This window comes from Pleurodeles waltl, chromosome 8 (assembly GCF_031143425.1).
Source record: "Pleurodeles waltl isolate 20211129_DDA chromosome 8, aPleWal1.hap1.20221129, whole genome shotgun sequence".
Taxonomy (NCBI): domain Eukaryota; kingdom Metazoa; phylum Chordata; class Amphibia; order Caudata; family Salamandridae; genus Pleurodeles; species Pleurodeles waltl.
The window spans coordinates 558,246,927-558,391,105 of record NC_090447.1 but is presented as its reverse complement, the minus strand read 5'-3'; positions in this window follow the sequence as shown (position 1 = coordinate 558,391,105).

Genomic DNA, 144,179 nt, shown 5'->3' with positions numbered 1-144,179 from the left:
GAGGTCCCCTGGTAACTTATCAAGACCTGGGGCCATACTCAGCGTGAGTGAGTTAACAGCAGATAAGGTTTCAGAGATGGTAAATTCCAGGGTGGCAGTAGCCTCCTTCCTGGATGGGCTGCCATGTTCATTCTGTGACTCCTTGGGAATTGAATAGAGGGAGCTGAAGTGTGCCCCCCATTCATCCAGCAATATTTTCACTCAATTCTTTACCAATTTGAAGAGGTGGGTCTGGGCATTTCTCCTAGCTGCCTCAAGTGAGCTATCCCAGCCTTCATTCTCCCACTGTCGCCTTGTCCGGGCTAGTTCTTGCCTATAATCTGCTATGGTAAGCCTGATCTTGTTTCAGATTCCAGATAGAGGTTGTGATCACTCTCTTCTTGGACCCTTACCTCCATATCTTCCATATATTTCTACAGCTGGACATCAGGAAGTATGTAATTTATATGGCTCTCACAGCTCCCTCATTTGAATGTAGGGGCCAAATGGACATCTGAGCTCTAGCGCCCATTACAGACCCGGAACCCATGTGTTAAAGTAATATCCACTAACTGCAGGGCTACTCTTGTTAAGTTGTGCTTACAGGATGTGGATAGTTCAGGTATACCCCACAGCCTGTCCTCATCCACGCATAGTTCTTGGGTCACTGAATAGGGCTCGAAGGTAGAATTAAAATTCCCTGCCACTATGAAATAATAGACTCCCTTGAGCTCTACAAGGAGATTACCTAATGTAGACAGAGTTTTTGATTCTGTACTCCCACCCACACTGCTATTGTATAAATTAATCAGTAACACAGTGACTCCTTTGTTTCTCAACAAGGCAAGACCCTGCAGATCATCTCACCCCAGATCTAATTCAGTCACAGTACATTTAAGGAACCCACTGATCCGGATTAGTAATCCTCCCCAAGACCTCCCAGCTGTTGAACTTCGAGCAGGCACCCATTAACTTTTAAAACTGGACCTGTACTTGGGTTCCTGAGCCCATGTGTCCTGAAAGGTGCAGATCTGATGTTTATCTATGAGATCCTCCCACTCTGGGTTTGTGAGCTTCAATCCAAAACCTGCTACATTCAGCAAAGTAATTTCATCATATGAATTTGGTTGCCAGGCAACCTGGTTGGAAGAGTAACCTTTGAATCTTCACACGGTGATCCCAGTGGCAAAGGATGAATTAGGGCATAAGATGAGATCCCTGTGCCTCACCAGGAGAAGTGTCAGTACCATTTTGGATCTCCAAAGACATCCTCCCGTGCGTAGAGGGGGGAAATAAAGGGGCCTGGGCCCCTACACACCTTGACTGTTCATCCCTAGACATCAGTTCACCTCTGACAGGGAGCGACAACACCTGTGTTTGACGATTCCATTGATGAGTAGGATCATTTTCATTGTCTTGGCATGCAGTAATCTGCCACTGCCCTTGCTGATCCCAGGGGGGCAGAAGAAAACCTGTCTGAAAGTAAAATGCTACCAACGGTTGAAAAAACATGCTCCTGTTTCTTAAACCCACCTTGTGGCAATTGATGAAAAGCTGCTTGACCCTCAGGGGAGAATCAAAATTAATAAGGATGCACACTCCCTTACATTGCTTAGACAGTGTGCCCACCAATTCCACCCTCCTCACCATAAGTATATTTGATGATAAATAATAGGGATAGTCTGCATTAACATAAAGCCAATGGAGCATCTTATTTTTCAGTTCCATAAAGGATTCAGTTGCGCTTGAATGCATGCTAGGCACATTAACCAGCAAGGCCATCAAGGGGCTTGCTTCTGGTGGGAGGTTAGGTGTGCTAAACCCTAGTCTCCTCCTACAATTCCACCTAATGCCCTTATGCTTAACACCATTATGTTGGTTCATGCCCCCTAAATTCACCTCTTTATGGCTAGGATCAGATTCACTCAGGGTGTTCTCCTGAAGATCTGAAATGCCCAAGTTGACATTGGGTAGGGAAACGTACATAAGGCTCTGTTGTGTTGCTAACTGTCACTGAGGCCAGATCTGGACATGGCAAGGAGGACGCACGGTGGGATAGTTGAGCTGGGTCAGTAGACAACAGAGAAGGTGCTTGATAGAGTACAGACTTTGGCACTGGTTCATGTTCCAATGATTTGGCAAGGTTTCCCAATGCCTCTTCGATGGCAGAAAGCAGATCTAGGACAGGTCTCAGTCTTTTCTCAAGTTCCTCTGAGAACCTTTCTATGAGTGGGGAAAATGTATGTTGAAGGCTGACATTGTCAACCTTGTTTATAATTTGATGATGGGCATCTGTTATTATATGAGGATGCTTTATCTTTGCGCTTTTTTCCACCCTTTTCCTCTTTCCCCTCATGTTCATAGTGGCAGGCTGCTGGACTGTTAGATCAGCCTCTTTACCTGTGAGTGCTTCAGGGACAGAAGGAGGGGGCCCTATGAGAAATTATCTTGGGTAATAGATTGGAACAAAGTGGGAACCTCACCACACAAATCCATAGTTTGAGGGTAATTGGAGCCTGAGGGAGCCCGAGTAGGAGCTAAAATTAAAAAGCGCCTCTCAACAGACTCTTGTTTTCTTGTACAGTGTGCCGACTACCTTCTGTAAAAACACATCCAATGTGTTGTGGGCCATTCATTTATCAGCTGATCATACAAGTTTACACTTCCCCATTTTGACCAACAAATTGACCAACAACTTCATGTTCAAAACCTAGTAATTTCCTCTATCTTGACCGGCCACAGGGGAAATGGATTTAACAAAGCTTAAGTGATGTCCTGAAGTCATTTACTACAGCAACCCAGCTAAGTGCAGTTAAAGGCGGGGTTGGCTCAGCCCAGCCTCTTCCAGGCGATAACGGGTGAAGACAGGCCTGCTCTTGGCCTGGTCTTCATCCAGGCACGTGCCCAGGGGCGTCAGGCGCCACTCGTATTCTTTTTGTAGCACCTCGCAGTGCTTAGGGCCAGTCAAGGCCTCCGCCGCTGGAGATGCTAGCGGTTGGAGTCCCTCGCCACCACCACGATGAAACAATGTCCCATACTGTGGGTCAGGCGCTTTCTTTTTGTAGTGCTTCCAAGCACTTGTGATCAGACAAGGCCACCACCGCAGGAGATGCTGGGGGTTGTACTTCATCTCCACCCCACATTGAAATAATGTCCCACACCATAGGTCAGGCATGTTACTTTTTTTTAGCACCTCCGGGCACTCATAGTCAGTCAAGGCCTCCATCGCAGAAGATGCTGGGGGGTTTTAGACCCTCCCTATCCCAAAATTGAAAGAATGTCCCATGCAGCGGGGCATGCATGTTCTTTTTATAGCGTCTCTGGGAGCTCAGGGTCAGTCAAGGCCTCTGCTGTGGGAGATGCTGGGGTTGGAGTCCCTCTCCACCCCCACGTTGACACAATGTCCTGCGCCAGGGATCAGGCCTATTCTTTTTGTAGCGCCTCTGGGTACTAAGGGTCACTCAAGGCCTACGTCACAAGAGATGCTGAGAATTGGAGTCCCTCTCCACCCCCACATTGAAACAATGTCCAGCACCACAGTTCAGGCTTTTTTTTTTTTAGCACCTCCGGGTGCTCAGAGAAAGTCAAGGCCTCGGGTGTGAGAGATGCTGGGGGTTGGAGTCCCTTTCCATCCCCACACTGAAACAATGTTGTGCACCATGGGTCAGGTGTGTCCTTTTTGTAGTGCCTCCAGGCGCTCAGGGTCAGTCAAGGCCTCCACCGCAGGAGATGCTAGGGGGTTGGAGTCCCTCTCCTCCCCCATGTTGAAACAATGTCCTGCGCTGCGGGTCAGGAGTGTTATTTTTGTTGCACCTCCGGGCGCTCAGGGTCAGTCAAGGCCTCTGTCGTGGGAGATGCTGGGAGTTGGGATCCCTCTTCACCCCCACGTTGAAACAATGCACTGCACCACTGGTCAGGCTTCTTCTTTTCATAGCACCTCTGGGCGCTCACAGTCAGTCAAGGCCTCTGCCGTGGGAGATGCTGGGGGTTGGAGTACCTCTCCACCCCCACACTGAAACAATGTTGTGCACCGTGGGTCAGGTGCGTTCTTTTTGTAGCACCTTCAGGTGCTCAGGGTCAGTCAAGGCCTCCACCACTGGAGATGCTGGGGGTTGGATTCCCTATCCACCCCCACGTTGAAACATTGTCCTGCACCCCGGGTCAGGCGTGCTCTTTTTGTAGCGCCTCTGGGCGCTCAGGGTCAGTGACGGCCTCTGATTCAGGAGATGCTGGGGGTTGGAGTCCTTCTCCATGCCCACATTGAAACAATGTCCCACCCCTCAGGTCAGGCGTGCTCTTTTTGTAGCGCCTCTGGGCGCTCAGGGTCAATCAAGGCCTCTGTCGCAGGAGATGCTGGGGTTGAAGTTCCTCTCCACCCCCATGGTGGAACAATGCCCTGCACCATGGGTCAGGGTTATTCTTTTTACAGAACCTCCGGGTGCTCGATGTCAGTCAAAGCTCTTACTGCTGGAGATGCTGGGGGATTGAAGTATCTCTCCACCCCTACTTTGAAACAATGTCCTTTCACATATCAACAAATACAACAACTAATCAAACAGCAGGCTATTCATGTGAACAGGACAGCTTTGGTCTATTAAGCAAACTAAACAAAAAGCATCCTAAACATAAGCACAAATATACTACAGTTTGTAACTCGACTATCAATTCAGCTCACTTTCCCAGTCCTGTAAGACAAAATAGTTCTGGGTGAGTGCAGTACATTACCCAGCGAGATCATTCCCTGTCCTATACATGTCTAATGACAAATCCCTTTCAGAAGGAAACATCCTATGGAGATTAAACTAAACAGTTTAGTCCATTATTATATTTTACAAAACTCAAATGAGTAGGAGAACTAAAGCATTCACATCTATTCATTCCATTCTCTCAAAAATGCATTTGTGTTATGAAGATATTTAACATTTATGACACATGATTGGAACAAAACAAAGGAAGAAAAAAAAATGCTTCTGTCAGAGAACTAAGCCTAATACATTTGACTAAGGAAGCCTTCTGTAAAAATCTATATTTACATTTAAATGCTTTGCATTCACTCAATGTTTTTATTTAGTTAAAACACCTTCACAGTATTATTAGTGTTCGTAAACCATCTAGTCGCTTGTGTTGTTGACTGTTGCTTCGTCTTGAAGTGATATCATAATTCTAAGCATCTTCATTTTACACAAGGGCCCTAGAACATCCTGTGACTGAAATGTAGACATTGCTATGAGCCACTTTTAAGGCTGTCTTGACAACGCACAACTATATCCAAGACCTGTTACCAGTTCTATAAAACATACATGGCTGACCCCAGAATAGTATTGGTCTTTCACCTCATGCCATTTGCAGTTTAGGGGTATATTTACTACGTTTTTGCAGTGTTTCCATCACAAAAATATTTTTCCCCAATTTACTTTCCAGTGCCTGAAATTCACTTGAAAGTAATACAGAGGAGTGCATAGCACTGCTTTGCATTACTTAGCACCAAGGGTAGTGGGGGTTCCATAGGTTTGACACAAAACCCTATCTACTGAAAACAGCATTTACGGTTTTGTATAAAAAAGTAACTCCCATTTCAAATAGGAGCTATCAAAGAGAAATTCTTGTATTTCTCTTTTCTTTTCCGACTTTGCATATGTGCTGCACTGTACAGTACACATACAAAGTGGGAACATTTTTTAATTTAGTCTAAGAATAGTATTTTGAACTGGAAGGGTATTATTCCTGAACAAAAACTATGCTAAACTTACTGATTCACCCTTCCACTATTGTGCAAAGGTGTATGCGTGGCACTCAGCTTCCTGTGAGCCAGTGCTAGGCAGAGGGGAGGAGAGCGCGATATCTCTGTAGCTATGGCATATACTGCTCTCTCCAACTTACAAAGCACAGCACATTTTTTTTGGCTGATGGACTCTATATGAATCTGGTAATTAGACCACTCACCTCTTTATATGCATAGTTTTTGCATTTGTCGCCCTAAGTGGAAAGGGTATGCCCAGACTTGGGCTCTGTGTGTGCTATGCCACCTGGTTTAAGATAGCCTGGCTGGAACAGGTCAAGATTGATTTACATATGGCTGGGCCCAGGTTTCAGTGGGACATGGGGTCTATTGGGCCTCACTGTACTGGGATTATTGCCCCTCCATCCACTTTCTATCACCCTCTTAAGGTGTCTTGAGCATGGCTAGAGGAACTAGCGATTTCAGAAGCTGTCTCGAGGGCGACATTATGTCACCTTGTCCATTTTCTCTCCTTGACTTGTCATAGCTGTCTGGAACATCTTCATATCTTCTGCTGCAGCAGAAAGGAGTTGTTCCATTACTTTTTCCAACCGCTAGTGCTTTTCTGCCATTTTGGACATCCAAGCCTCCATTTCCTCCAATCCCACTTTTGACACCACCTGTGAGAGGGATGGGCAGTAATATGGTTTTGAAGGTTTAGTTGTTCTGAAAATGTTGCCTTTTTTACTTTTTCTCGTTATCAGTTGGGTTAATTAAGCTGTGAGCAACACACAAAACAACGAAAACAGTTTGATAGAGTTCAGGAGTTTGGGGGGTTCATTTTCATCCACTCGTTAGGCCTAGTGATAATCTTCTTTTCCTTTGTTTCCAGGGTACTGAGGATGGAGGTCACCCCCAGCATCCTCAAAAGATATGAACAATGCCGTGATTGGTGTGTTTTCCCCTAATACTATTGATTCCCCATTACTAGATTACTTGTATAACACCAACATTGTGTTTTCTCTCATCTTCCTTTTCTTGACAGGTATCAGTGTTCTGCCTATTCCCTGGACCACAAGGAGCATCCAGGACCCACACCAGAACTATCAGGTGTTTAAAAACGAATATGCGCCAAGGGGCATACGGTTCTGGATCTCTCTCATCTTCCCCTTTAGCAGAGTTGAAGAGAAACGGTTTGCCAGGTCAAAAGTCCCTCAGATGTGGGGGATAGGGATCTCTCAATTGAAACAAATTTTTGCATAAGCTGTAATTTAGAGCTCTATAAATATTAGTGCAATCTCAAAACTCCAGAGTGTGCCCTTAGAGCTCCACAAACAAGAGTGAGGCCTCACAGCTCCACAAACAATAGTGAATTCTCCCCCTTTTCTGCCCTCCAGTTATGTTTTTCTGTCCCGTTTACTCCTGTGCACTGGCCACAGCTCTCCTGAGCTGCGGCAGGCTGCTGTGACCCATTTGGTGGTAGTCACCACTCCTCCTCGTACCGCATCTCAGGCATCGCCTCTATCCCACTGGTTTCCCCTGGTCTCTCCTCCCTTTTCTCAGTGCTGGGCTATGCATCTTTCTTCTCTCCAATCTGCGTCTTAATCTCTCTCTCAGAACCCGGACATCCTTCCTCCTCTGTCAGCACTCTGATCAGCCTCGATTTTCTGCAACATGGCCCGCTCCTCCGCAGGAAGTAGTCCATTGTCAGTGTTGGCCCGGGTGTTCTCCCTGCCTGTCACCCTTCCTCTAATTGTTTTTTTTTTCCTTTTCCAGGTCCCGGAGCCTGTTGTGCAGTGAGTAACGAAAGTATGGATTGTAGTCTTGTCTTACATGTACGAGACGAGCTAGAAGGGCGACACATCACCAGAATGTAGTCTGCACAGCCATCAATGTAATATTAGCGCCGTCAGCCCGTCGGGAACCATGTTCCTAGTGGGGATGGCAGTCCCCTGGTGGGTCCACCTAGCAGGTTTGTAATGTGGTGTTTGGAGTGCCACAGCTGCAACAGTCTGATCGTCACTGTGAGGCTGGTGGTCCGTCAGCCACGTAACAAGTGTCCTTTGTAAAATATTTTGCAACTTTCTTTCCCTCATGTAGAAATGTATTCCTGCCATAGAATGTCGCCATGTGTTCCTCTGCTTCTTTAGGGTGTGGAATTACCAAACATGTATGGGTTTTCCATGAATTGAAATTGCCGAGTTGATAAACTAAGTGCTATGCCTTTCATAAATTTGAAAAGCAACTGAAAGCAAAATTCAATTTCTGGCTGCCTTTTGGTCACTCATATCTCTGTTAGGTGGTATCAAATGTACCACAACTATATATGTTAAAAATATACACTTCCTAGGGTTTCTATTGCTGGGTGCCAGAACTACCTCACCGTGATTGTCTGACTAGGTGATTGAGTTAAACATGATCTTTGTCAGAATTGTAGCAATTATGGTAATCATGTGTGGTCTTCCTCATTCAGGAACTTATCTATGCCAAAATATAATCCCCACCTTTAGGCCTCTGTGTCTTCTAAGAAAAGGGCAACAGCCATGTATGACTTTTCCGTGGGTTCAGGGTGCGCACAGACGATAAACTGAGTGAAGTGCATTTTGGAAATTTGAAATGTAATTGGAAATGTAAGTCTGGTTTAGACTGCCTCTGTTTGGCTGGAAGTATCCCAGAGGGGCTTTATGGAGCATACCACAGCATTTTTAACATCTACATTATTAGATACTGTAGTAGGTATTGTTCAAAATAAGTGTTTTAATCTCATTTTGAAGTAATAATACATTTCCAGTCACAAGTTTGTCTTTATCATTATTAGGTATTATCTATCAATTAGGTTTCTGACACAACATGATTGTAAAGAAAGGTCATTTAAGATGGATAGTGGAAAGGGGACAGATTTACTATTCTAACTCCAGTCAGGCCTTGCCTCACGGAGGTTGCTGGACACTGGATGGGGGCAAATTTACTGTTCTACTCGAGTCAGAGCTTGTCCAGAAGCTAGTACTAGACACTTAGGGGCATATTTATACTCTGTTTGCACCGAATTAGTGTCGTTTTTTTTAACTCTAATTCTGTGCAAAACTAACTCCATATTTATCCTTTGGTGCTAGATCCCTCTAGCACCAAATTTATGGAGTTAAAGTCATTTTTTGAAAGTGGAGTCCTACTTTGCCTTAATGAGATGCAAGGTAGGCGTTCCCGTGCAAAAAATGACTCTATGGCCTTAACGCCATATTTAGGGGCATATTTATACTCTGCGGCATATTTATACTGTGTTTGCACCGAATTAGTGTCATTTTTTTTTACTCTAATTCAGTGCAAAACTAACTCCATATTTATACTTTGGTGCTAGACCCATCTAGCACCAAGGCCCTGATTTATACTTTTTTTGCACCGCATTAACATCATTTTATGACACAAAAGTGGCGCAAACTTACAAAATATTGGCCCTTATTTATACTTTTTGCTGCAAAACTGCACTAACTCAGTTTTGCACCAAAAAGGTTAGCACCGGCTTGCACCATTTCTGTGCACCAGCCGGGCACCATATTTATGGAATGGTGCAAGCCGGTGCAAAGGGTAGGCTAGAGTTTAAAAAAATGACTTTAGTCGGGTGGGGCTGGCAGTATACGAGAAGAGGGTTGAGCACCAAAAAATGGCTTTAGGCAGGTTAGAGTAAAAAAAAATGACTCTAACCAGATTAGCGTCATTATATGGTGCTAAACCTACCATGCCACATGACTCCTGCCTTAGAAAAGGTAGGAGTCATGCCCACCACCCCAGTGGCCAGCACAGAGGACAGGGGTCCCCTGAGCATGGCCATTCCACCCGGTGCCATGTATGGGGGCCCATTTCAGGGCCCCCTATGGCACTTTCAAAAATAAAATGCACTTACCTGTACTTACCTGGGATGGGGTCCCCCAACCTCGCAGTCCCTCTAGTGTGGGTGGGGGTGCCCCTAGGACCTAGGGAGGGCACCTCCGGGCTTATTCCATGGTGTTCCACCATGGAAATAGGGCCACAGGTCCCCTAACACCTGCCCTGACCCAGGTCTTAAAAAATGGGGCAAAGCAAGCTTTGCCTCATTTTCTGACCCCTCCTCCCTCCCTTGCACCATTTTTACATGGGAGTAGAAATATTGTGTTAAGGCCATAGAGTCATTTTTTTGCACGGGAACGCCTACCTTGCATCTCATTAAGGCAAGGTAGGTTTCCACTTCCAAAAAATGACTTTAACTCCATAAATCTGGTGCTAGACGGGTCTAGCACCAAAGTATAAATATGGAGTTAGTTTTGCACTGAATTAGAGTAAAAAAAAAATGACGCTAATTCAGTGTAAACAGAGTATAGAAATGCCCCTTAGCGTCAAAAAATGATGCTAATCTGGTCAGAATCATTTATTTTGACTCAAAACTGCCTAATGTCATTTTTTTTTTAAGCTAGCTTACCCTTTGCACCGGCTTGCACCATTCCATAAATATGGTGCCCAGCTGGTGCTAAAAAATGGTGCAAGCCGGTGCAAAACCTTTTAGGGCAAAACTGCCTTAGTGCAGTTTTGCACCAAAAAGTATAAATAAGGCCCTTAATGGGGGTAAGAAATACTAATTCTAAATCCAGAGCTTACCTCAGGGAAGCTGCCAGACACCAGACTGAGACAGATTAACTATTCAACCTTCAGTCAGGCCTTGTCTCGGGAAAGGCACTGGATACTGGAAGTTGGGAAGTCTTACTATTCTTTCTGCAGTCATGGCTTGCTTAAGGGAAGGTGAAGGACACTAGAAAGTTAAATGTAAACAAATGTTAGTTTTTACAAATAACATTTTATAACCTTTTTACACCACATGCATAAGAAATGGACAGTAAACATTTCCAAATGTCTCTATCTTACTCCACCTTCAATCAGTCTGCCGCTTCCAGAAAACCTTTGGGCATTCCTGGAACCCAAAATCAAAACCTGTATTTTCCAACTTAGAAACATAGAAAGCAAAGATAACTTTACTCCTAACATAGGCAAAACAGATGTATACAACAATAAAAAATCATATTTTGTATGTTTAAAAGTACTGGACATTGGACGAGGGGCCACATTTACTATTCTAAATCCAGTCAGTGTTTGCCTCAGAGTAGGTGCAGAACACTCAAAGGGGAGAGGGGCAGATTTACAATTGGAACTCTAACAACATTTGTTTGTCATTCACATTTGTAATTATATTTTCTTTCCTCTTCTCTGTTTGCAGAACTTTTTGAAAAGCAGCTACCAATGCATGCATCTTAAGCGCTCTCTAAGAGGGGAAATCGAAATTGAAATATGGTGAGTATATGAGACTAATTGAGCGAAAGAGTCACTGAAGGTGTGTGCAATATTTTAACCCGTTGTAGAGGCAAAGCTATTCTCTTGGGGAAATTGTTTTGAGAACAACGGAGCATAACCAATCTGCCTTTTCAACAGAGATTAGAGGTTAAGGAAAGCATTCAGGACAAACAAGCAATTGTCGTGACCTCCAACAAACCCTCTGGTTCAGCTCTGAGAGAGGAGAGACCACCAGGACCACGCCCCGCCTTCTGCGACACCATCGCCGACACCATCAGCTCGCACACCCTCACCTCCACAGACTACATCCTCCTCAGTGATTTCAACTTTCACTTGGAAAACCTACAAGATCACAAATTTACCTCCCTCATAGACAACCTCACCAACCTTGGACTCAAACAACTGGTCACCGCACCCACCCACTCAGCCGGACACACGCTTGACGCACTTTTCACCTCAAGCCAACACATAGCCTACACCCACACCACCAAACTCCTCTGGACTGACCACCACTGCGTCCACTTCTCCTTCACCAAACCCCCCACACACCAACATCAACATACCACACCTACCGTATGTGGGACAAGATCCTCACAGAACGCCTGAACTCCCAACTGACTCACAACCCCCCCACACCAACGACCCCAACACAGGAGCACACAACCTCTCTAAATGGATCACCACCTGCGCAGACACACTAGCCCCCCTCAGAAAACACATCCCACCCACAACATCAAGCATGCCCCATGGTTCACCCCGAACTCCAAGACTCCAAGTGCAAATGCCCCCAAGCTGAGAAAATATGGCAACTAGAACCCTCTACAACCAACTTCTCCACCCTCAAAACCACCATTTGCACCCATCACCAACTCATAAGCACCGCCAAAAGAGATCACTACAAGACACACCTTGACAACAACTCTCAAAACAGCAAAGAATTCTTCACCATCATTAATGAACTTGCCAAATCCAAAGCCAGCCCCCTCACACACACAGCCCCTATGTGACACCCTCTCCAACCACTTCCACCACAAAATCATGGACATCCACAACAGCTTCATACCACACACACCCCTCACTCACCCAACTCAATCCCCACTCATGACCCCCCCACCACACTCAACACCTGGGCCCCCACCACACACGAAGAAACCGAAAAAAACATGAACACCATCCACTCCGGATCCCCATCCGACCCCTGTCCACATCACATCTACAACAAAGCCAGCCCAACCATCGCCCCCATACTCCGCGACATAATCAATTCCTCTTTCTACTCCGCCACCTACCCAGACCCCTGGAAGCACGTGGAAATCACTGCTCTCCTAAAAAAAAACAAAGCCGACCTGGAGATCCTCTCCAGCTATCGCCCCATCTCCCTCCTCCCTTTCCCCGCCCAGGTTGCCGAGAAACTAGTCAACGCCGCCTATCCCACTTCCTCGAAGAAGACAACACTCTTAACCCCTCACAATCCGGGTTCCGCAAGAACCACAGCATGGAAACCGCCCTCATCGCATGCACTGACGACATCAGGACCAAAGTCGACAAAGGCAAGACCGCCGCACTCATCCTCCTGGACCTCTCCGCAGCCTTTGACACCGTCTGCCACCACACACTCTGCACACGCCTCTACAACATAGGAATTTGCCACAAAGCCTTATTCTGGCTCACCTCCTTCCTCACCGACCGGACCCAGAGAGTCCACCTTCCACCTTTCCACTCCACCGCTACCAAGATCATCTGCGGAGTCCCCCAAGGGTCCTCCCTCAGCCCCACACTCTTCAACATTTACATGATCCCCCCAGACAAAATCCTCCGATCGCACGGAATCACTGTCCTCTCCTACGCAGATGACACCCAACTCATCCTCTCCCTCACCCGCAACCCCACCACCGCCAAAACCAACCTACACGCTGCTCTCCTCGACACCGCCAACTGGATGGCAACTAACTACCTCATGCTTAACTCCAACAAAACCGAGATCATCATCTTCGGCCTCAACAAAACCACATGGGACGACTCCTGGTGGCCCACCGCCCTAGGCCCGCACCCACCCCCGCAAATCACGCTAGCTATCTCGGCATCATCCTGGACCCCTCCCTCTCCATGACACAGCAAATCACTGCTCTAACCTCCTCCTGCTTCCACACACTCTGCACTCTAAAAAAATCCTTCAAATGGATTCCCCCAGAGACCAGGAAGACAGTCACCCATGCACTCATCAGCAGCAGACTAGACTACGGTAACGCCCTCTATGCCGGCACCACACTCAAACGCAAACGCAAACTCCAGAGAATCCAGAACACAGCCGCACGCCTCGTCCTTGGCCTCCCTCGCCACAAATTAATCTCACCACACCTCAAATCCCTTCACTGGCTCCCCATAGACAAGAGAATCACATTCAAGATCCTCATCCACGCACACAAATCCCTCCACAACACTGGCCCAAGCTACCTCAACGAAAGGGTGAACTTCCACACTCCCACACGCAACCTCCGATCAGCCGACCTCGCCCTAGCCCCAGTCCCCTGCATCCAATGCACCACCACAGGAGGCAGGTCCCTCTCCTACCTCGTCCCCAAAACCTGGAACTCTCTCCCTACCAACCTTCGCAAGACCAAAGAACTCCTGCTCTTCAGAAAGAACCTCAAGACATGGTTGTTCGAACAGTGACCCTCCCTGCCCCCCCTTGACCCTCCCCAAGTGCCTTGAGACCCTCACAGATGAGTAGCACGCTCTATAATTTTTTTGATCGATTGATTGATTGATTGAGGAAGATCAGACTATCCCCATGCATGTTGCTGACTCTATGCTTTCTGTTCCAATTTTAAGAAAAATTATTCAAAGCGAAAACCAGACAGGTCATCCCAATTTAGAACCTGATACACTCCTTCAGACATTAATACCTGCCTGAACTAACACAATGTTTCAGCAACAAACAGTTTCTACTTTTTTAAGATAACTACCCTGTGAAATACATTTTAGTCTTTTCAACAATGTGTACCATTGTTACCTTCTAAAACAGTGTCATTTGGCTACTGGATGGTACATTTAAGTCCACCCACATCCTTTCTCCAAATATGCACTATACATGCTACTGTCAATAAAACTCCACTAAGTTATGCTTTACTGCCTGACATGCAGTCATCGACCTACACTGATTTTAGTCAATATTCAGTCCAAAACAATGAAAAGTCCTAGGAAAATCATTGTTGACTTTGAAATTCAAATGATTAATACAATAATCAAATTGTACCCAGGTACTCCAGTCCAAGGTTGTTATTTCACTTTTAACAGGCATTTTGGCTTATTTTGTTTTACTTGGAAAATGATTATATAGCAAGCAGTAAAATGCTATTTGAATTTTTTAAAAAATAGCTTTGTCTTTGGTATCTCCTGACAGTGTGGATGATTTCTACACATGCAAAAACAACAAGTGATGGATGGAATGCTGAACATTGTCAAACATTCACCCCCAGTACAGTGATCTGGGCCTAAATCCATAGTTTATTTGCTGCCATGCCATTCCAGTCTTGACCCTGTTCCCCATGGGAACTGTCCAGCCCGAACTGCTGGGCCAGGTCTTCCCTGGACTGGAAACAAGCATCCTGGGACCGGTTTTGTGGTTTCAGCCCTCATCAGCCAGGCTAGCTTGAATCCAGTGGCACAGTGAGCAAGGGACCCACGTCTGGGCATACCCTTCCCTCTTGGGGCAACTTTAGCAACACAAAAGGATGATGGACGGAGTGCTGAACAATGCAAACACTCACCCCCGGTCACAGATCTAGGTTTAATTCATTGTTCTTTTGCTCACCATGCCACCCTGGTTTGGACCCAGCCATAGGCAAATCAGTCTTGACCCTGTGCCTCATGGGAACAGTCCAGCCCGAACTGCCAAGCCAGGTCGTCACTGGACTGGAAACAAGCATCCTGGGACCGGTTTCAGGGTTTCACCCTCCATCAGCCAGGCTAGCTTGAATCCAGTGGCACAGTGACACAGTGAGCAAGGAACCCACGTCTGGGCATACGCTTCCCTCTTGGGGCAACTTTAGCAACACAAAAGGATGATGGACGGAGTGCTGAAAAATGCAAACACTCACCACCAGTCACAGATCTGGGTTTAATCCATCGTTCTTTTGCTCACCATGCCACCCCGGTTCTACACGTTTGGAAGGAGGTGCAGAAACAAACAGTGCCACAGAGGATTGGCATAACCTCTTCAACTGTATATAATAGATAAAAGTCATCCCGACCTATGTCATTTCTTTGAAAGTTTGAAGAAGAAGCACATTTTTCAAGAAATTAGACAGGTGCAAAGTTTAACAGGTAGTCTGCAATCTCAAATTCCCAAAAGGAGTGAGGAAATGTCTGAAAGACTATTGGCAAAGGTGCAAGAACTTTTTTGGGTCTGGGCATCAGGCTACCTTCAAAACATTGCCTCCATAAGGAAATATTGACAAACTGACATACTCCATTGGTTTACTTCCCTGTTTTACATCATTTACAACTATTTAAATGGTATTTTATCTTTTAAGTAAATTAAAAGTATTTCAGTTCCTTGGAGATGTTTTCTTTTTCAAACTCTTGGTGATGTTACAATTGTCTCCTATCACTAAGAGTCACTCACTATCCTCATTCTCCAGTATTTGAAAGTGAGAGAAATTCAAAACAGAATCCCCAAAATCCAAATTGTGTTTGTAGTTATTTGTTTGAAAAAACACAATTTAAAATCCAGCTTCTATTTTTCAATATCCTTTTTTTTCATTTCCTCATCTTCTGTAGAACCCAAAAAGTATTGTTTAACAAATCACACGCCTTATTTTTTTAGTAGTTTCTAAAACTTCTTCTTTCTTCCTCTATCTGGAAATCTTCTTTTTTTCTCTTGTGTGATAAAACTGTTTTATAAACCTGATGGCAACAATAGTTCCTCATTTTTTAAATTTAACAAACACGTATTAATAATGTTTTACATTTCTTTTTTGAACTATTTTCAATATGTTTTGTTTACTTTTAAATTATCACAAGCTTCATGGGTATTTCATTTTGTTAGAACACTAAGGCCCATATTTATACTTCTTTAGCACTGCATTTGCGCCATTTTTTTACTCAAAAGTGGTGCAAACAGTTGTATTTCGTAAGTTTGGGCCGTTTTTGCGTCAAAAAGCGGTGCAAATATGGCGCTAAAGAAGTATAAATATGGGCCTAAATGTTAACCTATTGATTCCAATGAGCTTAAGTATACCTTCTAGTCTCATCATAATAAATTACCTACCCTAAATGTATAGTTCAATAAATTAAAATGTAATTACCTAACTGCAGCTCTTCTTTGCTTCCAATCTTGTCTGCAACACTCCACCAACTAAAGAAACAGATGCACAACTGCATGTGACATGGACATCTGCAAAAGATAAACAAGGACATTTTTTACCATTCAGATCTGGGGGAAAGCATGGGAACATTTGCATATTATATTTTTATTTTTTTTATTTTGTAAATCTATGTTTACTGTTTGAATTTTTGAAATACTCTTATGAATGAAGATATTTTAGTTATGCTTTTGTATTTTTTAAAATAATTTATAAATAATTATTTAATTTGATGAAAACATAAAAGTGTCTTTGTAGTCTTTAGTTCTTGAAATTTAAATGTACTCCATTTTTATTTATCTATTTGTAAGTATATATTGATGTTTGGTTGCATGTCTGTACTTTTCTTTTATAGCTATTTTATTTTAAATGTAACAAATATATCTTTTTTTTAATATTTGTATTCAATAAGCGGCAATCAAGTTAATCCAAATATCAATGCACCTTCCCTCCTTTAGCCTCTATAACCCTTGCATCCCATCCCAGTAGATGCATTTTGTAAACTCAATATATATAGCTATAGTAATTTATACATTTTTTAATGAGATGCATTTATTAATTGGTATTAAAACTAACACCTGAGTATTAATCTTCTACCCAACCTTTGGCGCTATACTACTAACATGCTGCCCTAATCAATTTTGTTTAAGTGACAACACATTTAATAATAATTAATACCATTTAATTTGATCAAATGCATTTAAAAGTCTGTATTCAAATAATACCCGAATATTAACACACTAACCCACCGTAGCCCTATATTCCTTGCCTCCCATCCCAGTAGATTGTTTTTAAAGTCAATACATATTTAATATTAATGTATTCTTTTTTAATTCAGTTGATGTAATACTAAGGTATTAAATTAATACTTGCACACATATCTACATATACAAATATATATATATATATACATATATATATATATATATATATATATATATATATATATATATACATACATATATACACACACACACACACATGCACACACACATACTTGTATTTAATATTTACCCAAACTTACTATTATGTGTGGTAAAGGGATACATGGTAAAGGCAAGCATTGTAAAGATATTTGAGGTAAAGGTGCCTTCTTGATAAGAACCTCATGGAAAAGGTAAGTTGTTGTGAAAACATTTGGCCCCATTACGACTTTGGCGATCTTTTAGCCAGACCCATGTGGTGGCAGCCCAGAAAAGACAGCCATGTTGGCGCTAATCAGACTGATGTAATAAGCGTCACACTCGGAAGTCTGCCAAAAAACAGCCAAAAATTCGAAACCGCCAGGACACAGGAGGGGTAAAAAGAGGTGGCTTCACCACTAGCACCACCAGGCCGACAAAGTTTCACCCACCAAATTACAAGCTACAAATCACCAAATTGGTTCTTCCATGGCGGAAAAACATTGGCGGTGCGAACCGCCGCAGTTAGAACCCACTACTGTCAGAACACACTACAGTGGACAGTTTGAATACTCCACACGTGAAACACATACACACACCAGACACACCTACACACACCACTATGTAACAAACCCCACACAATCCGCAATCCTTTGCAACTAAAATGACATTCACAGATACCGAGAGCAGTCAAATACACTAATATAGCACCTTTACACTATAGGCACATATACACATCTCATTCAGCACACACCACACAACTGCACAACCAACACAAAACACACATAATGAGCACACACAAACACCATAAGCGGCCATTACTCATAACGCACCACCCACACCCCATCATTCACCCTACACTGAACCCTTACATACACAACACACCCCCTCCACTCAACACAACTACAACCATGTCCCCACAAAAACAATCAGGGTTCACAGATGATGATTTGAGGGTCATGGTGGATGAAATCATCAGGGTAGAGCCCTAACTGTTTGGAGCCTAGGTTCAGCAAAAGTTGATTGCCATGAAAATGGAGTTTGTGGCACAGAATAGTGGACAGGGTCAACTTAGTAGGCAACAATCCATGCACAAGGAAGGATATTAGGAACAGGTGGAATGACCTACGGAGAAAGGTGCATTCCATGGCATGAAGACACCAGATTGCTGTGCACAAGACTGGCAGTGGACCCCCACCTCCTCCCCCACAGATCACATCTTGAGAGGAGAAGGTCTTGGACATTCTGCATCCTGAGGGCCTGACTGGAATACCTGTTGGACTGGACTCTGGTAAGTACCCACAACTACCATGGCACACAATTGTCATGTCCTGCATGCTTCCTCACCACCCAAGTACTCCCCAATCCACTGTATATCCCACTACAACTCCCACCTATTCAGCTAATGCCCCTCTCCTTCATGCCACACCTCCATCCAGCCCAAATGCCCAAACAGCCATTGCCAAAGGTATGGATAGGATTGGATAATACTATTACTACGACTCCCACATTGCACTAGCCAATCTCCGTTAACACCTGCAATGTACACATCAAGTCACATCTCTTGCATGTATGACTATTGTTGTACCTATACTAACTAGATGGTATGACTGAGGACCACTACATGGCAATGACAGCAATGCAATGACAAACTAGGCTAAACACTAGGCTACACACAAAGCTCGGTGACTAATCCAAATGGCCACAAACCCTTATCCACTACCCAGAAATGGACTCACCATGGTATGGAATATAAGATGGCAGATACCATGTACAACATGCACAGACAGGACACCTAAACTTGCTCACTCACATAGCCTACTCCCACTGGGATGCCATGCTGCAATGTCCAGCCATTTCGAGTAACATCTAGCAAGCTTCAATAGTCACTAGGTAACAGTGCAGAACAGTCATGTGAACTATCAGACAGTATGAGAACTCATCCACAGAGCAAAATATACCAAACCTGAATGACACCAACCAAAAGGAGTATGGTACACATGTCACAGAACACTAACTACCACCAATGGTATGCTGTGCAGCATCTGTCATTGTCACTGCTGAGAATCATGTTAAGCCACTGTATGCATCTGATTAAGAAATACCCAAGCACATGTTCAATAATTAACTCTGTGTCTCACTCTATCCACATGTACCCCTGCCAGTGCCACCATGGAGAGGATATCAGAGACTGCCAGCCCTCCTCAGGATGAAGGCCCCAGTGAGGACAACACGCCTAGATGTCTGGACACTGATGACCTACCTGGCCCATCTGGGACACCTGGTCAGTCTATGACTCCCTTCCTCACCTTGCCCACATCAATCCTCCCACCCTGTGGCATCAACCTCACAGCCAAGCCTTTGTCCCCAAACCTGTGTCCCAAGGACTGTTCAAACTATTGTTTGCCCCACAGTACAGGGATCTGAGTCACCCCTCACATCGCAGACAATGAAGGTCTTGCAGACACTGGCAATGGGCACACATTGCCAGGGGCACAGGTAGCTGTGGGCAAAGAGTGTGAGAGAGCAACTCTGGGTCAGAGGAGGGACTCCAATGAGCAAAAAACCATCTCCCAAGTCCTGGGAGCTTACCAAAGTCCCAGGACAGGATGGGCCTTATCATCACGATGTTGAGGAAAACCAAAGGCTACAGAGGGAATACCACCAGGAGGTCATGCAGCAGTGGCAGGCGCACAATACCACCATGGACTCCATTGCAGGGGTGCCGAGGGATATCAGCACCACCCTGCATGCTTCCCCCACTGATCAGTAGGCCTCTTCCGCTAGCAATCTAACATGTGAGCCATCTACATCAGCAGCAGCTAGGGTAATGGAGGCACTGCCACGGGAACCACAGACCTCAGACACCCCTTCCTCTCTAACTGAAGAACCCCCCTGCAAATGTGGACATCCACCCAGATATCCAGCTGGAGCAGGTGCTAAGACCAAACCCACTGCCAGGAAGTGAACCTCTCCTGATTTGTCTCCTTTAAATGCCACTGAGACACCCTGCTGACTGTTCAGCATTATAACTCCAATTTCCAACGGCACATGGACACTTGAGCTGTGCAACTAACTGTTGTACCACGCACTCTGATGATTCCAACTACCATCACCTCGTTCATCACCTGTTGGACAATGTATGCACCTTTGTTTTGCCTCACAATTTCATAATATGCAGAATAAGAACCATAGAACACAGCTACTGTACATGTGTCTTTATTAAAACATCAACAAATGTCATGATTGCTATTTGTGGTCTGGTAATGCCCCCCCTTAATCCAACAGGTAGTGCAATAGACAGCAGAGGGAGGCATCCTCAGCAGGAGGCACAGTACAACAGATATGTCCCAGGACAGATGTCGTATAGTTAGAAATTCAGGGCAACACATGGGTGTAGTCAGTGTTCTAACTTGCAAAAATACCATTACAGAGAGTACCATCAGGATGTATGGCATGATGCCACACAAACAACATATGCAGGTCATAGATGTTGTGTCAACCCCAGGGTACCTCCAACGCAGGGGCACCCAGATATTACCTATACATCACCAGTCACAGATTATACATATAAATATAATTGCCTGCCAAATGTCAAGTTCAATACATTTTTCAGCTATCATTTACCAATGGATAATGACTATGAATACTTCAAGCCATAGGTAGCAGAGGCACTGAGTTGGTGGGTGGAATGACATGAGAACAGAAGTATGCAGCAAACATAGTTCAATACTGGTCTGGCCATTTGTGATGTGAATGTAGGAGACTGCAGTGAGAACATTTGCTAGAGCTGATATATTTTTACTGTGCACCTTACATTCTATCAGTCATCTCCCACAACTCATACATTGGGATAAGACTACATTACACCCCCACTGAGTTTTCAAGTCAGGAGGATTATTCTCACCAAGGATTGTGGCCATAAAAGACTTGCAAACCACACTCAATACCTGTATGTCGCTGGAAATACTGGTTGGTGAGCTCATTCCTAGATTCAGGTGCACCTTCCTCCTCTGCCTCCTCATCACTTGCCATTTCTGCATTACCAGTCACTGGTCCAGCTGCCTCAACCTCATCAACTAGCAATGGTATCTGACGTCTCAGGGCTTGATTGTGGAACATGCAGCAGGCAACTATGATCTGGCATACCTTTTGGGGCAAGTAGAGGAGGGTATCTCCAGATAGGTCCAGGCACCTGAATCTGGCCTTCAGGAGGCCAAATGTTCTTTCAGTTACATGCCTTGTCCTCCTCTGGGCCTCACTGAAACTGAGTTTACTTTCCATGGCAGGGTACCTCACGACTGTCAACAGCCAAGGAATATTAGGATAGCCAGAGTCACATGTGTGCCCAGATGTAGGACCAGTAAACTAACAGGTACAGCGACAGGGAAGATTGTGATGACAGGTGCCATAACAGTGAAACATTATCCTATGTACATACCAAGGAGCCAGGCCCTCTCTCTGTGTAGTCGTTCCATCATGCTGTTCCTCAAAATGAAGGAATCATGCACAGATCCAGGAAACTTGGTAGTGACTTGTGATATGTACACCACCTGAACATTTATGGAGTGGTAGTTCTTCCTGTTCCTATACACCTGTTCAGTGGTACTAGGAGTAGCCAGGGCTATATGGGTGCCATCAATGGCCCCTACCACATGAGGAATGTGTCCCATATCAAAAAGTCTGCCTTCACATAGGCCGTCTGCACATTGGAGGAACCTGATGTAGCCTTCCGGGATCTTTAACAAAGCACACAGTACATCCTTCAACACCAAACAGAACATGGGCTGAGATATCCCTGCTGTCAAAGCTACTGTATTCTAAAAAGGTAATGTGGCAAGAAAGTGTAACACTGCCAGGACTTGCATTGTGGGAGGGATGAAATAGGGATTTTTTATGGCTGGCAACAGACCAGGCTCCAATTGTGCATAGATCCAGGATGAACTGTTGATTCAGATGATAGGTCTGGATGACATGCCTGTCCTCCATGGTTGCAAGGTCAACTAGTGGATGGTGCACTAGTGGTTGTCTCATTCTCCTCATGGCAGGATATCTAGTTTGAGATGAGAGAATGTACATTCAGTAAAGCATTTGACAGATGTAAGCAGAACATGTTAAAATAGCACGCACCTAACACTGTAAGACATGCTTAGCACTACTGACATATACTATTACGGCCATGCTGAAGTGCTTTGGACACCATCTATGCAGCACATTGCCGTACATGTAAGTTGGAGAGGACAAATGTCACATATGTAATGTACCATATGTGGCTGACTGAGCTGTCCTGCACTGACCTAAAGAACGGGAATATACCAATATAGTGCCATCATCTATGTGCCTCCGAGCATCTGTACATGGCAATCATCAGATATACTATCACATTACGTCACTGTATCATGACTGTCAAAAACTTTTGCACTACCATGATGGCACAACATAGGCTTTCTCCGCCATTAGGTTGAATAGGTGTATGGTGCACTTATTTAGGCACATCAATGTTTTATGCACAAAATGGTAGTTGTCTGTCCTGCTGAAGTGGCCAGTTGGAAGTGACCTAAGTTCGCTGAAGGATGTCGTCACAATGGTAGGCGGTCACAACCGCTGTGCTGCTTGTCATTGGTTAACATTGCTGCCTGTGGCGGGCTGGGGCCAATGGCGATGACCGCTGGCGGTGACAGTTCAGTATGTGGCGGCTGTGACTGCCATTTTCTGCAACCTTGCTCACTTGACTCCTGACACTGTTGCTAGCAAGACCTCCATGACCTGAGCTGCTGTGTACTGTCTCTGGGAGTCATCATGCCACATCCTGCAGGTGGTAGGGCCCTAGCCTTCACACCAGAAGAGCTGCAGAAGCTTGTGGAGGAGGTCCTACCCCTGTATGAACAGCTATATGGGCACCAAAGGAGCAGGTGAGTCCAATTCCATAGTCATGTGTGATAGGTGTTCCATATGACAGTGACTCATGCAAGTGTACAGATTAGGGAGTATATCCATGCAGAGGGCAGAAAGCTAAAGCGTGTGATCAGAGAGGATGGGTATGCGTGGGCAATTGGTGACTCAGATGTGTTTTGGCCACTACTGCTGGTATGGTGCCAGTCTACATGACTTTCTCCTTCTGTCTGTGTCATCCATGCAGGTGAACACCCATCAGAAGAAAGAGATCTGGCATGCCATCATGAAGCAAGTGCTGACCATGGGGGTCCACAGCCGGCAGAGCACTCATTGTTGCAAGCGATGGAAGGACCTGAGACGCTGGGCCCGGAAGACCACAGAGTCCCAGCTAGGGATGTCTTCCCAATGAGGGAGGGGTACCTGTCAGAGCCTGACCCCGATAATGGCCCACATTTTGGTGGTGGCCTACCCTGAGGTGGATGGGCATTTGAGGGCAGCACAGCAGCCACAAGGGGGTGAGTACTGATGGTATCCTGGGACTTGGTTCTGGTTGTATGGTGTTAGTTGCCTAACTGTAGGTTATGTGACAATGTAGTCACTGCAACATGTATGTAGACTAGTGGACATGGGTAGTATCCACCCGGCCTGGGTATTAGTTGTTGATTTGTTTTCATGCTTTGCTGTCAGTGGATGTACATCTTCTATCTTAACACATCTTCATGTCTGCATGGCCAAATCACAATGCATGTGTGACTCCATCCTGACGTTTACATAGATGTGAGCATGTATTTTTGCCTACCCATTGCATATGACCTGGTTCATCCAACAGCATTGGAGCACTAGTGGCTCCAAGGTGTCAGTCCACTCACATCTGTATTGCACACTTGTATTAGCAACTGGGTGACTCTTGTTTTTGCACAGGGACTATAGACATCAAATACTGGTACTGGTATTGACTCCATGTATGGGCTGTTTGGGACTGGACTTATGGCTTGGTAGTTGAATCCCCATATGATATTAACCTTCTATCTACGGGGTACTTGAAGGTTGCAACAGTAGGATAAATTGAATTGGGTGTTAGCAGCCATCATGCATTTCAAAGTGCTAGCTTTGTGGAGATGTGACCTTGAACCCAATGGGATAGCAATAGAGGTGGTAAGTGCCTAGCCAGACATCACCATTGACAATATGCAATGTAAATGCCATGTATGTCAATGCACTACCAATTACAGTGCAGCATAAGAGCCTAGTTAAAGTGGGTGAATAGGACAGGATTCAGTATTATGTGACTTATGAGATGTAGATGTGAAATATGTGTTATTTCTCCTTTCATGAAGCAGCCCTATGTGGTGTGAGATCTGTTGTTAGTGCTATGGCAGTCATGTTGGTCCATGTGCGCAAAATGCTTACATGTCTTTTCCGCCTGACATGTGTGTTGTCAGGACTTAGGCACAGGTATTCACATGTCAGGAATGTTGTGAGTGAAGGTGGTGTCATCATGTTGTGAAGTCTAACTAGGGATACTGCATGTCTGATAGATTTGTATGTGGACCATAATGTCATATGTGTGTTCCTGAAGTTCCTCAGTTATGACTCTGCACTCAGTGATGGAGTATGGATGTGTAATGTGTTCAATCTGGAACATTGTAGATGCAATTTGTTGTATAAATAGGAGTAGTATAAATGGGTTAGGTGTCTGCTGATCTTCATCTGTGATTGGGTCTGATCCATCACATGCATGTGCCCCATACTTGGAATCTACACATCAGCTGTCACCTGTATGGGTGTCCAACTTGTAGTGGGTATATCAGTTATCAGTTCACTATTGGAATCTCTGAACAGAATGTCATATCATGTCAGCCATGTTATGTGACAGGCTTGTGCTGTGTAATGTAAGTGGAGTAGTCTTCCCTACCATGGAACTTGACAAAAGTCATGGACTGATCAGATGTAGTAACTGTGCAGGCTTGATGTGCTTTGTTCAGTCACCTGCACTTCCAATAGGTGTTATGAGTATGGAGCAGTATGATGATGAGATGATTCAGTTAGTCATTTGTACTTCAGCCAGGACATGATGCACATGCAAACATAGATTTGGTTGTGATGATGTGGATGACTCCAGGCATGCTGACTTACTTGGATTTAGATGGGGGTGTGAAGGTTGGCATAGATGGGTGGGTAGAAGTGACATGTTGTAACATGATGTAGGACATGTGCTTTGGCACTAGAGATAGCCTGGCCAGGATGTGTATTCCTACAGATGTGCATGTTTAAATGTGTGTATGTGAGGTATATGTTGACACTCTCTCTCCTTCTCACTCCCTCTCCCTCCCTCTCTCTCTCTATTTGTGTGCATCAGCATCGGCAAAAGAAGGAGATGGGCAAGACAAGTGGAGATGCTGCAGGTCACGGGACCCAGAGTGCTCCTACCAGTGACAGCGAGGGACCCAGTGGCATGGAGGGTGAGGGGAGTGCCATGGGGGAGCCATGCTGCCCTCAGTGAGGAGGCTATTAACCTCCTGAGGTCGATCTCTGTGGGATAGTCGACCATTGTGAATGCCATCCAGGGACTGGCAGCTCAGGTCCAGCAGGGTAATGCGTTCCTTGAGGGCAATCACGGTGCCCTGGCTGGCCTACAAAGATCTTTTCAGGCTCTGTCCTCTACACTGATGGCAGCCAGTCATCCTTTGTCTACCATCCACCTACTTTTTCTCAGTCCCAAACCCCTTTTCCCAAACACAGCCAAAGCACACAGACAGACAAGCATGCACCCACCTCAACATCCAAGGCAACAACTGACAAACACAAGCACCACAAGACCCACCTACAGCATGCACACAGACAACATCCACCTGCACATACACCAACATCCACTACCTGCACAGACTCCTCCACCACCCCACCTTTATAGACACTATGCCAGACACATCTAAAGACACCACACCAACATTCACTGATACAGCCACAACTCCTATTCTATCCATGATCAGCACAATAGCGGGCCCTGAGACATCCACCCAGTCACCGCACCCGCAGCCACCACAACCAGCGACACCCCACATGCAACACATCGTCCAGACCTGCAGACACCATCCCAACAGGCAGTCACACATCCAGCATGGCATCTCTAAGCACATACCCCCAAGATACATAAACACCCACACTCAACCACTGCCAAGACCCTTCAAACCTGTCATGCCATAACCACGAAAGGTGACAGGAAAGTAATCAGGATGCAGGTGAAGAAGTATCCTTAGTGGAGACAGCATCATCCTAGCTTGAGTAAGATTTGCCAAGTCGTGTTGCACTTTTTACAAGGTAGAGGTGGAGAACAGGAATCCAAGATGTCCGACTTTTAGGCAGACAGTTAAGTTGTAGTTCTAGTGTTGCATTCAGTCTAGTTGCTAGGATTCGTGCACGATGTTTGAGAGCTTTGCACTTCAACTGCAATTTGACAGGAGTCAGGTGTTCAGAGAGAGAACGCATCTGTGAGGAAACATTTTTGTGAGGAAAAGTCGTCTTCACAAGTACATTGACAACGAAAAAACAAGTGTTGTGGTGAACGATAACCCAAGAAGCAGAAAGCAAATTCTGAAACAAACTTTTTATTGAAGGTTCACGAAGATTCTGTGGTAAGAAAATATACAACTATTCAAAGAATATTAAGAGAATATTAAGAGGATATATATATATTTTATCTGAGTTGTATATATATATATATATATATATATATATACAACTCAGATAAAATAGCATGCCAGATATTAACAACAGAACATGAGAAAAGCAATAGCAGACAATAATTACGTTATTTACATTACAAAGAAGATAATTAAATACAGTTAACTAAAAGGTCATTCCTCTGCGCCTGAATTTAAGATAATAAATAACGATATATATATATAGCAACATTCTTGAGCAAAGGAAACAAAAAAAATGCAGAGGAAAACGACGAAGAAATTTCTCAGTTGAGAAGCAGACAATTCTTCTAATGAAACTGAGAGAGTTTTTTTTCAAGAAACTTATTTTCATTTCCACAACAAACATTTAAACAAACAGAGAGAGGCAAAATTCCCAGAGAGCTCAGGGTGAGTGATTATAACATTGCTTTCTAGAGAAGATTAGCTGTTAGTTAATTAGAAAGAATAGTAGTGTATAAAAGTGTGTCCCTATTAATTGTAACTATATTCTTTCAGGTGCCGTTCACTAGTTAAGCCAAATGTGAGGTGGCAGTCTGAGTCTTGATGAAACATCGTCTCTGGGGCAGTCTCTCTAAATCCCATTCCCTTTTCCCCTTCCAGGATTCTCAATACAGAGATTAGTTCTGTTGCGAGTAGTGGGATAGATGACCAATCTTCTGCTCCTGAGGAAATCAACTCCAGGTATCTGACAACCACCCAACAGACAACCAGCATCCACAAGCATTCCTCACACACACATGCACCCAAGACATCTACCAAGACACCTCCTACAACCACTCCCTCTCCCTCCACTGCCAAACCCTTTTGTCATGACCACCTTGTGTATCTAAAAAGGTAATCCTCTGAGAGTTTTCCCTCTTCCCTACTCCTCTCCCACCCTGTGATACCCCCAAATGGACTGTGTCCCTCCCAAAGTCCACCCCTTCCACCTCCAAGTCCTCCACTATCCCCCTGCTAGTACCTATAGTCCTCCCCCTGCCAATAAATCAACCCCTCCCAAGTGTTCCCAGCTCTCCCCTAAAGTTCGCCCTAAGCCCCCTCCCAAGCCCAAGCCCAAAGGCCCCACCTTCCAAACCGAAGCCCATAACCCATCTATACCCCCCAAATTCTACTGCGCCTGCCTGCCCCCTTGAAGCCCCTATCCTGTGGAGGTCATTTAGCAGTCAGGAGCCATGTGGGGGCACACAGAAGTACCATCTGTGCATTTTACACTTAGTGAATTAGACTGGCCTATGGCCTTTTATCCTGCACATAGTTGTTTTTTTATTATGACATATTTATATATATAATAATAATATATCTGGGCCAACCAGTTGTTGGTTAGATGGTAACATATTTGTCCTGCCTTTTTTTCCACATGGCTGTTTTGGTCTTGCCTGCTTTGGTTTGTGTGTGAGTGGTATAGTAATTTGTGTGTGTGTGTGTGTGTTGGTTCCACTAGTTGTTGTGTCTGGGCAGCATGTGTAGGTGTGGCCCTGGCATTTGTACTGCTGTGATAGCTGTGAATTGTGTGTATGTGTTTGGAACATGCATATATGTTGATGTGTTGTGTACTGTTTGTGTTGACATGTGTAATGGTGGTGTCGTGTGCCCTTGTGTGGTTGCTGTGTGCCCGTGCGTTCGTGTGTTGATGGGTATGTCTGAACCATTGTGTAGTGTGTTTTTGCTGCATGACATGCTTTGTTGTCTGGCTGTGTCGTTGTGTGTATTAGTTGTTGTTACATGTTGTTGTGCGCATGTAGTGTCAGGTGGAGTTGTGTATTGTCTTTGTTTAAAAGGGCCTTTATGTAGTTGTGGTGTAGTTGTGTTAGTCGGTGGTGGTGTTTATTGTTATGTTTGACTGTGCCAGTGCTATGTTTCTGCGAGTTGATGTGTGTATTGTGCATGTGTTTTGGCCGTGGTGTGTGTAGTTTGTGTGTGTGCGGGTGTGTATGTGGCTGTGTGTGAATGTGTGTTTAGGTGTGAGGTTACATGTGTGTGTCACTGTCGCCACCCGTCTCGGATGTGTATATTGTGCGTGAGTGGGTACTTTGGGTTTTCCCTGCAGTGTCAGGTAGGTACATGTACTCACGGATGTTGTCCATATCACCATTGCTGGTTCCGGAGTCATTGTATGAGCAGGAGCACTGGGAGGACGTGCAGTTCAGGTTCCATGGCAGCTCCAGTCAGGTACATGTTCCAGAAGGTGAGTGCCACCTTTTATAGTGTTGGTTTCTGCCAAGGTTTCCGTGGTGGTGCGACTGCGGCGTAAACCTTGGCAGTTTGCAGCCTCGTAATATGTCTGGTGGGAACATGGTGTCCGTCAGCCTGAACATGCCTACCGCCATCTGTGGTGGCCTGACCGCAGTGCCAGTGATGGCGGTGGATTGGCTGTATTCTGTTGGGAAGACCGTCATGGTCATACTTTGGTGGTCTTCTCTGTAGGCCTGTTGGTGGTATGATTGCCACCGCAAACATGGCGGTCCAGGGACCACCAAACTTGTAAGGACCCCCTTTGGGCCTCATTACGAGTTTGACAGTCTGTGGACCGCCATGGCGGGATTGGCAGTCTGATCACCATCGAGTTGGCGATAGGACTGCCATGTTACGAGTTATACTGGCCTGTGGCGCAAAGACTAAAGCGATCTCACCGGCACTGTCATGCAGCACAGACAGCCACGGTCACGAGGTTGCAGAAACAGGCCAGCAGAGCCTGTGTTTCCGCAGAGCAGCTTATGATGTTGCACACTCAAATGTGACTGTTGTGGTCCAGCCACCACGTATCAGCAGGCAGAAACGGGGACTGGAAAAGGAGGCAATCACCTGCAGGCACCTTCACATGTCCGGTGCAGCCATGGACCCCATCACACACACACATATTCGGGCTGCTGCTGATCATCGATGAAACACAAAATCCACGCTGTTGGTGGCACAATCGACCATAAGCACATACACCTACCTGTGTCATTAACCTTAACAACAGATCGTCGCACCTTCACCCACATCATATGGGGGTCACGCTATGGGCACCATGTACACTTGCCATTGTGTCAGAATCAGACACGAAGAAGGACACAATCACAGCCACAATACGCCCCCTTTGGGCAGGTCACTCACACTACAATGCAACACTGCACAGAAACACACCTCTGCTCACCTCAGGCACAGGGACAGTGAAGTGTAAACAACATTGTCTCACACAACACCAACAACACACCAACATCAAATCTACAAAAACAACTCACACACTCACATTCCTCACATGCCATGGACTATCATCACATTCAACACATATATGTAAACAACCCCTTCATGGCACACACATCCCCCACATTGCAACACCATGGAAGGACAATGGGATCCACAATAGACAGAGAGACAAATGTACAAAGATCATTATGGAAGCAATACCTGCACAATAAGGATAGGGCCATTTGAAGCACTCACGGAAGGAGGCTTCTCTGGGACACATATCACTTTGCACATATCCCTTGACAACATTTGCACATGAGCTGGCCCTCTGTGTATCTCAGGGACAAACAATACTAGACACATGTGACATGCCTATCTGCACAATGTGGAAGTGGAAGTCAACAAAGCACATACAACTCCAGTTGCATGGGGCATACCGCTACATGAAGTAGCTCCAAGGTACACACAGCAAAATGAACACATGCACAGTCAAATGTAAACAAAGGAAGCACAACTGAACGCACTCCATGTCTGCACAAACAAAACTCAAGCTGCCACACAGATAAATCCATAATCCGTATCAAGTGGATACATCTAACAACATACATGCTCACAAATAACAACACAAGATGAAATACCATACCAAACAGTACACAGTTCAATGACACCACCATTGTATTTACACCCACATGTCCATACAGTCAACATATACCCTTGTCTTGGGAGACACTAGCATAGGAAAGTACCATCTTTCCTGGCATGTTATCCCAATTTTTACCTGTATGTCATTATGTTTTTGCCTGTCTCACTGCGATCCTGCTGGTCAAGACCCCAGTGCTCATAGTTTGTGGCCTAATGTGTGTGTTGTGAATAGTGCTTAACTCTGTCACTGAGGCTCTGATAATCAGAACCTCAGTGCTTCTGCTCTCTCTGCTTTTAAATTTGCCACTATAGGCTAGTGACTTCATTTACCAATTTCAATTGGCACACTGGACCCCCTTATAAGTCACTAGTATATGGTACCTAGGTAACCAGGTCATTGGGGTTCCAAGAGATCCTTATGGGCTGGTGCATTTCGTTTGCCACCCATAAGGAGTTCAGACAAACCCTTTAACTGGACTACCACTGCAGCCTGCTTGAAATAGTAGACCAATTATTTCACAGCCATTTTCACTGCAGTTAAGTAACTTATAAGTCACCTATATGTATAACCTTCATTTAATGAAGGCTAGGTGCAAAGTTACTAAGTGTGAGGGCACCCTTGCACTAGCAAAGGTGCCCCCACATAGTCCAGGGCCACTTCCGCAGACTTTGCGAGTGCTGGAGCCGCATTACACCCGTGCACTACATATAGGTCAATACCTATATGAAGCTTCACAATGGTAACCTGGAACATGGCCATGTAAGGTGTCTAAGTTCATGGAATTGTCCCCCATTCCAAATCTGCCATTGGTTAGCAAATTCCATGCATCCTGGGGGCTCCACAATGGACCCACAGTACTGCCAAACCCGCTCTCTGAGGCTTGCTCTGCAGCTACAGCTGCTCCCACCTCACAGACAGGGTTCTGCCCTCCTGGGGTCTGAGCAGCTCAGTCCCAGGAAGGCAGAACAAAGCGTTTCCTTTGAGAGGAGGGTGTCACACCCTCTCCCTTTGGAAATAGGTGTTACGGGCTAGGGAGGGGTAGCCTTCCCCAGTCTCTAGAAATGCATTGAAGGGCACCTCAGATAGTGCCCTCCTTGCATAGGCCAGTCTACACCAGTTCAGAGATCCCCAGTCCCTGCTCTGGTGCGAAACTGGACAAAGGAAAGGGGACTGACCACTCCCCTGTCCATCACCACCCCAGGGGTTGTGCCCAGAGTTCCTCCAGTGTGTCCCTGTTGTTAACCATCTTGTTTTACAAGGTGTGGGGACACTCTGGAGGCCTCTGAGTGGCCAGTGCCAGCAGGTGACATCAGAGACCCCTCCTGATAGGTCCATACCTATATTGTAACCAATCCACCTCTCAGGGCTACTTATGGTCTCTCCTGTGGGTTTCACTTCAGATTCTACTTGCATGTTTCCAGCAGGAGTTCTCTGCAACTACTACTTCATCCTCTGACCTCGGATCAACCGCAGACGGCTCAAGGAACCGCTGTAACAGCAACAAAGTATCCAGAAGGGCTACTTTCCCTCTGCAACTTCAGCTCCAGCCAGCACCTGCAACAGTTTCCATGGTGTGCATGCTCTGGGGACTCCCTGCCTTCACCCTGCACCAGAAGGACCGAAGAAATCTCACGTGGAGTGACAGAGTCACTTCCCTGCTCTTGCAGTCACCTTCTAAGTCAACAACCGGTTCTCTTGGACTCCTCTCCTGGCAATGAGCCTGATCCTTTCAATACAGGTGGTAAACCCCTTCGACACAGACTGTCCTAAGGTCTTGCTGTTCTAATTTGTAGGAGGTAAGAGCTTGCTTTCTTAGAGTACCACAGTAACCCTGTGAACCATGTTTTCTTCACCTCCTGAGGCCTCTGTGTACTATTTGCAAAATTCCTTCATGCACAGCCTGGCCCAGGTCCCCAACACTCCATCCTGCTATGCTCAACTTGCTGATTAGGCCTCCAGGGGTGTGGGACCTTCCCTTGTAGTTTTGCCCCAACTACATTTTGTACCTCCTTTGTCCCCGTGTCCTGGGACTCACTGGGGGTGCTGTCTGGTCGACTGAGGGCTCTCTGAAGTGCTGAGAGCTCCCTCTCCCTCCTTATGCAGAGTTGAGGCCCCCAGGTCCAGACAGTGCCACTTTGATGCAAAACGCGACTTTGCCGGACCCAAGGCTTGTTGCACGAATCCAGGACCAAAGCTCACCTGCCCCCAACATCTCTTTGTGGGACATTTATTGCATCATGCAGGAACCTGCTGACATCTTCCTTGAGTGCATTTCTGCAGTCTTCACACAACCGGGGACATTCTTTTGTACCCTCTTCTAGGTTGGCAGGGGCTCCTGTGCTTCCTGGAACTTCTTCCGACTTCTGTATTTGGTCCCCTTCCTTTGCAGGTCTTCAGGTCCAGGAATCCACCATTTGTTGTTTGCAGTCTTGCTTGGTTCTTGCAATAACTCTAATCACGACTTGTAGTGTGTCCTAAGGAAACTTACAGTACTTTACTCCTACTTTCCTGAGCTCTGGGGTGGGGTATTTAACTCACTGTTGTGGTTTTCTTAATCTCTCCCAGCGATTCTCTACACACTACCCTTGTCTAGGGGGGAATTTGTGATTCACATTCCACTTTCTTAGTATATGGTTTGTGTTGCCCCTCGACCTATTTTCCCCTTTTGAATTCTATAGCATTTCCTACTGTTTGCACTATCCTATGCCTAATTACTTACCTTATTTTAGTGTCTAGTGTATATATTGTGTATAATACTTACCTCCAGAAGGAGTTTTGCCTCTAAAATATTTTTGGCCTTGTGTCACCCAAATAAACTACCTTTATTTTTGGGAACACTGAGTATTGTCTTTACTTGTGTATGAGTACTGTGTAACTATACGTAGTATTGCAGGAGTTTTGCATGTCTCCTAGTTCAGCCTAAGCTGCTCTGCTATAGCTATCTCTATGAGCCTAAGCTGCTAGAACACTACTACATTTCACTGATAAGGGATAACTGGACCTGGTTTAAGGTGTAAGTACCCAAGCTACCCACTGCAAACCAGGCCAGCCTCCTAGAACCATCACTGCCCACACAGTCAGATTTTGCAAACAACAGCAAATGGATCAGCAAGCAGGCTGAAACACATACAGCTGTAGGCAGACAACACAGGTCACTCAGGAACAACATAAATGTAGAAAAGGAATTGTAGGACAAATGTATACCCAAAAAACAACAGTTTGGGATTATTTGATGTACATTTTTCAAAGTCCAAGGCCATTGGCCAGTCCATATGTCCCTGCACAGGCACTACATGGTGCTTCATTTGACTCCTACCTGCCAGGGAACCTCCACAGGAAGTGACATCAAGTGGGCAGGCAGGCAGGCACCTCAGGGATCATCTTGGGAGGGGTGGGATTCTTCTCCTTTGGGTGAGGGATATGGGTGCTTGCAGGGGGCAGGTGTAATAGGGGAGGACTTGGAGGTGGAAGTGAGGGGTTGGGACAGGGGTGGAGAGAACAGGGAAAGGTCAAGGTCTTATATAAAAACTTTTTAGGGACACAGGGATGGTTAGCAGAAGGGGATGGGGATTTGGAGGTCTATAGAATGGTTGTCTGCTGTGTCGGTGTGGATGTCATGAGTGCATGCATGTGGGATGTATGCTTGTGTTTGGGTGGTGTCTGTTATGTGGGTGAGTGTGCATTTGTGTATCTTGGGGGCTGGGTGGTGGAGGTGCTAGGGGATGGAGTGGTAGATGTGTGTGTGCTTGTTGGGGTGGTGGTGCCTGTGGGTATGTTTGATGTTTGTGTGTTATGGTGGGGTTGGTGAGGGTGTCCGGGGCAGTGGTGACTGACTTTGTGTCTATGGGTGTCTGTGTGTTTTGTGGTGCTTGTGTCTGTGTGTGCTGCTCTTGGTATTGAGGTGGGTGCATGCAGAGCGATCTGTGTGCTTTTAGTAGATAGGGGAATGGGAGATTTGGACTGAGAAGTGGGTGGTGGAGGGGGAAGGAAGGTGGGAGGCGACTGGCTGCCATCAGTGAGGAGGCCAGAGCCTGATAAGATCTTTGTACGTCAGACATTGCACCATGAATGCATTCCAGGAATGCATTTATCTACTGGAGCTGGGTTGCCAACCCCTCAATGGCATTCACAATGGCTGTCTGACCCACATAGATACTTCTAAGGAGGTCAGTATCCTCTTCACTGAGGGCAGCAGGGGTAAGAGGGGTTGGGGCAGAGGTGCCTGCCGCAAATGAGACGCCCACTCTCTTGGGCGTGCTGGCATGGCGGGCATAGCCAACTGGGTGTGGAACAAAGGGGAGGGAGGAGATAGACCAGGGGGTGGTGGACAAAGATGGTACAGGGGTATGCCCCGATGAGTCTGTCACCACTAGGGAGTGTCCACCGGAGGAAGAGTCCGATGATGAAGAGGAAGTTCCAGTCTACCCTGTGGCACTTCACTTTGCCCTACTGGCCACTGGGTCCCTCTGTGTCTGTGATGTCTTGACCCGAGATCCTATGGCCAGATGAGTCCCCACTCAGATGTGCCCTGTCTTCTTCACTTTCCACCTTTGATGCTGCAAATACAAAGAGGAATAGGTTCTTCATATGTCCATTATCCCACTTGAATAACAGCTCTGGTCAGCAAACATTACCATGGTGTCAAGTAGGCCCCTGCAACAAACTCCATGTAAGTAGCCCACACATGTGCCATACAATATGCATGCATGTCATCCTAACTATCAGCAGTTGCCCACAAGCAAATCAAGATCTCACACAACTAAAATTGCATGGGTGAAGTTGTGCAATCACAGAAACCATTCACAAAGTAGGAGACCTCATCACCCTCAAAGTTTTGACCCATGGAGCAAACCTCAGTTACCTGTTGACATACAATAGTAGGCCAATGCCATCTGCATTCCCACAGACCGCACACAAGGTCATGCACACATCTATTTGTCACATACATAATGGCCTAACAATAAGAAAGAATGATCCAAAATTCTGCCACGTTGCTGACAAAAGTACACCAGCCTGGAGAGGTGACATAAAAATACTTATGTCGCACTGGAAGCAGTTCCCTATGCACACTTCACCATGTGATATTTGTCGCAATAGAGTCATGGAGGTAGTACTAATGCTGCTCTCATTGGTGTGACAAAGTAGCCTCTTTCTAGCATGGTTACCCCCACTTTTGGCCTAATATGTGGGTGTGTGTCAATGTGTTTTTACTGTCTCACTGAGATCCTGATAGCCAGGACCCCAGTGCTCATAGTTAAAAACATATTTGTCAGTGTGTTTGTTTGCCTGTCTCACTGGGATAGTGCTAGCCAGGACCCCAGTGTTCATAGTTTGTCGCCTTTGTGTGTGTTGTCAACAGTGCTTAACTGTGTCACTGAAGTTCTGCTAACCAGATCTCCAGTGCTTATGCTCTCTCCACTTCCAAATCAGTCACTATAGTTTAGTGACTCCATATTCCAATTCCAATTGGCACACTTGACCCCCCTTATAAGTCCCTAGTATATGGTACCTAGGTACCCAGGGCATTGGGGTTCCAGGAGATCCCTAGGGCTGGAGCATTTCATTTGCTACCCATAAGGTGCTCAGACAAACCTTTCTTCAGGACTGCCACTGCATCCTAAGTGAAATAGCGCACACACTATTTCACAGCCATTTTCACGGCACATACGTACCTTATAAGTCACCTATATGTCTAGCCTTCACTTACTGAAGGTGAGGTGCAAAGTTACTAAGTGTGAGGGCACCCTTGCCCTAGCAAAGGTGCCACTACGCTGTCCAGGGCCAATTCTCCAGATTTCATGAGTGCGGGGATACCATTACATGGGTACACTAAATATATGCCAATACCTATATGCAGCTTCACAATGGTAACTCAGAATATGGTCATGTGAGGTGTCTAAGATCATGAAATTGTCCCCCCATTCCGAATCTGGTACTGGGGGCCAATCCCATGGATCCTGGGGGCTCCACCATGGACCCCAGTACTGCCAAACCAGCTCTCTGAGGTTAGCACTGCAGCTCCAGCTGCTGCCACCTCACAGTCAGGTTTCTGCCCTCCTGGGGTCTGAGCAGCTCAGTTCCAGGAAGGTAGAACAATGCATTTCCTTTGGGAGGAGGATGTTACACCCTCTCTCTTTGGAAATAGGTGTTAGAGGCTTGGGAGGGGTAGCCTCCCAGAGCCTCTGGAAATGCTTTGAAAGGCAGAGATGGTGCCCTCCTTGCATAAGCCAGTCTCCACCGGTTCAGGGACCCCTAGTCCCTGCTCTGGGATTAAACTGGACAAAGGAAATGTGAGTGACCACTCCCCTGTCCATCACCACCCAGGGGTGGTGCCCAGAGCTCCTCCAGTGTGTCCCTGGTGTTAACCATCTTGTTTTCCAAGGTGTGGAGACACTCGGGAGATCTCTGAGTGGCCTGTGCCAGCAGGTGACATCAGAGACCCCTCCTGATAGGTGCATACCTGGGTAGGTAGCCAATCCCCCTCTCAGGGCTATTTAGGGTCTCTCCTATGGGTGTCTCTTCAGATTCAGCTTGCAAGACTCTTTCAGGAATCCTCTGCATCCTCTGCTTCAGCTTCTGATCATAGGATCCACTACAGACTGCTCCAGGAACCACTGTAACTGCAACAAAGTATCCAAGAAGACTACTGTGACCTGCAACTTCAGCTCCAGTCAACATTTGCAATAGTTTTCAGGGTGTGTACGCTCTGAGGACTTCCTGTCTTCACCCTGCACCAGAAAAAGCAAAGAAATCTTTTGTGGAGTAATAGAATCACTTCCCTTCTCCTGCAGGCACCTTCTGCGACCACAACGGGTTCTCTGGGACTCCTCCCATAAGCACGAGCGTGCTCACTGGAACAAAGGTGGAGGACCAACATGACCCAGACTGTCCTAAGGTCCAGCTGTCCAAGTTTGGAGGAGGTAAGAGCTTCACTTCCTGGTTTGCTACTGTACCCCTGTGCACGTGTCATGTCCAGCTCCTTGGGCTTCTGAGCACTTCGTCCAAGAATCCTTCATGCACAGTGTAGACCAGGTCCCCAGCACTCCATCCTGCAACGCACAATTCACTGAGTTTTTCTCCAGCGGCGTGGGATGTTCTTTTGTTGTGCTGTGCCAACCACACTTAGCATCTTCTTTGTCTCCGTGTCCTGGGACTCCCATGGGTGCTGCCTGGTCTTCTGTGGGCTCTCTCCAGTGTTTGGAGACCCCTCTGTCTCCTCAGTCTGAGTTGAGGCACACAGGTCCATCATGGGTCCAGGAAGCACCATTTTGATGCAAACTGTGACCTGGCTTGAACCAAGGCTTGTTGGATGAACCCAGCGACGCAAACAGTCTACATCCAACATCTCAACGTGGGACATCTCCTGCACCACGCAGGAACCTGCAGCCATCTTCTTTGATGCTCCACTGCAGACTTCTTCTAATCGGAGAATATTTGCTTGCGCCATCTTCTAGGTTGGCAAGGGCTCCTGTCCTTCTTGGAAACTTCTGCGACTCCTGGACTTGGTCTCCTCTCTTTACAGGTCTTCAGATCCAGGAATCCACCATTTTTGCTTGCAGTCTTGCTTGGTTCTTGCAATAACTCTTCTCACGACTTGTAGTGTGTCCTGAGGAAACTTGCAGTACTTTACGCCTACTTGCCTGGGCTTGGGGTGGGGTATTTTACTTTTACCTTTGGTGTTCTCTCACACTTCCAGCGCCCCTCTGCACACTACACTTGTCTAGGGGAGAATTAGTGATTAGCATTCCACTATTTCTTAGAATATATTGTTTGTGTTGCCCCTAGGCCTATTGCATTCTATTGTATTTCCTACTGTTTGCACTATTCTATGACTATTTACTTACCTGATTTTGGTCTCTAGTGTATATATTGTGTATAATACTTACCTCTAGAAGGAGTATTGCCTCTAAGATATTTTTGGCCTTGTGTCAATCGATATAAAGTACCTGTATTTTTCATAACACTGAGCATTGTCTTTCATTGTGTATAAGTGCTGTGCAACTATTGTGGTATTGCAGGAGCTTTGCATGTCTCCTAGTTCAACCTAAGCTGCTCTGCTGCAGTTACCTGTAGACAGCCTAAGCTGCTAGAACACTACCTACATTTCACCAATAAGGGATAACTGGACCTGGTATAAGGTGTAAGGACCTTAGGTACCCACTACAAACCAGGCCAGCCTCCTTCAATTGGCCACACATGTGGCATGGAAATGGACACTGTAGACATTATGTGCAATATGTCAGAGAGTGATGCCCCCTAAATCCAGAACACAATGAATCAGAAAGCCCCAAGGTAATCACCACTAATAGGTGGCACTCATTACAATGACATACTCTTAGTGCATTAGTAGACACCATTAGTCCCTTTGATTTGGGTAGGCCCTGAACTTTGAAAGTACTTGTTGAAGGCCCTTAACATGTTGTCCAATAGGAAGCTACATCATTGTCTCCATTTTGGTCATGCAGACTCAGCTGTCTGTCTGTGGATAAATGCTTGTACCCAAACACATGTAATTTCAACACATCGATGAGTCATTCCATGATGCATGCCAACACTCTGGTTACAAACCTTACTTATTACACATGTGCAGTGAACTTTCCTAAATGCTGCCACATCAATGGCATAGAAATGCACATTGTGGCTCAAAACTCTGGGCTTACTTGTCATGCCATTCATTGCTACTGCAGTTGTACATGCCAAATGATATGCTATGATGCATGTGGGAATGTGTCAACCAGTAAACAATGGTGACACACTCCTGTATTTGGTACCACATGAAATGTACCCCCACTGTAAATGGCTTATTCCACACACAGGTTGCCATGCACATATATGTGAGGGACTAGAGACATCATCCCATCAACACAGGTAGACCATACATGATACGGCAGCTTACAAATATTTTGCTAAAGAGAAGGGGACACATGCTGACATGTAGGCACAAGGAATGTTGGCATCAGTGATGGCACATAAATCATGTCAATGGACATTCCTCACTTACCAAGGGAAAGTACTGATTTGTAGCTGCACCAAAAGTGCAATGTAGGCTGTGTCACATGTATGAATGCCATCTTCACATTACAAACTGCAGTGAGGCACCAGCACCCGTCATACACTGAAGACAACTAGTCTTTGGGTGGTAGTGCCATTATACTCATTTACCCACACACATGGCTAAGGACAGTGGTCCATCACTTACTTACCTTTGGCCTGTAACATTGAGGAGTAGTAGTCTGTTGCATTGAATTTACACACAATAGATCAACAAACACTACTTGATTGATCACTGTACACAGCCATATGTCGTCCCTGGAGAGCGAGTGGTTTGTGGCTTGCACACAGTTGTGTCCTAGGTCCCTCGGCCAATAGGCAAGGCACGTGAGTATACAACATATGACATGTCAACAAAAACAATCACTCATCTACTATGTGACACATGGCTTATCCCCAAATGTCAGGGGGAGCTGTCAGAACCTAACATATTCACTTGGCAATGTGACAGGCATGAATATGCCCTGTACTCACCCCCTTGTAGCTGCTGTGCTGTCCTCAAACTCCCATCAAGGTCTGGGTAGGCCACCAACAGAATGTGGACCATTTGGGGGAGGGCTGGCCTGACAGGCACCCTGCCCACGTTGGGAGGACAGCCCCAGCTGGACCTCTGTGATTTTCCAGACTCAGCATCTCTGGTCCTCCCACCTTTTTCTACAGTGGGCGCTCCTCTCGCTGTGGACCTCCAGGGTCTGCACCTTCCATGTGATAGTTCTCCATAGTGCCTTCTGTTGAGTGTCATTGATCTGCATGGATGCAAAAGACAATTCAAGAGGTTATAATCACAAATGTAATCACAAATGGTTGAGTCACATGCATGTCTGTAACATCAAGTTAGGACTTTTCTATTTCTCAACACTCCCCAAGTGTGAAACACACAACCCAATAAGTACAGGGACATGGCTATATATATCCATCTGCAGACTAACCCACTATCCTGCTCAGGCCCTACAAGGCCTACAATGACTAAGCAAGCTTACTGACATCAGGTAGCCCATGCTCTAGCAACCTTGTAGTGTGATGTGAACCACAATGAAACACTACACACCTATGTGGCTTCCGAAGGGCAAACTTCATAGGCATGAATGGACCAACACATTAACACTCCACTCTATCTGAAGGACAACATTACACATGAGTAACAACGAAGGGACCGGTATGGTGGATACAGAAAGTGTCTTCACTGTCCATGTGTGAACATGTGGGCTAACCAATGCAGACTCATGCCACTTCTGGGGGTGGGATTCTGTGTTGTGCAACTGTACCACAGAACACTCCTTTGGACATATGTGGCCATCCTACAAACAAAGGCATGCATTGTACAGTTTCTCCTATGTGACCAAGCTACTGAGTCATATCATGGCCTCCTAGGAATCACACACTGTCTGCACTTTGGTCCTGTCAGTTATGCAATGTGATTGTAGGGGAAAAACATGACCTGTGTGAAGGTGACAACAGAGTTGTGGGAGTAAGGGACCTGTCATGTGTGTAAGACACACCTTGAAAATTATTCTAAGTTCACTTTTTGACTAGATTAATGAGTTACGTCTGTACCCATTCCTAATCTAGTCAAAGGACTGAGATATTCCAGGCAGGTTTTTGCCACCAAAGCCTCATATTAGCCACATGACAGGATCTGCTGCTGTACAGGGAGTGCACACAGTGCCACAGTTGCATTGCCACAGTGACTCTCTCACAACCTAGACTAAGCCCCATACTGAGAGATACATGTGAGAGGTCCTAGAATATGCAGGCCGAGCTGACAGAACCTATGACACTCCAGTCCTATCACTTCCATTCATGACAGAACGTCCTGTAGCCAACAGCAATTTGGTATGCGGTGTGTGTTACAACCTGAAGGGCAGAGTGGCTCATGATATGCCTTCCGCACAACAGTTAAGCAAGGCCAGATATGGGTTTATAGATCTGTTCCACAATACACATTGCTCACATGATTCTCAAATGACTCATACAATATGCATACACAACTCATGCTGTCATGCACATACATGTTGTCTGACATTTACAACATTCATGAGGAAAGAGATGTCTGTGGATGTCAGTAATGCTTCCTTACCTAGTTAAGTGCATCCAAAACAAGGATGATCTAGGACCCCAAAAACCTCACACAGCACAATGTGACTGAACGTAACATATGGCACTAGCCACCAATACCTGCACAATGTCCATCCCATTGATGCCACACAGACTGGAGTAACAAGCACACAAGTTATCTAACTGCCACACATGGAACATTCTAGCCTGTGAGGAGGGAAAAGATGGTGAAGTACAGAGAATATTGTGCACAATAGGTACTTACCTGCTCCTCTGGTGAGCCATAGACCTGTCCATATAGTAGTAGGACTTAATTAATTAGCCTCTCCAACTCCTCTGGGGAGAAGGCAAGGGCCCTATCACCTGCTGGATGTGACATGATTGCTCCCAGAGGCGGCACACAGCAGCTCAGGTCATAGAGGTCTTGCTGGCAGCAGTGTCAGGAGTCAAGTGAGTAAATCTGCAAAACCTAGCAGTCTAGTTCACCATGTACGCTGTTGTCACCGCTGGCAGAAACAGCCATTGGCCCGCAACTGCCATTGGCAACAACATTAGCCTATGACTATGTCCGCCGCCATTGCAACCGCCTACTTCCATGATTACTTCCACCGGCAATTGCGGGCAGTTCCAAGGCCCTCATTATGACAATGGCAGTCCAAAGACTGCCAGGGCCATGGTGGCAGTCTCACTGCCAATGTGCTGGCTGTGAAGACTGCCACATTATAAGTGTGGCGGGTTGGCCTCTGGCAACCTGCCACATCCCCGACTGTACCACCAGAGCGGTTGGACAGCCGGGCCAGAGATTAGCATCTCCAACCCAGCGGTCCACTGAAGACCACCAGCGATATCATGCGTCGGCTTTCCACCAGGGTTTCTGCTGCGGTACCACTGCCACAAACACCCTGGCATAAAGGCTACGGTGACAGGAAATCTCTTTCCTGTCACTGGCAGATGACTCCCCCACACCCGCTGCAATCCCGATACCCCCATGCCCCCTTCCATACCAGAACCCAACTACCCCACCCCAGTACAGCACCCTCCCCCAACCCTAGTACAGCAACCCCCACCTCCCCTCCAGTACAGCGCCCCCCTCCCTGCATACAAGCATACACACCTAAACACACCCCTCACTACTCTCACTACTCCTCAATAGTTGACGAATGTTATCCCCACAGTAGAGTAAATTTTGACAAACTGTGGTCAGGTAACTCCCTATACTACACACACCATACGTATACTATATCAAAAGGAAATATAGTGTGCACAGAGTTCAGGGGTTATCCAGAGGCTTAACCCCTTCTGTGCCCAGGACGTAATGGTTACGTCCTGAGGCACAGTGCTGCTGTGCCCAGGACGTAACCATTACGTCCTGTGCACAGAGCACAGAGGGAGCGCTAGCGCTCCCTCTGTGGGGTTCCCCCCTACCCCTCCAAGTCAGGGATGGAAGGGGAAGCCCTTCCCCTTCCACCCCGACCCCCCCAACCCCCCCAACCCCCCCTGTGACATCAGCGCACAAGCGCGCGCTGATTAGTCACAGGGTCTCCCCCATCGCGCTGGAAGCTCTGCTTCCAGCGCGATTGAAAGAGAAATGCAAAGCATTTCTCTTTCAATCCCATGGGGGAGGCCCGGAGGGGCTTCAAAGGGAAGGAAATGTATTTCCTTCCCTTTGAAGTCTCTCCCAAGGTTTCAAAAGCCGGATTGCTTGCAATCCGGCTTTTGAAACCCCACTAGACACCAGGGATTTTTATTTTTTTAATTAAATTGTCAAAAGGGAGCGACCACTTGGGCAAAGGTGGCTCCCAGGGGGGGTATTTTTTGGGGAAGCCCTTTTCTGCCCCCAGGGGGGGCAGAAACCTCTAGGCACCAGGGATCTTTTTTTTTTTTTCTTTTTGTTATGTTTTCATTTTTTTTTAGGTGGGGAGCGACCCCTTAGGCAAGGGTTGCTCCCCTAAGGGGCAAATTATATTTAGGCCATTTCTGCCCCCCTTGGGGGCAGATTGGCCTATTTTGATGAGGCCAATCTGCCCCCAAGGGGGGCAGAAACCATTAGACACCAGGGATTTTTTTTTTGCGCGAATTTCACGCAAGGGGAGCGACCCCTTAGGCAAGGGTCGCTCCCTGGGGGGGGGAATAATTTTAGGCCATTTCTGCTATTTTGCTTAGGCTGATCTTCCCCCAAGGGGGGGCAGAAACCATTAGGCACCAGGTTTTTTTTGTTTTTTTGTTTTACAGATGGGGAGCGACCCCTTTGACAAGGGTCGCTCCCCTGGGGAGCAAATTGTATTTAGACCATTTCTGCCCCCCTTGGGGGCTGATTGGCCGATTGTAGGTCAATCTGCCCCCAAGGTGGGCAGAAACCACTAGGCACCAGGGATCTTTTGTTTGCACCGTCACGCAAGGGGAGCGACCTTGTAGGCAAGGGTCTCTCCCGGGGGGGGGGGGAATTTATTTTATGCCATTTCTGCCCCCCTGGGGGCAGATCGGCCTATTGGTATTAGGCCGATCTGCCCCCGGGGGGGGGGGCAGAAACCTCTAGGCGCCAGGGCAAATAGATTTGTTTGTGGTTTTTTTTGTTTGTTTGTTTTTTTAGAGATGGGGAGCGACCCATCAGGCAAGAGTCGCTCCCCTGGGGGGCAAATTGTATTTAGACCATTTGGGGGCAGATTGGCCAATTGTAGGTCAATCTGCCCCCAAGGTGGGCAGAAACCACTAGGCACCAGGGATCTTTTTTTTGCACCGTCACGCAAGGGGAGCGACCTTGTAGGCAAGGGTCGCCCCCGGGGAGGGGTGGTGGGGGGGCAAATTTATTTTAGGCCATTTCTGCCCCCCTTGGGGGCAGATCGGTCTATTGGTATTAGGCCAATCCAGGGGGGGGCAGATACCTCTAGGCGCCAGGGCAAATAGTTTTTTTGTGTTTTTTTTTTTGTTTGTTTGTTTTTTTAGAGATGGGGAGCGACCCATCAGGCAAGGGTCGCTCCCTTGGGGGGCAAATTGTATTTAGACCATTTCTGCCCCCCTTGGGGCCAGATTGGCCGATTGTAGGTCATTCTGCCCCCAAGGGGGGCAGAAACCACTAGGCACCAGGGATCTTTTTTTTGCGCCGTCACGCAAGGGGAGCGACCTTGTAGGCAAGGGTCACTCCCGGGGGGGGTTGGGGACAAATTTATTTTAGGCCATTTCTGCCCCCCCAGGGGCCGGCTGAGCTAGAGGCCAAAATCCACAGGTAGGCACTGTTTTCTATGAAAAAATTTGATGTGTCCACGTTGTGTTTTGGGCCATTTCCTGTCGGGGCGCTAGGCCTACCCACACAAGTGAGGTATGATTTTTATCGGGGGACATGGGGGAACGCTAGGTGGAAGGAAATTTGTGGCTCCTCTCAGATTCCAGAACATTTCCTCTCACCGAAATGTGAGGAAAACGTGTTTTGTTAGCCAAATTGTGAGGTTTGCAAAGGATTCTAGGTAACAGAACCTGGTCCGAGCCACACAAGTCACCCCATCTTGGATTCACCTAGGTCTCTAGTTTTCAGAAATGCACAGGTTTGGTAGGTTTCCCTAGGTGCCGGCTGAGCTACAGGCCAAAATCTACAGGTAGGCACTTTGCAAAAAACACCTCTGTTTTCTTTCAAAAATGTGGATGTGTCCACGTTGCACTTTGGGGCGTTTCCTGTCGCGGGCGCTAGGCCTACCCACACAAGTGAGGTATCATTTTTATCGGGAGACATGGGGGAACGCTGGGTGGAAGGACATTTGTGGCTCCTCTCAGATTCCAGAACTTTCTGCCACAGAAATGTGAGGAACAGGTGTTTTTTTAGCCAAACTTTGAGGTTTGCAAAGGATTCTGGGTAACAGAATCTGGTCCGAGCCACACAAGTCACCCCATCTTGGATTCCCCTAGGTCTCTAGTTTTCAGAAATGCACAGGTTAGGTAGGTTTCCCTAGGTGCCGGCTGAGCTACAGGCCAAAATCTACAGGTAGGCACTTTGCAAAAAACACCTCTGTTTTCTTTCACAAAATTGGATGTGTCTACGTTGCGCTTTGGGGCGTTTCCTGTTGCGGGCGCTAGGCCTACCCACACAAGTGAGGTATCATTTTTATAAGGAGACTTGGGGGAACGCTGGGTGGAAGGAAATTTGTGGCTCCTCTCAGATTCCAGAACTTTCTGCCACAGAAATGTGAGGAACATGTGTTTTTTTAGCCAAATGTTGAGGTTTCCAAAGGATTCTGGGTAACAGAACCTGGTCCGAGCCACACAATTCACCCCATCTTGGATTCCCCTAGGTCTCTAGTTTTCAGAAATGCACAGGTTTGGTAGGTTTCCCTAGGTGGCGGCTGAGCTACAGGCCAAAATCTACAGGTAGGCACTTTGCAAAAAACACCTCTGTTTTCTTTCAAAACATTTGATGTGTCAACGTTGCGCTTTGGGGCGTTTCCTGTCGCGGGTGCTAGGCCCACCCACACAAGTGAGGTATCATTTTTATCGAGATACTTGGGGGAACACTGGGTGGAAGGAAATTTGTGGCTCCTCTCAGATTCCAGACCTTTCTGCCACAGAAATGTGAGGAACATGTGTTTTTTTATCCAAATTATGAGGTTTGCAAAGGATTCTGAGTAACACAACCTGGTCCGAGCCACACAAGTCACCCCTTCTTGGATTCCCCTAGGTCTCTAGTTTTCAGAAATGCACAGGTTTGGTAGGTTTCCCTAGGTGCCGGCTGAGCTACAGTCCAAAATCTAAAGGTAGGCACTTTGCAAAAAACACCTCTGTTTTCTTTCAAAAATTTGGATGTGTACACGTTGCGCTTTGGGGCGTTTCCTGTCGCGGGCGCTAGGCCTACCCACGCAAGTGAGGTATCATTTTTATCGGGAGACGTGGGGGAACGCTGGGTGGAAGGAAATTTGTGGCTCCTCTCAGATTCCAGAACTTTCTGCCACAGAAATGTGAGGAACATGTGTTTTTTTAGCAACATTTTGAGGTTTGCAAAGGATTCTGGGTAACAGAACCTGGTCCGAGCCACACAAGTCACCCCATCTTGGATTCCCCTAGGTCTCTAGTTTTCAGAAATGCACAGGTTTGGTAGGTTTCCCTAGGTGCCGGCTGAGCTACAGGCCAAAATCTACAGGTAGGCACTTTGCAAAAAACACCTCTGTTTTCTTTCAAAAATGTGGGTGTGTCCACGTTGCGCTTTGGGGCGTTTCCTGTTGCGGGCGCTAGGCCTACCCACACAAGTGAGGTATAATTTTTATCGGGAGACGTGTGGAACGCCGGGTGGAAGGAAATTTGTGGCTCCTCTCAGATTCCAGAACTTTCTGCCACAGAAATGTGAGGAACATGTGTTTTTTTAGCCAAATTTTGAGGTTTGCAAAGGATTCTGGGTAACAGAACCTGGTCCGAGCCACACAAGTCACCCCATCTTGGATTCCCCTAGGTCTCTAGTTTTCAGAAATGCACAGGTTTGGTAGGTTTCCCTAGGTGCCGGCTGAGCTACAGCCGAAAATCTACAGGTAGGCACTTTGCAAAAATCACCTCTGTTTTCTTTCACAAAATTGGATGTGTCCACGTTGTGCTTTGGGGCGTTTCCTGTTGCGGGCGCTAGGCCTACCCACACAAGTGAGGCATAATTTTTATCGGGAGACTTGGGGGAACGCTGGGTGGAAGGAAATTTGTGGCTCCTCTCAGATTCCAGAACTTTCTGTCACAGAAATGTGAGGAAAATGTGTTTTTTTTTTGCAGATTTTGAGGTTTGCAAAGGATTCTGGGTAACAGAACCTGGTCCGAGCCACACAAGTCACCCCATCTTGGATTCCCCTAGGTCTCTAGTTTTCAGAAATGCACAGGTTTGGTAGGTTTCCCTAGGTGCCGGCTGAGCTACAGCCGAAAATTTACAGGTAGGCACTTTGCAAAAATCACCTCTATTTTCTTTCACAAAATTGGATGTGTCCACGTTGCGCTTTGAGGCGTTTCCTGTTGCGGGCGCTAGGCCTACCCACACAAGTGAGGCATCATTTTTATCGGGAGACTTGGGGGAACGCTGGGTGGAAGGAAATTTGTGGCTCCTCTCAGATTCCAGAACTTTCTGTCACAGAAATGTGAGGAAAATGTGTTTTGTTTAGCCAGATTTTGAGGTTTGCAAAGGATTCTGGGTAACAGAACCTGGTCCGAGCCACACAAGTCACCCCATCTTGGATTCCCCCAGGTCTCTAGTTTTAAATAATGCACAGGTTTGGTAGGTTTCCCTAGGTGCTGGCTGAGCTAGGGGACAAAATCTACAGGTAGGCACTTTGCAAAAAACACCTCTGTTTTCTGTAAAAAAAAGGGGATGTGTCCACGTTGTGTTTTGGGCCATTTTCTTTCGTGGGCGCTAGGCCTACCGACACAAGTGAGGTACCATTTTTATCGGGAGACTTAGGGGAACGCTGGGTGGAAGGAAATTCGTGGCTCCTCTCAGATTCCAGAACTTTCTGTGACCGAAATGTGAGGAAAAAGTGTTTTTATGGCCAAATTTTGAGGTTTGCAAAGGATTCTGGGTAACAGAACCTGGTCAGAGCCCCACAAGTCACCCCATCTTGGATTCCCCTAGGTGTCTAGTTTTCAGAAATGTGCTGGTTTGGTAGGTTTCCCTAGGTGCCGGCTGAGCTAGAGGCCAAAATCTACAGGTAGGCACTTTGCAAAAACACCTCTGTTTTCTGTAAAACAAATGTGATGTGGCCATGTTGTGTTTTGGGCCATTTCCTTTCGTGGGCGCTAGGCCTACTCACACAATTGAGGTACCATTTTTATCGGGAGACTTGGGGGAACACTGGGTGGAAGGAAATTTGTGGCTCCTCTCAGATTCCAGAACTTTCTGTCACCGAAATGTGAGGAAAATGTGTTTTTTTTATCCAAATTTTGAGGTTTGCAAAGGATTCTGGGTAACAGAACCTGTTCAGAGCCCCACAAGTCACCACATCTTGGATTCCCCTAGATCTCTAGATTTAAAAAATGCACACGTTTGGTAGGTTTCCCTAGTTGCCGGCTGAGCTAGGGGCCAAAATCTACAGGTAGGCACTTTGCAAAAAACACCTCTGTTTTCTGTAAAAAAATTGGGATGTGTCCACGTTGTGTTTTGGGCCTATCCCTTTCCTGGGCGCTAGGCCTACCCACACAAGTGAGGTACCATTTTTATCGGGAGACTTGCGAGAATGCTGGGTGGAAGGAAATTTGTGGCTCCTCTCAGATTCCAGAACTTTCTGTCACCGAAATGTGAGGAAAATATGTTTTTTTAGCCAAATTTTGAGGTTTGCAAAGGATTCTGGGTAACAGAACCTGGTCAGAGCCCCACAAGTCACCCCATCTTGGATTCCCCTGGGTCTCTAGTTTTAAAAAATGCACAGGTTTCGTAGGTTTCCCTAGGTGCCGGCTGAGCTAGAGGCCAAAATCTACAGGTAGGCACTTTGCAAAAAACACCTCTGTTTTCTGTAAAAAAAAATGGGATGTGTCCATGTTGTGTTTTGGGCCATTTCCTTTCGTGGGCACTAGGCCTACCCACACAAGTGAGGTACCATTTTTATCAGGAGACTTGGGGGAACGCTTGCTGGAAGGAAATTCGTGGCTCCTCTCAGATTCCAGAACTTTCTGTGACCGAAATGTGAGGAAAAAGTGTTTTTATGGCCAAATTTTGAGGTTTGCAAAGGATTCTGGGTAACAGAACCTGGTCCGAGCCACACAAGTCACCCCATCTTGGATTCCCCTAGGTCTCTAGTTTTCAGAAATGCACAGGTTTGGTAGGTTTCCCTAGGTGCCGGCTGAGCTACAGCCGAAAATCTACAGGTAGGCACTTTGCAAAAATCACCTCTGTTTTCTTTCACAAAATTGGATGTGTCCACGTTGCGCTTTGGGGCGTTTCCTGTTGCGGGCGCTAGGCCTACCCACACAAGTGAGGCATCATTTTTATCGGGAGACTTGGGGGAACGCTGGGTGGAAGGAAATTTGTGGCTCCTCTCAGATTTCAGAACTTTCTGCCACAGAAATGTGAGGAAAATGTGTTTTTTTTTGCCAGATTTTGAGGTTTGCAAAGGATTCTGGGTAACAGAACCTGGTCCGAGCCACACAAGTCACCCCATCTTGGATTCCCCTAGGTCTCTAGTTTTCAGAAATGCACAGGTTTGGTAGGTTTCCCTAGGTGCCGGCTGAGCTAGAGCCGAAAATCTACAGGTAGGCACTTTGCAAAAATCACCTCTATTTTCTTTCACAAAATTGGATGTGTCCACGTTGCGCTTTGGGGCGTTTCCTGTTGCGGGCGCTAGGCCTACCCACACAAGTGAGGCATCATTTTTATCGGGAGACTTGGGGGAACGCTGGGTGGAAGGAAATTTGTGGCTCCTCTCAGATTCCAGAACTTTCTGTCACAGAAATGTGAGGAAAATGTGTTTTGTTTAGCCAGATTTTGAGGTTTGCAAAGGATTCTGGGTAACAGAACCTGGTCCGAGCCACACAAGTCACCCCATCCTGGATTCCCCCAGGTCTCTAGTTTTAAATAATGCACAGGTTTGGTAGGTTTCCCTAGGTGCTGGCTGAGCTAGGGGACAAAATCTACAGGTAGGCACTTTGCAAAAAACACCTCTGTTTTCTGTAAAAAAAATGGGATGTGTCCACGTTGTGTTTTGGGCCATTTTCTTTCGTGGGCGCTAGGCCTACCGACACAAGTGAGGTACCATTTTTATCGGGAGACTTAGGGGAACGCTGGGTGGAAGGAAATTCGTGGCTCCTCTCAGATTCCAGAACTTTCTGTGACCGAAATGTGAGGAAAAAGTGTTTTTATGGCCAAATTTTGAGGTTTGCAAAGGATTCTGGGTAACAGAACCTGGTCAGAGACCCACAAGTCACCCCATCTTGGATTCCCCTAGGTGTCTAGTTTTCAGAAATGTGCTGGTTTGGTAGGTTTCCCTAGGTGCCGGCTGAGCTAGAGGCCAAAATCTACAGGTAGGCACTTTGCAAAAACACCTCTGTTTTCTGTAAAACAAATGTGATGTGGCCATGTTGTGTTTTGGGCCATTTCCTTTCGTGGGCGCTAGGCCTACCCACACAATTGAGGTACCATTTTTATCGGGAGACTTGGGGGAACACTGGGTGGAAGGAAATTTGTGGCTCCTCTCAGATTCCAGAACTTTCTGTCACCGAAATGTGAGGAAAATGTGTTTTTTTTAGCCAAATTTTGAGGTTTGCAAAGGATTCTGGGTAACAGAACCTGTTCAGAGCCCCACAAGTCACCCCATCTTGGATTCCCCTAGATCTCTAGATTTAAAAAATGCACACGTTTGGTAGGTTTCCCTAGTTGCCGGCTGAGCTAGGGGCCAAAATCTACAGGTAGGCACTTTGCAAAAAACACCTCTGTTTTCTGTAAAAAAATTGGGATGTGTCCACGTTGTGTTTTGGGCCTATCCCTTTCCTGGGCGCTAGGCCTACCCACACAAGTGAGGTACCATTTTTATCGGGAGACTTGGGAGAACGCTGGGTGGAAGGAAATTTGTGGCTCCTCTCAGATTCCAGAACTTTCTGTCACCGAAATGTGAGGAAAATATGTTTTTTTAGCCAAATTTTGAGGTTTGCAAAGGATTCTGGGTAACAGAACCTGGTCAGAGCCCCACAAGTCACCCCATCTTGGATTCCCCTGGGTCTCTAGTTTTCAAAAATGCACAGGTTTCGTAGGTTTCCCTAGGTGCCGGCTGAGCTAGAGGCCAAAATCTACAGGTAGGCACTTTGCAAAAAACACCTCTGTTTTCTGTAAAAAAAAATGGGATGTGTCCATGTTGTGTTTTGGGCCATTTCCTTTCGTGGGCACTAGGCCTACCCACACAAGTGAGGAACCATTTTTATCAGGAGACTTGGGGGAACGCTTGCTGGAAGGAAATTCGTGGCTCCTCTCAGATTCCAGAACTTTCTGTGACCGAAATGTGAGGAAAAAGTGTTTTTATGGCCAAATTTTGAGGTTTGCAAAGGATTCTGGGTAACAGAACCTGGTCCGAGCCACACAAGTCACCCCATCTTGGATTCCCCTAGGTCTCTAGTTTTCAGAAATGCACAGGTTTGGTAGGTTTCCCTAGGTGCCGGCTGAGCTACAGCCGAAAATCTACAGGTAGGCACTTTGCAAAAATCACCTCTGTTTTCTTTCACAAAATTGGATGTGTCCACGTTGCGCTTTGGGGCGTTTCCTGTTGCGGGCGCTAGGCCTACCCACACAAGTGAGGCATCATTTTTATCGGGAGACTTGGGGGAACGCTGGGTGGAAGGAAATTTGTGGCTCCTCTCAGATTTCAGAACTTTCTGCCACAGAAATGTGAGGAAAATGTGTTTTTTTTTGCCAGATTTTGAGGTTTGCAAAGGATTCTGGGTAACAGAACCTGGTCCGAGCCACACAAGTCACCCCATCTTGGATTCCCCTAGGTCTCTAGTTTTCAGAAATGCACAGGTTTGGTAGGTTTCCCTAGGTGCCGGCTGAGCTAGAGCCGAAAATCTACAGGTAGGCACTTTGCAAAAATCACCTCTATTTTCTTTCACAAAATTGGATGTGTCCACGTTGCGCTTTGGGGCGTTTCCTGTTGCGGGCGCTAGGCCTACCCACACAAGTGAGGCATCATTTTTATCGGGAGACTTGGGGGAACGCTGGGTGGAAGGAAATTTGTGGCTCCTCTCAGATTCCAGAACTTTCTGTCACAGAAATGTGAGGAAAATGTGTTTTGTTTAGCCAGATTTTGAGGTTTGCAAAGGATTCTGGGTAACAGAACCTGGTCCGAGCCACACAAGTCACCCCATCCTGGATTCCCCCAGGTCTCTAGTTTTAAATAATGCACAGGTTTGGTAGGTTTCCCTAGGTGCTGGCTGAGCTAGGGGACAAAATCTACAGGTAGGCACTTTGCAAAAAACACCTCTGTTTTCTGTAAAAAAAATGGGATGTGTCCACGTTGTGTTTTGGGCCATTTTCTTTCATGGGCGCTAGGCCTACCGACACAAGTGAGGTACCATTTTTATAGGGAGACTTAGGGGAACGCTGGGTGGAAGGAAATTCGTGGCTCCTCTCAGATTCCAGAACTTTCTGTGACCGAAATGTGAGGAAAAAGTGTTTTTATGGCCAAATTTTGAGGTTTGCAAAGGATTCTGGGTAACAGAACCTGGTCAGAGCCCCACAAGTCACCCCATCTTGGATTCCCCTAGGTGTCTAGTTTTCAGAAATGTGCTGGTTTGGTAGGTTTCCCTAGGTGCCGGCTGAGCTAGAGGCCAAAATCTACAGGTAGGCACTTTGCAAAAACACCTCTGTTTTCTGTAAAACAAATGTGATGTGGCCATGTTGTGTTTTGGGCCATTTCCTTTCGTGGGCGCTAGGCCTACCCACACAATTGAGGTACCATTTTTATCGGGAGACTTGGGGGAACACTGGGTAGAAGGAAATTTGTGGCTCCTCTCAGATTCCAGAACTTTCTGTCACCGAAATGTGAGGAAAATGTGTTTTTTTTAGCCAAATTTTGAGGTTTGCAAAGGATTCTGGGTAACAGAACCTGTTCAGAGCCCCACAAGTCACCCCATCTTGGATTCCCCTAGATCTCTAGATTTCAAAAATGCACACGTTTGGTAGGTTTCCCTAGTTGCCGGCTGAGCTAGGGGCCAAAATCTACAGGTAGGCACGTTGCAAAAAACACCTCTGTTTTCTGTAAAAAAATTGGGATGTGTCCACGTTGTGTTTTGGGCCTATCCCTTTCCTGGGCGCTAGGCCTACCCACACAAGTGAGGTACCATTTTTATCGGGAGACTTGGAAGAACGCTGGGTGGAAGGAAATTTGTGGCTCCTCTCAGATTCCAGACCTTTCTGTCACCGAAATGTGAGGAAAATATGTTTTTTTAGCCAAATTTTGAGGTTTGCAAAGGATTCTGGGTAACAGAACCTGGTCAGAGCCCCACAAGTCACCCCATCTTGGATTCCCCTGGGTCTCTAGTTTTCAAAAATGCACAGGTTTGGTAGGTTTCCCTAGGTGCCGGCTGAGCTAGAGGCCAAAATCTACAGGTAGGCACTTTGCAAAAAACACCTCTGTTTTCTGTAAATAAAATGGGATGTGTCCACGTTGTGTTTTGGGCCATTTCCTTTCGTGGGCACTAAGCCTACCCACACAAGTGAGGTACCATTTTTATCGGGAGACTTGGGGGAACGCTGGGTGGAAGGAAATTTGTGGCTCCTCTTAGATTCCAGAACTTCTGTCTCCGAAATGTGAGGAAACTGTGTTTTTTTTAGCCAAATTTTGAGGTTTGCAAAGGATTCTGGGTAACAGAACCTGGTCAGAGCCCCACAAATCACCCCATCTTGGATTCCCCTAGGTCTCTAGTTATAAAAAATGCACACTTTGGTAGGTTTCCCTAGTTGCCGGCTGAGCTAGGGGCCAAAATCTACAGGTAGGCACTTTGCAAAAAACACCTCTGTTTTCTGTAAAAAAATTGGGATGTGTCCACGTTGTGTTTTGGGCCTATCCCTTTCCTGGGCGCTAGGCCTACCCACACAAGTGAGGTACCATTTTTATCGGGAGACTTGGGAGAACGCTGGGTGGAAGGAAATTTGTGGCTCCTCTCAGATTCCAGAACTTTCTGTCACCGAAATGTGAGGAAAATATGTTTTTTTAGCCAAATTTTGAGGTTTGCAAAGGATTCTGGGTAACAGAACCTGGTCAGAGCCCCACAAGTCACCCCATCTTGGATTCCCCTGGGTCTCTAGTTTTCAAAAATGCACAGGTTTGGTAGGTTTCCCTAGGTGCCGGCTGAGCTAGAGGCCAAAATCTACAGGTAGGCACTTTGCAAAAAACACCTCTGTTTTCTGTTAATGAAATGGGATGTGTCCACGTTGTGTTTTGGGCCATTTCCTTTCGTGGGCACTAAGCCTACCCACACAAGTGAGGTACCATTTTTATCGGGAGACTTGGGGGAACGCTGGGTGGAAGGAAATTCGTGGCTCCTCTCAGATTCCAGAACTTTCTGTGACCGAAATGTGAGGAAAAAGTGTTTTTATGGCCAAATTTTGAGGTTTGCAAAGGATTCTGGGTAACAGAACCTGGTCAGAGCCCCACAAGTCACCCCATCCTGGATTCCCCTAGGTTTCTAGTTTTCAGAAATATGCTGGTTTGGTAGGTTTCCCTAGGTGCCGGCTGAGCTAGAGGCCAAAATCTACAGGTAGGCACTTTGCAAAAAACACCTCTGTTTTCAGTCAAAAAATGGGATGTGTACACGTTGTGTTTTGGGGCATTTCTTGTCGCGGGCGCTAGGCCTACCCACACAAGTAAGGTATAATTTTTATCGGGAGACTTGGGGGAACATAGAATAGCAAAACAAGTGTTATTGCCCCTTGTCTTTCTCTACATTTTTTCCTTCCAAATATAAGAGAGTGTGTAAAAAAGACGTCTATTTAAGAAATGCCCTGTAATTCACATGCTAGTATGGGCACCCCGGAATTCAGAGATGTGCAAATAACCACTGCTCCTCAACACCTTATCTTGTGCCCATTTTGGAAATACAAAAGTTTTCTTGATAGCTATTTTTTACTCTTTATATTTCAGCAAATGAATTGCTGTATACTCGGTATAGAATGAAAACCCAAGGCAGAGTGCAGGTTATTTATTGGCTCTGGGTACCTAGAGTTCTTGATGAACCTACAAGCCCTATATATCCCCGCAACCAGAAGAGTCCAGCAGACGTAACGGTATATTGCTTTAAAAAATCTGACATTGCAGAAAAAAGTTACAGAGTAAAACGTAGACAAAAATTGCAGATTTTTTCACCTCAATTTCAATATTTGTTTTTTCAGTTGTTATTTTCTGTAGGAAACCCTTGTAGGATCTACACAAATTACCACTGGCTGAATTCAGAATTTTGTCTACTTTTCAGAAATGTTTCGGTGTGTGGGATCCAGCATTGGTTTCATACCCATTTCTGTCACTGACTGGAAAGAGGCTGAAAGCGCAAAAAATCATAAAAATGGGGTATGTCCCAGTAAAATGGCAAAATTGTGTTGAAAAATTGGGTTTTCTGATTCAAGTCTGCCTGTTCCTGAAAGCTGGGAAGCTGGTGATTTTAGCACCACAAACCCTTTGTTGATACCATTTTCAGGGAAAAAAACACAAGCCTTCTTCTGCAGCCCCTTTTTCCCATTTTTTTGAAAAAAAAACAAAATGTTCACTGTATTTTGCCTAATTTCTTGGCCTCCTTCTGGGGGACCCACAACGTCTGGGTACCTCTAGAATCCGTAGGATGTTGGCAAATTTGGCATGGGTAGCTTATGTGAACAAAAAGTTATGAGGGCCTAAGTGCGAACTGCCGCAAATAGCCAAAAAAAGGCTTGGCACAGGAGGGGGAAAAGGCCTGGCAGCGAAGGGGTTAACACAAAAATAAATATGCGTAAAAATATTACAACATCAAAAACTTCCATACAAATAACATTGACAGCAACATTACTGTAAATAATAATCTTTAAATCTAGTAGGAATAGATACATTATGAAAAACTCTAGTAGTGATTCCAGAAGTGGAGCCTTCTAGATCATTATTCCTTACTCCTGTAGATGAAGAATCAGATGTACACACACCATCTGAACTGGAATTGTCCTGAAAGTGTAATCTGTTACTTCTGAACAAGAAACATTAGGACATTGATTGCAATCATCAAGCCATGAACTGTCACAAGTGTCATCAAACTGTGTCTTTCCACCTTCTTTTTATTTTATCCATTTGTTCAGATGATAACTTAATTACATTCCTCTTACTCCACCATCCTTTGCCATCTATCAGAACAGCACATTTGGAAACCTTCTTGACTATTACTGGCAAAGTAAACTTGTATTCACCTATTTTAACCTTGTTTGGTTTTTTAATAATGACCCAATCACCTTCGCTAAAATCAATTTGTCTAATGTGATGCTTACTTTCAAAATAGTTTTCTGTTGCACATTGTTTCTTAGTCACATCTCCCCTTAACTTAAATTATCATGACAATTGTCAGCCGTAGGTTGTTGCAGCCAATTAGGTTTCTATAGTGTTCTAGGCGACCTATCACTTAATAATTTAAAAGGTAAAACCCATGTCACACTATGTAGTGTAATTAAATAACTCCATGTCTTTTTTCTCAAATAATTCATTACATCCATCCTGATAGAAATAGCTGTTTGTATTCCCTCTTTGAGAAACTTGTTGACATGTTCCACCAAATCATTGGCAAATAGGGAGAACAAAGCAACCTGTTTGTGCATAATAATGTGAGCATTAATACAAGTTTTCATTTTCTGAGATGAAAAATGATTTCTGTGAAGCCACAAAATCATAATTATACAGCTTGGAAAAGTAATCAACAAGAACAATAAGATACCTTTTGGAAGCTGGCAACAAGTCAAATGGACCTGCAAAATCCATGAAAACTTTAGACCATGGCCCTTCCAGCAAAGGAACCATATGTAAAGCAGTTTTTGTCGTTCTCCAATGTTTGTCTCAAGCTAAATATATCACACAATCATTTATCCAGTCATATACATTCTTGTCCATACCAGGCCACCGATAAAATTGTTTTATATTTTGCACAGTTGCTGACACTCCCAGATGCAGTTCATGAGCAATGTCAAATAAAACTTTACACAAAGATACTGAAGGAATCAAAAAATCATGTCTTAATAACAATCCATCAACAATTGACAATTCACTAGCCACTTGAGCATAGGTTTTCAATCTGGACTCCAAAAACTTCTCCTTTGGCCATCCATTCTTGCCAAATCTGAAAACCGCTTTTAAAGTCAAATAATTTTCAATTGCTTCTAACCACTTTTCTTTTGATACTCCAGAATATTTGATATTGCAATATTCCTCTTTCAATGCTACTGCATATTCATCATCATCATCTAAGACATGAGAATATTCAAACAAAGGTGAACACAAAAGGTACTCAGCTCTAGAATTCTTACCCCCTGCTAAATACTTCACAGCAAAATTATACTCCTGTAATTTGGAGAGAATATTTACTAGTCCTGCGGAGGCCATGCCAACATCATTACCATCAACTAAATAAATTAAAGGTTTATGATCCATGCATACTTCAAACCTAGTGCCCCACAAATATGTTCTACATTTCTCAATGGCCCATGGACAAGCTAGTGCTTCTCATTCTATAGTGCTGTAATTGGATTCAGCTTTTATTAAAGCACAAGAAGCAAAAGCTATAGTTCTTTCCTGATTTTCCACATATTTGGAAAGAACCGCCCCTAAACCAAATTGGCTGCTATCCACACTCACAACACAAGGACTGCCTGCCAAAAATGCTGAAAATATAGGTGCTGAAGTAATAAGTCCCTTAACTTTTTTTAACGCTTCATTCCACATCTTATTCCACACAACCTTCTGCCCCTTTTTAAGTAATGACCTTAATGGTTGGACAATCATAGCGTAACCTTGAATGAAATGTGAATAATATTTGCAAAGTCCCAAAAATGATCTAAGATTATCCTTATCTTGAGGATGTTTTGAATCCACAATAGCACTAACAAGAGATGTCTTAGGTTGGATTCCTTGCTTATAAATGCAATGTCCTAAGTAATCTACTTGATGCACAAGTATCTTACATTTTTCTTTTCTCAGTGTAACACTAAGGGCCATATGTACGAACACTTTTTCCCATAGACACAGAATGGGTAAAAACCTTTGCTACATCTGGCCCTAACTTCTTTAAAATTGCATAGGACTTTCTCTAAAATGCAGATGTGTTCCCAAATGTTTTTTTACAAAGATGAGCACATCATCTTGGAAAGTTTGAACTCCGGGAATACCCATTAAAATAGTGTTCATGAATCTTTGAAATAAGCTTGCTGCAGAAGCTAAGCCAAATGGCATATGCAAAAACGTATAAGCGCCAAGTGATGTCACAAAAGTAGTAAGGTCTCTACTTTCCACTGCAGGTGGGATTTGGTGATAGGCAGATCTGAGATCCAACAAAGAATAAACTTTTGACCCTCTTGAATTCGCTAAAAGATCTTGCACCTTTGGTAACGGATGACAATCCACAATGATAGTTTTGTTTTAAGTGCGTAAATCAACACATAGACGAATCTCACCAAATTTGTTTTCAACAATTACTACAAGACTAGCCCACTCAGAGGATTCAGTAGGTTGTATGATACCTTTGGAGCACAATTTTTTAACAGTACCTTTAAGTCCTCTTTAGCAGCTAAAGGTACAGATCTAACTTTGTGTGCAAACGGTACAGCAGATTTTTTCAATTTGATGCGATGTTCAAATCCTGAAATCTTTCCAACCATTTCAGTGAATATGACAGCATACTTTACAAGTACCTCACTGATAGGACATGTCTGGTAAGCTTCAATACAAGATATATGATTGTTTGGGAGGACAATTGGATCATCTGCACCAGGAATCAGCATGATATCCAAATTCACTAAATCTTGCCACCCAATGATATTGTGACCGTAGCTAGCATCATACATTTTTGTTATCACTTGTCTGCTCAAACATATAAGAGCATTATTAAAAAGCCCTAACATACCAATGTACTGCTCTTCCAACACCTTGGGGTTTATGTCTGTCTAAAGCAAGGAAATATTTCCAAATTTGTCATGAAACATAGTATCTAAAATAAAATTAATTTGAGAACCTGAGCCTGCCATCATATTTATGGGTATGTCTGCAATGTCCAAGGTACTTTTACATAAACTTTAGGATTACTTTCTGTACTGATTATTAAAACAACTTTGAACAACTCCTCAGCTTGTTGCTCAAACTCAAATTCGCCAGAATTGACTTTTAAACTGACTCTACTATTTCTAAAGACAGATTGAAAGTGACCCATTTTGTTACATTTGTTACAGATTTTGTTAATTGCAAGACAATTGTAATTATTCACCAAGTGAGATTTTGAACAATATCTACAACATGCATTTGAATTCTTCCTCTGGGTATTTTTCGCAATTTTTTGTTTCATAATGACTGCAGAAATAAAGTAAGAGTTAGTGCACATATCCGCATTAGAAACAACTTGGCCCTGACTTATACTTTTTGGAGCAAAACTGCACTAATGCAGTTATGCACCAAAAAGTTTAGCACCAGCTTGCACCATTTCTGTGCACCAGCTGGGCACCATATTTATGGAATGGTGCAAGCCAGTGCAAAGGGTAGGCTAGTGTAAAACAAAAATGACGTTATTCGGGTGGGGCTGGCGGCATGGAAGAAGGGGTTTTTGCACCAAGAAAGATGTTAGGCAGGAGAGAACAATGCAGGGGCATCAGATCGAAATAAAACAGGCACCTGAGGGGGAACAGAAGGGGGGCACCTCAGCCGGATGAGTGCACGATGCCAGATCCACAAGGAGGCTCCATGCCCATTGATGTATCTGGGGAGTGCAAAGCCACAGTCTCACAAGTCTTTACCGTGGGTGGTTTGCCCACTGCTGCATCCTAGGGAGTGCAAAGCCACAGTCTCACAAGTCTTTACAGTGGGTGGTTTGCCCACTGCTGCATCCTGGGGAGTGCAACGCCACAGTGTCACAAGTCTTTACAGTGGGTGGTTTGACCACTGCTGCATCCTGGGGAGTGCAAAGCCACAGTCTCACAAGTGAATAACAGTCTCCACTGGTTCTGGAGGGGGCTTTGTGCCCAGAGTGCTTCATCCTGCCAAGGACTGAGGTACTGGATGTGAATCTCCACTGGTTCTGGAGGGGGCTTTGTGCCCAGAGTGCTTCATCCTGCCAAGGACAGTGGTAGTGGATGCCTTTCTCCACTGGTTCTGGAGGGGGCTTTGTGCCCAGAGTGCTTCATCCTGCCAAGGACTAAGGTAGTGGATGCCTTTCTCCACTGGTTCTGGAGGGGGCTTTGTGCCCAGAGTGCTTCATCCTGCCAAGGACTGAGGTAGTGGATGCCTTTCTCCACTGGTTCTGGATGGGGATTTTTGCCCAGAGTGCTTCATCCTGCCAAGGACAGAGGTAGTGGATGTGAATCTCCACTGGTTCTGGAGGGGGCTTTGTGCCCAGAGTGCTTCATCCTGCCAAGGACTAAGGCAGTGAATGCCTTTCTCCACTGGTTCTGGAGGGGGCTTTGTGCCCAGAGTGCTTCATCCTGCCAAAGACAGAGGTAGTGGATGTGAATCTCCACTGGTTCTGGAGGGGGATTTGTGCCCAGAGTGCTTCATCCTGCCAAGGACTGAGGTAGTGAATATCAATCTCAACTGGTTCTGGAGGGAGCTTTGTGCCCAGAGTGCTTCATCCTGCCAAGGACAGAGGTAGTGGATGTGAATCTCCACTCACGGTGGGCCTACATGGAAGCTGTCCAGGCCCCTGAAACTGACCACCAGCTTCGTACAACTGACTACTGGGAATGGCAGCCATGCCTGCTGTGGTGCCACTGGCACATGATGTGGCGTGGCCGCTGGCGGTGCTTGCGGCGCTCATAGGGCTGCGGTGCTGGTGGGTGGCTCAGTGAGCGTGCTGATGGCGGCGGTATCCTGGGACGCAGTGCTGGTGGTGGCGGTGTCCTTGGCAGAGGTGCTGGTGGCGGCAGTGGCCTTGGCAGCGGTGCTGGTGGCGGCGGTGTTCTTGGTAGTGGTGCTGGTGTCCTGGGAAGCAGTGCTGGTGGTGGCGCTGGTGGTGGTTGTGTCCTGGGAAGCAGTGCTGGTGGCGGTGGTGTCCTGGGAAGCAGTGCTGGTGTCAGTGGTGTCCTGGGACACAATGCTGGTGGCTGCGGTGTCCTTCGCAGCGGTGCTGGTGGCGGCGGTGCCCTTGGCAGCGGTGCTGGTGGTGTCCTTCGCAGCGGTGCTGGTGGCTGTCTTGTCCACTGTGGAGGTGGGTGGTGACTTCCCTTTCTTTCGGTGCCCCTTCCCCACCTTGGATGGTGGCGCAGCTGTCTTGCCACTCTCAGCTGTAGTCCTGGGAGAGCCCTTGGTGGCAGGTGTTACGCCCTTCTCCCTCTGGGCTGTGGCCAACTTCTTATGTTTCTGAGGTGGGGGACTGTCCGTGGTCTGGCTCCTTGGCACACTGGCTGCCCTGTTGCTTGGCGCACTCCAGAAGCCGGTTACTGCTGGCCCCACTGTTCCCGGTGATGTGATGGCTGAGGTGCTGGGTTGGGACTTCAAAAGGCGTGCCCAAGGGGACGGAAGGGGTGGGGGAGGTGAGGGGAAGTGGTCAAGGTTTGACAGGAAAAGATTTTTAGACACACTGGGACGGGTAGATGGAGGGGGTTTGGGAGTGGAGGAAGAGGTAGTGGTTGTAGGAGGTGTACGTTTGCTGACTTTGGGTGAAGGTGCATGGGTTGGAGGCTGTCGTGAGGTGGATGGGTGTTGGGTTGGTGTGTGACTGCGTTTGTGTACCTTGGGAGGTGGGCTCACAGACACATTGGGAGAGGACACAGGGGATGTGTGAATGGTAGTGGGGTGGTGAGTGCACGTGAGCGGTGTGTGGTGATGGGCGTGCTGGTGATGGAGGTAGTGGCTGAAGATGTAGTGCATGCAGGTGTTAGTGGAGATGTAACAGGGAGGGAGGAGGGAGACGAGGAGGAGGGGGACACAGTGGAGGAAGTGGATGTTGGTATGTGTGCATATGTATGATGCTTGTGTGAGTGCCTGTGGGATGTGTGGTGCTTATGTTTGCCTGAGCTTCCCTTGTGTGTTGACGTGTGTGCATGCTGGTCTGATGGTGTGCTTGTGATAGGCTGAGGTACAGGGGATTGGGTCTGGGTGGAGGAAGTTAGAGGGAGAGGCTGGACAGAGGGACAATGGGTGCCATCAGTGCTGAGGCCAGAGTCTGAAAAGCTTGCTGTTGGACTGCCTGACCAGAATGAATGCCCTCCAGGTATGCATTGGTCTGTTGTAACTGCCTCTCTACACCCTGGATGGCATTCAGAATGGTAGACTGCCCAACAGTGAGGGACCTGAGGAGGTCAATGGCCTCCTCACTGAGGGCAGCAGGGTTGACAGGGGCAGGGGCTGAGGTGCCTGGGGCGAAGGAGATGCCCACCCTCCTGGGTGAGGGGCCACGGGGTACACCCTGAGGGGCTGCTGGGAGGGCGGTGCTGGTAGGGGGTGGCAGCTGTACCTGTAGATGCTGGGGGCACAGAGGGGACTGCCACTGCAAGGGAGTTCTAATCAGAGGAGGAGTCTGTGTCGCTGGTCTCAGCTCCAGTCCCCCCCGCGGAGCTCCCCTTGCCCTCTGTCCCACTGGTGCCTTCAGACTCCGTTGTCTCACCCTCCAGGGCCATGTGGGATGCAGCTCCCTCCTGCTCTGGTGCCACTGCTCCTCCGCCTGATGATGCTATAGCACACAAGAACAGGTAGACCACAAAAAGGGGGGGCAGACACAAGAAAGACATGTTCAGTGCATGCAATACCGCTACCATTGGCGGACACTACAGACACAGCAGCCCTCTGCACTACGCCATGCACTTAGAGTTCCCTAATTAATCACAGGGACATGGGTTACAAGGCCGATGCCTGATTGCTGCACACATGGAAGTCACAGGAGCCTGACTAGGTGTAGTTGGCTCTTAATACTGGTGGGGTGGGGTGCCACATAGCCTGCCTTACGAAGGGACCTTTCCTAAAAAAGTTGCCCTGGCCTAGGGGTACCCACAGCCCACCTCCCCCACCCAGACACCTCCAATGCGCACTGATTCAGCTGAATGAGAGTGTTCTCAACCCCTTGTGGCTGCTGTGATGCTCTCAAGCACCCATCCAACTCTGGGTACGCCACCGCCAGGATCCGGAACATCAGGGGCGTCATGGTGTGATGGGCACCCCTCCCACGTTGGGAGGCCATACCCTGCTGGGCCGCCGCCATCTTCTTGCTCCCGCGTCGAATGTCCTCCCATCTTTTACCACAGCGGGTGCTCCGTCTGTGGTGGACCCCCAGTGTCTGGACTTCCTTGGCGATGGCACACCAAATATCCTTCTTATGGTAGGTGCTGACCTACAGGAATAGTACTGGGGAAAAGGAGAAGAGATAACCGTCCGGACCGTCACAGTCATTGGCCCGCGTTCCTACCCTTGCCATGACGCACACACACTCACCATTGTTTCATGCACGCCTCATTCTCCCCCCGTATCTTCCATCCACACCACTCCACACAGGCATTGTCCATACAGCATGCTCACAGTGTACTTACCTGTTTGTCTGGAGGACCGTAGAGTAGCGTGTACTGGGGGAGGACCCCATCCACCAGTTTCTCCAACTCCTCCGTGGTGAAGGCAGGGGCCCTTTCCCCAGACACATGAGCCATTGTCGCTTCCAGACTGAGTTCACAGCAGCACTTGCAGTGTAGGTGCACTCCTGTCGAAGATCAGGTATCAAGTGAGTGAACAGATCGATAATGGCGGTCACGTCCGCAGTGGTGCGTACCGTCACTGCCGGCGTATATCGTCATTGGCTCCTGGGACTCCCTATGGCCCACTGTTAACCAATGTAGGATTGCTCAACGGTCTTCGACCGTCTAACGCAACAGTGTACAACCCCAGCGCAGTTACCTCATATCCCCTTGTCCCACCTTACAGGTCAGGCAGCCGCCATTTCAGGGGGCCACATGGCATTATTTGAAATGCATCACCCATATCTAGGCCTTGCATACACACTAAGACATGCACATAGCGGATTAAAAAATGTGTGCAATAAAGTTGTGTTTTCGTACCTCAGTGTTGGCTGTCCCTCTGCTCGCTGTTCTCCTCCATAGAGCATGTCCGCTGGGGCAGGTGAGGAGATGGCGGTATCCTCCGGTGTACAGACCGCTGATGGTCCTGTCGACAATGGAAGAGCGACATGTAATTGTTACCTACAGACTGGACCGTGCCACAATCCATGAACTGTGTGCCCAGTTGGAGCCGGACCTGATGTCAGCTATCCGCCATCCCACAGGTATCCCCCCTCTAGTGCAGGTCCTGTCAGTACTCCATTTCCTGGCAAGTGGGTCTTTTCCAACAATGTTCTCTAACGTGTTGTCCAGAGTGTTGTCTGCCCTGCTGAAACACTGTGCAGCCACATCATGTTCCCTCAGGTGATGGATTTGCCTACAGTGAAAGGTGACTTCTATGCTTTGGAACATATCCCCAACATCATTGGTGCCATTGATGGGACACATGTGGCATTGGTGTCCCCCGCAGGAGTGAACAGGTGTACAGAAACCGGAAGAGTTACCATTCGATGAATGTGCAGATGGTGTGTTTGGCCGACCAGTACATCTCCCATGTGAACGCCAAGTTTCCTGGCTCAGTGCATGATGCTTACATTCTGAGGAATAGCAGCATCCCTTATGTGATGAAGCAACTCCAGAGGCACTGTGTGTGGTTATTAGGTGAGGACCTGGACCCTATACAGTGTGACTAGGTGTCTGGGTATGGGGTCGTCCCTAAGGGTTAGTGTGTGTCTAACAGTTGTCCCTCGACATTTGCATGTGACTCTGGCTACCCCAACCTGTCATGGCTAATGACCCCAGTGAGGAATCCCAGGACAAGGGCAGAGGAACGCTACAATGAGGCACATGGGTGAACTAGGAGTGTTGTAGAGAGGACCTTCGGCCTCCTGAAGGCCAGGTTCAGGTGCCTACATATGACGGGTGGTTCCCTATTCTACTCACTAAAGAAGGTGTGACAGATCATTGTGGCCTGCTGTATGCTGCACAACTTGGCTTTGCAACGACAGGTGCCTTTTCTGCAGGAGGATAGTCCTGAAGGAGGTCTTGTGGCAGCTGTGGAGCCTGTGGACAGTGAAGAAAAGGAAGCAGAAGAAGAGGATATCGACAATAAAAACACAGTGATTCATCAATACTTCCAGTGAGACACAGGTAAGAAGACATCACTGCCTGCTGCATCTGATACACTTGTTCTACCTCTCATCTGTCTGTTACTTTCACCCAGTGTATGGACCCTGATTTGTCACTTTCCCTTTCGATTTCACAGCTGTGAGTCCCACTGTGTGACCTCTGCTATGTTTCCTCATGGACTAGAGCTGTGTGGCATAGGTATGTTGACAATACAATGGACATTGCTGTTTTCCTCATTTATTGCAAATACACATTTGTGAAAACACAGACTGACTCCAGATAGTTTTGTGATTTAAGGGTGTTTATTTAAGTGCTAAATAGTGGAGGGGTTTGTAAAATGGTCAGGGGTGATGGTGGAGGAATGTCCATGGCAGAGTCCAATCTATTTGTTTCACAGGTGCATTGTCCAAAGGGGCATAGGAAGTGGAGCTGGGGCAGTTGATGGATGGAAAGGGTGACAAAGTGGGACAGTAGGATGACAATGAGGGTGGTCTCATTTCTTGGCAGGGGTCTTGGCATTGTTCTCTGTCTTTGTCCTGGATCTCAGGGGCCGCTTGCGGGGTGGTTCTCCATCTGCAGGGGGTGGGGTGCTGGTGTTGAGGTCCTGTGGCGGTGCCTCCTGTCCACTAGCGCCGGCGGAGGTGGTGGGCAGTTCATCGTCCAGGCTAGTTTCAGGGGCCCCTTGTTTTGCCACAGTGTCCCTCCTGGTGTGCATGAGTTCCTTCCGCACCCCTACAATGGTGCCTAGGGTGGTATTGATGGATTTGAGTTCCACCCTGAACCCCAAATACTGTTCCTCCTGCAGCCGCGGTGTCTCTTGAAACTTGGCCAGTACCGTTGCCATTTTCTCCTGGGAATGGTGGTAGGCTCCCATGATGTTGGAGATGGCCTCTTGGAGAGTGGGTTCCCTAGGCCTGTCCTCCCCTTGTCGCCCAGCAGCCCTCCCAGTTCCCCTGTGTTCCTGGGCCTCTGTCCCCTGACCCGTGTGCCCACTGCCACTGCCCCCAGGTCCCTGCTGTTCTTGGGGTGGTGGGTTAGCCTGGGTTTCCTGTAGTGGTGGACACACTGCTGCTTGACGTGTCCTGGGGACAGAGGTATGGGACCGCTGGGTGGGTTCTGTGCTGGTGTTTCCAGAGGGGGGAGGCTCTGTTGTGGCTTGTGCCAGTGTGAGGGGAACCGACTGTTCCGAGGTCCCAGATGGGCCGGGCTGGTCATCTAGATCCAGTTGGACAGAGCTGTTGTCATCACTGTGGGCCTCTTCTGTGGGTGGAGTGGACATGTCTGGAACCTCCTGTCCGGTGACGTTGGGTAGGGGTCCTGCAGGGGTGTAAAGGCATAGTTTTATGTGTGTGCCATGGTGTGCAATGGGTGGGTGACCCCGTACCCCAGTGCTTGCATTCCTGTGTAGGACCTTGTGTTCTAATTGTTTAGGGGTCTGTGTGGGTATGTGTAGTGGCCATGCATTGGTGATGGGTGTCCATGCTTTGTTGTTGCATGCAGGGCCTGGTGGTGGGATGTGTGGTTTGTGATAGTGGGACATCTGTGAGGAGTTGGAGTGATGGGGGTGAGGGCGAGGGTGGGGGTATGTGATAGCATGCAGATAGGGTAGGGGATGAAGTAGTGACAGATTTGATTTACCAGAGTCTATTCCTCCAGCTACTCCTGTGAGCCCCTCAGGATGCAGTATAGCCAAGATCTGCTCCTCCCATGTTGTTAGTTGTGGGGGAGGAGGTGGGGATCCGCAGCAAGTCTTCTGAACCGCGATGTGGTGTCTTGAAACCACGAAACGCACCTTCCCCCGTAGGTCGTTCCACCTCTTCCTGATGTCATACCGTGTTCTTGGGTGCTGTCCCACTGCGTTGACCCTGTCCACGATTCTGCACCATAGCTCCATCTTCCTATCTATGGTGGTGTGCAGCACCTGTGATCCGAATAGCTGTGGCTCTACCCGGATGATTTCCTTCACCATGACCCTGAGCTCCTCCTCAGAAAACCTGGGGTGTCTTTGCGGTGCCATGGGGTGGTGTGGGTGATGTGTGAGGTGGTGTGTGTTGTGATACGTGGGGTGATGTTTAGGGATGTGTGGTGTTTTGTACGTGGATGTGTATGTGATGGTGTTGTGTGCCTCTGAATGGTGGTGTTGCCTTTGCTGTGCTGTCTCTCTGGCCTTCGTCAATATTTTAGGTCGTAAGGGTTTGTGGGTGATGTGGGTGGGTGTTTTATAGTGGTGTGGGTGTGTGGAAGTGGTGTGTGTATGTGTATCAGGTGTGTGTATTTCGATTTATTCAATGTCGTAGTGTTTTGTATATGTGTATGTATTTTGAGCGTGGCGGTGTGTACCGCCAATGGAATACCGCGGTTGAAAGACCGCCGCGTGGATTCGTGGGTCGTGATAGTGTGGGCGTATTCCTGTTGGCGTGACGGTGGATGTTTTGTTACCGCCAGTTTATCACTGACCTTTGGTGTTGCGGATTTGTGTGGGTGTCTTGATTTTGGCGGATTCCGAGCTGTGGGTCGTAATAGCTGTGGTGGAATTCCACGGCCGTGGCGGTGCGTTGGCAGTCATCTGCACAGCGGTAAGCGGGATTTACTGCCAATTTTGTAATGAGGGCCTTTGTTTGGATTTGGTAAATACAGTGGTTTACAGACAAGTAACTTTTTAGTTTCAAAAGTTGAAACCAGTCCTGGGGGGGAATTCCTAGTGCAGTTTTGAGATAAGTACTCCACTTACAGTTCCATTCTTTAGGGGTTAAAAGGTCCACTGGTGGGTGTTTAGAATGACCCCAAACTTACACCACCAGCAATACTGTGCTGACTGAGTGCAGAGGTCAAAGTTGAAGGTAGATTGAGAATAGGATCCTATGGAGACTGGGGGCACTGAGAAACAGATCTTCTGGCAGGTAAGTTCCCGTGACTTTGGAGGGCAGACATAGGGGGTTTAGCTGAACACTGGGGAGGGCACAGGTCAGGACCAAACACACACTCTCAGCGGCACAGGACGGCCAGGTACAGCTTTGAGCTCCCAATGCTTTTCAATAGGGGGGCCTTCAGGGTCACAAAGATGCTGCAGACTGGGTCCATTTGGTCAGTTCTGGGAAACCACAGGCTGGACAAGGAGGAGGGCCACCTGCTAAACATTGCTGGACTGGTGATCGGATTCTCCAAAGCTAGGGGGCTGCGGGTACAGGGGTAACTTTAGGCATTAGGAATCTTGATCCGGTTCTCTCACGGTCAGGGGGGTCCTCTGAATTTAGGCTGAAGGCATTGTCCTGTTGGCCAGTATGGGTCAACCCAGGGTGGGCACAAGTTCAGAACTGCCTGGGAACCTGCTCAGTATTGGACTCAGGCGTGGGCATCAGGTGCAGAGTGGGCAGGACTTGCGGATCCCGGGCAGTTCTGGAGTCCTTCTTGGTGTTTCTTGTGGACAGGGCCGCTGTCCTTGGGAGTTCTTGCTCCTCTGGTGGGCAGGCAGTCCTCTGTGGGTTTGGAGAGGTTGCTGTTCCTGCAGGATGCATCACCTTTTTGAAGCAGGACTTCAGAAGCTACAGACAGGCTGGTAGGGCTGGGGCCAAGTCAGTTGGTGTCTGGAGTCTTCTCTACTGGGGTTGGCTTAGCAGTACTTATTCTTGCTTCTTTCTTCTTCTTGTTGGGGATGCCAGGAATCTGGTGAGCTAGGTTCAGGGGTGGCCCTAACTACTAGTTTTAGGGGCATTACAGGGGTCAGAAGGCAGTAGCCGATGACTACTGTCCTTGAGGGTAGCTACACCCTTCCTGTGCCCACTCCCTTTAGGAAGGGGCACATTCCTAACCTATTGGTCCCTGTATCCACACCAAGATGCAGGATTCTGCAGGGAAGGGGTCACTTCAGCTCTGGACACCTTAGGGGTGGTCCTAGCTAGAGTGGTCACTCCTCCCTGTTTTTCCTAATTTTCCAGCCAGACTTGCTGCCAAAACTGGGGCTTTGTCCGGGAGGGAGCGAGCATATTCACTAGCTGGAGTGCCCTGGGGCACTGTGCGAGGAGGCCTGAGCCTTTGAGGTTCATCGACCAAGTGTTACAGTTCTGCAGTGAGGAGGTGTAAAGCACCTTCAGCCAGAGCAGGCTTTTTTTCAGACTCTAGAGGGCACAAAGGCCCTGACCCCAGAGGGTGAGAAACGTATCTTTTAGTGGCAGGATGTCCCAGACTGGCCAGCGTTACATTAAATGGTTGGATAAAATACAGGGGGTATCTCTAAGATGCCCTCTGGGAGCATTGTACAATAAATCCAACACTGGCATCAGTGTGGGTTTATTGTGCTGATAAGTTTGATATCAAACTTTCCAGTCTTCAGTGAAGCCAACTGTGGAGTCCGTAGTGACAAACTCCCACCCCATGTATTTAATATGGCCACACTGCACTTACAATGTCTAAGAATGGACTGAGACCCTGTAGGGGCATGTTGGCCATGCAGCTATGCCTTCACCTGTGGTGTAGTGCACCTTGCCTTAGGGATGTAAGGCCTGCTAGAGGGGTGACTTACCTTTGCCACAGGCAGAGTTTTGTGGGCATGGTACCCTGAAAGGGGTACCATGTCAACTTTACCTTTTTCTCCCTACCAGTACATGCAATCTGCAATGGCAGTGTGCATGTGCTTGGTGAGGGGTCCCTAAGGGTGGCACAGTAAATGCTGCAGCCCTTAGGCCCCTCCCTAGTCACAGAGCCTTGGTACCTTTTACAAGGGACTTAGTGGTGTGCCAGGGGTGTTCCAATCGTGGAGAAAATGGTACAGTTTTAGGGAAAGAACTCTGGTGCTGGAGCCTAGTTAGCAGGATCGCAGCACACTCTCAGTCAAGTCAGCATCACTATCAGGCAAAAAGTGGGAAGGGGGAAAGTAACCATGCCAAAAAGGGCACTTTCCAATGCCATGCAAATAATATCCCACCAGGTGAGCACACTTCCTGTGTGTGTTACCAAGCATGAGTATTTGGAGAAGAGGACACTGGACACATGTTTGGAATGACAGTAAGACAGCCTCCTGGGAGGTGTAGTCGTGTAATCTCTGTATTACACACACTATACAAATGGTATTCTCCCAGGTGGGTACACTTCAATTGAGAGTTAACAAACAGGGGTCATTGGACGAGAGACCGCTGTGCTGGTGTTTGGAGTTACAGATACAGGGCCTGCTGTGAGTTGCAGTCATATAACCCCCTGTACTAGAAACACTATACAAATGGTATCCTCCCATGTGAATCCACTTCAATTAAGAGTTCACAAACAATAGTATTTACGCAAGAGAACACTGGGCTTATGGTTAGTTTTACAGACACCGAGCTTTCCTGCCGTCCTAGTCAGGTCACTCGCTCTAATTCCAACTTCTGACAAATGGTATCCTCCCAGCTGAGTAAACTTAAATTGTGAGTTGCCAGACAGTGGTCTTTGGACAAGTGAACACTGTTCTGGTGTTTGGAGTTGCTGAAACAGTGTCTCATGTGAGTTGCAGTCAGGTCACTATCTCTACTACACACACTTGACCAATGTTCTCCCCCCAGGTGGGTACATACACACTATACAAATGTCATCTCCCCAAGTGAGTACACTCCAATTTTGAGTTGCCAAATAGAGGTCTTTGGACTGCTGGACACTGAGCTAGTGAGTGAAGTGACAGTAAAGCTGGCAGAAGGTGAGCTATGGGCATGCATGTTATAGCAATTTGATGACATTTTTGTGTTTTGACTAATCAAACTCCACTCCCCCATGTTTTACTTTCAAGCCCTCGGGATGCATGATAGCCAAGACCTTCTTCTCTCAGGGAAAGAGATGGAAAGGGTGATACCTACAGCATTGACTCTGTCAACGATCCTGTCTCACATTTCTATTTTCCTACTGAGAGGAGGATGCTGGACTTGTGCTCCAAACAATTGTGGCTCCACTCTTATGATTTTATCTATGACTCGTAATTAATCTTCAGAAAAACAGTGTTTTTGGAACGTGACATAGAGGAAAAAACTAATAAAATGTGTGACAGTGACTTTCTAAAGAGTGGAAGTGCAAAAGAGTGTGAATGGACAAAAGTGTGTGCAGGGTGTTCTATGCAATGGTGAAAAAAGGGGTGCCTAATCTATGCAGTGTTTTGGACATAAGGTGTTCTGGCTTCAGTTTTTGGCATTGATAGTGCAAATGATTGCGGTATGTGGAGGGGTGTGTTTTATAGTGTCCTTTGCAGGTGTGTCCATGGTAGCAATATGAGTCAGCTGTATTATCATCAAATTCATTCAATGTGCAGGTATGTATTAATTTGATGACAGCAGGCTGCCGTGGTTACGACTGTCATTGGCTGACCGCCGTGGAGGTCCGCCATGGCGACTGTATGCTTGTGATACAGTCAGTGGTTGGTCCCGGTGCTGTTGGTGCTGGAGGACAGATCGCCTATTTCTAGCCCTCCATGCCACTGCTTGTCTGGTTTTTTGGTTGGCAGTCAGCAGTCCTGCCTGTATGACTCATAATTGGGAGGTCTGATGGACCGCCAACATGGCAGTCTTTTTAGGACCGCCGACATGGCAGTCTGGCGTTCCGACCACCAAACTCATAATGAGGCCCTTTGTTGTAAAGAATGTTTCCCTTACAGTCCATAGCTGCTGGGATGGTGCAGTTCTGGCCTGAATGACTTATCTTTTGTTACATAATAGTCTTTAAGCTGCTGATAAGCTGCACACTGTAAATAGATTTTTAGTAGTTGTCTCAAGAGTTTATCTTTTCCTTCTTTTTTGTGTCTAACTCTTCGATGTCTTTGTAACCCTGATGATTTAATATTAAATTGCTTCAAATTATTGTATTGGTACTCTTTCTTTTTTTCCTTACCTCTCCCAACCCTATCTCCCTCACATCACCCGTAACATATGCACGTCACTATGACTTACCATTCAGGACTGGGCAGAACTGCTAAAGTCATATTAATTGATGTTCACTTTTTGTGGACAACACATGTAAAGTTGAAATCCACAACCCTTATTTTCAATGTGCACAGTCTGAGTGTTTTTTTGTCTTTTTTTGCATTACATTTATATATGTCTCTGTTCATGTATTTAGCATTTTATGGCTGTGGTAATACACTAATAACCCATCTTTTCATTAAAAAACAATCTGATTAGTGTATGGGGAAAAACAAATGTGAATCTTTTTTTATTGCTTCAGGAAGAGGCAAGATGTGGATATATTTTGTTTTGATATTACATGGCCTTACATTGCCCCAGGCACGGGGTGTTTTTCCACATATATGAGAACACCGCACAAGTTATTTTAAACTTGGCACCCACTTCTCTCAAGTATCTGGTTAGCCTGCAGTGCTATTCCCTCATCGCCATAATCAGAATGCATGTCAAGAATTTCCTACTCCAAACTGTTTTTTCAAATCTTTCATCTTCTGTTAAGCACTAGGATGTACTACATAGGAACTGTATTGCAGTACAAATTCATATATTTATTTGCATTTTTATTTGGGCTGAAGGGAAATTGGTAGGTATTTCAAGGCCTGAATGTAAGGGAAGGAAGAAGAAAATAGCAAGATGTTGAACCTGACAGCCTTAGGGTGGTCTTCCCCCAACCTTTTAACTGCCTCGTCCATTTTTCTGAAATAGTTTTGGCTGGCTTTAGGACTCTGCGCACTTTACCACTGCTGATCAGTGCTAAAGTGGTTGTGCTCTCTCCCCTAAACATGGTAACATTGGCTGCTACACAATTGTTATATTTAATTTACCTATACGTCCCTAGTAAAGTGAACTATATGTGTCCAGGGCCTGTAATTTAAATGCTACTAGTGGGCCTGCTGCACAGATTGTGCCACCCACATAAGTAGCCCCATAACCATGTCTCTGGCCTGCCTTTGCAAGGACTGTGTGTGTAGTTTCACTGCCACTTCGACTTTGTATTTTAAACTACTTCCCAAGCCTTAAATCCCCCTTTTACCTTTTATTACACGTCACCCCTAAGGTAGGCCCTAGGTAGCCCACAGGGCAGGGTGCTATGTAAGTAAAAGGTAGGACATGTACTTGTAAGTTTTACATATCCTGGTAGTAAAACTCCCAAAGTCGTTTTTCACCACTGTGAAGCCTGTTCCTCTGTAGGCCAGCATTAGAAATTCCCTTATATACTTTAAAGTGCTAATTTCTGATCTGAAAGGAGCAGCACTGTCACGTTTGGTATGGTTGGAATGGTAGTCAGAAATCCTGCTTTCCGGTGAAGTTGGATTTAACATTACAATTTTAGAAATGCCACTTTTAGAAAGTAGGCATTTATCTGCACTTACTGTTCTCTGTGCCTTACTGCCTGTCTCCAGTTCACGTCTGGTCTGTGCTGGTTGCCAGATCCTCTTGTGCATTCCCCCAGACAACCATGACCACTGGGCATTCAGCTGCATCTTCATTCATCTGCATACCGATGGGTCTTCCTGGGTAGGAAGGGTGGAGGGGTTCTCACTTACATATCAAAGGGTAGTGGCCTGAACCCACCCAAAGGACTGATAACCCCCCACAAATCTCCTGGCGGACTGGACTGGGTTGAAAGGGGAAGTGGTACACTTCAAAAACCACTCTTTGAAGCCTCCTCCAATTCAGAGGCACATTTGGGTGTATATATAGTGGGTCTGTGACCCCCTAAAAAGTCAGACAGTTCTGGAACTATAACTGGACTCTGTCAGAAGGGCTGCAGTGCTGCCCAAAGGACTCAACTGGACTGCTTTTGTGGAAGGACTGCTCTCCTGCTTGTTGCCCTGCTGCCTGCTGCTCCCTAATTCTGCTGGAAGGACTTTGCCTTTCCACCACAAATGATCTCAAAGGGCTTGTCAGCTTGCCTCCTGTTAAGAAGTCTTAGGGCAATCAAAGACTTCACCTAAAAAAGAAAATCCATGTCTCAATGTGCCAAAAACATTGATGCAACGCCTGCTCATGGCTGGAGAATTGACACAGCGCCTGAAGAATCAATGCAGCGCCTATCTCACGGCTGAAGAATTGAAATGGTGCCTGTTTCACTGCGGCCCCAACAACACCTTGCATCTGGATTTTCTAGTCATCGTCCTTGGGAACCAATTCTTAATTGACTCCACACTGCTGTGAGTAACCAAGGCTGCATGTCTGGAAATCAACACATTGCTTTTCCTGTGAGGAAAGAATAGACCCATCACCTCCCCTGCCAGTAAAGAACCAACTAATTGTCTCACCGGTGTGGGAAAACTCTACGCTTCACCTCTGCTGCACAGTAAGATATTGAAACAGCACTTTGTTTTCTGGTCCCACTCCTCCTCTGTGGCTTGCAACATCTTTGTTTTTTTATGCAGTCCAGGTACTTTGTGCTAAACAAATGCATCCATTGATTTCTATAGATTAAGACCTACTTAAATCTCTAAAAGTAGATATCTTGACCTGTGTATATTGCGCCTTTGTCGCTCTGGTCTTGTTTTAGTCAGATAAATGTTAGCTATTTTTCTAAACTGGTGTGGAGTACTTTTTGTGGTGTTTTCACTGTATTAGTGAGCAAACAGCGTATATTAATGGGAATAAATGTATTTATTTGTTTATTGCAAAAAAGTTGGAATATAATAGTTTTCGCTATATGAATCAACAGCTCAATCAGGGATGTAAAGTTAGCCCTTTTAATTTCCGAATTCTAGACCTCTTTCTTGAAGACAGGACAATTGTCAGGAATAATGAGTGGGGGCAGTAATAAAATCATGCTTTCAATATAAGCTTCAGTCCTGAGGTGGGTAAACTATGTTTCCTTTTTATTCATTGCAAGCTATCTTGGAAAAAGTCAGGTTTTAATAATTGAAACAGCTTGCTAACAGGCTACAGAGGTCCGGTTGGGTGTTGTAGCACGTGTGGCATAAGGGTATGAGTTGTGATGCTGAAGTAAAGAAGTGTTAAAAGAGGTTCTACATAAATGATAACTGTATAACAGACATCCCTGGCTGTTGCGAAAGAGGACAAGCAGATATCCAAGTTGACCTGTTGGTTCTTATGCCTTAATAAATCAGTAAACCATCCCAAAGTGGAAACTTCCATTAATGAAAACTTGACAAGCCGACTCTGCAAAGCATCACGGTCAATGACGTTGAGAGTGAATATTGTTTATGTGTGTGGAGTGACGATGTGGAAAGCAGGACATATATTCTCGCACTATAATCTTAATACGGGGAATGTTACATTCTGGCAAAGGGCTATGTGGTGAGGAATCTTGCGGGGTATTTCTTTTTTTACAATATGCACTGAGGAAGAAGTAAACTGTTGCAAACTTTTCAATGCCTTTAGTGTAAATGTGTAAATGCTGGTGTCTATGTATTGCATAGTTTAAAGTGGTGTGATCTGTGTCTATGTTGTCAAGCATAGATAACCCGTTATTGACAGTATTGAACATGAACCATCAATAAATGTATATCATGAAAAGTGAAACAAAAAAGTATATAATCAGCATATATAACATACACATGTCATTAAATTCTTCCAGGACCACCGTAATAAAACATTGAAATGTGACCCAGGAACTCACAAAGTCTCTGTATCCTATCAAATAGTATTCATAAAGTAAGCCTAATTTAAAATATAATTTTCCATTCAGCACCCTCTTAAGCTCTCAACAGATATACTCACCATTTAGATCCATCCTGGCTTTTTTTATTTTGAATCAGAAAGCATATAACAAAGTAAATGCTTTGTCATACTAACTATTTTCTTCATAATAGAAGCATGTCATGAACTCATCATGTCAAAACAAGAGTGAAAAAGCAGGTAACTTTGAGTGTTAAACAAATATGGTAACCACATTTCTTAAAATGTATGTCGTGGGAAGTATATTTTCTCATTTTGGAGGTGGAAGAAAAATGTCATGTTTTTGGAAAGTTTAGTAACCTTCTAAAAATTACTTTTGGTGTTCTCCAAGTAATAAAAGTGTTCTCAATTATGTTTTAAACATATTTTATTGGGGTTTCATAGCAATGGCACTGAACAGCCCATGGTATAGCAGTACATAGTATGACATCTGTCAATCATCCACCACCAACTACCCACCCACAACTTCCGTCCCACCTGCCAGAGTCAGGCCCCAAAGTATGTAAGCCAAGGCTATCTTTTCAGTGCATTTCCCATCCACCAAACTGAGGTGAGTATCCAGACATATTACACATCACAGGGCCAGAGCACAGAATTCACACTTCCGTAGTGATAGTCTCTGCCATTCAAGCATTTCTAATCAGGGTCCTGAGCCTTCAAACTGCTGGGGGATTCCACTTGTGATGGAGGCTCTGGGTCCCTCATACTTTCCATCAATACCTCCTAGGCCCTGGCCACTGCTAGCGAGCCACGTCCCCTTCTTGCCTCCTGAATCAACCCCCCACCCTCATACTCTGCATATCGTTCAAATTCCCTGTGCCAGGCTGCTACCCTATGTCCCCTGGTGGCCGTCCAGTTCCTAGTAATTTCTCTCTTTGCTGTAATAAAGGCCAAATCTAGGAACCTACTGGTGACCTTGGTTTTGGCGGTGTGTGGAAACCAAATCAACAGGCCGAGCCTCAGGTGCAGGGGACCACACACATTGTGACAGAGGTGACTGTGTTTGTGACCTCTTCCCGGTAGACTGCCAGAGATGAGCAGGCCCAGAACATATGAAAGAATTCTGCCCCTACTGCCTCACATCGTGGGCATGCTGGCCCAATCATGTGAAAGAACCTATTGACTGTCCCTGGTGTAAAGTATGCCCTATGTAAGACATAGAAGTTGATCAGTTTGAACTGGGCATTCTGAGACACCATGGTGGACTGTTCAATGATTTTTGCCCAATCGCACTCAGGTACCCGAACCCCTTGATCCACCTTCCATTGTTCTCTCATGGCGTCCAAAGGTGTCAACACATCTGCTCTGATTGCCCTATATAAGCAGGAGACTGCTTAGAAAGTGCTGGATCTTGTGTTACCATGACCATGTGTTAGCATCCGCTGTAATTAGGTGATTCTGATATGCCCACCCCCTAGTGCTTCCTAATTGCAGCTGGTACCAACCTTTAGAGTAGAAAGTGCCCCTGGGGCAAATTATACTTCAGGCTCAGTGTTAGAAATGGTGTATTTGGTTGGCAGTCAGGTTACCCCATGTCCAAGCAAAGACCCTCACTCTAGTCAGGGCAAGTCACACACAATCCAAATTATCCTGTGCCCACCCTCTGGTAGCTTGGTACTGAGCAGTCACGCTTAACTTAGAAGGCAATGTGTAAAGTATTTGTGCAATAAATCATACAACAACACCATACAGCACCACAAAAATACACCACACAGTGTTTAGAAAAATATATAATATTTATCTAGATAAATGCAGGTCAAAACGATCAAAGATGCAATAAGTTAATGGAGAGATATCACTGAAAAGTGATATAAAGGCCCTCATTACAACCCTGGCGGTAAATGCCACCTACTGATGGCCACCAACATACCGTGACGGTAATCCGAAACGGGTATTATGACCCACAAATAGAATACCGCCACAATACAGACACCTACACAATTCCGTCAGACCAAAGGTCAGTGATAAACTGGCGATAGCAAAACCCACACCGTTACGCCAACAGGAATACGCCCCTAGTATCACGACACACGAATCAACGTGGAGGTCTTTCAACTGCAGTAATCCATTGGCAGTACACACCGCCTCGCTCAAAATACACACACACTTACAAAACTACACCACATTGGACAGTTCAAAATACACACACCTGACACACATACCCAAACCACACCCACACACCACTATAAAACACACACCCACAATACCCACAACACCTTATAACGAAAGAAATAGAGCTAACTGAGATAGACAAGCCAGGAGCACCAACTCAATCAGAGGCACAGAAAACCATCACCCACACACCATTCACGCACATCACAGCATAAACAACAACACATCATCCCACACATCACCCCACACATCACTCACACCACATCCATGGCACCCCAAAGACACCCCAGGTTTTGTGAGGAGGAGCTAAGGGTCATGGTGGAGAAAATCATCCGGGTAGAGCCACAGCTTTTTGGATCACAGGTGCAGCAGACGTTCATTGCAAAGAAGATGGAGCTGTGGCGGAGAACCGTGGACAGGGTCAACAACGTGGGACAGCCCCAAGAACCAGGATTGACATCAGGAAGAGGTGGAAAGACCTACGGGGGAAGGTGCATTCTGTGGTACCAAGACACCAGATTGCTGTACAGAGGACTGGTGGTGGACCACCACCTCCTCCCCCACAACAAACAACATGGGAGGAGCAATTCTCGGTGATCATGCATCTTGAGCGCCTCGCAGGAATAGCAGGAGGACTGGATTCTGGTAAGTCAAATCTTAACTACTTCATCCCCTCCACCCTACCTGCAAGCCATCACAAAGTCCTACCCCTAACCTCACCCCCAACACTCCACCACCTCACATATACCCCACTATCAAAACCCACCCATCCCAATACCAAGCCTTGCATGCACCACCAATGCATGGACACCTATCACAGACCTGCATGGACACCCATCACCCCAGCATGCTCAATAGAGAGACTCACCCAGCCCACAAAATTATCACTCACACAAGGCCAATCCGACAGGGAAATCATAACCATGCAGGGAAACGCACCCATGCACAAGATGGCACACGCAGATACATTAACAATGCATTTATATCCCAACAGGACCCCTACCCAACGTTACCGGAGAGGAGGTGCTAGCTACATCCAGCCCCCCCCCCAGAAGAGGCCCACAGTGATGACAGCAGCCCTGCACGCCTGGATCAGGATGACCAACCTGGCCCATCAGGGACCTCCGGACAGTCGGTTCTCCTGCCACAGCCCCAACCCACCACAGAGCCTCCCCCTCAGGAAACACCAGTACAGCACCCACCCAGCGGGCCCATGCCACTGTTCCCTGGACACGTCAATCAGCAGTGTGTCCACCACTACAGGGACCCCAGGCAACCCCACAAACCCAGGATGATCAAGGACCTGGGGTCAGTGGAAGTGGGCACAGAGTTCAGGGGACAGAGGCACAGGACAACAGGGAAGCTGGGAGGACTGCTGTGTGATAGGGGGAGGACAGGCCCAGGGAACCCACTCTCCACAAGGCACTCTCCAACATCCTGGGAGCACACCACCACTCCCAGGAGACCGAGGCCAGGTACTGGGCAAGTTGCAGGAGACCCCAGTGGCTGCAGGAGGGACAGTACCTGGGGATCAGGGAGGACCTACCACAAATATACACCATCCTGGTCACCATTGCAGGGGTGCTGGCTGACATTGGCAAGACAATGAGGGAGGCAGTGGCACAGCAAAGGGCGCCTGACACTAGCCAAACCGAGGAACAGCCTTCCAGCTCTGCCAGTGCTAGGGACAGGAGGCCCAGCCACAGGACCAACAGGCCACCAGCACCCCACCCCCTGCAGAAGGAGAACCACCCCGCAAATGGTCCCTGCGATCCAGGCAGAAGACAGAGAGCATTTCCTGACCCCCGCCAGGAAATAGCACTCTCCTGATTGTCACCCTTCTGTCCCACTCTGTTACCCTGTCCACCTTGAACTGCCATTGCTCCCCTTCCGATGCTCCATTGGACAATGCACCTGTGATACCAAGAGACTGGACTCTAACTGGACATTCCTCCACCATCACCCCAGCCCCTTGCACATACCCCTATACTTATTGGCCAGGATATTTGGCATTCACATGGGAGATTTACTGGTCCGCCAAACATAGCATCTGCACATTCATCAAGTGATAGCTTTTTCTATTCCTGTAAACCTGTTCATTTCTCCAGGGGGGGACAAATGCCACATGTGTACCATCAATGGCACCAATGACATTCGGGATATGTCCCAGGGCATAAAAGTCAGCTTTCACTGTGGCCAATTCATCCACCTGGGGGAACATGATGTAACTGCGCATGTGTTTCAGCAGGGCAGACAACACTCTGGTCAACACGTTGGAGAATATTGGCTGAGATATCCCTGATGTCATGGCCACTGTAGTTTGGAAGGAACCACTTGCCAGGAAATAGAGCACTGACAGGACCTGCACTAGAGGGGGGATTCCTGTGGGCTGGTGGATAGCTGACATCAGGTCTGGCTCCAATTGGGCACACAGTTCTTGGATTGTGGCACGATCAAGTTTGTATGTGATGATAATGTGTCTGTCCTCCATTGTCGACAGGTCCACCAGGGATCTGTACACCGGAGGATGCCGCTATCTCATAATCTGCCAAAGCGGTTGTTGCCTATGGAGGAGAACGTGAGCAGTGGGTCATATTTCCACATAGATTGCACTACTGTTGCTGAATTTACGTCACAGAAGCAGTATGTGAATCAGCTGATGTGCCAATGACTGCTGTGACGCAGTTAGGTGCCATGCCATGTGCCCCCCTGAAATGGCGGCTGCCTGACCTATGAGGAAGGACAAGTGGAAATGAGGTAATTGCGGTGGCGTTGTGTACCATCGCGGTAGGCGGTCGATGACTGCCGTGCAAACTTCACATTGGTTATCATTGGGCCCTATGGGTTCCAGGAGCCAATGGCGATGTACGCCGGCGGTGACGGTACGCACCACTGCGGACGTCACTGTCATTTTCTAACTATTCACTCACTTGCTACCTGACCTTCAACAGGAGTGGACCTACACTGCAAGTGCTGCTGTGACCTGTGTCTGGAAGTGACAATGGCTCATGTCTCTGGGCAAAGGGCCCCTGCCTTCACTGCGGAGGAGTTGGAGAAACTGGTGGATGGGGTCCTACCCCAGTACACATTACTCTACGGTCCTCCAGACAAACAGGTGAGTACACTGTGAGCATTTTGTGTGGGCAATGCATGCTTGGAGTGGTGTGGATGTAAGCCCCATGTTGGGGGGTGCTAAGGCATCCTGGCCTGAGTGCTGCATGAGAGGTGGTCAGTGTATGTGCGGCAGGGCATGGGTGGGAACTGGTGGGCAATGAGTATGCTGGTCAGGGCGGGTGAGAAATTTCCTTCTCTGCTGTCTTTTCCCTCCAGGTCAGCGCCCACCAGAAAAAGGGTATTTGGCGTGCCATCGCCAAGGAGGTGCGGACCCTGGGGGTCTATCACAGGCGGAGCACCCACTGCATCAAGAGATGGGCGGGCCTGCGCCGCTGGACCAAGAAAATGGCGGAGGCCCAGCTGGGGTTGGCCTCCCAATGTGGAAGGGGTGCCCATCGCACCATGACCCCCTTGATGTTCCGCATACCGGCGGTGGCCTATCCGGAGTTGGATGGGCACATGAGGGCATCACAGCAGCCACAAGTCGGTGAGTACATATTCTGAAAGCTGACTTTGCGTGCTTTAGGAGCTAGCTGGGTGGGGGATGTGGCTGAGGGTACCCCTCGGCTAGGGTGATTATGGCAGGGTAGGTCCCTTTTGTGCAGGCTCTGAAGCACTCCTATCTCAATGGTACAAGTGGCCATCTACTACTGGGCAGGGTCCTGTGGGTGTCAGGTGTGCAGATGCTGGTGTTAGGCATTGTACCCCATGGGTTGGCGACTATCTTAGTGACTGTTTGGGCATGACCTAGTGCATAGGGCAGCTCCCTGTGTGTTGTGTACGACAACGGTAGTGTTGTTGCTGGCATTGACAAAGTGCATCCTCTGTCTCTCCCCTCCCTTTTTGTTTTGTCATTCTGTCCTTATGTGCATTAGCATCATCTGGCGGAGGAGCAGAGGCACCGGTGACGGAGGGAGCTGCATCCTACATGGGCCTGGAGGCCAAATCTACTGAGGGTGAAGGCACCAGTGGGATGGAGGGCGAGGGGAGGTCCACGACGGGGACAGGAGGGGAGACCACTGACAGCGACTCCTCCTCCGATGGAAGCTCTCTGGCGGTGGAGGACACCTCTGTGCCCACCCCAACAACAGGTACAGCCACCACCCTCCCTACCAACACCGCCCTCCCAGCAGCTCCTCAGCATGTTTCCCATGCCCGCTCACCCAGGAGGGTGGGCATCTCCTTCGCCCCAGGCACCTCAGGCCCTGCCCCAGTCAGCCCTGCTGCCCTCAGTGAGGAGGCTATTGACCGCCTGAGATCCCTCTCTCTTGGGCAGTCAACCATACTGAATGCCATCCAGGGTCTAGCAGGGCATTTGCAACAAACAAATGCATACCTGGAGGGCATTCACTCTGTTGTGGCGGCCCAACAGAGAGCATTTCAGGCTCTGGCCTCAGAACTGATGGCAGCCATTGTCCGTGTGTCCAGCCTTCCCCCTCCAACTTCCTCTACCCAGTCCCAATCCCCTCTACCTCAGCCTATCCCAAGCACACCTTGAGACCAGGATTCACCCAAATCAACACACAAAAGTGGCTCAGGCACCACACTTCATCTCACAGGCACTCACACAAGCACCATGCCCATGCAAACACACCAACATTTACTGCCTCCACTGTGTCCCCCTCCTCCTCCTAGTCCACCTCCCTTCCAGTAGTGTCTACAATCACACCTGCATGCACTACATTTTCATCCACTACCTCCATCACCAGCACGCGCATCACTACACGCCCCTCACTGGCAGTCACCACCCCCACAACCATGCACACATCCCCTGTGTCCTCTCCCAGTGTGTCTGTGACCCCTCCTCCAAAAGTACACAAACGCAAGCACCCACCCGCCCAACAGCCATCCACCTCACAACAGCATCCAGCCCATGCACCTTCACCCAAACTCAGCAGACGTACACCTTCTACAACCACTCCCTCTTCCTCCACTCCCAAACCCTCTCCATCTTCCCGTCCCAGTGTGTCTAAAAATCTTTTTCTGGCAAACATTGACCTCTTTCCTATGCCTCCCCCTGTCCTTCCCCTCGGACCAGGGTGTCAACATCCCGGGCCAGCACCTCACCCATCAAGTCGACGTCTGCTGTGGTACCTGCAAGTCCCAAAGGATCAAAGGGGGCACTCGTCAGGGCAGCCAGTGTGCCACCGACCCCTGCAAAGGACCAACCCATTCCGCCACCTGCCAAGGTGAAGAAGGGGCCAGCATGCAGTACAGCCAAGAAGCACTACCCACCCAGCAAGGCCTCCTCCAAAACTCAAGCTGCCAGGCCCAAGGTCCCAGCCAGCACCGGCAGCATCCCCTCCGCAGACACCGTCGCTAACACGACCACCTGCACCGCCATCTGCACCGCCACATGCCCAGTCGGTGCCACTACAACTGTCAGCACCAGCATCCCCAGTGGGCAGCTGTCCGGGGCTGCAGGAGACAGCCTGGACCCTCCCACCACCACTTGAAGCACCCCCACCAGCACCGGCACTACCACCAGTTTGCAGCCTTAGTCGGCGCAGCATGGAGTCTGGCTCTACCTCCCTGGAGTATCATGCTACCTGTTCCCTGCAAATCTCGTGCCTCAGACACCCAGGTGAGGGAATGGGAACTGCCACACCCCAAGTGCACTATCACTGGGCACAAGGCCCCCTCCGGAACCAGTGGAGGAATGCATCCACTATCACTTTCCTTGGCAGGATGAAGCAGACTGGGCACAAGGCCCCCTCCAGAACCAGTGGAGAAATGCATCCACCATCACTTTCCTTGGCAGGATAAAGCAGACTGGGCACAAGGCCCCCTCCAGAACCAGTGGAGAAACGCATCCAATATCACTTTCCTTGGCAGGATGAAGCGGTCTAGGCACAAGGCCCCCTCCAGAACCAGTGGAAGATGCCGTCCACTAGAGAGACTGTGGCTTTGTACTCCCCAGGACCAAGCAGTGGGCAGACCACCCACTTGAGAGACTGTGGCTTAGCACTCCCCAGGACCAAGCAGTGGGCAGACCACCCACTAGAGAGAATGTGGCTTTGCACTCCCCAGGATCAAGCAGTGGGTGGACCACCTACTTGGGAGACTGTGGCTTAGCACTCCCCAGGACCAAGCAGCGGGCAGACCACCTACTTGGGAGACTGTGGCTTAGCACTCCCCAGGACCAAGCATCGGGCAGACCACCCACTTGAGAGACTGTGGCCTTGCACTCCCCAGGACATCGCTGTGGGCATGTTGCCCCTCTAGGAGCAGTGGCGTAGTACCATCTTCTGGCTGAGGTGCCCCCTTCCCCTTTCCCCTGAGGTGCCTGTGTGATTTCGACCTGGTGCCCCTGCAGTGTTCTCTCTGTTTTGAAGTAGAAGTCAAGTGTGGGCTTCGCCCATGATTTTTTGGCCCACTGGGCCATGGACATTTGCAAAGGACAGTGTACGGCCTTCTGTACATTTTGTAAATATTTGTACACACTGTTTTTCCAAACATTAACTTTATCTGCATATTTCAAAATATCACTATTTGCACTCTATTCCTTTTGTCCTTCCGTTCTTCCAGGGGGTTACTGGGTGTAAATATAATGTTGCTGCATGTTTTTGTGTGTATGGTGTTGTGGGTGAGGGTGGGTGTGTTGCGTGTTGCAAGTGTGCGTCACTCTCTTTTTCCTCCCCCACTCTCCTGTGTGCTAGGTGCAGTACCCACTCTGGCCGTCTTTGGTGTTCCTGGTGTATGAGCAGATACACCAGCATGGCAGGACCTGCAGCTCAGGCTCCATGGCATCCTGGTTCTTCGCTGAGTGTCAAGAGGCAAGTGGTTTCCCTTCCAATTCCTGTTTCCGCCGAACTTTTGATGGCGTTGGTACCGCCCCGGAAAAGCTGGCCGATTGGCGGGTTGTGATAGGGTGGGCGGTACATTGTCTTCCACCTGTCTGTTGGTAGTTACCGCTGCAGTGTTTGTTGCTACCGCTGTGGCAGTCCAAGTGTTGAAGTGGCTGTCTGTGTTGGCGGTTTCTGCTGTGGTCATGATCCCATTTTTTTTACCGCCGGCCTGTTGGAGGTATTACCGCCGATTTAACACCGACCGCCAGGGTTGTAGTGAGGGCCAAAGTGTCTTAAGTCTTTTAAAAGCAAACAAAGGGGGTCATTCTGACCCTGGCGGTAATTACCGCCATGGCGGAGGTCGGCGGTAGCACCGCCAACAGGCTGGCGGTGCACCGCTGGGCATTCTGACCGCGGCGGTTCAGCCGTGGCCAGAAACGGAAAGTCGGCGGTGTCCCGCCGACTTTCCGCTGCCCTTGAGAATCCTCCATGGCGGCGGAGCGCGCTCCGCCGCCATGGGGATTCTGACACCCCCTACCGCCATCCAGTTCCTGGCGGTTCTCCCGCCGGGAACAGGATGGCGGTAGGGGGTGCCGCGGGGCCCCTGGGGGCCCCTGCAGTGCCCATGCCAATGGCATGGGCACTGCAGGGGCCCCCGTAAGAGGGCCCCAAAAAGAATTTCAGTGTCTGCCTAGCAGACACTGAAATTCGCGACGGGTGCAACTGCACCCGTCGCACCTTCCCACACCGCCGGCTCAATTCTGAGCCGCCGTCCTCGTGGGAAGGGTGTTTCCTGCTGGGCTGGCGGGCGGACTTTCGGCGGTCGCCCGCCAGCCCAGTGGGAAAGCCAGAATGACCGCTGCGGTCTTTTGACCGCGGAGCGGTCTTTCGGCGGGAACCGCGTGGCGGGCGGTGACCGCCGTCCGCCGCGGTCAGAATGACCCCCAAAGTCTCTTTCAAGCACAAAGTACCTGGTTCACGTGAAAAATCTCCGCAAAGGGCCGCAGAAGAGGAGAAGCGTGGAAACAAAGGGGTGCGCGTCGATTTCTTGGGCCACACATGGCGATGCGACATTTAGTTTCCACGCAGGGATGGCTGGGTGTCGATTTCTGGCTCTCGGTCGTGGATTGTCTTCGAGTTGTGGGATTTTCAGACGCCCCGAGGACGGTACGTGGATTTCCTGCGCTGGCACAATGAAGTGATAGGAGCTGCGTTGATCCAGTGGGCGTTGCGTTGGATTTTCTACCAAATGGCAGGCGCTGTGTCAATTCCTCTCTGGAAGTCGGGCTGCATCGTTCCGGCTCGGCTATGCGTCGATCCAGTGGGCTGTGTGTTGAATTTCCGGTAGCTATGCTGGCGCTGCGTCGATCTTCTCGAAGCGAAGTCGGGCTGTGTCGATCCGGTTCGGCGTGCAGTGAAATGTTCACCACAGTGCAGGCTGTGTGTCGCTTCTGGCAGGCTGTGCATCGAATTTCGCAGCACAAGGAGTCCTTCTTGAAGAGATGAAGGGGGTGATTCCTACCCTGGCGGTCTGAGACCTACAGGGTAGGGGACGGAGGAAGCACCGCCAACAGGCTGGCGGTGCTTCTGGGGCAATTCTGACCGCGGCGGTAAAGCCGCGGTCAGAAAAGGGAAGCCGGCGGTTTCCCGCCGGTTTCACGCTGCCCCTGTGAATCCTCCACAGCGGCGCTGCAAGCAGCACCGCCATGGGGATTCCGACCCCCTTCCCGCCAGCCTGGTTCTGGCAGTGAAAACTGGAGGGAACGGGTGTCGTGGGGCCCCTGGGGGCTCCAGCATGATTTTCAGTGTCTGCTTGGCAGACACTGAAAATCGCGATGGGTGCAACTGCACCCGTCGCACACCAGCAACTCCGCCGGCTCCATTCGGAGCCGGCTTCCTCGTTGCTGGTGCTTTCCCACTGGGCGGGCGGGCGGGCGGCCTTTTGGCGGTCGCCCGCCAGTCTAGCGGGAAAGTCAGAATGACCGCCGCGGTCTTTTGACCGCGGTACGGTCTTCTGGCGGTTCCCGCTTGGCGGGCGGGTAGGAATCAGGCCCGAAGTCTTTTTGGTCCTGAGACTTCAGGGAACAGGAGGCAAGCTCTGTCCAAGCCCTTGGAGAGCACTTCTTCACCTCAGCCAGAGAGCAGCAGAGCAGCAGGGCAACTGCAAGGCAGAAGTCCTTCACAGAAAGCAGTCAGGTGAGTCCTTTGGGCAGCCAGGCAGTTCTTCTTGGCAGGATGCAGGTTCTGGTTACAAGTTTCTTCTCCAGGAAGTGTCTGAGTTGGAAGGGGCAGATGCCGTGTTTATATACCCAAATGTGGCTTTGAAGTGGGGGAGACCTCAAAGAGTGGCTTAGTGCACCAGGTCCCCTTTCAGTTCAATCCTGTCTGCCAGGGTCCCAGTAGGGGGTGTAGCAGTCCTTTGTGTGAGAGCAGGCCCTCCACCCTACCAGCCCAGGAAGACCCATTCATAATGCAGATGTATGCAAGTGAGGCTGAGTATCCTGTGTTTGGGGTGTGTCCGAGTGAATGCACAAGGAGCTGTCAACTAAACCCAGACAGTTGTAGATTGTAAGGCACAGAAAGATTTAAGTGCAGAGAAATGCCCACTTTCTAAAAGTGGCATTTCTAAAATGGTAATATTGAACTTCACCAGTCAGCAGGATTTAATGTCACCATTCTGGCCATACTAAACATGACTTTCCTACTCCTTTCAGATCAGCAGCTACCACTCAATGTATGAGAGCAGCCCCAATGTTAGCCTATGAAGGGAGCAGGCCTCACAGTGGTGTAAAAACGAATTTAGCAGTTTTACACCACCAGGGCATGTAAACTACCTAGATGCATGTCCTTTCTTTTGCCTACACAGCACCCTGCCGTATGGGTTACCTGGGGCATACCTTAGGGGTGTCCTATAATTGGAAAAAGGGGAGTTTTAGGCTTGGAAAGTACTTTTAAATGCCAAGTCGAATTGACAGTGAAACTGCACACACAGGCCTTGCAATGGCAGGCCTGAGACAAGGTTAAGGGGCTACTTAAGTGGGTGGCGCAATCAGTGCTGCAGGCCCACTAGTAGCATTTAATCTACAGGCCCTGGGTACACATAGTGCACTCTACTAGAGACTTATAAGTAAATTAAATAGTCCAATTGGGTATGATCCAATGTTACCATGTTTAAAGGGAGAGAACATATGCACTTTAGCACTGGTTAGCAGTGGTAAAATGTGCAGAGTCTTAAAACCAGCAAAAACAGTGTCCAAAAAGTGGAGGGAGGCAGGCAAAAAGTTAGGGGTGACCACGCTAAGGCTGTCAGGTCTAACACTCAGGATATGGACATGCCACCCTCAAGCGCTATCTCCAGCCAGTAGTCCAGTCTAACACAGCATCGGCTATCCACCATAGTGAGCCTCAAATCACATTCATGTGGGTCCCAGTGAATTTCAATTTGTCATTCAGCTCTTGATGTCAACAACAGTGTCACTGGGCCGCGATCCTTACCGTTTCTCTGTTATGCAGGTGGTCCATTGGGTTCCTTAAGGGCCACTCACACATACAGGGCTCCCCAGCATGGTCTTCAGCCATTAGCGGCATCCACTACTGTCGCCCTCCTCAGGTCACACTCAGCACAACAGCCTCCAGAGCCCTAAAGCATTTGTGGATCAGGGAGGGCACAGTAACGCCTGTACTTGCCACAGGGTAGTGGGGGGGCCCACTCAATATACCTGCAGCTTCCCTGGGTTCCCCCACCTCTGGCACCATTAACAACACCACCACTGGTCCCAAGTATAGACCCTCCCTCACAGCACTACAGACAAGGTGCCAGGGGGGGTTAGTGGTGCTGCTGTCAGGTGCAGGACAACAAGCCCATTGATCATCAAGCTGACTGGGGGTTACTCTCATGTACTCACTGATGGGCCCCTCTCCTCTGTACCACTGGGACTCCAGTATGGCCTTCACCCCACAGCATCCTGGGGCCTCTTATCCAAGATTAAACTGTAGCGGCCCTCGATATGCAGTCTGTCAGGTCGATTCACCACAAAAGCAGCGGGTCATAACACCACCTTTTATGGATCCCGCTCCTATCCAGGATTACTGCTCTGCTCCCCACTGCCAGCCGGCTCCTCTTCTCACTCGGCTGCTGGCTGGCTCACTTCACAGTTGGGTGCCAGTGTGTCTGTAGAAGGGGACACCTTATCAGGGCTGTCTGCTTCCCCAAGGCCAGCACTCTTGCCACAATGGGGACTCACAACGCCTTTTCCAATGCACTGCCTCTCAAGGCTGTTGCTGCTATGCTCAAGCCCTCCTCTGCTATTTAGCTGCACTCTCCATCTGCCATATTATGATTGTGGCTTTCCCAGTTATGTATCTATTACTTGTCAACTAAGATTAGACTTTTATAATGTGAGTGGATCCCATTTCAAACCTCCATGATAGGCACTGTCCACTTTCTTGAAGTGATACAGTCTTACAGAGGACACAATGAGTGTTTGTGCCACTGACATGCCAGAGATGCAGCAAAGGCAAGTACAGCTTTACCAAGCTGTAGGAGGCTGGACTGGCTTGTAGTGAGTACCAAGGGGTACTTGCACCTTGCACCAGGCCCAGTTATCCCTTATTAGTGTATAGGGTGTCTAGCAGCTTAGGCTGATAGATAATGGTAGCTTAGCAAAGCAGCTCAGGCTGAACTAGGAGACGTGTGAAGCTACTACAGTACCACTTAGTGTCATATGCACAATATCATAAGAAAACACAATACACAGTTATACTAAAAATAAAGGTACTTTATTTTTATGACAATATGCCAAAGTATCTTAGAGTGTACCCTCAGTAAGAGGATAGGAAATATACACAAGATATATATACACAATAGCAAAAATATGCAGTATAGTCTTAGAAAACAGTGCAAACAATGTATAATTACAATAGGATGCAATGGGGAAACATAGGGATAGGGGCAACACAAACCATATACTCCAAAAGTGGAATGTGAACCACGAATGGACCCCAAACCTATGTGACCTTGTAGAGGGTCGCTGGGACTATTAGAAAATAGTGAGAGTTAGAAAAATAACCCTCCCCAAGACCCTGAAAAGTGAGTGCAAAGTGCACCAAAGTTCCCCTAAGGACAAAATAGTCGTGTTAGAGGGAGAATGCAAGGAAAACACAAATCAGCAATGCAACAACGATGGATTCCTGTCTGAAGGTACCTGTGGAACAAGGGGACCAAGTCCAAAAGTCACAAGCAGCTCGGAGATGGGCAGATGCCCAAGAAATGCCAGCGGTTGGTGCAAAGAAGCTCTTACTAGGCTGAAGAACTGTGAATACTGCAGGAACGACAAGGGCTAGAGACTTCCCCTTTGGAGGATGGATCCCCCACGCCTTGGAGAGTCGTGCAGAAGTGTTTTCTCGCCGGATGGACGCCAACAAGCCTTGCTACACGCAAATCGTGCGTTTGGCGTTTTTGGACGCTGCTGGGGCCCAGGAGGGACCAGGAGGTCGCAAATTGGACCTGCAGAGAGAGGGGACGTCGAGCAAGACAAGGAGCCCTCACTGAAGCAGGCAGCACCCGGAGAAGTGCCAGAAACAGGCACTACGAGGATGCGTGAAACGGTGCTCGCCGAAGTTGCACAAAGGAGTCCCACGTCGCCGGAGACCAACTTAGAAAGTCGTGCAATGCAGGTTAGAGTGCCGTGGACCCAGGCTTGGCTGTGCACGAAGGATTTCCGCCGGAAGTGCACAGGGGCCGGAGAAGCTTGCAAAGTCGCGGTTCCCAGCAATGCAGCCCAGCGAGGTGAGGCAAGGACTTACCTCCACCAAACTTGGGCTGAAGAGTCACTGGACTGTGGGGGTCACTTGGACGGTGTCGCTGGATTCGAGGGACCTCGCTCGTCGTGCTGAGAGGAGACCCAAGGGACCGGAGATGCAGCTTTTTGGTGCCTGCGGTTGCAGGGGGAAGATTCCGTCGACCCACGGGAGATTTCTTCGGAGCTTCTGGTGCAGAGAGGAGGCAGACTACCCCCACAGCATGCACAAGCAGGAAAACAGTCGAGAAGGCGGCAGGATCAGCGTTACAGAGTTGCAGTAGTCGTCTTTGCTACTATGTTGCAGGTTTGCAGGCTTCCAGCGCGGTCAGCGGTCGATTCCTTATCAGAAGGTGAAGAGGGAGATGCAGAGGAACTCGGCTGAGCTCATGCATTCGTTATCTAAAGTTTCCCCAGAGACAGAGACCCTAAATAGCCAGAAAAGAGGGTTTGGCTACCTAGGAGAGAGGAAAGGCTACTAACACCTGAAGGAGCCTATCAGCAGGAGTCTCTGACGTCACCTGGTGGCACTGGCCACTCAGAGCAGTCCAGTGTGCCAGCAGCACCTCTGTTTCCAAGATGGCAGAGGTCTGGAGCACACTGGAGGAGCTCTGGACACCTCCCAGGGGAGGTGCAGGTCAGGGGAGTGGTCACTCCCCTTTCCTTTGTCCAGTTTCGCGCCAGAGCAGGGGCTAAGGGGTCCCTGAACCGGTGTAGACTGGCTTATGCAGAATTGGGCACATCTGTGCCCAACAAAGCATTTCCAGAGGCTGGGGGAGGCTACTCCTCCCCTGCCTTCACACCATTTTCCAAAGGGAGAGGGTGTTACACCCTCTCTCAGAGGAAGTTCTTTGTTCTGCCATCCTGGGCCAGGCCTGGCTGGACTCCAGGAGGGCAGCTGCCTGTCTGAGGGGTTGGCAGCAGCAGCAGCTGCAGTGAAACCCCAGGAAGGGCAGTCTGGCAGTACCAGGGTCTGTGCTACAGACCACTGGGATCATGGAATTGTACCAACAATGCCAGGATGGCATAGAGGGGGCAATTCCATGATCATAGACATGTTACATGGCCATATTCGGAGTTACCATGGTGAAGCTACATATAGGTAGTGACCTATATGTAGTGCACGCGTGTAATGGTGTCCCCGCACTCACAAAGTTCAGTGAATTGGCTCTGAACAATGTGGGGGCACCTTGGCTAGTGTCAGGGTGCCCTCACACTAAGTAACTTTGCACCTAACCTTTACCAGGTAAAGGTTAGACATATAGGTGACTTATAAGTTACTTAAGTGCAGTGTAAAATGGCTGTGAAATAACGTGGACGTTATTTCACTCAGGCTGCAGTGGCAGGCCTGTGTAAGAATTGTCAGAGCTCCCTATGGGTGGCAAAAGAAATGCTGCAGCCCATAGGGATCTCCTGGAACCCCAATACCCTGGGTACCTCAGTACCATATACTAGGGAATTATAAGGGTGTTCCAGTATGCCAATGTAAATTGGTAAAAATGGTCACTAGCCTGTCAGTGACAATTTGAAAGTAATGAGAGAGCATAACCACTGAGGTTCTGGTTAGCAGAGCCTCAGTGAGACAGTTAGGCACCACACAGGGAACATACACATGCACACCTATGAGCACTGGGGCCCTGTGTGACAGGGTCCCAGTGACACATACATATAGGCCACAAACCTATGAGCACTGGGGTCCTGACCAGCAGGATCCCAGTGACACATAACAACCATACTGAAAACATGGTGTTTTCACTATGAGCACTGAGGCCTGGCTATCAGGATCCCAGTGAGACAGTGAAAACAGTGACAAACACCCTGACATACACTCACAAACAGACCAAAAGTGGGGGTAACAAGGCTAGAAAGAGGCTACCTTCTCACACAACCCCCCCCCAAACGAAGGACAATAAGGCTAACCTTGGCCAGTTGAGACTTTATTGTCTAAGTGGTGATAAGTAGAGAGTAGCTCTGCAATAGACTGGTTACTCCCTTTATCATCCACTATATGGTTACTTCCCTGTGGGGATGTAAACCACCCTGTTTGAAGTTTTTTAGCTAAGCAACAATGTGAAGATGTATTTTCAGAGTTTCTATCAGTAAGTTTTAGGTTAGAGCAGTGGGAATTGTCCACTGAACCTATTTGTAGTGATGGAAATGCCAGACAGGGATGCTGTCTCAGAAAAGCCATAGCTGGGCAAAAACTTTGTCCATCTGGCTGGAAGAGAGAACAGGGATGCTGTTTCTCTTGAGTTGGAGCAGGGCAGGGATGCTGTCCTATGAGCTCCACACTAGGGCAGGGATGCTGTCCTAAGTGTTGTGAGGTAGTGCAGGGTTTCTGCACTAAAGTTTCTCTGGGAGGGTTGGAGGGATGCTCCATGTTAACTAAAATGGTGCTGTTTTTCTCACCAATGTTAGTTATCCCACAGAGAGGTACTTCCACCTCAGGGAGTCCAGCTTTGCCAGCTGATGATTCCCTTGGAACAGGTGCCACCCCAGGAGAGGTTTCTCCCACCACAGGAATGGTATCCTGAATGGTAGGGTGGTTAGGGGATACTGTGATACCCTTTTTACCTGTTGATGGAGAGGGATCCTGAGTTTTCAGGCCTTCTCTCCTTTGCTTTTTCATTTCACTTGAAATGAGAGGGAACAATTCCTCAGGGATGCCCAGCATGGCTGCATGGGCATAAAACTCTACATCAGCCCAACCTGAGGCCTCTAGGTCATTACCTAAGAGACAGTCTACAGGTAAGCTAGGTGATACCACCACCTGCTTAGGGCCAGTAACTCCACCCCAACTAAACTGAATTATAGCTAAGGGAAGAAACTTAGTGGAGTTATGGACATCAATAATCTTATACTGTTGTCCAATGATGTGTTGTTCAGGAGGCACTAGGTTTTCAGTCACCAAAGTGAAACTGGCACCTGTGTCCCTGTAGGCCAAGGCCTCAACACCATTTATTGAAACTGTCTGCCTGTACTTATCCATTGTAAGGGGACAAGCAGCCAGTGTGGCAAGGCCAATGCCACTAGGTGTGACAGAAACTGTCTTGGGACTGATTACATCAGTTTCCACTATGGACCCATAAGTGAACCCAACTACATCCGTTGCTTGACTGTTGCCAGCAGTCCCACCACTAGTACCACTACTGCTAGGGGCACTAGAGCTTGATGTATTAGTGGTGGTAGGCTCAGGGTGTTTACCTGGACAGGACTTATCCCCTGGCCTATGGCCTCTGTTTTTACACACAAAGCACCAAGGCTTTTTAATGTGTGCAGGTTGGGAAGAAGAGGAAGAATTTGTTTTATCCCCACCCTCTGAAGAGTGTTTAAGATTTGAAGTGGGATCTTTGGTTTTACCCTTATCCCCATGCTTATCTTGAGATTTTTCACCATCTTTCTTCTTATTGCCATCTTTGTCACCCCCTGTATGAACTTTTCTGTTCACCCTTGTTCTGACCCATTTGTCTGCCTTCTTTCCCAATTCTTGGGGAGAGGTCAGATCAGAGTCTACCAGGTACTGGTGCAACAAATCAGACATACAATTATTAAGAATATGCTCTCTCAGGATCAAGTTATACAGGCTGTCATAATCAGTAACTTTACTGCCATGTAACCATCCCTCCAAGGCCTTCACTGCCTGGTCAATGAAATCAACCCAGTCTTGTGAAGACTCCTTTTTGGTATCTCTGAACTTTATCCTGTACTGTTCAGTGGTTAAGCCATAACCATCCAGGAGTGCATTCTTAAGAACTTGGAAATTGTTAGCATCATTTTCTTTTACAGTAAGGAGCCTATCCCTACCTTTTCCAGTAAATGATAGCCATAGGATAGCAGCCCACTGCTTTTGAGGGACATCCTGTACAGCACAGGCCCTCTCAAGTGCAGCAAACCACTTGTTAATGTCATCCCCCTCCTTATAAGGGGGAACTATCTTGTGCAGATTCCTGGAATCATGCTCTTTTGCAGGATGACTATGGGGAATACTGCTGCTGCCACCATGGGTATCTAAACCCAACTTCTGTCTTTCCCTCTCTATTTCTAAAGACTGTCTATCCAAATCCAGCTGTTGCTTCTTGAGCTTCAGTCTGGTTTGCTCCACTCTCAATCTATTGAGCTCCCTTTCTAACAATCTGTCATCAGGGTGGGTGGGAGGGACATTTCTAGATACAGAGGTATGATGGGAATGAACAGAAGGAGACCTGTCCCTTACAGAGGGCACCCTAACAGCTTGGCTACCAGTATAATGTGAGAGCACATCATCAGTATGATGTGATTCAACCTCTGTACCAACTATGCTAGACTGTCTAGTAATGGGCAGGCTGAGAAGTTTCTTTCCTGAACCTTTTCCTGGGGGAGTCCCTGGATCAGATTGAGAACCATTAGCTACTTTTTCTACAGATTGGGCACTTATGGCCTTATCCTGTACTCTAAGCATATTAATTAACAGTTCTAAGGAAGGATTCTTCCCTACACTCAAACCTCTCTCTATGCAGAGACTCCTTGCTCCTTTCCAGCTAAGGTGATCATATGCAAGTTTGGACAGTTCAACTTTTTGGCCTGTGCCAGACATTTTTTTAGAGAGAGTTAAAGTGATAGTAAAAGATAAAAAGTTTGTCAGAGCTTTTAGAAAGACAGAGAAAAAAAACTTTTAAGAACTTTTTGAAAGTTTAGAAGTACTTTTCAGCACTTAGAAAAGAGTGAAAAGAGGAAATGCAAAACTTTTTGGCTATGTGTATATACACTGACCTTGTTTTGTATATTTTTCTCTTATGAAAAGTACAATGACAAGAGTGGTAAGTAGTCTCAAGCACTTATCCCACCACTGCACAACCAATGTAGGAGGCTGGACTGGCTTGTAGTGAGTACCAAGGGGTACTTGCACCTTGCACCAGGCCCAGTTATCCCTTATTAGTGTATAGGGTGTCTAGCAGCTTAGGCTGATAGATAATGGTAGCTTAGCAAAGCAGCTCAGGCTGAACTAGGAGACGTGTGAAGCTACTACAGTACCACTTAGTGTCATATGCACAATATCATAAGAAAACACAATACACAGTTATACTAAAAATAAAGGTACTTTATTTTTATGACAATATGCCAAAGTATCTTAGAGTGTACCCTCAGTAAGAGGATAGGAAATATACACAAGATATATATACACAATAGCAAAAATATGCAGTATAGTCTTAGAAAACAGTGCAAACAATGTATAATTACAATAGGATGCAATGGGGAAACATAGGGATAGGGGCAACACAAACCATATACTCCAAAAGTGGAATGTGAACCACGAATGGACCCCAAACCTATGTGACCTTGTAGAGGGTCGCTGGGACTATTAGAAAATAGTGAGAGTTAGAAAAATAACCCTCCCCAAGACCCTGAAAAGTGAGTGCAAAGTGCACCAAAGTTCCCCTAAGGACAAAATAGTCGTGTTAGAGGGAGAATGCAAGGAAAACACAAATCAGCAATGCAACAACGATGGATTCCTGTCTGAAGGTACCTGTGGAACAAGGGGACCAAGTCCAAAAGTCACAAGCAGCTCGGAGATGGGCAGATGCCCAAGAAATGCCAGCGGTTGGTGCAAAGAAGCTCTTACTAGGCTGAAGAACTGTGAATACTGCAGGAACGACAAGGGCTAGAGACTTCCCCTTTGGAGGATGGATCCCCCACGCCTTGGAGAGTCGTGCAGAAGTGTTTTCTCGCCGGATGGACACCAACAAGCCTTGCTACACGCAAATCGTGCGTTTGGCGTTTTTGGACGCTGCTGGGGCCCAGGAGGGACCAGGAGGTCGCAAATTGGACCTGCAGAGAGAGGGGACGTCGAGCAAGACAAGGAGCCCTCACTGAAGCAGGCAGCACCCGGAGAAGTGCCAGAAACAGGCACTACGAGGATGCGTGAAACGGTGCTCGCCGAAGTTGCACAAAGGAGTCCCACGTCGCCGGAGACCAACTTAGAAAGTCGTGCAATGCAGGTTAGAGTGCCGTGGACCCAGGCTTGGCTGTGCACGAAGGATTTCCGCCGGAAGTGCACAGGGGCCGGAGAAGCTTGCAAAGTCGCGGTTCCCAGCAATGCAGCCCAGCGAGGTGAGGCAAGGACTTACCTCCACCAAACTTGGGCTGAAGAGTCACTGGACTGTGGGGGTCACTTGGACGGTGTCGCTGGATTCGAGGGACCTCGCTCGTCGTGCTGAGAGGAGACCCAAGGGACCGGAGATGCAGCTTTTTGGTGCCTGCGGTTGCAGGGGGAAGATTCCGTCGACCCACGGGAGATTTCTTCGGAGCTTCTGGTGCAGAGAGGAGGCAGACTACCCCCACAGCATGCACAAGCAGGAAAACAGTCGAGAAGGCGGCAGGATCAGCGTTACAGAGTTGCAGTAGTCGTCTTTGCTACTATGTTGCAGGTTTGCAGGCTTCCAGCGCGGTCAGCGGTCGATTCCTTATCAGAAGGTGAAGAGGGAGATGCAGAGGAACTCGGCTGAGCTCATGCATTCGTTATCTAAAGTTTCCCCAGAGACAGAGACCCTAAATAGCCAGAAAAGAGGGTTTGGCTACCTAGGAGAGAGGAAAGGCTACTAACACCTGAAGGAGCCTATCAGCAGGAGTCTCTGACGTCACCTGGTGGCACTGGCCACTCAGAGCAGTCCAGTGTGCCAGCAGCACCTCTGTTTCCAAGATGGCAGAGGTCTGGAGCACACTGGAGGAGCTCTGGACACCTCCCAGGGGAGGTGCAGGTCAGGGGAGTGGTCACTCCCCTTTCCTTTGTCCAGTTTCGCGCCAGAGCAGGGGCTAAGGGGTCCCTGAACCGGTGTAGACTGGCTTATGCAGAATTGGGCACATCTGTGCCCAACAAAGCATTTCCAGAGGCTGGGGGAGGCTACTCCTCCCCTGCCTTCACACCATTTTCCAAAGGGAGAGGGTGTTACACCCTCTCTCAGAGGAAGTTCTTTGTTCTGCCATCCTGGGCCAGGCCTGGCTGGACTCCAGGAGGGCAGCTGCCTGTCTGAGGGGTTGGCAGCAGCAGCAGCTGCAGTGAAACCCCAGGAAGGGCAGTCTGGCAGTACCAGGGTCTGTGCTACAGACCACTGGGATCATGGAATTGTACCAACAATGCCAGGATGGCATAGAGGGGGCAATTCCATGATCATAGACATGTTACATGGCCATATTCGGAGTTACCATGGTGAAGCTACATATAGGTAGTGACCTATATGTAGTGCACGCGTGTAATGGTGTCCCCGCACTCACAAAGTTCAGTGAATTGGCTCTGAACAATGTGGGGGCACCTTGGCTAGTGTCAGGGTGCCCTCACACTAAGTAACTTTGCACCTAACCTTTACCAGGTAAAGGTTAGACATATAGGTGACTTATAAGTTACTTAAGTGCAGTGTAAAATGGCTGTGAAATAACGTGGACGTTATTTCACTCAGGCTGCAGTGGCAGGCCTGTGTAAGAATTGTCAGAGCTCCCTATGGGTGGCAAAAGAAATGCTGCAGCCCATAGGGATCTCCTGGAACCACAATACCCTGGGTACCTCAGTACCATATACTAGGGAATTATAAGGGTGTTCCAGTATGCCAATGTAAATTGGTAAAAATGGTCACTAGCCTGTCAGTGACAATTTGAAAGTAATGAGAGAGCATAACCACTGAGGTTCTGGTTAGCAGAGCCTCAGTGAGACAGTTAGGCACCACACAGGGAACATACACATGCACACCTATGAGCACTGGGGCCCTGTGTGACAGGGTCCCAGTGACACATACATATAGGCCACAAACCTATGAGCACTGGGGTCCTGACCAGCAGGATCCCAGTGACACATAACAACCATACTGAAAACATGGTGTTTTCACTATGAGCACTGAGGCCTGGCTATCAGGATCCCAGTGAGACAGTGAAAACAGTGACAAACACCCTGACATACACTCACAAACAGACCAAAAGTGGGGGTAACAAGGCTAGAAAGAGGCTACCTTCTCACACAACCCCCCCCCAAACGAAGGACAATAAGGCTAACCTTGGCCAGTTGAGACTTTATTGTCTAAGTGGTGATAAGTAGAGAGTAGCTCTGCAATAGACTGGTTACTCCCTTTATCATCCACTATATGGTTACTTCCCTGTGGGGATGTAAACCACCCTGTTTGAAGTTTTTTAGCTAAGCAACAATGTGAAGATGTATTTTCAGAGTTTCTATCAGTAAGTTTTAGGTTAGAGCAGTGGGAATTGTCCACTGAACCTATTTGTAGTGATGGAAATGCCAGACAGGGATGCTGTCTCAGAAAAGCCATAGCTGGGCAAAAACTTTGTCCATCTGGCTGGAAGAGAGAACAGGGATGCTGTTTCTCTTGAGTTGGAGCAGGGCAGGGATGCTGTCCTATGAGCTCCACACTAGGGCAGGGATGCTGTCCTAAGTGTTGTGAGGTAGTGCAGGGTTTCTGCACTAAAGTTTCTCTGGGAGGGTTGGAGGGATGCTCCATGTTAACTAAAATGGTGCTGTTTTTCTCACCAATGTTAGTTATCCCACAGAGAGGTACTTCCACCTCAGGGAGTCCAGCTTTGCCAGCTGATGATTCCCTTGGAACAGGTGCCACCCCAGGAGAGGTTTCTCCCACCACAGGAATGGTATCCTGAATGGTAGGGTGGTTAGGGGATACTGTGATACCCTTTTTACCTGTTGATGGAGAGGGATCCTGAGTTTTCAGGCCTTCTCTCCTTTGCTTTTTCATTTCACTTGAAATGAGAGGGAACAATTCCTCAGGGATGCCCAGCATGGCTGCATGGGCATAAAACTCTACATCAGCCCAACCTGAGGCCTCTAGGTCATTACCTAAGAGACAGTCTACAGGTAAGCTAGGTGATACCACCACCTGCTTAGGGCCAGTAACTCCACCCCAACTAAACTGAATTATAGCTAAGGGAAGAAACTTAGTGGAGTTATGGACATCAATAATCTTATACTGTTGTCCAATGATGTGTTGTTCAGGAGGCACTAGGTTTTCAGTCACCAAAGTGAAACTGGCACCTGTGTCCCTGTAGGCCAAGGCCTCAACACCATTTATTGAAACTGTCTGCCTGTACTTATCCATTGTAAGGGGACAAGCAGCCAGTGTGGCAAGGCCAATGCCACTAGGTGTGACAGAAACTGTCTTGGGACTGATTACATCAGTTTCCACTATGGACCCATAAGTGAACCCAACTACATCCGTTGCTTGACTGTTGCCAGCAGTCCCACCACTAGTACCACTACTGCTAGGGGCACTAGAGCTTGATGTATTAGTGGTGGTAGGCTCAGGGTGTTTACCTGGACAGGACTTATCCCCTGGCCTATGGCCTCTGTTTTTACACACAAAGCACCAAGGCTTTTTAATGTGTGCAGGTTGGGAAGAAGAGGAAGAATTTGTTTTATCCCCACCCTCTGAAGAGTGTTTAAGATTTGAAGTGGGATCTTTGGTTTTACCCTTATCCCCATGCTTATCTTGAGATTTTTCACCATCTTTCTTCTTATTGCCATCTTTGTCACCCCCTGTATGAACTTTTCTGTTCACCCTTGTTCTGACCCATTTGTCTGCCTTCTTTCCCAATTCTTGGGGAGAGGTCAGATCAGAGTCTACCAGGTACTGGTGCAACAAATCAGACATACAATTATTAAGAATATGCTCTCTCAGGATCAAGTTATACAGGCTGTCATAATCAGTAACTTTACTGCCATGTAACCATCCCTCCAAGGCCTTCACTGCCTGGTCAATGAAATCAACCCAGTCTTGTGAAGACTCCTTTTTGGTATCTCTGAACTTTATCCTGTACTGTTCAGTGGTTAAGCCATAACCATCCAGGAGTGCATTCTTAAGAACTTGGAAATTGTTAGCATCATTTTCTTTTACAGTAAGGAGCCTATCCCTACCTTTTCCAGTAAATGATAGCCATAGGATAGCAGCCCACTGCTTTTGAGGGACATCCTGTACAGCACAGGCCCTCTCAAGTGCAGCAAACCACTTGTTAATGTCATCCCCCTCCTTATAAGGGGGAACTATCTTGTGCAGATTCCTGGAATCATGCTCTTTTGCAGGATGACTATGGGGAATACTGCTGCTGCCACCATGGGTATCTAAACCCAACTTCTGTCTTTCCCTCTCTATTTCTAAAGACTGTCTATCCAAATCCAGCTGTTGCTTCTTGAGCTTCAGTCTGGTTTGCTCCACTCTCAATCTATTGAGCTCCCTTTCTAACAATCTGTCATCAGGGTGGGTGGGAGGGACATTTCTAGATACAGAGGTATGATGGGAATGAACAGAAGGAGACCTGTCCCTTACAGAGGGCACCCTAACAGCTTGGCTACCAGTATAATGTGAGAGCACATCATCAGTATGATGTGATTCAACCTCTGTACCAACTATGCTAGACTGTCTAGTAATGGGCAGGCTGAGAAGTTTCTTTCCTGAACCTTTTCCTGGGGGAGTCCCTGGATCAGATTGAGAACCATTAGCTACTTTTTCTACAGATTGGGCACTTATGGCCTTATCCTGTACTCTAAGCATATTAATTAACAGTTCTAAGGAAGGATTCTTCCCTACACTCAAACCTCTCTCTATGCAGAGACTCCTTGCTCCTTTCCAGCTAAGGTGATCATATGCAAGTTTGGACAGTTCAACTTTTTGGCCTGTGCCAGACATTTTTTTAGAGAGAGTTAAAGTGATAGTAAAAGATAAAAAGTTTGTCAGAGCTTTTAGAAAGACAGAGAAAAAAAACTTTTAAGAACTTTTTGAAAGTTTAGAAGTACTTTTCAGCACTTAGAAAAGAGTGAAAAGAGGAAATGCAAAACTTTTTGGCTATGTGTATATACACTGACCTTGTTTTGTATATTTTTCTCTTATGAAAAGTACAATGACAAGAGTGGTAAGTAGTCTCAAGCACTTATCCCACCACTGCACAACCAATGTAGGAGGCTGGACTGGCTTGTAGTGAGTACCAAGGGGTACTTGCACCTTGCACCAGGCCCAGTTATCCCTTATTAGTGTATAGGGTGTCTAGCAGCTTAGGCTGATAGATAATGGTAGCTTAGCAAAGCAGCTCAGGCTGAACTAGGAGACGTGTGAAGCTACTACAGTACCACTTAGTGTCATATGCACAATATCATAAGAAAACACAATACACAGTTATACTAAAAATAAAGGTACTTTATTTTTATGACAATATGCCAAAGTATCTTAGAGTGTACCCTCAGTAAGAGGATAGGAAATATACACAATATATATATACACAATAGCAAAAATATGCAGTATAGTCTTAGAAAACAGTGCAAACAATGTATAATTACAATAGGATGCAATGGGGAAACATAGGGATAGGGGCAACACAAACCATATACTCCAAAAGTGGAATGTGAACCACGAATGGACCCCAAACCTATGTGACCTTGTAGAGGGTCGCTGGGACTATTAGAAAATAGTGAGAGTTAGAAAAATAACCCTCCCCAAGACCCTGAAAAGTGAGTGCAAAGTGCACCAAAGTTCCCCTAAGGACAAAATAGTCGTGTTAGAGGGAGAATGCAAGGAAAACACAAATCAGCAATGCAACAACGATGGATTCCTGTCTGAAGGTACCTGTGGAACAAGGGGACCAAGTCCAAAAGTCACAAGCAGCTCGGAGATGGGCAGATGCCCAAGAAATGCCAGCGGTTGGTGCAAAGAAGCTCTTACTAGGCTGAAGAACTGTGAATACTGCAGGAACGACAAGGGCTAGAGACTTCCCCTTTGGAGGATGGATCCCCCACGCCTTGGAGAGTCGTGCAGAAGTGTTTTCTCGCCGGATGGACGCCAACAAGCCTTGCTACACGCAAATCGTGCGTTTGGCGTTTTTGGACGCTGCTGGGGCCCAGGAGGGACCAGGAGGTCGCAAATTGGACCTGCAGAGAGAGGGGACGTCGAGCAAGACAAGGAGCCCTCACTGAAGCAGGCAGCACCCGGAGAAGTGCCAGAAACAGGCACTACGAGGATGCGTGAAACGGTGCTCGCCGAAGTTGCACAAAGGAGTCCCACGTCGCCGGAGACCAACTTAGAAAGTCGTGCAATGCAGGTTAGAGTGCCGTGGACCCAGGCTTGGCTGTGCACGAAGGATTTCCGCCGGAAGTGCACAGGGGCCGGAGAAGCTTGCAAAGTCGCGGTTCCCAGCAATGCAGCCCAGCGAGGTGAGGCAAGGACTTACCTCCACCAAACTTGGGCTGAAGAGTCACTGGACTGTGGGGGTCACTTGGACGGTGTCGCTGGATTCGAGGGACCTCGCTCGTCGTGCTGAGAGGAGACCCAAGGGACCGGAGATGCAGCTTTTTGGTGCCTGCGGTTGCAGGGGGAAGATTCCGTCGACCCACGGGAGATTTCTTCGGAGCTTCTGGTGCAGAGAGGAGGCAGACTACCCCCACAGCATGCACAAGCAGGAAAACAGTCGAGAAGGCGGCAGGATCAGCGTTACAGAGTTGCAGTAGTCGTCTTTGCTACTATGTTGCAGGTTTGCAGGCTTCCAGCGCGGTCAGCGGTCGATTCCTTATCAGAAGGTGAAGAGGGAGATGCAGAGGAACTCGGCTGAGCTCATGCATTCGTTATCTAAAGTTTCCCCAGAGACAGAGACCCTAAATAGCCAGAAAAGAGGGTTTGGCTACCTAGGAGAGAGGAAAGGCTACTAACACCTGAAGGAGCCTATCAGCAGGAGTCTCTGACGTCACCTGGTGGCACTGGCCACTCAGAGCAGTCCAGTGTGCCAGCAGCACCTCTGTTTCCAAGATGGCAGAGGTCTGGAGCACACTGGAGGAGCTCTGGACACCTCCCAGGGGAGGTGCAGGTCAGGGGAGTGGTCACTCCCCTTTCCTTTGTCCAGTTTCGCGCCAGAGCAGGGGCTAAGGGGTCCCTGAACCGGTGTAGACTGGCTTATGCAGAATTGGGCACATCTGTGCCCAACAAAGCATTTCCAGAGGCTGGGGGAGGCTACTCCTCCCCTGCCTTCACACCATTTTCCAAAGGGAGAGGGTGTTACACCCTCTCTCAGAGGAAGTTCTTTGTTCTGCCATCCTGGGCCAGGCCTGGCTGGACTCCAGGAGGGCAGCTGCCTGTCTGAGGGGTTGGCAGCAGCAGCAGCTGCAGTGAAACCCCAGGAAGGGCAGTCTGGCAGTACCAGGGTCTGTGCTACAGACCACTGGGATCATGGAATTGTACCAACAATGCCAGGATGGCATAGAGGGGGCAATTCCATGATCATAGACATGTTACATGGCCATATTCGGAGTTACCATGGTGAAGCTACATATAGGTAGTGACCTATATGTAGTGCACGCGTGTAATGGTGTCCCCGCACTCACAAAGTTCAGTGAATTGGCTCTGAACAATGTGGGGGCACCTTGGCTAGTGTCAGGGTGCCCTCACACTAAGTAACTTTGCACCTAACCTTTACCAGGTAAAGGTTAGACATATAGGTGACTTATAAGTTACTTAAGTGCAGTGTAAAATGGCTGTGAAATAACGTGGACGTTATTTCACTCAGGCTGCAGTGGCAGGCCTGTGTAAGAATTGTCAGAGCTCCCTATGGGTGGCAAAAGAAATGCTGCAGCCCATAGGGATCTCCTGGAACCCCAATACCCTGGGTACCTCAGTACCATATACTAGGGAATTATAAGGGTGTTCCAGTATGCCAATGTAAATTGGTAAAAATGGTCACTAGCCTGTCAGTGACAATTTGAAAGTAATGAGAGAGCATAACCACTGAGGTTCTGGTTAGCAGAGCCTCAGTGAGACAGTTAGGCACCACACAGGGAACATACACATGCACACCTATGAGCACTGGGGCCCTGTGTGACAGGGTCCCAGTGACACATACATATAGGCCACAAACCTATGAGCACTGGGGTCCTGACCAGCAGGATCCCAGTGACACATAACAACCATACTGAAAACATGGTGTTTTCACTATGAGCACTGAGGCCTGGCTATCAGGATCCCAGTGAGACAGTGAAAACAGTGACAAACACCCTGACATACACTCACAAACAGACCAAAAGTGGGGGTAACAAGGCTAGAAAGAGGCTACCTTCTCACACAAGCAAGATCATGAACTCTGCTCTAATTGTGCCCATCAGTGTCTGCCTCAAGCAACGTATTCCAGTTCAAAAGTCTAGGATTTAAAACTCACTGCTTGTAGTAACTTTCCTACTAAGTCTACGTTCCCCTCTCCTACTAGGGCACAATACCGTGTTTCTTCACCTCTGTCATCCTCTCCTGACACTGGTCATTTGTGCTCTTTTCAATATTAGGGCCAGACTAAGCACAAAGTGGATTTTTTAAACCTGGTAATCGACCCAGGCCAGCCAACAACTATGAATGTGCTTCAGACAGCATCTAGTTTCTCTAGAATGGAGGGATCCCTTCGAATATGAAGATTTTTTGGGAACATAAATATCTTGGTTAATTAACAGACCTTTCAACCGCCCTTATTATACTTGACTTTCCAACTGTAAGAAAACTGGTCTCTCTGCAAATGCCCTACTGTTTTTTGCCGATTTGGACCCCTAAATGCTGGTTTTTCGACTCTCATAGTAAACTGGGACCTGCTAGACAGGCCCCAGTGTATGTGGTTTTTCCTTAAATTATTTGTCAGATAGTAATTCCCAGATTGGCAATTTTTTACCCCCTTGTAAGTCCTTAGTAAATGGTGCCCACGTAACCCAGGGCACCGGTGTTAAAGGGATCCCAAGGGCTGCAGCACAAGTTTGTACCACCCTAGGTGACTAATGCAAAGTACTGATGGCAAGCCTGCCATTGCAGTCTGCCAAAGTGGTGCAAGCAGCTCAAGTTTGACTGTGTCCTCATCATGAGTGGCACACTCTCATGCACTACCTTACATATATTTCAGACATCCCCAGAGGGAAACCACTTGAGCCCAGGAGGCAAGGTACATTGTATTTAAGGTGCAGGCATAAGCCAGAGCTTGTATGTATCTATAGCGTCCTTTCCATTAAGGTATACTTTGAGTGCAGACCGGTCCTTAGGATAACATGTTACTTAAGCCCGGGCAGACCCGGTTTGATAGCTCCATTGTGGTACCCCCTAGACAAGTTTGGTATCAAACAACTTGCTTTCTCTCCCCCAACATTAATCTGGTATTGAGGGATGGATAGTATGAACCCAGGTGGCACACTAGAGATTGGCCATCCATTTGCCACCTTTCTTTTTGCTCTGGTTGGTCAGCCCATGGTTTTTCCCACTCTTGCTGCCACCAAGGCAGTCTTCTGACCTCCTGCCAGGGAACGTGGATGCCCCCAGAGGACAGGAACAATGGGGTGAGGCAGGAAGTTGGTCACATCTCCCGTGCCTCCAGCCAGGCTTGTGAATAGAGCCATCAGGTCAATGAGCTTCAAAGGATTTACCACCCCTGATAGCCATCTGTCCTGTCCCCCGTTGAAGAAGCAGCCCTCACACAGGCACATTTGCTCATGAACAGATGGGAAAGTACGTATGCAAGACTGTGCACACCCCCACCAGGCTGATCACACTGCTAGGGTGAGTAGCCCGGCTTGTGCACTAAATCCTGATTTGTGCCATCTTAGGAGTGGCAGAAAAGAGGTTTCTGAGTAGCTAAAGGTCACCTGTCCATCTGGATGTGGTCACCTCAGGGGTGGATTAGCTGTAGGAGCTAGTTGCCCATTGGTCACAGGCCTTCACACCACTAACTCCCCTAAATCCAGGATTTAAGGATACTTCTGATGCCAGAACCTCAGATTTGATGGACTAACTTGAAAGAAGGACAAAGAAGAGCTCTCCATTCCAGACAAGTGGACTCTACCCACTTCACAAGGGCAAAAGAATGATACTTGGTCCCTGAGGCAACAGACTAGGAACTGCATGACCAACTCTCGTCCTTGGCTGAAACTTATCATTCCCAACCAGAGGGACCCCTGTGAAAGCCAGAAGCACCACAGTTTCCTTTGAACTAGTGGCACTAGGCCCCTGCAAACCGAAAATAAAAAGATGCTCTGGAACCAAAGAATCACCAGCCAGTGGGTCGGTTGAGGGATCAACTGGATCCAGTTGGTGAAGTGCATTGTAGGAGTTGTAGGTTGGCCTTTCTGTGAAGTTATAGGCCACTACCATACTCTCCCAGACCTTCAGACGAGTTTGTGCATCCTCTTTGTTGCAGCACCATGTCCATGGTAAAATCAACACCTGCACGAGTCCCATTCAGCACCACGGACAGCCAGGCAAATCTGCATCTGGGCCCCACGGACCATGTAGAGGTGAACTGACTGCTGTGTCCTAGTCTGAGGATCCGCACTGCCTTAACCCTTCAAGTCTTCCTTGCAGTTCTACCTCCAAGTGGTTGTTTGTCACCATCGTCTCTCTGCCATTGACTTCAAAGTGAGTACCATTCAGCACCAAGGACAACCAAGTCAACTCTGCACCCGGATGACACGAGCCAGGTAAAACTGCACTGTCTGACATGATCTGGTCGTAGTGACTGCACAATCATAAATCTCTAAGTGTTCCACACAACTCTCTAAGTACATTTTTGCAACCAGTGACATTTCTCCCATAGACTTCAATGCAACTTTTATATGCCATTTCTGCTGTTATTTATAGTGGATCGAAAGTCTATAACCTGGTTATACTTGTTCAGTTCTGTTTAGTTTGTTGTCTAAATTAAGATAAAAATAAGCTCTGTTTTTATAAATTTGTGTACTATTTATAAGTGATAGTTTTGTACAACTGGTAAACTGAGCTCACGTATTTGAAAGTGCTTTCATATGCGATAATGAGGAAAAAAGAATTTTGGTGAAATATTTTTTTTGCCTAAGATCACAGTGACAAGTGAAACTGGAAAACCCAGATAAGCAGTGAAGCAACAATTTTTCTAGGTTATCTTTATTTTCCAGTTCCACTCTGCACAAACCAGCCAGTAAATGGGTATCTATTTGTCTTTTATAATGTTGAAGCTTTGTTTCGACCTCTTAGTGAATTATTCTGCAGTTTTTGAAATATTGTGCAAACTCAACCCACATCCATGAGCATCAGTTACAGTGCACAAAATCACATGCATTGTTTTCTATGCATGGAGAGATGAATGGCCTGATTTCGATTATGGCAGAGGGGTTACTCTCTCACAATGCTGACAGATGTCCTGTCCGAAGAAATATGAATCCCATTATTTCCTATGGGATTTATATTTCATCAGACAGGATTTCTGTCACAGTTGTGATGGAGTAACCCATCTGCCAAAATCTAAACCAGGCCCTTAGTGATTTGCCCAGAATTACATGATGTATTGCTGACTTTGAGACTCAAACCTGGTTTTCAACATCTATAGTGAACAGCTGTTGCTGTAACACCACATCACAGGTAGAGGAAGGGAATCAAAAGCCAAATGAAAGCTCAACTTGTTATTTGCTTGAGGTCCCAACAGGACCTCGAGTTGAGCCAGAGCCAAGCTTCAGGATTGAGCCTGGCTCAAGCTTTCAGTGACTTCCCCACTCTAAAATGTGATGAAATCTGACATACTGATTTAGGAGTGGCTGTACATCTATGTGGTTCCATGCACATGTGGCGGCCTACAGACTCAGGGCACCTGAACATGTGAGAGTCTGATTTAGCACTGTTTTATAGAGGAACTATTAGGTTTATTAGGAGTAATTTTCTCTTCTGGGCTATGCATCTAATTTTGATCATTCAAAAAAGGTGGACTGACATTCCATTCCGAAGCCTACACATTTTAAGAGCATGCATATTTGTGGATATGCAAACCAAACCCCTTCAAGAAATTTAGACAGACATTTATATCCTTTTTGTTCTTCAAACATGTTAAAACTTTCTGGAAGTCTTCCCTTTTGGAGCAACCGTGGAATTGCACACTGATGCAACACAAATGTCTGTGACTTTGATTAAAGGGGCCAAATGGAGGTGTTTCATGCAAGTTACTTTCATAAAGTCTGCAGTTGTCACAGGACAGAACTGGTGATACAGCACAATAATGATTAAAGGGCTCTCTTCTTTATCCACTACTGTACTTCTGTTGTCAAAACTTCTGACAATTACCTTGATTGTTGCATTTAGTGCCATACTAACAGACGGCTTAATGATGAACACACACAATACCGTTTCAATGGATCCAATTCTAAGTTCAGCATCATAGAAGGTTGACTTCACAATGTCATCTAATTTCTGCTGTTATCTCTATTGCTAATGGAATGAAATATCCCAAGCTGGACCCCATTTTTACCTCAAGCAACTGGATTACCATTGAGACCATCTCCACCCCAGACTGGAACCGCCACAGGAAATGGAACGAAATAACCAATGAGCAACTCACCACAACTCTTGCTAAATGCCTCTTGCCTCCCTCCGATGATGAAACACCGAAAGCACGCAATCTCAGCGCATGGATCACCAAATGCACTGACACTCTAGCCCCCCGTCCATCTGACATCAGCCAAGCGCATACCAAAGAAACCCAACTGGTTCACCACCAAACTCCAAGAATCTAAACACACCCGCAGGTACCCCTAAAGAAAAAATGGAGGAATAGCCAAACCAGCAAAGACCTCGCATCCTTCAGAGCCGCAACCACAATCCACTGCCAACACATCAAGAATGCAAGAAAGAACGCACTCTGGGAATGCATCAACTCCTCCACACGCAACACAAAGGAACTTTTCTCAGTCATCAATGAGTTCACAAATCCCCCCCTAGGAAGCCACCAGCATCCCCCATCGCAAGACCTCTGCGCCCACCTCACCACCTTCTTCCACTGCAAGATCCAAGACATCCACAACAGCTTCCTCCCGGAAAACCAACCAAGCACCAGAACCTACGACCGACCCACACCCCCCAGAACCCACAAGACCATCCACAGCTGGTCCTTGCTCACCACAGAGAAAACAGAAACCATCATGAACAGCACCCACTCCGGAGCCCCCAAGGACCCTTTCCCCCACCACATCTATGCCAGAGCCAGCACATCTATTGCCCTGAGCTCCGAAACACAATAAACCGCTCCATGAACACTGGCACCTTCCCCGAGGACTGGAAACACGACGATGTACACCCCCTCCTGAAGAAACCCTCGGCCGATCCTTCAGAACCAAAGAGCTTCTGACCCATCTTGCTTCTACCCTACCCTGCCAAAGTACTGGAGAAAGCCATCAACACACAACTATGAAATTTCATCAAGGTCAACAACTCTCTGCACAGCTCCCAGTCCGGTTTCAGCAGCAACCACAGCATGGAGACAGTTCTTCTTGCAGCTACCAATGACATCTGATCACTTCTAGACTGAGGCCACACTACAGCACTCATACTCCACGACCTCTCAGCAGCCTTCGACACAGTCTCCCACAGCACACTGTGCACCAGACTCCGCGATGTAGGAGTCCATGAAACAGCCCTGAAATTGATCCACTCCTTCCTCTCCGGAAAAATTAGAGGGTCAGGCTCCCTTCCCACTCATCTAAACCCACAGGAATCAGCTGTGGAGATTCCCAAGGATCCGCTCTCAGCCTAAGTCTTTTCAACATATATATGACCCCCACTGGCAGCCATCGTCAGGAGCCATGGAATGAACATCGTGTCATATGCAGATGACACACAACTCATCATTTCCCTCACGAAAGACCCGGACATGGCTAAAAGGAACTTCCACTCAGGAATGGAAGTTGTCGACCCCTGGATGAGAGTAAGGTGCCTCAAGCTCAACTCTGACAAGACAGAGCTCATCATCTTCGGAAATGCCACCTCAGCATGGGATGACTCCTGGTGGCTAACATCTCTCAGCACCACACCTTCACCGACTGAGCACACCTGCAACCTAGGCATCACCCTCGAGTCCTCCCTATCTATGACCCGACAGGTAAACTCAGTCACCTCCTCCTGCTGGCACACCCTCCGCCAACTCCGGAAAATTTTCAAATGGATCCCAGCAGACTGCTACAGGACAGTCACTCATGCCTTAGTCACAAGTAAGCTTGACTACGGCAACGCTCTCTACGCCGGCACCAGGATGAGAAACATCAAAAAGCTGCATCTCATCTAAAATGCCACTGCTAGACTTGTCCTTAAACTACTACACCAAGAACATATCTCCCAGCACCGGAGGACCCTTCACTGGCTCCTGATAGAAAAACGAATCACCTTCAACCTACTCACCCACACGTACAAAGACATACACAGCATTGGACCGGTATACCTGAACCTCCGTGTCTCCTTCCATACCCCCACCAGATCCCTCTGCTTGCTCAACTGGCCACTATCCCATACATTTGAAAAACCACTGCTGGAGGACAATCCTTCACCTGCATCACAGCAAAGAGATGGATCAACAGGCCCCTAGACCTGAGACAAAGCCCATTGCTCACCATCTTCAGGAAGAACTTCTAGATTTGGCTCTTTGGATGAGGCTCTACCCTCCCCCCCCCCCGAGCACCTTCAGACCCTCACGGGTGAGTAGCCGCTCCTTACAAAAACTGATTGATTGAAACTGATTGAACCTTTTCGCTTGCCAAATCAGAGAGATAATGTGAATAGAAGCATAGATTTGTGCACTTTATTACAGGGATAATATTGTAATATTCTTAAACTACTGAACAAGAACGTACATTAAAGTGCATTAACTGTATTTATTTGCAATATTTTTCACTGTTTAGAAACAATTTCATTAATATTAGTACGGTATTTGCAACCCTGTAGCACATCTTTCGACAGCTACTCTTTGATAGTTCTGATGTCAAAGTCACACCATGTGTACACATCTCTCAGCAGCCTTTCTGAGTCTTTACATATTTGTATATCTGATGTTGCACATCTATATACTAAACAAAAAAAGTACACTGTTCCAACATAACGTAAATTCCAGGTGTCTAGAATGTAAATACTTCAGAAGCAAGGCCCCTCAGGTCTCATCATCAGGCTTTCTCCCTGCCAGACTGGTACTGCAATGTCTGACGGGACCCACAATAGGGTCACTAAGCCAAACTTCTGTGCAGAATAGGCAAAACAGAAAAGATTAAAATAAAATTGACTCGACTCTCCTCAGGAACTTCCTTTACTCAATAATGGAGGATGTTGGTCAAGGTTAAAAACAAAAAGAGATGCTAAGGGAAATAATGACCTTTTACCCTTTCAATAATGTGGTTTCAAATGTTGCTTCTGACACCATTAAGTAAGTCAACATGTTTTGTGCCTACTCATGTCTTGAAAGACCTCTTGGTGCTTCTTCAGGACTGGGCAAAAATCTTCTCCAGTCAAACAGACAAAATATCTCGCAGTAATAATGTTTCTGCACAGGTATCTAATCAAGAGGCTCTACTCACTCTATTATTCACTGGGCTCCTACACGTATCCCATACCACCTAGTCTGGAGGCATAGTTTCTTCTAAAGAAGGGCACTCTGACAATTTGTCATATTACAGTGCGGAAACTTCCATCTGCGGTTCTCGGCATCCGACATCTATATACTACATTTAGTTATTACTGGCATATTGATTGACTTGGGCTAGGTGACTTCCTTGCATAAACTTACTGCACATAGTATGCAGGTGCCAGTTTAGAACACCAACATACAACTGCTTTGAACCGCTATCAGAATTAATTAATGAGATCCTGAGCACATGCAAGCACAGATTCACTATTATTTTGTGGGGGTTTGTGCCACAAAAATGTTTTTGGGGAATTTATTTTCCAACACAAACCTTGGTTTGCCCTGGAAAGTTGCCTCGAAGTAACGCAAAACTGCAATTTGAGCTGCTTTGCATTTTTTGCATTAGGAGATGTTCCATGGGTGGAAACCCAAGGCACCTCAATGGGGAGTACCTCTGCAGTTTGGTCTATCTTTATCAGCAGCATTCTGAAGCACTATTCATTCACAGTGAGGACAACCCGTTCTCAAATCAGATGAGACAGTGGAAGAGATATATGGACAATGCCCTGGGAATCTGAAGAGGTACTAGAAAAGAACCAACAGAGTTCAACTCATTGGTAAACGGCATTGACCCCTTTGTCAGATTACCCATGAACATGAGCAAAATTCGAACTATCATTTTATGATCTGGTAATATACCTAGAAGATGGATTATTAGGACTGAGGTTTATTACAAACCCACAGGCAGGAACAGCCTACTACATTTTGAGAGGTTTCACTCTCTCTGTTTACTGATAAGACAATTCCTGAAAACTAAGACGTTACTGCATAGAGGCTAGCATCTATCAAGGACATGCTGAAAAGATAAGTAATAAACTAAAAGAGAAACAATGTCCAGAGAAGATAATTAACAGAGCATGAAAAAGAGCAAGGAACAACAACAGGGAGGCGTTATTGACCACTTATAAAAGACACCCAGTACCTAGACCAATTTGTGTATCAACAGTTTGTCCCAGTTTAAATCAGCTGGCTAAGCTGATTAAAAAAACACTAGAGCATACTCAGCTCTGGAACATTGAGAATACAGCAATCCGTGTTTTTCTTTAGAAGAGTTCAGAATCTTTGGGACATATTGGTACACTCACGCCTCAGAAAAATGATTTAAGGGCCACTAACTACACTCTGGAATACACCTACTTCAAAAGGCCACCAGCCATGAGGTAATTGTTGGGTATGACGGTACACGAGGGAATGCAAGAATATAGACCTAGGTCTACCAACAAATAATCTTCCCAATTGCAACTCATGCAATGTAATATATGTCTTGAGAGGCCCATGCAATCTCCTATATATAGTCATGACAACATGAAAACTGTGGATACAAATTCATGAACACAGAAGAACAATAAGAGCAAAAAAGACAACACCATAACCCGGCATTTTATTGAACTTAAACATACCACAGATAACATCAAACAGTATGTCATTGAAGAACTAGACACCAGAAATACAAATATGAGCAAGGCTCTCCTAAAATATGAACAATGTTGAGTGTTTAGACTACCTACGACATCCAGGGGCTAAATAATGATATACGTCGGGGGACACTGGGTAGATAAATTATGTGTAGATGGTGCAAATACCTCTCAACCAGAGTGAATGGACGATAGCAGTACACTGCTTATAGATGAGATGATGGCACCTCTAAAACTTGAAGATTCACTCATAGTGGAAAGTTGGTACTTTCTTTTCCCAATTTGCCTTTTTAAATTTGGTCCTTGGTGTACTGTTAACCACATTTTAGTCTCCTTTTAGCACCACATAGCACACATTGGGGGTCATTCTGACCCTGGCGGTCATTGACCACCAGGGCCAACGACCACGGAAGCACCGCCAACAGGCTGGCGGTGCTTCCTGGCCAATTCTGACCGCAGCGGTAAAGCCGCGGTCAGAAAAGGGAAACCGGCGGTTTCCCGCCGGTTTTCCCCTGGCCAAATGAATCCTGGGGATTCCAACCCCCTTCCCGCCAGCCTGTTTCTGGCGGTTTTCTGGCGGTTTTCTGGCATGGGCAGTGCAGGGGCCCCCTAACAGTGCCCCATACTGTCCATACTTTGCAGACACTGAAAATCGCGATGGGTGCCACTGCACCCGTCGCGCACCAGCAACTCCGCCGGCTCCATTCGGAGCCGGCTTCATCGTTGCTGGATCTTTCCCGCTGGGCGGGCGGGCGGCCTTTTGGCGGTCGCCCGCCCGCCCAGCGGGAAAGTCAGAATGACCGCCGCGGTCATTTGACCGTGGTGCGGTCTTCTGGCGGGCGGCGTCCGCCGCCCGCCGGGGTCTGAATGACCCCCATTGTCTATTAATACATTTTGTCTACATTGTTTGTATAGTTCTCCTCTGCTCCACTTTCTAAGCAAGTACTATGTGGAGCAGACAGTAAGAAAAATATCAAGTCACTGAGACCAGGGATTGCAAAGTGACTTTACATCCAAAGGCCGAATCAGCACCCTCTATGGCGAGTGAGTCATGTAACATAAGATAACAAGCCGAAGGGCGGGGACTTTGTATGGACTACCTTTTTCCAGTATGTCCCTCCCCAGCCTATTACAACTGATCCGAACACCTCAGTTCCCAAGAACCTGAGCTGAGAATAAGACATGTGAAAGGAGAAGAATAAGCGGAAAGGTGGGGAACCAGCCAGGACTATATTCCCCATGTTGGCCTTTTCCACCCACTACAACAACACCTGACACTGTGGGTCCTCCAGGAAGCAGAGGCTTGGGTTCCGCCTACCGCAGGTAGAGTGAAATAGCTTCAATCAATTTGAAAGGTCCCTCTGAGAGACAGGGTAGGTTTGAAAAATCTCTATTACGAGCATGTGACCTCATGACAAGGGTAGACACAACCCTAAGATGGTGATCTATATTGGGATAAAAATGCCATTGTTATTGCTATATATTCCTACCAGACGGCTGTACACGGGGACATGGGATGAAATCAGAGAGTGCATCTCCTTGATGAAGTAAGTAACACAACGCCCTTTGAGACAAGGGAAGTCTGTTTTGGTTCCTTTTTCCTGCCATTTACTATAATTTTTAACAACAATGAAGATCTCCTTTCCGTCAATTATAATCTTTGATCCACACAATAAGTTTGGGAAAATAGAGGACACAAAGACTCACAAGCTCTTCAGCTTGAGATACTAGTACATGTCCCAACACTCCTGGTTTTGTAAAGAAACTGACATATTTTGAAAATTCTAACCTATTGAACTATCCTGTGTGACTACAGGAGTTGCCCACCACTAAACATACCATGAGGCACAGAGTTCTCCTCTATTAGGTAAGACAGTTAAATTAGCACAAAAATGAAGCATGTTTGCCTCCACGCATATATTATTAACCATCTTAGCATGGTGTGCATGTGTTCTGTGTGCAGCGTCACAATTTATTACATGTTTTTACATGCTTATTGCAAAACACGTAGTGGCTGATGAAAAAGTTTGTTTACCCTAATGTTTTTACCTTCTACCAGGTAAAATTACCTTGAGATGGTTGACGGGTGATAGGCCCTTTCCTATATATATATATATATATATATATATATATATGTATATATATATAAAACCACATAGAATAGTTTATGAATCCTTAAATGAGCTCTGATGACTGCAAAAGACCAGATCAGGCTACTTAAGGGCAGGAACATGCTGGTATAACACATGTATGTAAGGGTCATGATACCCAACACCATACTCTGAGGATTCTTTTTTTGTATTTGTAAACATAGTGAGGGTACCACTCTATAAAGTATTCTTTGTTATTTACCCTGAGGTATGTTTTAGCATATTAAAACTGGAATGTCAGCAGATAATCCAGAAACAAAATTCTAAGAACTCCCTCAAAATAGAACAATTTCAGGTTGAGTATGCTCTGGTAGTACAATCTTACTAGGGTGGGGTGATGTCAGAGTTAGAGCTTCAATCTAAGACATGTAGACACTGCCATAAAAGGGTATTGCAGAATTTACCCCTACTTACCTGGCAGGTCACTGTGTCATTTTGCTATTTGATATTTACTTAGGTGCAGACATGGGTATATATAGCCTCTCTGTTCTCCTTTTGTGATATAGAAAGAAGGAACATGTGAGTTCCCATGCAACCACCCATGGGTTTTAATACAAATACCTATCAGCTAACAACAGTAGACAAGGTTTTGCACCAAAGAAAAACTTATGTTTGAGATTGGCATGAACATTGTGATATGCTTATCATATTCCAAACTATTCCAATTTTCTATGTGTGCTACATTGTACAGTGCACACCCACAATTGGAAAAGTTTGAAAGTTTACCTAGGCACAGTATTTTGTACTGGAACGATTCAAAACATATGCTAGACATGATGTAGACATGATGCACACACCATAGCATTATGGTATAATGATATGTGTGTGGAGCTCAGCAGCTTGATTGTGCAACAGCACTAGGAAGAGAGCAGGACAGTGACATATCTTAGTAGATAAGGTGCTTTCCTGCTCTCCCTGTCACACAATGCAGCACAGCATCTTTAGGTACTGTACTGCATTACATGAGTTATCAGTACCCCACTGTGTAACCATAGTATGGTAATAGCTGAAATTGAATCTCTCTCTCCTTGTAATCAACCACTCATCTCTGCCTCGAATTTAATCAGTGATAGAAAGTATGTTGATAATTTCTCAAAATTTTAAAACTTCTGCAAAAAGCCTTTGTTTCCCACCGAAAAATCTTTGTGGCAGATTAGAACTCTCCGTATCAACAAATTATTCTCTGTCTCGTTATCCTTTTGTGACACTTTTTATGATTCATTGCCACACTATTATCTCCTCATGCCTGCATTACATGTCTTTCTGTCGTATTACGCACAGATGAAACTGAATTCGTAAATGGGGAAAGATGGTCTAGGGGAACAAGAGAATATGGGCCATCAACGTTTGCGTCCTTACAATCTAGATACTGAAAACACAAAAAAGGCAACATGACTAATTTAGGGAGTCATTGCTTAGGAGCTCTACATACATCATGTCATGTTTCATAGTATGCGATGTACCAACTGGATTCCCAAACAATTGTGAGGAATGGCCTCACAGCCACCTCCAACCCCCTCTCCCCCCCACACCCCCCACAAACCTCCCCCGGAATATGCTTCATTATTGGCCATGCCACATTCACCAGATAAACTGCTTGTGGGGAATGGGCTCCTCGTAGTTGTGAGGAGTACTTTGTGGGGGTGCTTAACGGAACCACGAGTTCGAAGCTAAAAATGTCTAAACCCTGAATTGTTTTTATTATATTATGGATGAGACCAAGGGATGGTTAAAACTAGGATGATGCACGAGACTGATCATTATTCCTGCAACTTAGAGTCGACAAGTTTACGCCATTCAAGTGGCTCCAAAGGGGGTCCCTAGCTTTCTTCAGTAGGTTAGAGCCCTACTTTCCTAACTTCTATATGTAAAGAAATCCATTTTTCATCAGTAAGCAATCATTAAATACTTATGGATACTGCCCTGCTGAGCAAGGATCACTGAATGAAACATAGAACACAAATCATAATTATCCTTGAGCAATACACATATAAAAACACAACGTAAAGAATTGGTAAAAAATGACAAACATAAACATAGAAGGTACGTGTTTTCTTTCCATGCTCACGTGGACAATTCACGTCTGATTTGTGAAAATACACACTGCAGACCAGACCACTGCAAATACATGCAGGTGCTCAAACAAGAATGCTTTCCACATTCATACTTGTTAGAGCTTATTTTACCCTAACTTTTCATAAAGAAGGTCCCTGGGACGGTGGAAGGGGAAACCCTTGTAGTCACATTCAGAGTCAAAAACAAATATGAGATCAAATATTATGGAAAATAATCAGAAGTTCTAAGGGAGAACATTATTTGTCGCTCTGCCCAATATGGGGGAGTCCCGTACATTTTTTTCATCAAAGGAAATTTCTTGCTGAATTTCCTATATGTAGCTTTAACCCCTTCAAATATTGATAGGTGTCTCAGAGAGAGAAGCTAAAATGCATTTGATGCTCCTTGTCGGGGGGAGTGCTCAGCCCAAGTGGTATACCTGCATCCTGACAAACGGAGCACGTGGTAATGGGCAGGGCCGACAGATATTATGAGCACAGTGTCCTCCTTGTTTGTAGGGAGGACAAAAATTGGGGATTTATTTTGATTACCCTATCTGAGTCCTTGGAATATTTATAATTTGAATAATGCTGTCATGTCCTCAAATAAAATTGCAGGTCGTAGTTTATTAGAAATCTATGAGAGTCTATTCATGTGTACAACATGCATTGCTTTGTATAAATGAAAATGGAACCTAACCCAAGGGGGATTAAAAATAGTAACAATGCAAGAAATAATAATGATAATGATCATAACGATGATGACGGAAGTAATAGAAATAATAAATAAAAAAACACGTTGAATTTCTTAGGCCAACTGATGTTTGATCCAGACGTCCCTACATTTCTTCAAGTATATATATACATAAAGATGTAGCATTATGGCCTATTAACTGTCTGTGTTCATCAAAATTAGTAGTCATAACAAACATACAATTTTTAAGTTGTTTTGAAAAATACTGCACCACACCTGCCAACTGTAAAACTATTTTTGGAACACTCTAGGGTGTATTATGTCTCACAGCGGGAAGTTTAAGCGTCTGACGTCTGCAAGATAAACGTGTGCATACCTTTGTTCAAGAGACAGCTGACATTCTTCCTCTTTTTTGCTCTACTCCCATTGCCTGTTTCCTGCTGATCTCCAGTTTCAGGTTTTACTTAGTCATGCAGCTATACCGGATGTTGTGATTGACAACTGATGGTATCAGCCTTTATCTAATATATGATAAGCAGTGGGGAACACTGTTCTAGTAAGTATTGATTCCTGATGTTAGCCTGTTCTAGCAAAGCATATGCTTCTCACTGCTGCTTTATAGGAGGGCAATCTCTTTAAAAATTACGCACCACATAAAGAAAACTAAGGCTGCGATTTACATCATACTTATAAATTACAATATAATTTAAGCATTCACATTTATCGCCATAATGTGTTAATTGCCTGATTACACCTGAGATAATCCCGAATGCCATAGATCGTCAATGTAAGGGAATGGTTTTTAATAAGAGTAATGATTAACATTTGTTCCCGTTAAACCGATGTGTGCATAGCACACACAATGGAAAAGTGTATACGTATAGTATTCAGAAACACAAAGGCCCTCATTACAACTTTGACGGGCGGCGGAGGCCGCCCGCCAAAGTTGCGCCGCAGGAATACCGCACCGCGGTCTGAAGACCGCGGCCGGCATTCTGAGTTTCCCGCTGGGCGGGCGGGCGGCCGCCTTAAGGCCGCCCGCCAGCCCAGCGGGAAACAACCTTCCCACGAGGACGCCGGCTCGGAATCGAGCCGGCGGAGTGGGAAGGTGCGACGGGTGCTACTGCACCCGTCGCGTATTTCACTGTCTGCTATGCAGACAGTGAAATACAAGCGGGGCCCTCTTACGGGGGCCCCTGCAGTGCCCATGCCATTGGCATGGGCACTGCAGGGGCCCCCAGGGGCCCCGCGACACCCCCTACCGCCATCCTGTTCCTGGCGGGCGAACCGCCAGGAACAGGATGGCGGTAGGGGGTGTCAGAATCCCCAAGGCGGCGCAGCAAGCTGCGCCGCGTTGGAGGATTCCAACGGGCAGCAGAAAACTGGCGGGAGACCGCCGGTTTTCCTGCACTGACCGCGGCCAAAGCGCCGCGGTCAGAATGCCCTGCGGGGCACCGCCGGGCTGTCGGCGGTGCTCCCGCCAACCGCGAGCCTGGCGGTCACAGACCGCCAGGCTCGTAATGAGGGCCATAGACTCTTTTTTATCCGATTATATAGTTTGTTTTAGCTAAAATGTGTTTATTTCCTACAAACTGTGAAAATGGGTGTCGTTTTTCACACTTTCAACAGCACTGATACCTGGATTGGGCTTTACAGTTATAAGTGAATTGTGAATATAAGTGAGGAAAATAATTGCACAATGTTTGCAAATAGTCACAAGGGTGTGAATATTTGTCTGTTTTCCACATTTGCCACTGAGTTTTCAAACCACTATTTCTATCCTCCTCTCCCGAATGCTGACCGCATCCTCCAAGTGCAAAAGTGTGTGTGCATGCTTAAATTGTACATTTTCCAGATATAACTCTAAATGGCATTGATTGGAACATCAAACACACCTGAAACTGGAGCAAAGCAGATATTATCTTCTTAGATATTGAATTTTGCAGAGAAGAGTGCAACCTGCATTCTAGATTATGCAGGAAGCACCAAAGATACAATGCAATTCTTCATTGAACCAAATGGTCATCAACAACATCAAGTCAATTCCAAAAGGAGATTTAATCAGGATCAGAAGTAACTGTTCAGAAGAGAAAGGTTTCCTGAACAAAGTAGAAAAGGCGAACAGTAGGCTATAGTAAAAAGAGAATATGACAAAACAACCTCACATAACTTGCTGAACGTGTGGGAACACAGAATGAACAATACATCTTGAAGAAGGACCCAGCATTAGAAACATTTCTTAACAAGCGTTTGCAATCCAATGAGTTTTGCTTTTGCTCGAGTTAGAGATATTAGCGTTGTAAATTCTTAACTGGACTTTTCTTGCCACATAATTTGAAAATGAAAAGTAAAACATTTGACATAAGCAAGTCAGTTCAAAGCACCAAGGCCGCCATGAACATGAGCGCAAAGGAGAGACAAAAAAAGAGGTTCGCTCGCAGACAAAGGTATCGTCAAAACGTGCAATTATCCATGTAACAGAGTCAGTCCCCTAGGCGGTAACCAAACCGCCCCAAGGAGGGACAAACATAAAGCATTTACCAATGATAACAAAGGATTTTTGAAAGGCAAGCCCACGAACAAGTGAAAGTGATGGGTGTGAGGTGGGCATGGTTAAAAGCCCACACAGATACCAACATGTCCGAAAAGCAGCGCTTGCACGCTGCTATGCTCCACCTAAAAATGGGAAATACGGAGTAAGAGAAAGATGGGAAAGGGTCACAAAAGGAGTAAGCTGCAAGAGTGAGCTGAAGGGGCAGGAAGTGGCTGTAAATTAACTGACTTTAGGATTACGCTGCCTTAGTATTCTGTGCTCCTACATTTAATTGCAGCAGCTGTGTGTTTCAGAGGAGAGCTTTGGTCACCAGCACGCTTTTATTTATAAATTAACCACTGACCCAGTGCATCATGCAATCCTCTCTAGTGATGGGGAGCAGCCTCCTACTAAGGTCTGTAACCATCCACACTCATCCCCCTCAGCCCACCTGCCCTCCTGCACAGATTTAGCACCTGCTCAGAGCAGTTTTTAAATGTGTGTATTAAACCCTAGGGCATTGAGAGTTCCTTGAAGAATGCTGCTCGGTAAATCTAGGTCTGCACAGGTATTACCCATTCTGGGGATTTAACCCATGGTGGGCCTTCAGCTTGCCGACACTGCAACCAGTTCCCCACCCTGGACACTGACTCAGATTCTGCACCTCTTCCACCCCCTTACAACTGTGCAGTCACCTGTAGAGCTATTACTAAATGTGGCTCACCGTTGTTACCATAGGTGTCTGTGCCTCACAAGTGACACTATTCCCTATGCACCAGCTTTGGTCTTGTTGGGTACGCAGCGCAGCGCACATCTCACAACTGCCGCTGAACTGGGGCTTTGGCACGCAGCCGATCTACACACTCTGGGTGATCATTATAGTGAGAGTGGACTCATTCCGTTTAGTGAGCTCTCTGCAGAGATGGGACTACCACCTGGGCAGTTTCTGTTGTACAACTCATTGTTGATGGCGCTATCACGCAGATGGGGAGATATGACATCTGAACCCCAAACACACTTACTAGTGCAATACATACAAGTTATGGGACAAGGTGGACACCTGATACGGTGGTTCACCGATGTGCTTAGAATGCACACGCTAAATACCCACACTGCTTTGCGCGCCAACTGGGAGGTTGATCTGACTGAACCTTTTACTGCATGGTCAATGGCACTATACAGCCATAGTAATGGCCCTCGCAATTCCAGATTCTGCCTTATTAAATTTTATATTCTTCACAGAGCTTACCACATGCCAGCCCACATTAACAAATACTTTAATCGTGTGGACGCAGCTTGCCCCCGCTGCAACCTAATAAGGGCGGACTTCCTTCACACTCTATGGTCTTGCCCTTCCTTAACCATTTATTGGCATGGTGTCACATCATCCCTATCAAAATGCACATCATTGCTGATGGACTGGGACTCCTGTCTCCTGGGCCTCTTCCCAGGAAATAAAAAGCGAAAAGCTTCCAAAAGATTCCTGGACCTGGCACTTCTGATAGCCAAGCGCCTCATCACTAAGAGGTGGAAAGCCACTGAGCCTCCATCAGTACTAGCTTGGGAGCGCTCCTTTCTGATATGGGCCGAGGCAGAGGGAGTTGCACTACGACGCAAAGATGCTATAGGCATGCGTAAATATCCCCTGTCTGCTAGCTGGGAGGAGATGCTGACCCATTTACACAAAGCGGAACATGGCATAAACACTAACGGCGCAATTGCACATGACACTGAACCTTTGCTGGATTAGTCAACGTATGTGCTACAATTGCTACCAGGTCCATTAATAGCATATTTTTCCACATAGACCCCTAGCGGTCCAGCTAAATTGATAATAATCCATTTACCTATCGTGCCTTGGACATGGGTGGCGATACAGTAATGCAGACACAATGGGAGGCCCCTCGGTGGTGGAGTTGGGGGATGGTGAGACTGGGCTCTAAGTTTAGTTCTCTGTTTTTCTTGTTTCATATAATTCTCTTATCATTGCTGAATGCAAAGTTTATTGGTAGCTTTCTGAACAAGAAACTTGGTTTATGCCAGAATTGTGTGGATACTTGGTTTTCTGGAGGTCGTTTACATTATGTATTGAGCTACCATTTGCACAATGCTGATTTCAAGTGCATTCTCCATTATCTGTCAATTCAATATTGCTGTGCAGCTAGTCAACACAACTATTCCTTTATAGAACCAAACACAATTCGTTGATTCTCCCACATGGGAGTTCAATTGTATAGATGATGCACATACTGTATTTGTTTACAGAATGTCACTGCCAGAGAGGCCTGTATTAAAAGAAGTGAAGCTACGTGGAATAACTGAAACCAAGAAAAATATATTTTTTTTAAAATAGGTCCATCGTGAGAACCCTGTGAATGTCATTGCTTTGTCATGCTGATGGTGACTATAGAAGTGAATCGGGAGAGCCTGTCAATTATTAGTGCAGGATGGTGGTTAGGGGTTAGGACCCATAAAAATAACTCACTGTAGTGATATCAGCGCATGGTCCAAACCAAACGGGCAATGCAGAGCTCTCTGGATGTCTCAGTACCAGGGGCCAGTATACCGGCGCATTATTATAGCTATGTCGATGTCTCAGCACCAGGGGCTGGGATACCGGTGCATTATAGGGGCTCTGTGGGTGCCTCTTCACCAGGGCCTGCAGTGGTGTAAGTAAACATGAGCCTCCCTCCCCCTGGATGATATGCTGAAAAGGCCCCCACATTCACAACAGTAGGGACTGTGGGAGGCGCTCCTAGTGTGTCTACGCCTGGGGCTCTATGCACCGTGGAGTCCGGTGGGAGCTTCTGTTACACCCCTAAGGGGTTGAGATACCTGTGCTCTGTTCTGTGGGTGTCTCAGTACCAGGGGCCTGGATACCGGAACATTATTAGAGCTTTGTGGGTGTCTTAGTTCCAGGGGTTGGATAACAATGTTTATGAGAGCTCAGTGGACTTTTCAGTACCTGGGCCTGGGCCACTGGTGCACTTGAGGGCCCAGTGGATGTCTCAGGACCAAGGGCTGTTATACTGGTGTGTTATGGTGTGTCATGAGAGCTCTATATATGTCTAATTACTGGGGCATAGGATACCAGTGTATTACAAGAGCTCTATGGATGTCTCAGTACCAGGGTACGGGATACCAGTGCAATACGAGAGCTCTGTGGATGTCTCAGTACCGGGGGCTGGTATACCGAGCATTATGTGAGCTCGGTGAATGCCTCTGTACCAGGCTCTTTATTCATGACAGAGTATGTAAAAAAGTAGTGCTAACTGTGTGACATGGCAACCAACACCATCTTAATTGGTCCAAAATGAAACAGGGAAACAGGAGCAATGGCTCACTTTGTAAGGAAGTGATACTCATGGCTTGGCGTATGACACACATTACTCTTAACATGGCCTGTAAAAAAGACAGAAAACACACCTTGTCTGTAAAAAAAAAAACAGTACTTTCGGCTTGGCCTTTTAAGAAGTAGAACTCTAAGTTCAGTCTGGAAAGAACTAGCACTGGTGGCTTGTACACTACAGTTGCCATTGTCCTGGCTCACCTGTAAAGACGTGATGCTCATGGTGTGACCTGCTGCACAGCTTAATCCAGACTTATCCTGTAAAGAAGCAGAACCCAAGATCAGAGTCCACAGAAGCGGTACTTGTCCAGTAAAGACGTGACCAACCCTGTGTAATGTGTGCAGCTTGCTCCTGGTCTGCAAAGGAGCAACACTTCTGTATCACTTTGCCAACAATCAGTACTAGTGGTTCTGCCTGCAAAGAATTATAACTCATCATAACACAGCCCAGAAATGTACAGTCCTTTTTTTCATAGCTTAGTCTGTAAAGAAGCTATTCTCCTAATTCAGTCTGTAACTGGAAGTGAAACGCAGTGTTGCTGACAAACTGAATAAAACAGTTTCAGAGCTGACGGTCACCATGAGTGTGAAGAAAACACAGGAAAGGAAACAAAAGTTCGCTCGCAGTGAAACGTTTCGGCAAAAGTGCAATTATCCATGTAACCAGCAAAAGTAGAATTATCCATGTAACAGGGTCAATGTCATGCAAAGCGCTCGACTACTATCCAGCGAGATCACGCTGCGTAGGAAATAAAAATAAATAGTATAGAAGCCATTGAGAAAACACTGAGCCTAGGATATTTTCAGTAGTTTACCAGTGCTGTAGATGAGGGCTAAACACCGGAAAAGTCATGACGTATGCATTCCTTTCACTAATGAAATCAAGCGAATTTTAAAAGACAAGCCCACAAACCAACCAAACTGATGGGCGTGCGGTGGGTGTGGTTAACAGCTCACAGAGAGATTACAACAGGGGCCAGAGTGCTTGCGTGCACTCAACTCTAAAAAGCATTCAGCAATGAGAAATTTGCAATAATGCAGGATAGATCAGAAAGAAAGAGGAAGGGAAAACGGAAGCCTTCTTACACTTCTCCAAACAGCCAGACCAAAGACAACAACTGAAGTAACACCAAGTCAATAGAGAAGGCAAATAGAAAGAATATAACTGGAGCTTTTTTTTAAATGACCATGGATACACTGGGGTTTGGGAAATTATTCTGCAGTCCGGTGCTCTCTACCTATAAAGACCCAGGAGCAAGTGTCCTGGTGAATGAGATAGGCCAAAGATGCACTCTCTCACCTCTTTAGTTGACTCTGTTGATTGAACCTTTAGCTGAAACATTACTGGATGACTGTGAAATTCAAGTCATATCGTTCAGGGAGAACAGAATAAAATAGACTTGTTTATTGACTATGTACTTCTGTCTCTCAGAGTTTGAAATATTATTGGCAGGGCTAATGTGACAATTAAAAGCCTTCGAGTAGCTGGTATAAGAATAAACACAGATATAAACAAATGTTGAATATTCCTCTGACCTCTAAAACAAAGGAAGCCAGTTACAATGTAAATTTATCTTTAAATAGGTAGAGTAACATATTCACCATCTTAGCCTAAACATCATCCCCTAGACTAGGAAAATGGTCTGGGTGACCTGGCCACCTTTAAAAATGGACATTTTAACTGTCCTGAATGAGTGGAGTGGCCTCCCACTTTCCTGGCCATGAAGAGGTTGGAATTCGATCAAGGGTAGGCTCCCCGCCTCTATTCTCAACAACTCAATTTGCAAGCACGTCAACCAGCTCCATGACACTCTAAGAGAACCATCAACTTTTAGTAATGGATTTCTGATCACCTATATGAGATAATTTTCCAACATTCTTGTGATGTTTACAGTTTGCACATGACCACTTTAATGGTGAAACCATATAGGAATACTTTTTTACACACATTCATGAATGCATTCCAAAGGTAGATTAGGGCACAAAACCTGGTCCTCATAAACTGCCATTGACTTGCAGGAGCAGATAAGGCATGCAACATGTTGGGCTTGTTTTGAGAACCTAATGCCAATTGTTCCCTTGTAAGGTTCTTATTCCTGTTTTTAATCTTGGCATGGGGTATTTTCCTAAACAATAAAGACTACCACTGTTAACACATAGCCAATTATAACTTCACATCCCAATCTACCACATTCCTTTCAGTGTCAGGCACAGGGCAATACAGAATCATTTCATTTAGAACAGTCTAAGTAAAAGATCTCTGTCAAATAGGATGAAGACCTTCAGCCCCTTTTTATAACACTGCACTAAAACAAGTCTGCAAGGAGCTGGAAAGACAGTGGCATACGTCTTACTCAGATGACAATACAAAATGCCTAAACATGCCCTCAATTATTAAAAGAATGAGGACTGTAAGGCAAAAGTAAATTAATATGCAAAATAAAATTCTTGAAGCCCCTAACAGTGCTAAAAATATCTTTCAGATTATGCGTGAACTGTCTAAACCAGAGTGTACAGCGCAAATAATAGAACCCTCTCAGGCTCTATGCGACAGTCTTGCAGACTTATTTGATAAGAAGAGCAAAAAGATGATCGAAGATATAGGGACTACCCAATAACAATGATAGAGCATACATTTTAGCAATGTTCCTCATGTCACTAAAGTCATTAGACTGTAACATGTTTTGTTTTATGAAAGTTAAAGAGTGGAAAACCAACATAGAAAGCTGCACGATGCACTTAAATGTATGATTTGTTTGCATTTCAAAGTTTGGCATAGGTGCCTTTTAATTACATCACATGCTAGAAGGTTAAAGTTGATGATAAAATGTAATTTAGACCCTCATTATGACAAATCCCGCTTACCGCCGCGGTGACGGCCGCCAACATACCTCCGGGTGGCGGATATCCGTTCACCATATTTTGACACACACACACCAATCCGACAGAATACAACCACATCCACAAATCCACCAGCCCAAAGGTCATTTATAAAGTGGCGGTCCCAAAATCCATACCGTTACGCAAACAGTGGTAACCTATTGGCGGTACATACCGCCGTGCTCAGAATGGGCACCCACAGACAAAACAACACCAAACACTAAAGACACACATCTGAAACTCATACACACACCACACCCACACTCCCACAGTACTATAAAACACACACACACATTACCCACAACTGTTTTAGGAATACAAATCATTGCCACAAGACTGACACCAAGACCACTGCAACAACTAGACACACACCACTTTACACCCCTACATCCCTCACACACCCCATATCACACACCCCACCACATTACTCAACACACTCGCACCAACACACACCACACAACACCCATGTCCCCACAAAGGCACCCCCGTTTCACTGATGTGGAGTTAAGGGTCATGGTGGAGGAAATTGTCAGGGTAGAGCCACAGCTGTTTGGAGCACAGGTACAGCAGATATCATTGCAAGGAAGATGGAGCTATGGTGGAGAATCGTGGACAGGGTGAACGCTGTGGGACAGCATCCAAGAACAAGGGACGACATCAGGAAGAGGTGGAACGACCTATGGGGGAAGGTACGTTCCAAAGCAGCAAGGCACCAGCTCGCCATACAGAGGACTGGCGGTGGACTCCCACCTCCTCCCCCACAGCTCACAGCATGGGAGGAGCAAGTCTTGGCAATACTGCACCCTGAGGGATTCACTGGAGTAGCCGGAAGACCGGACACTGGTAAGTCAACAATTACCACTTATTACCTCCCATACCTGCATGCCATCTCACACCCTCCCCCTCACTCCCATCACTCCACTCCATCCCACATACTGCACTTATACATATGACTAACCACAATGCATTGAATACCAATGCATGGACAGCCCTCCCAGCCCTGCATGGACACCCATCACCAAAGCATGCACAGCATTGGGAAACTAACAATGCCACAATACATCACCATACACAAGCAAAAGGTAGCAAGACATCACCGGCAATAGGGGAGAAGCCAGGGATGTACAATATGTCACACACATGAAGCATAATACATCACTTACATCCCCAAAGGTACCTCAGCCAATGTCAGCGGAGAGGAGGTGCCACAACTATCCAGTCCCCCAACAGAATATGCCCCCAGTGATGACAGTAATTCTGGACTTCTGGATCTGGATGACATCAGGGACCACTGGACAGCCGGTCACCCAAGCCCACTCACAGTACACCACAGAGACTCCCCCATCAGTATCCAACACCACAGCATCCACCCAGCGTACCCACACCTCTGTCCCCAGGACACGTCAATCAGCAGTGTGCCCACCTGTACAGGGACCCCAGGCCACACTTCATACCCAAGGCAATCAGGGACCTGGGGTCAGTGGCAGGGGGCACACTGCTCAGGGCACAGAGGCACATACCAACAGGGACACTTGGAGGCCTGCTGTGTGCCAGGGGGAGGAAAGGACCAGGGAACCGACTCTCCAGGAGACACTCTCAGAGATCCTGGGAGCCTACCAACATTCTCAGGACACAATGGGCCAGATCCTTGACAACGTGCAGGAGAGCAGACGGCTGAAGGAGGGACAGTTTCAGGGGATCAGGGAGGACTTGCAGGCCATTACCACCACCCTGATCTCCATGGAAGGGGTGCTGGCAGACATGGCCAACATCATGAGGGAGGCACAGCAGACCAGTGGGCCCCTGCCGCTAGCCAGTCCATTGACCAGCCCTCCACTTCCACTGCAGCTAGTGGGCAGGAGGCCCCACCACAGGACCCACAGGCCCCACAGGCCACAAGCACCCTTCCTCCTGCAGAAGGTGAACCATCCCGCAAACGTTCCCCTCGAGCCAGACAGAAACCAGAGACACTTGCCAAGACCACCGCCAGGAAATAAGACTCTCCTACTTGTCCCCCTTGTGTCCCACTCAGTCACCATGTCCACTTTGAACTGACATTGCTCCCCTTCCTATGGTCCCTTGGACACTGCACCTGTGCTACTAACAGACTGGAACAATACCCTGGACTTTCCTCCATCATCACCCCATTCCATTGCACTTTCCCCTCAATTTCTTAGCACTACAATAAACACCCTTGAACACAACTCGTTTACTAGTATTTTATGTACTGAAAATGTATATTAATGGAAACAGCCACATCTAGTGCAAAATAACTATACACTGTGAGAGCATAGAAATAATGACCTGTAGCTGGCTGTAGTCAGCACATCAGTACACAGTTGCTATATCACCAACAACTGTAAAATGACAAACCATAGGTGACAGTAAGTTGAGATGCAAAGGAAGTTAATGCCATCATGCTACAGCCACACAGAATATACCAATAGTCATAGGAATGTGCAGTTGCACTGTCTCACATGTGTGCCATTGAAAGTACTGACAGATAACTGATATTCTGTTGTCCTCATACTCATCCTCATCTTCAGCCTCTTCATCCTCACTGTCCTCAGGGTCTCCTGCTGCCACAGGGGCACCTCCAGTCTCCTCCTCCTGCAGAAAAGGTACATGGCATCTCAGGGCCAGGTTGTGCAACATGCAGCATGCAACTATTATTTGGCAGACCTTCTCGGGTGAGTAACACAGGGATCAACCTGTCAGATGGAAGCACCTGAACCTGGCATTCAGGAGGCCGAACGTCCTCTTGATGATCTGTCTGGTTCGCCCATGTGTCTCATTATAACATTCCTCAGCCCCTGTCCTGGCATTCCTTACAGGGGTTAGCAGCCACAATAAGTTTGGGTAGCCAAAGTCACCTGTAAGTATTGAGGGAGCACATTTAGCTTCACACAATCCGATGGGGTTAACACCAGAAGGCATACACTAACATACAGTGGGTGGGGACCAAAGCTCACCTATTAGCCACACCCTATGCCTCTGTAGTTGGGTCATCACATTTGGGATGCTGTTATTCCTCAGAACAAAGGCATCATGCACCGACCCAGGATACTTAGCATTGATGTGGGAGATGTACTGGTCCGCCAGGCACACCACCTGCACATTCAGTGAGTGGAAACTCTTACGATTCCTGAACACCTGTTCATTCTGGCGGGGGGAGACAAACACAATATGTGTACCGTCAATCAACACAATAATATTGGGGATATGTCCCATTTTATAGAATCCGGACTTTACAGTGCCCAATTCTTCTACCTGGGAGAAGAAATGTAGCTGCACATGTGTTTTACCAGGGCAGACAACTAGACTGAGAACATTGGCTGTGACATTCCTGCTGCCAAGCCCACTGTCACTTGGGAAGAACCAGTTGCCAATAAGTGGAGCACTGATAGCACTTGCACAAAAGCATGACGGATAAATGAGATAAGGTCTGGCTCAAATTGGGCACACAGCTTTGTGATTGTGGCCCTGTCAAGTCTATAGGTAAGGATAATCTGCCTGTCCTCCAGTGTAGCTAAATCCACAAGGGGTCTTTACATGGGGGTATGTCTCCACCTCCTATTCATCTGCAGCGGTAGGTATCTAAGGGACACAAGAGTGAGTAGGCTGTCACAATTGGAACAATAGATCCACAACTTCAGTCTACTTGGTGCACTTATGTACGGGGACAATGTTAATGGTGAGGTATGTGCCAATCTAATCTGTGACGCAGTTAATGTCAATATGACTGTTTCCCCCCCTGAAATGGCGACCGCCTGCCCTGTATGTAGGGACAGGTAGAAGTGAGGTAATTCTGCCGACGTTGTGCGTCGTGCGGAAGACAGTCTTGCACTGCCGTGCAATTCCTCATTGGATACTATGGGGCTTTATGGAGTACAGTGGCCAATGGGGATCTGCGCCGGCGGTGACGGTGTACATCGCCGCAGACGTGACCACCATTTTCTATCTGATTCCTCACTTGTTTTCTGACCTTCAACAGGAGAACACCTACACTGCGTGTGCTGCTGTGACCTGTGTCTGGAACCCACAATGGCCCGTGTGACCGGGGAAAGGGCCCCTACCTTCAGTTCGGAGGAGTTGGAGCAGACTGTTTTCTGGGCCTCCAGACCAACAGTGAGTGCACATTGGGCACAATGCATGTGGGAAGGATGTATTAGGATGTCTGTGCAAGCATCGTGTCATCGGGGGAAGGGGGAATGTCTTGTGATGGTGTAAATGGTGTGTGCCAGGCGATGTGTGTGCCAATGGTGATGGAAACGGGTATGGTGGGCCATTTTGGTGACAGGCTGGACTGTTTGTTTAATGGTGTTCCACTATCTGTATTGCCTCTGTAGGTCAGCATCCATCAAAAAAAGGGATTATGGCATGCAGACTCTCGGGGTCTATAGCAGGCGGAGCACCCACTGTCGAAAACGGTGGGAGGACCTGAGACGCTGGGCGCAGAAGACCAAGAGGCCCAGCTGGAGATGGCCTCCCAACAAGGAAGGAGTGCCCGTCGGAACCTGACCCTTCTGTTGGGATACTGGCGATGGCCTACCCTGAGCTGGATGGGCGCTTGAGGGAATCACAGCAGCCACAAGGGGATAAGTACAGTGGGTATCATTACAAATTTTGGCAGGAGGGGTGGGATCTGGGTGGTGGATGTGAATTAATGGGTGCCCCTAAGGCCAGGCCAGACATTGCAGTGTGGGTCATCTCTAGGGTAATGAGTGCACATCAAATACAGGTAACCCAGCTTGTTAGCAGTCCATTTCAGGCAGGACATCGTGGGTCCCAGGTGAGGTGCAGTTGGCAGTGTGTGGCCCTCATCTTGCCTTAGCATCTAGCCATATCACTGGCAGTGCAATGCATAGTGCTTAAGCCTGCTCCCTGTGTGTGCTGGGTATGCGAAATGTGGTGTTGGTGCAATCATTGACCCAGTGTTTCCTTTGTCTCTCTCCCCCCTTTTTTGTACTGTCATCCTGTCCTTGTGTGCATTAGCATCATCTGGCGGAGGAGCAGGAGCACTGGTGACAGAGGGAGCTGCATCCCACAGGACCCAGGAGGCAGAGTCCACTGACGCCGAGGGAACCAGTGGGAAGGCGGGCGAGGGGAGCACCACAGCGGAGATAGGAGGTGACAACACAGACTCAGATACCTCCTCCAATGGATGCTTCCTGGTGGTGGCGGACACCTCTGTGACCACCCCAGCTGCAGGTACAGCTGCCATACCTGTACCAGCACCACCCTACCAGTAGCCCCTCAGCAAGCTGCCCATGTCCGCTCACCCAGGAGGGTACCTCAGGCCCTGCCCCAGTGAGCCCTGCTGCACTGAGCGAGGATGCTATTGACCTCGTGAGATCCATTTCTATAGGGCAATCAACCATTGTGAATGCCATCCAGGGGCTGGCATCCCAGATGCAGCAATGCAATGCATTCCTGGAGGGCATTCACGGTGGATTGGTGGCCCAACAGAGACCGATTCAGGCTCTGGCCTCCTCTCTGATGGCAGCCATTGTCCCTGTTTCTACTGCCTCCCCTCCATCTACCATTTCCTAGTCCCATTCTCCTCAACCCCAACCCATCCCAGGCACACATACTGATGAGCATGTACACAAGACAACACCCAAGAGTGTCACAGGCAAACACAAGCACCACACTTCATCCCACAAGCACTCACGCAAACAGCAGACAGTTGCAGTCACGACAACATCCACTGTCTCCACTGTCTCCCCCTCCCTCTCCTCCTCCACCTCCCTCCCAGTCACATCCACACTCACACCTGCATGCACTACATCAATCAGCACACACACCTCACTAGCAGACACCTCCACAATATTCATGCATGTGTCACCTGTGTCCTCTCTCACCCTGTATGTCCCCCCTCCTAAAGGACACAAACGCAAGCACTCGCACACCCAACAGCTATCCACCTCACATCAGCATACTGCTGATGCACCTGCACCCAAATCCAGCAGACATACACCTCCTACAATCACTCCCTGAACCTCCACTACGATCACTCCTCCCCCTCCCACCCCACCATCCCTAAGAAGCTTTTCCTTGCCCAACTTGACATCTTCCCTTCCCCTCCCCCCGTCCTGCCCATAAGAGCATGATCCCAAAAACCCAGCCCACCAACTCAGCCAAACAGTCTACAGGGACAGTGGTGGCACCACCTAGTCATGGTTGAAAGGATACCACACCCCCAGCTAAGAAGGGGAAGGAGCCTGCTCCTCCAGCCATGAAGGGGAAGGAGCCTACACCTCCTGCTTTGAAGGGGAAGAAGCCCTAGACTCCTACCTGGAAGGCTAAGGACCATGTACAACCTACCATGAAGGGGAAGAAGCAACCATCCCCTGCCAGGAAGGGTGAGGAATCCACTCCCCATGTCATGGAGAGGACAAAGCCCTCTACTCCAGCAGAAGCTGTCAGGTGGCATCTCCACCACCACCAGTGGTCACAGGCCCCCACCGCCAGCTAAGGAAGTGCAGCCATCACCACCTGCAGAGGCTGCCCAGGAGGCACCTCCATCTGCTGTCAACCCACTGCACCCATCACCACCGGCAGAGGCTGCCCAGGAGGCACCTCCATCTGCCACCACACTGCAGCCATCACCACCATTGGAAGCCATGTAGGCCACCCTCTAGGGGCTGCTGTACGAGGGGCCCCCTCCAGAACCAGTGGGAAAGTCATCCACCTGAGATACTGTGAACTTGCACTCCCTAGGACAGAGAAATGGGCATGGAGCCCCCTCCAGAACCAGTGGGAAAGTCACCCACCTGAGAGAATGTGGTCTTACATTCCCCAGGACAGAGAAATGGGCATGGTGCCCCCTCCAGCAGGCTTGTTCCCGACTCCAGCTGAGGTATCCCCCATCTCCCTGAGGTGCTTTCCCACTTGCCATCTGATGCCCCTGCAGAGTTCCATCCAGATGAAGTCAGCTGGCTGTTGATAGCGACCGCTGGCGTGTGTGGTGTTTCCGCCCTGGCGGATGGTGTGGTACATTGGCTGTCTTTGGGAGTTATCACCACCATGGTCATAATTTGGCAGTAATTATCACCAGCCTTTTGGCGGTATTACCTCACTTTATCACTCACCCCTAGGGTCGTAATAAGGGCTTTAGTCTCTATACTAATAGCCCATGTAGAAACAACATCAGATTTCTTGCGTTTATTGAAAGATTAATGACTTTGAAAATATCGAAAGTGAGAAAAATGCAGTTCTCTATTATATATATTGTAAGGCAATAACAAAGCTTTCCCTTTTAAAATAAAATGTATTACTCATACTAATGAAATATTATTAATGTTGAAGTTATAAGTTTGTATATCATATGTGTTTTACTAAAACGTATGAAGTGCATTTTATATTTTTCCTTGTGTTAGTATAACTTTGCGCTACAGATATGCATTTGCAGTCATGTAAAAGTGCTGCATTATTTTTCATAACATGAAGTCTTCATTCATATTTCATTCTCATGAGAAGCAAATTCCCACTTGTAAAAAGTCTATTGTTTAACTGTGGAAAATCATACCCATTTGTCCTTGAGAATGTTAAAGTACAGGAACATGGATTGAGATTGCTTACAGTTGATTCAGCCTATTTAGAGTCACACGGAAAGCAGATGTTCCCATGACATACTTGGACTTGGGAAATTGTCAAACTATTGCATAATAAAGTCTGGTGACCAGTTCTAATTGGATGATGCCCCTTCAACGTAATATGAATTGATATCTTTGTCAAATCAGAATGCTTTATGTGAATTAATACTGTAGTAGACATTCAAACTTTGCTCAGAGCAGTCAGAGAGCAGAGCAGTCTTGTCTTGGGCAGAGACACATTATTTGCTGATGCTTGCAGATGCTTTGCTGGCCAGATGCTTTGCAGATAAAGATTCCCTGAATGGTGTATCTCTTGGAGAAGTATCTTCCTCTTTGCCAATGACCATTGCCCCTTGAAATGCCCTTTTAGATTAGTTAGTGTCAAGTAGCCTAAGTTATCCTTTTTCCAAATTACTTTTGTCCTTTTTGTATGTTGTCCGCATGTGTTCCTCACCAAACATGTATTTCCCTAATGTGCCCAGATGTAGGGTTGACCTCTCCACAGCCAAAGATTATTGACTCTGCTAAATTTAACTTGACTAATGATTGCGCAATCTGAGCACCATATGATTTCTGTGTCACAGATATTTCTATTGACTTTCTGTATCATTCTTCTATAATGCTTAGTTTTACTGACATTAGAATGCCTGAATTTATTTTGTTGTCTTGGGCAATACTTGGTGATACGTATCTCTATAACTTGGTCTTGCACATTGTCTACATGGCTTTGAGCTTGTGTTTGTAATAAATCTTTTAACATTGTTCCTGATTGGAGCTTTCCTTCCGTGACCACATTGGTCATGTTGTTTAAAAAGTTGGGATGGTGTTGAAGTATTGTTGATGGTTCACCACACATCTTTCTGGGTCTAAAGGTCCGTCAACCTCAGTGCACATTTGATTCCTGTGAAGGATGAAAAATACATCCACAACAACAAGCTCTGATCCCGCACAGATTTCTGTCAGCCACGTTAGCAAGCTCGGAGTTTTTTAAGCCATTGACTAATGAAAGATTCTATAAGAAAAGACAGTGCAGTTGAGCATTTATGGTCACAGTGGCGCATCTCTGAAACAAGTTTCCTGCTGCTTTAAGGTCCTCAATGGAGCTAAAACACTTTAGGAAAGGCCTAAACACTTGGCTATTCCCTGTGTAATTTCTAGGACTACAGTTACCCTCCTTGACAGCAGTATGCACGTTGCTTATACATAAGCTTTCAGCTTTCAGCACCAGAATAAATGTTAGATGATAGTGTGCTCTATAAATGTTGAAAAGGAAAAGAAAGAGAACAGCATCCATCTTGGGGCCTGCTGGGCATTGTATCGCCTGCCCAATGAGGAGCATAGCATGATGATGAGGCATGCCACTTCAGTGACTGAGGGCATGCTAAAAAGGATGCCTTCATTGTCAGACCTGTAGTCCCAGCACCAGTGTTGTGTTGACTCATCTATGGAACAGCATGCTCATTCTGGAGAATTTAGTTAGGAATGGGTGTGTGTGCTGGACCTAAATTAATGCCCCTCATACCCCGTCTTTCTGTTTTTTTTTTAATGAAAAATAACCATAGTAAAAGTAAAATCCTTCCACATCTTCTGTATATCTTCCAGGCAATGACAAACAGATCTTAGGAAGTAGTGCCTCTGCAGAAAATGCATGCATGCCACTTTGTGGACTGCTTAAACCAGTTTAAGTCTTCACAAGTCCCATATTCTTGATCTCTAAATTAATACGTAATATAACAAACACTTTCCAATATGCAGCCACAAAATCAACTAATCAGTTGCAACATCACATGTATTATGTATATACAAGTACACCCTTTCCAACTTGTCTGTATTGGAAGAACTATCGGTGAGCAAAAGCTTTCACATCAAAAGCAACAAGGAAATACTAGGACAGTAGCTTACAAACACCCATTTGGCTGACCCTGAAGACAACATCACATAGAAAACATGAACTTACATTAGCTGGAATTGAAGCAACTGAACATAAGACCAAAGCAGAAAATCAGCACCTACTATTAAACCAGAATAAGAATACCGAGACCCAATATTGTGAAGAAAGTTCTCAATGAAGATATGGAACTCCATACTTTCTTGATGCAAAAGAATAACACCTTTTTGTGTACATGGAGGGTGGCCACATGCAAGCAATGGCTAGTTGGAAGAACTGACACCGTCTGAATTGTGGGTAATGCATCTCGGGACAAAGAGAAATTAGTTTTGAGTAATATAAGGACTGGACAAACATATGCCCAATATCTCTGCAGAGATTGAATGTAACAGCTCATATAGAGTAACAGAGACTCCTTGCCCAGTAAAAGATAACATCACATATAATAGTAATGCTGTAACTACATATCACAGACATAGGGCCTGATTATGAGTCTGGTGGTCGGAAAACTTGACTGTCGGACTTGCAGTGAGGATACCGCTGCAGTGCTGGCAGTCCCCTCACCCGGCCCACTACAATGTTTCCACTGGGCTGACCGGTGGGAATCTCCATATTAGTAGGTTCCTGACAGTCAACCCAGTAGAAGCTGTGCAGTGGCATTTTGATTCAGCTCCACATTGAGCCGAGTCCAAGACCGTCGCACAGAGGGGCCATCCAGCACCCTTGGAATGCGTACTGTCTGCAAAGCAGACAGTGCACATTCTGATGGTGCTGGGCAGGGGGGGGCCCTGCACTGCCCATGTCATGAGCATGGACACTGCAGGGACCCCCTGCGGCCCCCAGCACACCCTTGCCGCCAGCCTTTCCATGGAGGGGTGACCGCATGGAAAGGCTGGCGGTACGGTGAGTTGGAATCAGCCAGGTGCCGCTGAGTTCAGCACCGCCTTGGCTGAGTGGAAATGTGATCACAGTCACTGCATTGGCAACAATGTTCCCGGTAGGAACGGTGGTCCCCTGGCAGTCTGCCCATCAGAGTCGTAATGTGGCAGTCAGATAGCCACAGTTGCGGTGGTCCGGCCGTCACCCTGAGTGTGGCAGTCCTTGGACCGCCACACTCGTAATGAGGCTCATACTGTCTTTCAAGTTAGATGGGATGGGCCATTCATCCTGGCAATTAACTTGACCCTAAGAAAACCATTCTACACAGTAATACTGCACGTCTTATACTTAACTTAGTACTTATCTGTCCATTGCTTCTTATGACACTCTGCATATTTCCATATCTACTGTGTTTCAGCTACAGTTGTGTGTCCTCCTGCCAGTGTTGCTATAGCTTGAGCTAATGGTTCTGATGGTAATGGTGCTGGTTCAATATTTACTATTGTAAGAAAATGGGTTATTAGTTGGGAATGATGTGAACCTTACCAAAGCAATAAGACCCAAAATCCTGCCATGTCAAACACACAGTTTCAGTACTTAAGACCTGGGCTCTGCCCTTGGTAACTATGGCCCAGAGCAGATAGGCTTAACCTAACAAAATGTGTAAAGTATTTAGCAGCACTAAAACGACAAGAAATTAATAAAGTCCACTAAGGGGAGATAAGAATATTTAAGGTTGCGTCACAAAAAGTGCCAAGAAAAAGTACAGTGCTATTTAGAAGTCACTGTTCGTGATTGATCAGGACTATGGCACAATTTCAAACCAACTGCAGTGTATCAGAGGACCAATACCTGAGTGGGTCATCCCGCTCAAGTTTCTTATCTTGCGCTTTAAACTTTTATGGAAGTTGAAATCCTTCAGTAGGGTAAGGTTGAAAGCTGTATCTGAGGAAGTCCTCTCAAAGCAGAATAGCCATTGGATAAGGTCCAGCTGAAGCTGTGGATTTTGGTGGGGAAGGTTTAGAGTAGGAATAGTCACTTTTTGTGCCAGAAGAAGTTCTCTCACTGGTTGGATACTTTTCTTTAGATGCCAGCTACCTTAGCTGTGAGGGTCTGCTGACTCCTTCTCTCTGGCAGCAAACAGTTTGGAGTGAGACCAACCTGATTTTCTTGCCAGAAGCCATACTAGTAAGTTAATATGCCAAGTGAGGATAAGCCAATGTTGCTATGTTTTAGAGGTCAGAACACATACACTGGAGGCTGGCCAGCAGTATACCAGCTATGTATGGACATTTGTGCATAGGGGCCAAAATAATTGAGACTAATATATCTCTGCATATCATTCTTATCAAAATGGTGCCTGGGTTATTCTAAGTCTGAGAGACACAAGGGCAATCTTTAGAGACGCGAGAGCAATTAAAGTACTATGCTGCTTTTGTGTTTGTATGTAGAGGAATACATATTCGAGATTAGCTGCGTAAGCAATGTGACATATTCACTACAGTCATAGGGAAATCATGTACATTTACTCACCTAATAAATATGGAAGCACTGTACTGCTGCTATCTATGGACCCACCCTAAGGCTATAATATATAGAGTTTAGTCAGACAGTTAACGTGAAAGAAATCATAATGGCTTATGAGTAGTGAAAGTGTATTCTCTATGTGTTTCTTTTCCCGTGTCAGTTGATTGTTCAATAACATTTTTTTGGAAAATAATTTCACAGTACAAAATTGCACATGAAGACTTTGTGGGCACTACATTTCAGAAATGTACCTGTGCGTTTGATTCACGAACTATTTGTTGTGTAAACTGAAATTTCAGAGGCAATAGTGTCACTTATTTGAGCAAACTGGCATTTGAAATCTACTAAACATGGATTTTTAGTCTTTAAAATTATGTACTCATTATTACCACTACCCCTATATGGTAACATATTATGCATGAATAACTCTTCTTTGGGGGGGTCAGGGACAAGTAGGCATTCCAAGTCGAGGTGCCCTGGAAATATCAATATGTCTCCACAATCCACTCCCAGCCTGGTAACAGTTGAATAATTACCCATTTGAAGTCCTGAAGTACAACTTTTTCAGGTTGTAACTGGAAAGGCAACCCATATAAAATTAGTGAAAGATTTAGTGGGTGTTTCATGGGGCAAACCCTTTCCTAATGGAAAGTTAAAGCAAATAAACAAAAGTTCATTTTCTCTAATGCAAAAGCCTTTTATATGTGTAATTGTACACTCTGTACAGTTATCATTGCAAATTTATCTTCACTTGAAGGTAATTAAATATTCACAAAATATTTCTAGGACAACTCCTGCTGGCAAACTCCGACTATGAGAGCTTTCCATAATTACCCTAGGAAATGTTGTGAATTCTATACATTTGTAGTTCTGCACGCACGTGAATGAGTAAACGTATGGGTACATATTCAATTTTTTATGGTGTGGCACTGTGGTTGTAAACTTTAGATCCTGATACATAGAATCCGAACCTTGAGATATCGGCTTTTACTGAATGATCTTACAGTGCTACGACCTTACAGTGCTAAAGAAACCTGCAGGTATGTTGGATCATCCTCGGTCCTGACTTTATGTAGAGTACAGTATTTAAAAAGCTGTAAATACCCCATGGAACCAAGTGATAGCACAGAGATGCGCCTTCAGCGACTTTTGCGCATGGACCTCATTCAGCCTTATCGAAGTTTGGTTTTAGAAGTGGCAAGTAGGTGTTCTAAGGGAAGCAGTGTTTGAGCAGCATTTAGGAATATTGAAAACACCCACAAAGTCATCATTTTGTAGATATTTGTTCAAATTACAAATCATTTTCACATTCTATATTTGCAATTAACTTTAATACCAAAAAAGTCCTGAGCACGTTTGTAAACTGCATGTGAAAACAACTCCAAATAGACCCCTTTTTAATATGGATAGGATTAAGTGGTTTCTCCACCTGGAAAAATATTTTCCAAGAGGTGAAAATCTATGTGGGGAATTTTTCAATATAAACCGTTGGATTATCCCAAGGCAAAATATCTGCTGGTTAATTTCAAAGAAAAAATACACATAGGTCTATGGTTTAATTGATTTCCATTATAAACCATGACATGGCATTTTGGAAAATTCAAAAAATTAAACATTCATTTGTGGAAACAGTAAGCCATAGAAACTTTGTTTCCTTTTTTTGATGAATTGACCTTACTACGAAGAATAGAATTATAAATGCTGTACAGAACGTCATGAGGAATAAGTGATCAAATCAAACATGCTGTAGCATCTGCCATCGTGTCTTTCAAAGCACTGATTACGAAAAATCGAGAATGTTTTTCGGTAGAAATATCGAGATATACCGAGATAGTAAACCTGTGGACTGATGCAGCCGCCTCGAACTTCTTCATATCCGTTGGAGCTCTGCCTGACAGAGACCAGGCTCATGGAAAGAGCAGTGCAGTGTTCAAATAGAAGATCAACAAAGATCGCATTTCTTACCTCATAATCATAACAACACAGAAGCTGTACAAATACTGCATTTTAATCAAACCTCTATAACAAAATAACATTGTACTAGTTACATTGTTTATGAAAATCCATTGGTATCATTTCCTGCGGTTTTCAATTCCTTAGAACTTTGACAGAGGAAAAAAACAGATTACATTAAGCTGTGGAGAAAACACTTTAGAGCGCCCTGATTGCAGAATGTTCTCAAATAAACAGAAGAAACAAAGAAACCCGCTTGTCAGACCTGATTTCATGCAGTTCCCGATCGCAAGGCTGTAGCCTCTGATGCACTGTTTATTTCTTGGAGGTAAGTCACCTAAAGAGCTCTGACTGCATTGTAAAAAAGTATTTGAACAAGGCCGGCTTTTAGCATGTGCGAGATGGGCCCGTGCCCAGGACGTCGACCTCCAGAGGAACGCTGAGACTCCCAGCAGCAGTTTGGGTCCGAAGAATAGTGCATTCATACACTTTTTCTGAAGGCTGCTGGATGCGTTTTGTTTGCTTTTCTTCTCATGGTACTCCTTAATCGTGAGCCATCCCCTCATTTTCCTCCTACTCCTCCCAAATGTTCAATACAAAGACAATTAAAGAAAATGAGTGCGAGGGGCGGTCAAATATCGGAGCATATTGCCGCTATAGCATCAGTTTTTTAAAAAAGTGGCTTTTTCCATGTGCCATATTTACAAGGTGGTGCAATGCATCCATTGCACCACTTTGTAAACCCTTGCACCACATTATTCCTGCGCCAAGCATAATGTATGCAATGGGGGCATTTAGGCACTAGGAGGCCCACAAAAATGGCGCAGTGAAATTTAACAGATTTCACTGCACCATTTTGGTGTCATTTTTAAAGCCTGCTAAGAGAACGTGCACTTTGCTACACTAGCATCAGAATCTTTGACTCAAGTGTAGAAAAGTGCAACAGTAGCATCAAAACTTTTTACGCTATTGTGCTAACGACCGCCATGGTGCACTGTATTGTAAACATGGCAAAACCATGGTGTCGTTAGGTGCCGGTATAGGGCAGATTAAAAGTGGTGCATCAGCTCTGCTGGGTGTAAATGTGTGATAACTACATTATAAAGTATCACCCACTCATTAAAATGCCTGGAGTACCTCTTTTCAGAGCATAGACTTATTTATCAAGAGAACATAGGTGATAACAGAGGCTATTGGACAAAGGAAAAAGGGACATATGGAGAAGCGGGAAAGTGGTTCATAGAGAAAGGGTAAGGGGACAGACACAGAAATAAATGAGGATGGCAGAGAGATAGGGACTTAGGGGAGGGTGAGAAAGTGACAGCAACAAAAGGAAATGGGTGTCAGAGACTGGACAACAGGAAACGAGGGAGATCGAGACTAGAATAAAGGGCAAAAGTGAGAGGGAGGGGCAATTGGAGCCATTGGGAGGGAAACAGATACAAAAGTAGACAAAGAAGGAGAGAAGGCAATAGAGTTGCTAAAGGGAGATTCAGATAATGGCACTTGGGAAGGTGGCAGATAGGGCGATTTGTAGGGAAACACAGAAGAAACAGAGTGACAGCGAGATAGGGACAGGGAAGGATTTCCAGGACAGTAGGTGAACGGGTGGCACAGAGAAATAAACATAAAGTTCTCGAAAAAGGAGGCATGACGAAAAAGATGTAGGAGAGGTCTACAGTGACATGGGCAAAAAGATAAATGGACAATGGGGTCAGTAGGATGGGTGACATGACCAAATGTAGGTCGGGCAAATTCAGAGATGGAAGAGAATCATGTGGGCATGTGACTGCACACTGTTTGACCTTCTTAGGCACACAGTTAAGTATTGCAAAATGCTCAGTCTTTGCAACATCTTGGGCAAGGGGTAATGCACAGAGCATCCTGTGTGAAGTGATAAGTTGTTGTCTGAGGTGTTACCTAAATTCAGGTCCTAGCAATGCAATGGACACATGCAACATGACCACCTTTATTTTGATTTGCTTTGTCTCATTATGTTACCTTTTCATGACTCCATAAGGATTTTGACTTTCAGAAAAAAGACTAAGGTGCATATTTACAAGCCCCTGGTGTCACCTTAGCATTATTTTTTATGCTAAGGCGGCGTTAAGGAGGCCTTTCTTCCAAAATGTATTTCCAAAGATAAACTCTTGTGCCACATCATGCCTCACCAGGCATAATGTACGCACGGGGGCATTCTGCCACAGGGAGGTCAGAAACAATGGCGCAGTGAAATTTACAACATTTGACTGTGCAATTTTGTCCGTCATTTTTAATGTCTGCTCAGAGCAGGCATTAAAATGACACACCCATTTTAAACAATGGGCCTCCCTGTGCTTTGCTGCACAAGATTTAACATTTTTTATGCTAGTGCAGCAAGATGCCACAATATCATCAAAATTGTTGAAGTTATTGTCCTAATGACCGCCATGACGCGCTGTAATGTAAATACAGCGCAACCATGGTGTCATTAGGTGGAGCAGGGGTGACGCAAGAAAAGGGGTGCATCGGGACCGATGCACCACTTTCCTGTAAATATGCCCGTAATGGCCTAGTTTAGAGATTGGCAAAAAAGGTACACCATCTTAAAGGCCTCTTAAAATGTTTCCTAAAAGTTGAAGAGTAGTTTCTTTTTTTTATCGACCTTTAAAATGAGATCCAGTTTAATCTGCCTAAAATGGATTTACACATTTTGTTGCTTTTCCCTTCATTTTTTTATACTTTTGTACACAGTGTTGGATCTGTTGGTGTTCTTTACAGAGACTCCTTTTGCGAGTCTTCTGTTGTTTTATTCTCTTCTCATGCATAATTTGCGAAAACCATTGGTGACCTCTGCTTAT